At 42.6% G+C, this 129,874-nt stretch overlaps 4 protein-coding genes across 8 annotated transcripts; 1 reads left to right on the top strand and 3 right to left on the bottom strand.

Annotated features, from left to right (window-relative positions):
• Positions 1–43,830: 43,830 nt before the first annotated feature.
• On the bottom strand, positions 43,831–49,767 carry LOC139369903 (alpha-1,3-galactosyltransferase 2-like). Its single transcript, XM_071109183.1, has 5 exons — positions 49,732–49,767; positions 49,228–49,317; positions 47,308–47,403; positions 44,946–45,083; positions 43,831–44,815 (listed from the first exon to the last, which is right to left on the bottom strand). Exons 1-5 carry the CDS (start codon positions 49,734–49,736, stop codon positions 44,128–44,130), a joined length of 1,017 nt encoding a protein of 338 aa, XP_070965284.1. The 5' UTR covers positions 49,737–49,767; the 3' UTR covers positions 43,831–44,127.
• Positions 49,768–52,978: 3,211 nt separating this feature from the next.
• LOC139371320 (zinc finger protein 362-like) lies at positions 52,979–71,186 on the bottom strand. The gene is made up of 9 exons (XM_071111639.1): positions 71,048–71,186; positions 66,830–66,893; positions 66,060–66,312; positions 65,570–65,695; positions 61,941–62,250; positions 61,607–61,831; positions 60,185–60,263; positions 57,173–57,331; positions 52,979–56,950 (listed from the first exon to the last, which is right to left on the bottom strand). The coding sequence occupies exons 2-9, from the start codon at positions 66,890–66,892 to the stop codon at positions 56,834–56,836; spliced, it is 1,332 nt and encodes a 443-aa protein (XP_070967740.1). The 5' UTR covers position 66,893; positions 71,048–71,186; the 3' UTR covers positions 52,979–56,833.
• Positions 71,187–72,772: 1,586 nt separating this feature from the next.
• Positions 72,773–82,916, top strand: LOC139371307 (uncharacterized). Its single transcript, XM_071111622.1, has 3 exons — positions 72,773–72,856; positions 77,406–77,555; positions 79,275–82,916. The coding sequence occupies exons 2-3, from the start codon at positions 77,408–77,410 to the stop codon at positions 80,366–80,368; spliced, it is 1,242 nt and encodes a 413-aa protein (XP_070967723.1). The 5' UTR covers positions 72,773–72,856; positions 77,406–77,407; the 3' UTR covers positions 80,369–82,916.
• Positions 82,917–82,920: 4 nt separating this feature from the next.
• On the bottom strand, positions 82,921–126,010 carry LOC139371305 (E3 ubiquitin-protein ligase TRIM62-like). Of its 5 annotated transcripts, none has more exons than XM_071111619.1 (6): positions 125,873–126,010; positions 124,198–124,779; positions 98,878–98,973; positions 92,818–93,143; positions 89,143–89,258; positions 82,921–85,269 (listed from the first exon to the last, which is right to left on the bottom strand). In XM_071111619.1, exons 2-6 carry the CDS (start codon positions 124,603–124,605, stop codon positions 84,716–84,718), a joined length of 1,500 nt encoding a protein of 499 aa, XP_070967720.1. In that variant the 5' UTR covers positions 124,606–124,779; positions 125,873–126,010; the 3' UTR covers positions 82,921–84,715. The 5 variants fall into 5 exon arrangements, with proteins under 5 accessions (XP_070967720.1, XP_070967722.1, XP_070967719.1 ...); XM_071111621.1 differs by having other exon boundaries at positions 92,887–93,143; XM_071111618.1 differs by lacking the exon at positions 125,873–126,010 and adding an exon at positions 125,518–125,839.
• Positions 126,011–129,874: the final 3,864 nt, after the last annotated feature.

Here is a 129,874-nt window from a genome sequence, read left to right as displayed (position 1 = left end):
CTGACGCAGCCATGCTTCAATCTAAGTAGCATAACAAAAATATATCCCCATCAAAATCCGTCAGTTTAAGCTAGACATATCATGGGCTGCGTCTCAATCCCCCGATATCCTCCTATGGCGTCCTTCCCATCATTTTTATTTATTGATTTACTTAACCTTTATTTAACCAGGTAGGCTAGTTGAGACATTTGTACTAGCCTACCTAATGTACTTTCATAGTTCTCATTTACAACTGCGACCTGGATGGAAATCTGCAGTGGAAGGTGGCAGAGCTACAGCAATGTTTATCAGACCATGAAACATCCCGAAAATCAGTCTTCTCATGAAAATGTCTGTAGCGTCCAAACGGTTTGGTCTACAAACTATTGTGACCACTCTAAGGTTTGCTCTACAACCCCCACAAGTGTCCCGGGACTCGTCTGAAGGTAACGTATACAAACTAATGAAAGTATGGAGGTAGTTTTGTGCCAACAAAAATAGGCGTTAAATATGTGTCTAAAAATCCAAAAATATTTGTTATAACTCGATATAGCACCCACAAAAACTTTTCCTTATGATTTATGACTGTCTTTTTGGCCATTCATGAATGTGTTATTCAGTATGTTTCTATGGGTTATGGTAGTAAAGGCCACATGGTATGACAATCTTCAAACAATTCCATATGTTAGCTCTTGAGATCGTTAGGCAGTTACATCTTATGCAAACAATAAAAATGTCAGTCAGCAAGGATATTGTCTACAAGGGGAAAAAGGTAGCAGGAGTTAAACAGGTGGTGCTCATCAGGATGGAAAGCAATGTTATCAGACTTCTGCCTTGACATGCTAGGGGTCCTACACAAACCCTGAACTCTCTGGAATAGAGACTACTGATTGGCTAATATAAGAATGACTGGCGTGACTTTGGCCAATAAGAAAACCAAAGGTGATTAGAGTCTGAAAAATAGTAGACAAAGCTGTCTGACTTAACCAACATTATCAGATGACCTCTCAATCTCATCACTATCAAACAACCTTTCAGTACGATCACTTGTTGTAACACTGGGTGTGTTGTCACTCACTGGGTCTGTTGTCACTCTACACTAGTTTCAATAGAAATGTCAGATGTTCGCTAGACTCTGCCAGAGCTAAAACATCCACATGGAATTTACGCCACAGTTTATGATAAGCCATAGCTAAATTGCAGTAGTCCAACAAACAATCAAACTAAGTCCCATTAGCATTCATAGGTGACAAAATGATTGTGTCTTACTACCTCTTCAGATATCGTCTAGCTGCTCTCCACAGGGCTTGATAAACTTGACATTGGTTGTGCTCTGTGTTAATTATCGTAGGCTACCCATACAAATAAGGCAATCAATCTGGTGAAGCTGTTAGACGACGTCTCGAACGGGTTGACAAGATACCTTTTTGGCAACACTTCTTGCAATGCAAATTACAAAACATAATTTGGCAACCTAGCCCTATAAATAAAACGTCAAATTCATGAAATGAATATAAAAACCTTGACATTTGGATATTGTCTTATCCATATATACTATGTAAAACATATTTATAAAACACTATCCAAAGGTAAAAGTGAAAAAGTATTGTTAATATCATGAATTTGGCATCTTATTTATAGGGCTAATGGTAACTAGTTCTAAACTCAATGTCACGGTCGTCGTATAGAGGAGACCAAGACGCAGCGTGATATGAATACGTTCTTCTTTTAATAAAAGAAAGAACACTAAACAAGCAACCGCTATATCAAACGAGTGCTGACACATAGACAATAACCCACAAAACCAAAATGGCAACCTAAATAGGATCCCCAATCAGAGACAACGATAAACAGCTGCCTCTGATTGGGAACCAATTCAGGCCACCATAGACCTACATATACCTAGACATACCAAAACCCCATAGATATACAACCCTAGACAGGTCAAAAACACACATACCCACCCTCGTCACAACCTGATCTGACCAAAATAATACATAAAACATAGATAACTAAGGTCAGGGAGTGACACTCAATCATGAAGGAATCAATCATGAATTAATGAATTAATGAATGATAGTATACAATTCATTGAATATAGCCTACATAAACTCAACCTCACTCCAAATGTACTTTCACATAGCTTGTGGAAAACAAGTTAGAGGAGTTAGTTGCAACTACTCAATGTTATAAAGTAGGGCATAACTAGTACAAATGAGTAAGGATGCTGAACAGTATCCATATGTGTTGACATGATAGCTCAGCAGAAACAAACGCAGCTTGTTTCTAAAACTAAGCAGGGTACATAGAGGTAGGCATCTGAATGGTGGACTCATTCTCACCCCTCATATAACAGGAGTCACTGTTTAATCTGGTATTGTTGGACTGTGGCTTCAGATTTGATTTCAATATAGGTATCTGTTTATTTAAGTTGATGTCATGACGTTGAAACAATGACGTTGATTCAAACATACCATTTTACTATCAACATTGAAACAAGGTCAAATAAAATGTCTAATCAAATATGACATTCAACATCATTTCAACCACCCAATTATATTGAATATAGGAGGAAATAGATGTTGATTAAACAGTGAGAATATGCTAAAATGTGAAGAAAATGTGATGTGGAACTGATGTTGCATGTTCAACATATTTACCACATGACATGAATTGTGTTGCAATTTCTATGATTGAAAGTGAATGAGACCATCTGTGCACTGATCTGTGGCATACCAAAACAGACAACGGACAAATAACTGCAATTATGTAACACTTTAAATGAACAATAAAATAGAATAGAGAAATGTATAATGTTTTCAAATAAGTTTTAAGGAGAAAGGAGTCAGCGAATGGCTTATAAAAAACATCCTTTTTAAAAATGTTGGGTTGTCTTGGGAGTCGTCATCCCCTGCCTCGTAGAGTGATGGTTCCTACAGTAGCCTGAGGTCTGCCAACACCTTTTGTATTCAGTCATGTTTGAACTAAAAACCCATGGACTGCTCAACGTGATGAATGGCTCTGGAATGCAATATTGTTGCGTCGAGGAACAATAATGTTTGGGGTGGCAGGTAACCTAGTGCTTAGAGCGTTGGGCCAGTAACCGAAAGGTTGCTAGATCAAATCCCTGAGCTGAACGAGGTAAAAAATCTGTAGTTCTGCCTCTGAACAAGGCAGTTAACCCAACTGCACCTAGGCAGTCATTGTAAATAAGAATTTGTTCTTAACTGACTTGCCTAGTTAATTAAAAATCAAGTTTGTTCCAGAAATTTCTGAGGAAGTAAATCACTTCTAAGATTTGGGACTAAACACCTAAACAGTAATATTCCAGTAGTTTTGAATTGTTCTGCCCATTAAGGAAGATGATGTCACTGTTTCTTTCAGAAAAATGTCTTTCTTCTTCATTCCATTCTAGTGGTCTAGTACCTTTCACAAATGTTACATGGATATCACCTATAGTTTGTCCATGTTGTTATAGTGAATTTGCTAAATCAGGGTGTCATAGACACTGGTAAGAACATGGAGAAATAAGACATTCAGGACCACCAGTTTGCCTGTCTGTCACTAAATTGTTAATTCATTCCACTCTATCCCTGCAAGGGGAAAGGAAAGGGGATACCATCTCCCTGCAAGGGGAAAGGAAAGGGGATACTATCTCCCTGCAAGGGGAAAGGAAAGGGGATACCATCTCCCTGCAAGGGGAAAGGAAAGGGGATACCATCTCCCTGCAAGGGGAAAGGAAAGGGGATACCATCTCCCTGCAAGGGGAAAGGAAAGGGGATACTATCTCCCTGCAAGGGGAAAGGAAAGGGGATACTATCTCCCTGCAAGGGGAAAGGAAAGGGGATACCATCTCCCTGCAAGGGGAAAGGAAAGGGGATACCATCTCCCTGCAAGGGGAAAGGAAAGGGGATACCATCTCCCTGCAAGGGGAAAGGAAAGGGGATACCATCTCCCTGCAAGGGGAAAGGAAAGGGGATACTATCTCCCTGCAAGGGGAAAGGAAAAGGGATACCATCTCCCTGCAAGGGGAAAGGAAAGGGGATACCATCTCCCTGCAAGGGGAAAGGAAAGGGGATACCATCTCCCTGCAAGGGGAAAGGAAAGGGGATACCATCTCCCTGCAAGGGGAAAGGAAAGGGGATACTATCTCCCTGCAAGGGGAAAGGAAAGGGGATACTATCTCCCTGCAAGGGGAAAGAAAAGGGGATACTATCTCCCTGCAAGGGGAAAGGAAAGGGGATACTATCTCCCTGCAAGGGGAAAGGAAAGGGGATACTATCTCCCTGCAAGGGGAAAGGAAAGGGGATACTATCTCCCTGCAAGGGGAAAGGAAAGGGGATACCATCTCCCTGCAAGGGGAAAGGAAAGGGTGTACCATCTCCCTGCAAGGGGAAAGGAAAAGGGATACCATCTCCCTGCAAGGGGAAAGGAAAAGGGATACCATCTCCCTGCAAGGGGAAATGAAAGGGGATACCATCTCCCTGCAAGGGGAAAGGAAAGGGTGTACCATCTCCCTGCAAGGGGAAAGGAAAGGGTGTACCATCTCCCTGCAAGGGGAAAGGAAAAGGGATACCATCTCCCTGCAAGGGGAAAGGAAAGGGGATACCATCTCCCTGCAAGGGGAAAGGAAAGGGGATACTATCTCCCTGCAAGGGGAAAGGAAAGGGGAAACCATCTCCCTGCAAGGGGAAAGGAAAGGGGAAACCATCTCCCTGCAAGGGGAAAGGAAAGGGGAAACCATCTCCCTGCAAGGGGAAAGGAAAGGGGATACTATCTCCCTGCAAGGGGAAAGGAAAGGGGAAACCATCTCCCTGCAAGGGGAAAGGAAAGGGGATACCATTTCCCTGCAAGGGGAAAGGAAAGGGGAAACCATCTCCCTGCAAGGGGAAAGGAAAGGGGATACCATCTCCCTGCAAGGGGAAAGGAAAGGGGATACCATCTCCCTGCAAGGGGAAAGGAAAGGGGAAACCATCTCCCTGCAAGGGGAAAGGAAAGGGGATACTATCTCCCTGCAAGGGGAAAGGAAAGGGGAAACCATCTCCCTGCAAGGGGAAAGGAAAGGGGATACCATCTCCCTGCAAGGGGAAAGGAAAGGGGAAACCATCTCCCTGCAAGGGGAAAGGAAAGGGGATACCATCTCCCTGCAAGGGGAAAGGAAAGGGGATACCATCTCCCTGCAAGGGGAAAGGAAAGGATACCATCTCCCTGCAAGGGGAAAGGAAAGGGGAAACCTAGTCAGTTGCACAACTGAATATATTCAACCAAAATGTGTTTTCCACATTTAACCCTTTGAATAAGAAAGGTGTGGGTGGCTGCATTGAACGATATACATGTCATTGGTGTCAAGGGAGCAGATGTTATTGGGGGTTAACTGCCCTGCTCAAGGGCAGAACGGCAGATATTTATACTTTGCTGGCTCAGTTATTGTTCCACTTAACCACTAGGCTACCTGCCACCCTCGCGTGGCCAGAACCCATGGAAGAGGCTCTTTGGACTTTGCAAGGCAGCTCAGAGCTAATAAGCATTGACTTTTGCTTCTGTATGCCCATTAAGATAATACTGCATCCCCATTAACACTCTGAATGAGGCAAGCCTGAATTAGATGTTCTACTTTATGATGAGATGAACTCGTCAGCATGGTGTGTGGACCCCTGCGCATGCCCTCTCATTTCTGTGCCTGCTGCATCCTCTTCTTTCATCCTGTTCTCCTGTCTGAACCAAATGCCTGAGTTGCACGTGTAATTTCCTGACCATTTTTTAAAATGTAATGTACCCAGGTGTCTGTTTACTCTGTTTTAACGCCCTTTAACTTTCACCTTTCTCATCTTGGGGAAAGGTTAATGGCAGTGATCTTTCAAATGACTCAAATCAGAGAATTATTAGTAAATGATCGATTCCTCTCCATGTTCAGTGGTGTGGTGTGATCTCCTCCTCTCCCCAGGTTGAGCTGAGGCGGGGGTCAGGGCTCCAGGAGAAGCGGGAGTGGGCCCATCTAGAGAGAGACCTGGAAGAGGTGCCTCGCTGCCTGGCCATGGACAACAGAGAGATCCGCCATTTGACCGACGGCTGGAGTCAGGTCACATGACCCAGTGTGTCTACAGTGAGGCCAGATTTCACACAGACCTTTCTCTTTCCTCTGCCTTTGGGTGCCTCAGTTGTCATTGGTCTGTGTGTATCTGTTGTGTGTTCTGTATTTCTCCAGTCTTGAATACGTGTGTTTGACAGGTCATTACAAACATTTCCGAGGTCGTAACGTTATTTGTAAAAAAACGACAGGCACAAGCAAGATTATGAAAGAGTCTCAGGAGTAAAACGACAGGCACAAGCAAGATTATGAAAGAGTCTCAGGAGTAAAATGAAAGCAATCAATCCGGAAAGATTGAAGTGACATGTGGATTTTGCACCACTAAAACACAGGAAATAGGGAAAAAAAGACAGCTCCTTAGGTGGACGGGGAATGCATGTTGCTACTGTAACTGATGTGGGTGCAAATTATTATGTTTTGCCCGTACTACAGAAGGCTATATTGGTCCTCTAATAAAGGACTAGTAAAGGCCCAGTGCATTATTTTTGTGAAGAAAAAATGTATAAATGCAAAAAATAAAAAGTAATAATAAAAAAAATGTTATTTGATTTTTCCAGGGGGTACTGCAGCACCCTCAGCACCCCTACTTCCCATGGTTATGGCTGTTCCTACGGTGGAGAAAATGAAGGAGGCGAATGCAGCTAAGATCTACCCAGAAGCACTGCAGCATAACTATCAAATTACAACAAATCAGCTATGGAAAACACCACCTTTAAAGAACTAATTGAAGTGGTAATGCAGTAGTTTTTGTCTTTCAAGCATTGCCTTCACAGCACCTTTCCTAACTACCTGCCCTGGGTTGTGTGTATCAGGGAGACGGGATGGCTGCCCCTCAGATGCACACTGTCTCACTACAGACAGACCTACAGCTTCTGGACCAAGACAAGATCCAATAAAGGTCTATTAACTTTGGTCTCTATAACTGATCAGCACAGCCGTGCTAAGAAAGTCATTTTGCATAACCTCAAGGGTACAATTGCTTTTCTACAACGGGTTACTAATTAAATAAAAAACTTCATTTTGATTAATGTATTCATAGGTTACTATTTCATCCCAAAAAGAAAATATAGACCTAGTCCCAAAATAATGTCTACCGGTAGATGTATTTTACAGTGAAGATCAAGTTAATGAATTGGCTGGCTGGAGAATTATTGACTGGATTCGCGGGGAATTCTCATATGGAACAGAAAACAAGATGCCCATCTTTGCATCATAGGCTTACCCGTGATAAACAGGTGTTTTAGTATGGCTTAGAACGTGTCTCAACCAATCACAATGCTTGTTTGACCAACCTGTTGAAGAATTGCTCTTTAGGATGAGGATGACTGCAATCAGTCTCATGATGTAGTATTAGACTGTAGCCACTAGGAGGGGCTACAGAATTAGTGTGAATGGGTTAGGACCTGGTCTCCTGTCAATGCCAATATTCCTCTTACTTGTTAATGGAATGAACATTCAAGATTGATAGAATAGTAACATAATATAGACTGATCTCACAACAAATTGCTTAAAACCCACCTTACAATTAATTTGAAAAATCACCTTAAAATGGTTTCTTCCTAGGTTTTGGCCTTTCTAGGGAGTTTTTCCTAGCCACCGTGCTTCTACACCTGCATTGCTTGCTGTTTGGGGTTTTAAGCTGGGTTTCTGTACAGCACTTTGAGATATCAGCTGATGTACGAAGGGCTATATAAATACATTTGATTTGATTTGATAATCCTCTTTTCTGACTACATTTCCTTAGAGCTGCTGGAGTGACGCAGTTCTATTTGTACTGTGTACATCCCACACAATGACTTATTGAAAGCAGCTGATGTTAATGGCTTGTGCTGTGTTTTTCATGCCTTCAGCGGGTGTTTATTTTACATAGCAGCTGGGTTGTACTGCCTCTACTTAGTGTCAGCCACAATGTGTGCCACAGACAGTGTTGATGTGCATTATGTTGCTGTAGGCACAGGCCTGCTGTTGATGTGTTGATGTTGCCTGTCTACCCAAACTCCTTGCTTCGGCCAAACGTTCCGCCACACCCACAGACGTTAGTTTCTTCTCCGCAATGAGTCTGGATCTGATTACCTCCCAGACAATTTCTAGAATGCAGACTAATTCTAACTGTACTGATTGGTCCCAGAAACTGATGGGTTAGGCCAAAACACACGTGGGTAAAGCATTGTTTTGAAAATGTTATTTTTGATACTCTGGTGGGTTAAAGATCATCCAATTGCTGATTATTTGTTTTGTACAACACCCCTCATCTGACGTCACTGCAAACAACTTCAACGACGGCAGTCTCAGACTGTATGTAGCGAACATAGACCAGCGGAAGAATTCAGTTTGTCGTCAGGCAAGTGTTGATGGTCAATGGACATCATGTGTTCTAGGCAGGGTTGGGTGGGTTACTTTTTAAATGTAATCCATTAAAGTTACTAGTTACCTGTCCAAAGTTGTAATCAGTAACATAACTTTTGGATTACCCAAACTCAGTAACGTAATCTGATTACATTCAGTTACTTTTAGATTACTTTCCCCTTAAGAGCCATTAGACGAAGACAAAAATTTATTTTACCAATTTAACATCTTTTGCAGCATAAATCAATGTTAAAGTTGACATAACTGGCCGTATATGGATGTTACATTTACTTTATGGGTTGGTTATGTAGGTTTCTTCTAACCCATCACTTTCTACTACACATAACAATAGGAGTAAATTAAAGTAAATTATACTTTACATTAAAAACCAAAGTCTATCAGAATTCATCATTCCAATACATGTTATACCCCTTGATCTTCAAGAATAGGACTTGGAAATATGGAAGTATAGATGAGCCAAATTGTTTTACCAGAGCATAACCCCAAAAGTAAGGACTTATTAGCCAGCCCTACTCTGTTTTCATTGTGGACTGATTGGGCTCATTGATTTGAATTGAAAAATAAATGGCATGCTTTGAGCACTACTGAAAAGTGCTATTTACATGAATGCCATATGCTGCATTTGCTATAGGCCTATTGTTTACCTTTTTGTTGGTGACACATTGATATCTTAATATGGAGCTGTTTAAAGGGCAAATCCACAGATGAAACAGTAACAAAACGGTCGCCCCGCCTCTGTTTTGGTAAAAAGCTCAGGGATTGACCTGGAGAAATGTAACCACTCTCAGATTAATAGACAGAGGACTGACCTCTGCAAGGACTGACCATCCATGTTATCAAAATTATTGTTTTAACCATGTTTTGAGGCTATACAGTGTTTATTTACTGCAGAGGATAAGTTCATCAGCCTCAGAAATTGCAGAAAAGAAACCCCTACTAAAGGACACCAATAATAAGAAGAGGCTTGTTTGGGCAAAGAAACACAAATTCCAACCGCCGTGTCTTTGTGAAACGCAGTATAGGTGAAGCGATGATCTCCGCTCGAGACCCTGGGTATCGACCCTGCCCTGTGCAACTGGGTCCTGGACTTTGACGGGCCGCCCCCAGTTGGTGACGGTAGGAAACAACCGCTCCACCCCGCTGATCCTCAACACTGGGGCCCCACAAGGGTGCGTTCTCAGCCCTCTCCTGTACTCCCTGTTCACCCATGACTGCGTGGCCATGCACACCAACTCAATCATCAAGTTTGCAGACAACACTACAGTGGTAGGCTTGATTACCAACAACGACGAGACGGCCCTTGGAATGTGGTGTCAGGAAAATAACCTCACACTCAAAGTCAACAAAACAAAGGAGATGATCGTGGACTTCAGGAAACAGCAGAGGGAACATCCCCCTATCCACATCGAGGGGACAGTAGTGGAGAAGGTGGAAAGTTAAGTTCATCGGCGTACACATCACGGACAAACTGGAATGGTCCACCCACACAGACAGCGAAGGCGCAACAGTGCCTCTTCAACCTCAGGAGGCTGAAGAAATTTGGCTTGCACCAAAAACACTCACAAACCTTTACAGATGCACAATCGAGAGCATCCTGTCGGGCTGTATCACCGCCTGGTACGCAACTGCTCCGCCCACAACAGCAAGGCTCTCCAGAGGGTAGTGAGGTCTGTACAACGCATCACCAGGGGCAAACTACCTGCCCTCCACGACACCTACACCACCCGATGTCACAGGAAGTCCAAAAAGATCATCAAGTCTATGAACCACCCGAGCCACTGCCTGTTCACCCCGCTATTATCCAGAAGGCGAGGCCAGTACAGGTGCATCAAAGCTGGGACCGAGAGACTGAAAAACATCTTCTATCTCAAGGCCATCAGACTGTTAAACAGCCATCAATAACATAGAGTGGCTGCTGTCGACATACTGACTCAATCTCTAGCCACTTTAATAATAAAAAAAATGGAATAAATGTATCACTAGCCACTTTAAACAATGCCACTTGATAATGTTTACATACCCTATATTACTAATCTCATATGCATGTATTGTACTCTATACCATCTACTGCATCTTGCCTATGCCATTCGGCCATCACTCATCCATATGAGTAACAGGCAGTCTACTTTGGGCACGTCAGTCAGGCGGAAATTCTGAAAAAAGGACCTTAGCCCTAAGATCGAGGACAGAGAACGGAATGTATATCATTTTAACTAACATTCTGAGAACACTCTCTGAACGTTACTAAAGTTGTGTTTAAAAAAAAAAAAAGTTACAAAAAAAAATCATGACTTTCAATAGAACCGTGAGGAGACATTATGCTTAATTCCCACAGAAGAACGTTGTTTAATGTTCTCTGAACGATTTGAGAACTCTCCCAATGTCAAACCAGTTGGAGAACGTTCCTAGAACATTAGTAAAATTGAAATTAAACATAACCATGTTTGAACTTTTAGGAAATGTTCTGTTAAAGTAATTAAATACCAAGAAAATGAAAATGTTGTCAAGTTCCTTAATAAATGTACTGAGAATATTCCAAAGCCAAGCAACTATCCTGCACCATTCCCAGAAAGTTGTGGTAAGGTTGGTTATTTTACAAAAGGACAACCACGCTCTTACAAAGCTCTAAGAAACCTGTGTTTTCAGAACGTTATGTGCCAGCGGGGTAAACCTTTGTTATGCCAAAATCAAGGAGTGGAATGATAGCAAAAACAGACTGGTACCCAGGCTAAATAGATACTGTCTAAATAGGGAAATACAGTTAATCCATGCTTGGATTAGAAAACAACCTGTTTTTTAAATATATTCTGGGGGTATTTTTACACTTTATTGAGACATTTATGAAAATTACAGAGCGGAAGACAGGTTTGTGGGATTAAGGTTTGAAGGGTTGGAGTGGGTAGTTAAACCCTGGTCTCCTGTGGGTAGAGGAGTGTACACAGAGTATACCAAACATTAGGAACAAACTGGTGCACCTGGCACCTACTACCATACCCTGTTCAAAAGGCACTTCCATATTTTGTCTTGCTCATTCACCCCTCAGAATGGCACACATACAGAATCAATGTCTCAATTGTCTCAAGGCTTTTAAAAAAAAAATCACTCTAACTTGTCTCCTCCACCTCTACACGGATTGAAGCAGATTTAATAAGTGACATCAATAAGGGATCATAGCTTCACCTGGTCAGTCTATGTCATGGAAAGAGCAGGTGTGCTCATTGTTTTGTATACTCAGTGTATATGTGTCTATGCCTGGGGTGTTATCACAAGACTACAGGCTCTGCACTAGAAAAACACAGTGCCACTGTTCACCCCCATTGCCTTTGTTGTTATTGTTTTAGTTGTTGTAGATGAAGCAGAGGAGAGGAGTGTCCGGCAGCGTGTGCAAAAAGATTTGCAGAACATATTCTGGTAATCTATCGTGCACGCAATGATGTCCGAGGGGGAAAAAACAGTTGTTGTAATATCCCAAATGGAGGTGGCCCTTTGCTGGGCAACTGACATTGATTTAATAAGGTAAATATCGTAAAACTTCCATTAAAAGCCCAGGCGTTTATTTGCTTAAATCACTGAACACAACAGGAGCTTCCATAACATATCAAACATTAACCAATTCATGGTTACCTTAAACAATTCATGGTTACCTTAAACAATTCATTTAGACCTGGCATTTATTTGAAACAGGCGTTTATTTTCTGAAATGTGTGCTGTTGCCTGGCTATTAAAAGGGACAGGCGGCTAGTTGAGACTCGTGTTTCATTGAAGTTGAATGACATTCTGCACGTGGCTAATAGGAAAGAAGAAACGAAGCAAGATGCTATGCTGATGCTGATACAGTGCATTCGGAAAGTATTCAGACCCCTTTTCTTCTCATCAATCTACACCCAATACCCCATAATGACAAAGCAAAAACTGATTTTTTTTACATTTTGCATAAAAACTGAAATCACATTTACATAAGTAGTCAGACCCTTTACTCAGTACTTTATTGAAGCACCTTTGGCAGAGATTACAGACACAAGTCTTCTTGGGTATGACGCTACAAACTTGACACACCTGTATTTGGGTAGATTCTCCCATTCTTCTCTGCAGATCCTCTCAAGCTCTGTCAGGTTGGATGGGGAGTGTCACTGCACAGCTATTTTCAGGTCTCTCCAGAGTTGTTCGATTGGGTTCAAGTCCGGGCTCTGGCTGGCCCACTCAAGGACATTCAGAGACTTTTCCTGAAGCCACTCCTGTGTTGTCTTGGATGTGTACTTAGGGTTGTCCTCCAGACGTGACACTTAAAGAGTTTCATCTTGGTTTCATCAGACCAGAAAATCTTGTTTATCATGGTCTGAGAGTCCAAAGAAAGAAAGAAAGAAAGAAAGAAAGAAAGAAAGAAAGAAAGAAAGAAAGAAAGAAAGAAAGAAAGAAAGAAAGAAAGAAAGAAAGAAAGAAAGAAAGAAAGAAAGAAAGAAAGAAAGAAAGAAAGAAAGAAAGAAAGAAAGAAAGAAAGAAAGAAAGAAAGAAAGAAAGAAAGAAAGAAAGAAAGAAAGAAAGAAAGAAAGAAAGAAAGAAAGAAAGAAAGAAAGAAAGAAAGAAAGAAAGAAAGAAAGAAAGAAAGAAAGAAAGAAAGAAAGAAAGAAAGAAAGAAAGAAAGAAAGAAAGAAAGAAAGAAAGAAAGAAAGAAAGAAAGAAAGAAAGAAAGAAAGAAAGAAAGAAAGAAAGAAAGAAAGAAAGAAAGAAATCTCACAACAAATTGCTTAAAACCCACCTTACAATTAATTTGAAAAATCACCTTAAAATGGTTTCTTCCTAGGTTTTGGCCTTTCTAGGGAGTTTTTCCTAGCCACCGTGCTTCTACACCTGCATTGCTTGCTGTTTGGGGTTTTAAGCTGGGTTTCTGTACAGCACTTTGAGATATCAGCTGATGTACGAAGGGCTATATAAATACATTTGATTTGATTTGATAATCCTCTTTTCTGACTACATTTCCTTAGAGCTGCTGGAGTGACGCAGTTCTATTTGTACTGTGTACATCCCACACAATGACTTATTGAAAGCAGCTGATGTTAATGGCTTGTGCTGTGTTTTTCATGCCTTCAGCGGGTGTTTATTTTACATAGCAGCTGGGTTGTACTGCCTCTACTTAGTGTCAGCCACAATGTGTGCCACAGACAGTGTTGATGTGCATTATGTTGCTGTAGGCACAGGCCTGCTGTTGATGTGTTGATGTTGCCTGTCTACCCAAACTCCTTGCTTCGGCCAAACGTTCCGCCACACCCACAGACGTTAGTTTCTTCTCCGCAATGAGTCTGGATCTGATTACCTCCCAGACAATTTCTAGAATGCAGACTAATTCTAACTGTACTGATTGGTCCCAGAAACTGATGGGTTAGGCCAAAACACACGTGGGTAAAGCATTGTTTTGAAAATGTTATTTTTGATACTCTGGTGGGTTAAAGATCATCCAATTGCTGATTATTTGTTTTGTACAACACCCCTCATCTGACGTCACTGCAAACAACTTCAACGACGGCAGTCTCAGACTGTATGTAGCGAACATAGACCAGCGGAAGAATTCAGTTTGTCGTCAGGCAAGTGTTGATGGTCAATGGACATCATGTGTTCTAGGCAGGGTTGGGTGGGTTACTTTTTAAATGTAATCCATTAAAGTTACTAGTTACCTGTCCAAAGTTGTAATCAGTAACATAACTTTTGGATTACCCAAACTCAGTAACGTAATCTGATTACATTCAGTTACTTTTAGATTACTTTCCCCTTAAGAGCCATTAGACGAAGACAAAAATTTATTTTACCAATTTAACATCTTTTGCAGCATAAATCAATGTTAAAGTTGACATAACTGGCCGTATATGGATGTTACATTTACTTTATGGGTTGGTTATGTAGGTTTCTTCTAACCCATCACTTTCTACTACACATAACAATAGGAGTAAATTAAAGTAAATTATACTTTACATTAAAAACCAAAGTCTATCAGAATTCATCATTCCAATACATGTTATACCCCTTGATCTTCAAGAATAGGACTTGGAAATATGGAAGTATAGATGAGCCAAATTGTTTTACCAGAGCATAACCCCAAAAGTAAGGACTTATTAGCCAGCCCTACTCTGTTTTCATTGTGGACTGATTGGGCTCATTGATTTGAATTGAAAAATAAATGGCATGCTTTGAGCACTACTGAAAAGTGCTATTTACATGAATGCCATATGCTGCATTTGCTATAGGCCTATTGTTTACCTTTTTGTTGGTGACACATTGATATCTTAATATGGAGCTGTTTAAAGGGCAAATCCACAGATGAAACAGTAACAAAACGGTCGCCCCGCCTCTGTTTTGGTAAAAAGCTCAGGGATTGACCTGGAGAAATGTAACCACTCTCAGATTAATAGACAGAGGACTGACCTCTGCAAGGACTGACCATCCATGTTATCAAAATTATTGTTTTAACCATGTTTTGAGGCTATACAGTGTTTATTTACTGCAGAGGATAAGTTCATCAGCCTCAGAAATTGCAGAAAAGAAACCCCTACTAAAGGACACCAATAATAAGAAGAGGCTTGTTTGGGCAAAGAAACACAAATTCCAACCGCCGTGTCTTTGTGAAACGCAGTATAGGTGAAGCGATGATCTCCGCTCGAGACCCTGGGTATCGACCCTGCCCTGTGCAACTGGGTCCTGGACTTTGACGGGCCGCCCCCAGTTGGTGACGGTAGGAAACAACCGCTCCACCCCGCTGATCCTCAACACTGGGGCCCCACAAGGGTGCGTTCTCAGCCCTCTCCTGTACTCCCTGTTCACCCATGACTGCGTGGCCATGCACACCAACTCAATCATCAAGTTTGCAGACAACACTACAGTGGTAGGCTTGATTACCAACAACGACGAGACGGCCCTTGGAATGTGGTGTCAGGAAAATAACCTCACACTCAAAGTCAACAAAACAAAGGAGATGATCGTGGACTTCAGGAAACAGCAGAGGGAACATCCCCCTATCCACATCGAGGGGACAGTAGTGGAGAAGGTGGAAAGTTAAGTTCATCGGCGTACACATCACGGACAAACTGGAATGGTCCACCCACACAGACAGCGAAGGCGCAACAGTGCCTCTTCAACCTCAGGAGGCTGAAGAAATTTGGCTTGCACCAAAAACACTCACAAACCTTTACAGATGCACAATCGAGAGCATCCTGTCGGGCTGTATCACCGCCTGGTACGCAACTGCTCCGCCCACAACAGCAAGGCTCTCCAGAGGGTAGTGAGGTCTGTACAACGCATCACCAGGGGCAAACTACCTGCCCTCCACGACACCTACACCACCCGATGTCACAGGAAGTCCAAAAAGATCATCAAGTCTATGAACCACCCGAGCCACTGCCTGTTCACCCCGCTATTATCCAGAAGGCGAGGCCAGTACAGGTGCATCAAAGCTGGGACCGAGAGACTGAAAAACATCTTCTATCTCAAGGCCATCAGACTGTTAAACAGCCATCAATAACATAGAGTGGCTGCTGTCGACATACTGACTCAATCTCTAGCCACTTTAATAATAAAAAAAATGGAATAAATGTATCACTAGCCACTTTAAACAATGCCACTTGATAATGTTTACATACCCTATATTACTAATCTCATATGCATGTATTGTACTCTATACCATCTACTGCATCTTGCCTATGCCATTCGGCCATCACTCATCCATATGAGTAACAGGCAGTCTACTTTGGGCACGTCAGTCAGGCGGAAATTCTGAAAAAAGGACCTTAGCCCTAAGATCGAGGACAGAGAACGGAATGTATATCATTTTAACTAACATTCTGAGAACACTCTCTGAACGTTACTAAAGTTGTGTTTAAAAAAAAAAAAAGTTACAAAAAAAAATCATGACTTTCAATAGAACCGTGAGGAGACATTATGCTTAATTCCCACAGAAGAACGTTGTTTAATGTTCTCTGAACGATTTGAGAACTCTCCCAATGTCAAACCAGTTGGAGAACGTTCCTAGAACATTAGTAAAATTGAAATTAAACATAACCATGTTTGAACTTTTAGGAAATGTTCTGTTAAAGTAATTAAATACCAAGAAAATGAAAATGTTGTCAAGTTCCTTAATAAATGTACTGAGAATATTCCAAAGCCAAGCAACTATCCTGCACCATTCCCAGAAAGTTGTGGTAAGGTTGGTTATTTTACAAAAGGACAACCACGCTCTTACAAAGCTCTAAGAAACCTGTGTTTTCAGAACGTTATGTGCCAGCGGGGTAAACCTTTGTTATGCCAAAATCAAGGAGTGGAATGATAGCAAAAACAGACTGGTACCCAGGCTAAATAGATACTGTCTAAATAGGGAAATACAGTTAATCCATGCTTGGATTAGAAAACAACCTGTTTTTTAAATATATTCTGGGGGTATTTTTACACTTTATTGAGACATTTATGAAAATTACAGAGCGGAAGACAGGTTTGTGGGATTAAGGTTTGAAGGGTTGGAGTGGGTAGTTAAACCCTGGTCTCCTGTGGGTAGAGGAGTGTACACAGAGTATACCAAACATTAGGAACAAACTGGTGCACCTGGCACCTACTACCATACCCTGTTCAAAAGGCACTTCCATATTTTGTCTTGCTCATTCACCCCTCAGAATGGCACACATACAGAATCAATGTCTCAATTGTCTCAAGGCTTTTAAAAAAAAAATCACTCTAACTTGTCTCCTCCACCTCTACACGGATTGAAGCAGATTTAATAAGTGACATCAATAAGGGATCATAGCTTCACCTGGTCAGTCTATGTCATGGAAAGAGCAGGTGTGCTCATTGTTTTGTATACTCAGTGTATATGTGTCTATGCCTGGGGTGTTATCACAAGACTACAGGCTCTGCACTAGAAAAACACAGTGCCACTGTTCACCCCCATTGCCTTTGTTGTTATTGTTTTAGTTGTTGTAGATGAAGCAGAGGAGAGGAGTGTCCGGCAGCGTGTGCAAAAAGATTTGCAGAACATATTCTGGTAATCTATCGTGCACGCAATGATGTCCGAGGGGGAAAAAACAGTTGTTGTAATATCCCAAATGGAGGTGGCCCTTTGCTGGGCAACTGACATTGATTTAATAAGGTAAATATCGTAAAACTTCCATTAAAAGCCCAGGCGTTTATTTGCTTAAATCACTGAACACAACAGGAGCTTCCATAACATATCAAACATTAACCAATTCATGGTTACCTTAAACAATTCATGGTTACCTTAAACAATTCATTTAGACCTGGCATTTATTTGAAACAGGCGTTTATTTTCTGAAATGTGTGCTGTTGCCTGGCTATTAAAAGGGACAGGCGGCTAGTTGAGACTCGTGTTTCATTGAAGTTGAATGACATTCTGCACGTGGCTAATAGGAAAGAAGAAACGAAGCAAGATGCTATGCTGATGCTGATACAGTGCATTCGGAAAGTATTCAGACCCCTTTTCTTCTCATCAATCTACACCCAATACCCCATAATGACAAAGCAAAAACTGATTTTTTTTACATTTTGCATAAAAACTGAAATCACATTTACATAAGTAGTCAGACCCTTTACTCAGTACTTTATTGAAGCACCTTTGGCAGAGATTACAGACACAAGTCTTCTTGGGTATGACGCTACAAACTTGACACACCTGTATTTGGGTAGATTCTCCCATTCTTCTCTGCAGATCCTCTCAAGCTCTGTCAGGTTGGATGGGGAGTGTCACTGCACAGCTATTTTCAGGTCTCTCCAGAGTTGTTCGATTGGGTTCAAGTCCGGGCTCTGGCTGGCCCACTCAAGGACATTCAGAGACTTTTCCTGAAGCCACTCCTGTGTTGTCTTGGATGTGTACTTAGGGTTGTCCTCCAGACGTGACACTTAAAGAGTTTCATCTTGGTTTCATCAGACCAGAAAATCTTGTTTATCATGGTCTGAGAGTCCAAAGAAAGAAAGAAAGAAAGAAAGAAAGAAAGAAAGAAAGAAAGAAAGAAAGAAAGAAAGAAAGAAAGAAAGAAAGAAAGAAAGAAAGAAAGAAAGAAAGAAAGAAAGAAAGAAAGAAAGAAAGAAAGAAAGAAAGAAAGAAAGAAAGAAAGAAAGAAAGAAAGAAAAGAAAGAAAGAAAGAAAGAAAGAAAGAAAGAAAGAAAGAAAGAAAGAAAGAAAGAAAGAAAGAAAGAAAGAAAGAAAGAAAGAAAGAAAGAAAGAAAGAAAGAAAGAAAGAAAGAAAGAAAGAAAGAAAGAAAGAAAGAAAGAAAGAAAGAAAGAAAGAAAGAAAGAAAGAAAGAAAGAAAGAAAGAAAGAAAGAAAGAAAGAAAGAAAGAAAGAAAGAAAGAAAGAAAGAAAGAAAGAAAGAAAGAAAGAAAGAAAGAAAGAAAGAAAGAAAGAAAGAAAGAAAGAAAGAAAGAAAGAAAGAAAGAAAGAAAGAAAGAAAGAAAGAAAGAAAGAAAGAAAGAAAGAAAGAAAGAAAGAAAGAAAGAAAGAAAGAAAGAAAGAAAGAAAGAAAGAAAGAAAGAAAGAAAGAAAGAAAGAAAGAAAGAAAGAAAGAAAGAAAGAAAGAAAGAAAGAAAGAAAGAAAGAAAGAAAGAAAGAAAGAAAGAAAGAAAGAAAGAAAGAGAAAGAAAGAAAGAAAGAAAGAAAGAAAGAAAGAAAGAAAGAAAGAAAGAAAGAAAGAAAGAAAGAAAGAAAGAAAGAAAGAAAGAAAGAAAGAAAGAAAGAAAGAAAGAAAGAAAGAAAGAAAGAAAGAAAGAAAGAAAGAAAGAAAGAAAGAAAGAAAGAAAGAAAGAAAGAAAGAAAGAAAGAAAGAAAGAAAGAAAGAAAGAAAGAAAGAAAGAAAGAAAGAAAGAAAGAAAGAAAGAAAGAAAGAAAGAAAGAAAGAAAGAAAGAAAGAAAGAAAGAAAGAAAGAAAGAAAGAAAGAAAGAAAGAAAGAAAGAAAGAAAGAAAGAAAGAAAGAAAGAAAGAAAGAAAGAAAGAAAGAAAGAAAGAAAGAAAGAAAGAAAGAAAGAAAGAAAGAAAGAAAGAAAAGGAGCATACTTATATTCACACAGGACACCGAATAAGATAAGAAATACTCCAGATATAACAGACTGACACTAGCCCCCCCCGACACATGAACTACTGCAGCATAAATACTGGCGGCTGTGACAGGAGGGGTCGGGAGACACTGTGGCCCCATCCAATGATACCCCCGGGAGGGCCAAACAGGCAGTATTTAACCCCACCCACTTTGCCAAAGCATAGTCCCCACACCACTAGCGGGATATTTTCAACCACCAACTTACCATCCTGAGACAAGGCCGAGTATAGCCCACAAAGATCTCCGCCACAGCACAACCCAAGGACAGGAAGATCACGTCAGTGACTCAACCACTCAAGTGACGCACCCCTCCTAGGGAAGGCATGGAAGAGCACCAGTAAGCCAGTGACTCAGACCCTGTAATAGGGCTAGAGGCAGAGATTCCCAGTGGAGAACCGGCCAGGCAGAGACAGCAAGGGCGGTTTGTTGCTCCAGTGCCTTTCCATTCACCTTCACACACCTGGGCCAGACTACACTCAAAGAACCTACTGAAGAGATGAGTCTTCAATAAACACTTAAAGGTTGAGACCGAGTCTGCATCTCTCACAGGATAGGCAGACCATTCCATAAAAATGAAGCTCTATAGGAGAAAGCCCTGCCTCCAGCTGTTTGCTTAGAAATTCTAGGGCCAATTAGGAGCTCTGCGTCTTATGACCGTAGCGTACGTGTAGGTATGTACGGCAGGACCAAATCGGAAAGATAGGTAGGAGCAAGCCCATGTAATGCTTTGTAGGTTAGCAGTAAAACCTTGAAATCAGCCCTTGCCTTGACAGGAAGCCAGTGTAGAGAGGCTAGCACTGGAGTAAAAAAAAATATATCCTTGAAATTGTCTTGATATGTTCGTCAAAATAGAAAATCAGGTTCCAGAGTAATGCAGAGGTCCTTCACAGTTTTATTTGAGACGACTGTACAAACATCAAGATTAATTGTCAGATTCAACAGAAGATCTCTTTGTTTCTTGGGACCTAGAACAAGCATCTCTGTTTTGTCCAAGTTTAAAAGTAGGACACTTGCCACCATCCACTTCCTTATGTCTGAAACACAGGCTTCCAGAGAGGGCAATTTTGGGACTTCACCATGTTTTATCGAAATGTACAGCTGTGTGTCATCCGCATAGCAGTGAAAGTTAACAATATGTTTCCGAATGACATCACCAAGAGGTAAAATATATAGTGAAAACAATAGTGGTCCTAAAACGTAACCTTGAGGAACACCAAAATGTACAGTTGATTTGTCAGAGGACAAACCATCCATAGTGACAAACTGATCTAAACCAGGCCAGAACTTGTCTGAGTAGACCAATTTGGGTTTCCAATCTCTCCAAAAGAATGTGGTGATCGATGGTATCAAAAGCATCACTAAGGTCTGGGAGCACAAGGACAGATGCAGAGCCTCGGACTGACGCGATTAAAAGGTAATTTACCACTTTCACAAGTGCAGTCTCAGAGCTATGATGGGGTCTAAAACCAGACTGAAGCGTTTTGTATACATTGTCTTCAGGAAGGCAGTGAGTTGCTGCACAACAGCTTTTTCAGAAATTTTGGAGAGGAATGGGAGATTCGATATAGGCCGATAGTTTTTTATATTTTCTGGGTAAAGGTTTGGCTTTTTCAAGAGAGGCTTTATTACTGCCACTTTTAGTGAGTTTGGTACACATCCGGTGGATAGAGAGCCGTTTATTATGTTCAACATAGGAGGGCCAAGCACAGAAAGCAGCTCTTTCAGTAGTTTAGTTGGAATATCGTTCAGTATGCAGACCATGATTACTGAGACCATGATTAATTTTCATCATTGTGTCAAGAGATATAGTACTAAAACACTTGAGTGTCTCCCTTGATCCTAGGTCCTGGCAGAGTTGTGCAGACTCAGGACAACTGAGCTTTGGAGGAATACGCAGATTTAAATAAATAGGAGTCCGTAATTTGCTTTTTTTCCACAAAGAAGTTCATGAATTCATCACTGCTGAAGTGAAAGCCATCCTCTCTTGGGAATGCTGCTTTTTAGTTAGCTTTGCGACAGTATCAAAAATACATTTTGGATTGTTCTTATTTTCATCAATTAAGTTGGAAAAATAGGATGATCGAGCAGCAGTGAGGGCTCTTCTCTGTCTTTCCAAGCTAGTCGGAAGACTTCCAGTTTGGTGTAGCGCCATTTCCTTTCCAATTTTCTAGAAGCTTGCTTCAGAGCTCGGGTATTTTCTGTATACCAGGGAGCTGGTTTCTTATGACAATTTTTTTGGGGGGGGGGGGTTATAGGGGTGTGACTGCATCTAGGGTACTGCGCAAGGTTAAATTGAGTTCCTCAGTTAGGTGGTCAACTGATTTTTGTACTTTGATGTCCTTGGGTAGGTGGAGGAAGTCTGGAAGGGCATCTAGGAATCTTTGGTTTGTCCGAGAATTTTTAGCACGACTTTTGATGATCCTTGGTTGGGGTCTTGGTTGCAAACATAATAAAATGGTGACCGATAGTCCAGGATTATGAGGAAAAACATTAAGATCCACAACATTTATTCCATGGGACAAAACTAGGTCCAGAGTATGACTGTGACAGTGAGTTGGTCAGGAGACATGTTGGACAAAACCCACTGAGTCAATGATGGCTCCGAAAGCTTTTTGGAGCGGGTCTGTGGTATTTTCCATGTGAATATTAAAGTCACCAAAAATGTGAATATTATTTGCCATGACTACAAGGTCCAATAGGGAACTCAGTGAGGAACCCTGTAAATGGCCCAGGAGGCCTGTAAACAGTAGCTATAAAAAGTGATTGAGTAGGCTGCATAGATTTCATGACTAAAAGCTCAAAAGACGAAAACGTCTTTTTTTTTTTGTAAATTGAAATTTGCTATCGTAAATGTTAGCAACATCTCCTCCTTTGCGGGATGCGTGGGGGATATGGTCACTAGTGTAACCAGAAGATGAGGCCTCATTTAACAATAAATGAATCAGGCTTAAGCCATGTTTCTGTCAGGCCAATCAAGATTATGATAAAGTGATTAGTTAATTGACTATAACTGCCTTGGAAGTGAGGAATCTAACATTAAGTAGCCCTATTTTGAGATGTGAGGTATAACAACCTCTTTCAATAATGATAGGAATGGAGGAGGTCTTTATTCCAGTGAGATTGCTAATGCGAACACCGCCATGTTTAGTTTTGCCCAACCTAGGTCGAGGCACAGACACGGTCTCAATGGGGATAGCTGAGCTGACTACACTGACTGTGCTAGTGGCACCCTGCTGCCTGGCCTGCACCCTGCACTGCACCCTGCACTGCACCCTGGCCTGCACCGCACCCTGGCCTGCACCGCACCCTGGCCTGCACCCTACCCTGCACCGCACCCTGGCCTGCACCGCACCCTGGCCTGCACCGCACCCTGGCCTGCACCCTATCTAATTGTGGAGCTAGAGCCCTGTCTTTGTTCGTAGATAAGATGAGAGCACCCCTCCAGGCAGGATGGAGTCTGTCACTCCTCAACAGGCCAGGCTTGGTCTTGTTTGTGGGTGAGTCCCAGGAAGAGGGCCAATTATCTACAAATTCTATATTTTGGGAAGGGCAGAAAACAGTTTTCAACCAGTGATTGAGTTGTGAGACTGCTGTCAAGCTCATCACTTACCCTAACTTGGACGGGGCCAGAGACAATTACTCGATGCCGACACATCTTTCTAGCTGATTTACACGCTGAAGCTGTGTTGCGCTTAGTGATCTCTGACTGTGACCTAACATCGTTGGTGCCGACGTGGATAACAATACTCTCTACACTCACCAGTTTTAGCTTCAGCCAGCACCATCTTCAGATTAGCCATAATGTTGGTAGCCCTGTCCCCTGGTAAACTGTGTATGATTCATTTTAAGGCTAATACTGCGGGTTATGGAGTCGCCAATGACAAGGGTTTTCAATTTGTCAGAGCTAATGGTGGGAGGCTTCAGCGTCTCAGACCCCGTAACGGGAGGAGTAGAGACCAGAGAAGGCTCTGACTCTGACTCGCTGCTTAATGGGGAGAACTGGTTGAGAGAACCGGTTGATGTCAGCTGAATGAGCGACACCAGTTGAGCATTCCGACAGCATTTCCTTCCAGAAGCCATGAGAAAAGTGTCTGGCTGCGGGGACTGTGCAAGTGGATTTATACTACCATCTGTACTTACTGGTGGCACAGACACTGTTTCATCCTTTCCTACACGTACAGTGAGGCAAAAAAGTATTTAGTCAGCCACCAATTGTGCAAGTTCTCCCACTTAAAAAGATGAGGCCTGTAATTTTCATCATAGGTACACTTCTACTATGACTGACAAAATGAGAAGAAAAAACAAATCCAGAAAATAACATTGTAGGATTTTTTATTAATTTATTTGCAAATTATGGTGGAAAATAAGTATTTGGTCACCTACAAACAAGATTTCTGGCTCTCACGGACCTGTAACTTCTTCTTTAAGAGGCTCCTCTGTCCTCCACTTGTTACCTGTATTAATGGCACCTGTTTGAACTTGTTATCAGTATAAAAGACACCTGTCCACAACCTCAAACAGTCACACTCCAAACTCCGCTATGGCCAAGACCAAAGAGCTGTCAAAGGACACCAGAAACAACATTGTAGACCTGCACCAGGCTGGGAAGACTGAATCTGCAATTGGTAAGCAGCTTGGTTTGAAGAAATCAACTGTGGGAGCAATTATTAGGAAATGGAAGACATACAAGACCACTGATAATCTCCCTCGATCTGGGGCTCCACGCAAGATCTCACCTAGTGAATGACCTGCAGAGAGCTGGGACCAAAGCAACAAAGCCTACCATCAGTAACACATTACGCCACCAGGGACTCAAATCCTGCAGTGCCAGACGTGTCCTCCTGCTTAAGCCAGTACATGTCCAGGCTCGTCTGAAGTTTGCTAGAGAGCATTTGGATGATCCAGAAGAAGATTGGGAGAATGTCATATGGTCAGATGAAACCAAAATATAAAACTTTTTGGTAAAAACTCAACTTGTCGTGTTTGGAGGACAAAGAATGCTGAGTTGCATCCAAAGAACACCATACCTACTGTGAAGCATGGGGGTGGAAACATCATGCTTTGGGGCTGTTTTTCTGCAAAGGGACCAGGACGACTGATCCGTGTAAAGGAAAGAATGAATGGGGCCATGTATCGTGAGATTTTGAGTGAAAACCTCCTTCCATCAGCAAGGGCATTGAAGATGAAATGTGGCTGGGTCTTTCAGCATGACAATGATCCCAAACACACCGCCCGGGCAACGAAGGAGTGGCTTCGTAAGAACCATTTCAAGGTCCTGGAGTGGCCTAGCTAGTCTCCAGATCTCAATTCCATAGAAAATCTTTGGAGGGAGTTGAAAGTCTGTGTTGCCCAGCAACAGACCACAAACATCACTGCTCAAGAGGAGATCTGCATGGAGGAATGGGCCAAAATACCAGCAACGGTGTGTGAAAACCTTGTGAAGACTTACAGAAAACGTTTGACCTCTGACATTGCCAACAAAGGGTATATAACAAAGTATTGAGATAAACTTTTGTTATTGACCAAATACTTATTTTCCACCATAATTTGCAAATAAATTCATAAAAAAATCCTACAATGTGATTTTCTGGATTTTTTTTCTAATTTTTCTGTCATAGTTGAAGTGTACCTATGATGAAAATTACAGGCCTCTCTCATCTTTTTAAGTGGGAGAACTTGCACAATTGGTGGCTGACTAAATACTTTTTTGCCCCACTGTAAATTACCCTTGCCTAATGATATTGTCTGAAGCTGGGCTTGAAGCACAGCTATACTCGCCATAAGGTGATCGTTCTGCTGTATATTATGAGTACAGCGACTGCAATTATAAGGCCTCATGTTAATGTTACTACTTAGCTTCGGCTGGTGGAGGTCCTGACGAACCACGTCCAGATAAATGGTCATTTAAAAAAATAAAAACGTAAAGTTGGTAGGTAGCAAAAAACAGAATGCACCTGAGCTCAATTTCGAGTCTCATATCAAATTTCGACAAACCTGTTTTTGCTTTGTCATTATGGGGTATAAAAAATATATATATATTGAATCCATTTTAGAATAAGGCTGTAACGTAACAAAATGTGAAAAAAGGGAAGGGGTATGAATACTTTCTGAATTCTCTATACAGTGGCTTACGGTAGTATTCACCCCCCTTGGCAATTGGCATTTTGTTGCCTATGCTGAGCACTTGTGTTAATCAAATGATACAACCCACCCCCCCAAAAAAATCAATTTTAATTCCAGGTTGTAGGAGCTCAGATGCAAAAATGTAATACCAACGTTTCGACAGCCAAGCTGTCTTCATCAGGGTATAATCACAAACACTGCGGAATGACTTGTTTATATAGTGTCAAAAGACACAGGTGTCTGTAATCATGGTCAAGAGTGGCCTAATATCATTGGTTAATAATCAAATATTAAAATGTCATACAAAGAACAGCGTCCAAACAAATGGATAGCATACGATCAGATTCATTTGACAACACAAGTTTACAAACAATTACAATGGCAAAGTCACAATAATCACAAAAATGGCTTAAGATCAAAGTCTACGTTGAGACCGAAGGGCGCAAGGGTCTTTAAATTAAAGATCCAGGCAGCCTCTCGTTTTAACAATAAATTATCAAGGTCACCCCCTCTCCTAGGGAGGGTGACATGTTCGATGCCAATATAACGCAGAGACGAAATCGAGTGGCCTGCCTCCAAGAAGTGGGCCGCAACTGGATAAGTAAAGTTTTTACACCTAATGGTGCTAAGATGCTCTGAGATACGTACTTTTAATTCGCGCTTTGTTTTACCTACATATTTTTTACCACAAGGACAAGTTATAAGATAAATAACTGCCTTAGTGGTGCACGTAATAACACCTTTTATTGGGATCGATTTCCCTGTTTGTGGGTGTTTGAAGGATCTACATTTATAAGTGCCATTGCATAGAGCACAGCCATTACATTTGTAATTTCCATCCAGTAGGGGCGCAAATAGACGTTGTTCAGGAATATCTTGGGGTGGTAAATCAGAGTTTACCAATTGGTCTCTGAGATTTCTGCCCCGCGAGAATACGACCAAGGGAAGGTCCGAAAACACATTACCGAGACTATCATCGGATTTTAGGATGTGCCAATGTTTGTGAACAATTCCCTTAATTTGTTCAGAGCACTTTGAATAGCGGGTAGTTAGAACGCAAGAATGCGTCTTTTTACGAGACTGACCTTGAAAAAGGTCATGTCTTGTTTTGTTTTGAATTTTCTCAATGGCAATATTAATCTGATCATTTTTGTAGCCCCTCTCCTTGAACTTTCTTTGCGTCTCAGCCATATTTCTGTCGAAATCGGATTGTTTTTTGCAAATTCTTTTGATTTGACAGAATTGGCTGTAGGGCAAACTATTTTTCAAGGGAAGTGGGTGACAACTATCAGCCCTCAACAAACTGTTACGATCAGTAGGCTTCCTGTAAAGATCAGTGTATAGAACATTATCTTCACACAAGATCAGAAGATCAAGAAAACTGATTTCACGTGTATCAGATTACATAGTAAATCTCAAATGATCAGAACAGGAGTTAAGAAAAGCATGGAACGCCTGGAGCTGTTTTGCATCACCCCTCCATTAAACAAAAATATCATCAATATACCGTTTCCAAATAATGATGTGAGGCAAGAAAACATTTTTGAGAGGATTGAAAATAGACTGTTTCTCCATGTAACCCACATACAAATTAGCATAGTTAGGAGCCATGGGGGATCCCATAGCAGTACCTTTCATCTGAATAAAGAAATAATTTAGAAACATGAAATAGTTATGCGTGAGTACTATTTCAGCCAATGTTACAATGCATGCACTGGAAGGTAGTTCATGACCATTGTAGCTGTAGACCATTGTAGCTGGAAACGGCTGATTTTTTAATGGAATATCTATATAGGCATACAGAGGCCCATTATCAGCAACCATCACTCCTGTGTCCTAATGGCACGTTGTGTTAGCTAATCCAAGTTTATCATTTTAAAAGGCTAATTGATCATTAGAAAACCTTTGTGCAATTATGTTAGCACAGCTGAAAACGGTTGTGCTCGTTAATTAAAAGAAGCAATAAAACTAGCCTTCTTTAGACAAGTTGAGTATCTGGAGCATCAGCAAATGTGGGTTTGATTACAGGCTCAAAATGGGAAGAAACAAATAACTTTCTTCTGAAACTCATGAGTCTATTATTCTTCTGAGAAAGGAAGGCTATTCCATGCGAAAAATTGCCAAGAAACTGAAGATCTCATATAACGCTGTGTACTACTCCCTTCAGAGAACATCGCAAACTGGCTCTAACCAGAATTGAAAGAGGAGTGGGAGGCCCCGGTGCACAACTGAGCAAGAGGACAAGTACATTTGAGTGTCTAGTATGAGAAATATATGCCTCACAAGTCCTCAACTGGCAGCTTCATTAAATAGTACTCGCAAAACACCAGTCTAAATGTCAACAGTGAAGAGGCGACTCTGGGATGCTGGCCTTGTAGGCAGAGTTTCAAAGAAAAAGCCGTATCTCAGACTGGACAATACAATTTAAAAAATGAAGATGGGCAAAAGAACACAGACACTGGACAGAGGACGATTGGAAAAAACGGACAGACGAATCTAAGTTTGAGGTGTTCGGCTCACAAAAGAAAATGAAAATATGCTGGAGGAATGCTTGACGCAATCTGTCAAGCATGATGGAGGCAATGTGATGGTCTGTGGGTGCTTTGGTGGTGGCAACGTGGGAGATTTGTACAGGGTAAAAGGGATCTTGAAGGAGGAAGGTTATCACTCCATTTTGCAACGCCATACCCTGTGGACGGAACTTAATTGGAGCCAATTTCCTCCTACAACAGGACAATGACCCAAAGCACAGCTTCAAACTATGCAAGAACTATTTAGGGAAGAAGCAGTCAGCTGGTAGTCTGTCTATAATGGAGTGGCCAACACAGTCACCGGATCTCAACCCTATTGCGCTGTTGTGGGAGCAGCTTGACCGTATGGTACGTAAGAAGTGCCCATCAAGCCAATCCAACTTGTGGGAGGTGCTTCAGGAAGCATGGGGTGAAATCTCTTCAGATTACCTCAACAAATTGACAACTGGAATGCCAAAGGTCTGCAAGGCTGTAATTGCTGCAAATTGAGGATTCTTTGACGAAAGCAAAGTTTGAAGGACACAATTATTATTTCAATTTTAAAAAATCATTATATATAACCTTAATATTTCCTATTAATTTTGCAACTAATTTCATGTAAGTTTTCATGGAAAACAAGGACATTTATAAGTGTCCCCAAACTTTTGAACGGTAGCGTATGTAAAGACATGGGATTTATATATTATCACTTGTGAATGATGCCCAGCATAATAAACAATGCCTTTTTTTGTGATTTTTTGATTCATAGTTGCACTCCTCATGTAGCCTAGCCCATAGGCCTATTTGTTTTAATTAGGTTTGTATAATGTGAAGAAATAGCCTATTAGTTTATCAACATTTTAAGTTAAATGTTCGGATCTGTGGCGTCAGCCTTACTGCTTAAAAAAGTGTTGATGCTAGTGGTTATACTAATTTGGGATCCATCGCATACCACAACTGTTCCAGACTATGTTTGAATATTTATTTCTCGCTCAGAATAGGTCAACTTTTGTACTATGGGGGATAGTAGATTGACATAGACTAGTGCTTTTGCTGTTCGTTAGGCCTACTCATCTTGTTGGCTGACGAAAAGTAAATGTGGACAGTTCTTCCAATATCTTCAATATGCACCTTGGAATTGGATAAGGACGGCGCAGTTGTGTCCCTGATGTGTCCGTCTTCACTTGTAGGCTGTGAGAAAGACCCAGTCACGTGATGGAGAGCCCTATGAATGAGATGAGGTGTTTTGGAGTGGGCAGCATTTAGGGAGAAGGGTTGCAAATGGCAGATGTTTTAGGGTGCGTTATGGCCACACAAAGGGGATACCACTGGGAAATTCGAGGCATTATCAAGTGCTTCTCAAATTGTGAATGAGAGACCGACGAAGTGTGTACAGCCTGCACAAAAAAAACTAAGCAGAGCTCATGCCTTTCAAGCGACCTTTTTCAAATCATCATTAGTCGCATCATGCAGCCTTACAATGTATAACAAATCTAAACATATAGCCCAACATTTGTACAACTAAAGTTACATTGATAACTCTAAATTAAGCATATAGGAGTGCATATTTCTTTGTCATCCTCTCAACACAGAATAACCGCATGTCCCTCAAATCATTTGGAGAAAGTATCCTTTCTATTTCATTCAGCTTTGTTCAATTGTATTCTTCATACTTTAAAATAATGCCACGGAATTCTAAGCTAATCTTGTCTGCTAAATGAACTAGTGTAGCCCACAGCAATTTGGCATAACCAGGTCAGGACATCTCAGAGTATGCTATTCTGTTCTTCAGAAAAAGTCTACATATCACTGTGGTTTCCGTCTCCTCTTCCATCACTCACCACTTTCACTTCTCTGCCTGTGTGTGACATTTTCTGTGACTTCTGTTGTGCAAGCAGCTTCCCACACTTATTTGCAAAAAGTCGCTTAATGCTATTAAAACCCTCTGACAGCCTGAAAAGGAGTCGCTAGCAATTTGAAAACTGGGTAAGGTAGTCAAGAAACAGCTCCAGTCATGTTTTCCACATTTCTGCAAATAGTATCCTTAGAGCCCAGACTTATCCTGCATGCATTCTTGGTATATGGAATTTGTTGTATGAGACCTGAAACAAAGCACATAGCGAGAAAGAGAGAGAATAATTGATTGTGAATGGAAAATGTTCGCTCAGGTGCAGGATGTGGTTTAAAGTGCAGGCCATTGCATGATGTTGCAAGGGGTATTTTTGACTCATCATAATGTCTGTAAAACCACAATGAGGACATAGACCTACCGAGCAAGTTTTCATTAATCATTGGGTACATCGTGCGAAGAACATCAGCATAATTAATGTTCAAATTCACAACATACATAGGCATTTCATCATTAAGACCTTTAGGGATTGGCAGCCCTAGCTCACTATTTGGGAGACAAGAGACACTAATGAATATCCACCAACAAACTTTATTCTAAAGCTGGCTGAATATGTTTTGATGTACAACTATTTCAGATGATGAATGCTACCTCCAAACGAATGGAACATCGATGGGCTCCACATTTGCTCTGAGCCATGTTAACCTATATGTGGCTCTTTTTGAAGAACGTTTTGTTAATAATGAAAATGAAAATCCAATTTTGAATAAAAGTCCTGAAGTGGTATCGATATAGTGATGACATTTTTTGCATATGGGAAGGAACGGAAAAAGAGCTGTCAGACTTCATGGCACTACTCAATGACCCCAATCTCAAATTCACTATCGATTGTGATACTCTAAGTGTTCATTACATCGAAATGTGGATTGAGAAATCAAATGGAACCCTGTTTACAATTCTGTATTGAAAATAAACAGACAGAAATACTCTAGTACAAGGGGACAGCTTCCACCCTGAACCATTTAAAATAGGACTTCCAAGAAGCCAGTTTTTCAGACGTATATCCCACTCCAAAGAGGACCATCTAGAAAAAGCAGTGGAGATGTGCACTAGGTTTCTAAGAGGCTATAAGCCACAATGTGTGGATGGAGCTCTTAATTTGGCATTGTGAAAAACACGAGATGAACTGCTACAAAAAAGACCTGCTAAAGCTAAAGAACACTCCGTAATGTTCACAACTACATATACTTTGAATTCATGAAAAGTGGGAGATGCGGTCAAGAAAGACTGGCATATTTTATCATCGGATCCAGTGGCTGAATTTAAAAATCCACCACTTATTGTATATAGGAGAAGTCGAGATAAATTGGTTCATGCCAAGTGCCTGCCACAAAAGAAAATCAGCCAGGCTCTTTTACGCCGTCTTCCAAATGGTAGCTATAAATGCAGAGGATGCGCACAGTCCAACAATATGATGAAGTGGGAATATTTCTGCCACCCACACACAGGAAAACGGTTCCAAATAAATGACATTATTACATGTTCCACCACCCATGTTATTTACATTATTAAATGTCCATGTGGGCTCTGTTATGTCGGTAAAACCTCTCGTTCTCTCAAACAGAGGATCAGTGAACATAAAAGTTCAATCAGGAGAAATGACAGGGATGATCCAGTCGCAGTACATTTTAATGACCTGAAGCATGACATTTCTACCTTTAGATTTTGTGGCATAGAGAAAGTTAAGATATCAGACAGGGGAGGTGATATCAATAATACTCTGAGTAAAAGAGAATGTTTTAGGATTTTCACCCTCCAGACATTATTTCCTAAAGGTCTTAATGATGAAATGCCTATGTATGTTATGTTGTGAATTTGAACATGAATTATGCCCCTATTTAAGATTACTCTGATGTTTTTCATACGATGTACCCAATGGAAACTTGCTCGGTAGGTCTATGTCCTCATTGTGGTTTTACAGACGTGTTTAATACGTCTTATTTACACACTTTATTCAAATATTTATGAAATGCATATTGTTATATTTAGTAGCACTTGTTTGTTTTTCCCTTTACCTCCAACCCCTTTCGATGCGTGGAACATATGTGGGTGGGACTAGGTCTTACATAAGGGTGCTAGTTTTTTTTTTTTTTACTCACAAAAGCTCTGACGAAGGCCGTGAGGCCGATACAAAGCCCACTGATATTGCAAACTACTTTAATGACTTTTTCATTGGCAAGATAAGCAAACTTAGGGATGACATGCCAACAACAAACACTGACACTACACATCCAAGTATATCGGACCAAATTATGAAAGACAAGAATTGTACTTTTGAATTCCACAAAGTCAGGGTGGAAGAGGTAAAAAAATTATTGTTGTCTATCAACAATGACAAGCCACCGGGGTCTGACAATCTGGATGGAAAATTACCGAGGTTAATAGCAGATCATATTGCCACTCCTGTTTGCCACATCTTCAATTTAAGCCTACTAGAGAGCGTGTGCCCTCAGACCTGGAGGAAAGCTAAAGTCATTCCGCCACCCAAGAATAGTAAAGCCCCCTTTACTGACTCAAATAGCCAGCCAGTCAGCCTGATACCAACCCTTAGTAAATTCTGGAAAAAATTGTGTTTGACCAGATACAATGCTATTTTACAATAAACAAATTGACAACAGAATTGCAGCATGCTTATAGGGAAGGACACTCAACAAGCACAGCACTTAAACAAATGGCTGAGAGAAATTGATGATAAAATGATTGTGGGGGCTGTCTTGTAAGACTTCAGTGCAGCTTTTACATTATTGATCATAGTCTGCTGCTGGAAAAACTAATGTGTTATGGCTTTACACCCCCTGCTGCTGCTGATAGTCACACAGCTCCAAGGCCAAGATGTTCCGAAAGTAACAAAGAGCCTGAGACCACACAGGTGTGGTTGATGGCTTGTAGCAGAGTGAGAAAACACAGTCTAGACATGTTTTTCTCCTCTTTGATGCTTTGTATCTCATCCAATGCAACAATGGGGTGGCAGGGTAGCCTAGTGGTTAGAGCGTTGGACTCGTAACTGGATAAAGAGTTGTCTAACAGAACACAGAGGGTTTTCTTTAATGGAAGCATGCCAAATATAATACCGTTAGAATCAGGAATTCCCCAGGTTAGCTGTTTAGGCCCCTTGCTTTTTTCAATTTTTACTAACAACATGCCACCGACTTTGAGTAAAGCCAAAGTGTCTATGTATGCAGATGACTCAACACTATACACGTCAGCTACTACAGTTAGTTTCAGAGCTGCAGTTAGTTTCAGAGCTGCAGTTAGTTTCAGAGTGGGTGGCAAGGAATAAGTTAGCTCTAAATATGTTTTAAACTAAAAACATTGTATTTGGAACAAAACACTCACTAAACCCTAAAACTCAACTACATCTTGTAATAAATAATGTTGAAATTGAGCAAGATGAGATGACTAAACTGCTTGGAGTAACCCTAGATTGTAAACTGTCATGGTCAAAACATATTGATGCAGTGGTAGTTAGGATGGGGAGAAGTCTGTCTATAATAAAGCGATGCTCTGGCTTCTTAACAACACTATCAACAAGGCAGGTCCTACAGGCCCTAGTTTTGTCTCACCTTGACTACTGTTCAGTCGTGTTGTCAGGTGCCACAAAAAAGGACTTAGGAAAATTGCAATTGGCTCAGAACAGGGCAGCACGGCTGGCCCTTGGATGTACACATAAAATTAGATTTAAAAACAGATAATTTAATAAAAACACCATATGGAACAGCGGGGACTGTGAAGCAACACAAACACATGGATTTAGTACTGTAGATATGTGGTAGTGTCTCCCGACCCCTCCTGTATTTATGCTGCAGTAGTTTGTGTCGGGGGCTAGGGTCAGTCTGTCTTATCTGGTACTAACTAACTAGTCTGTGTCTCTCTCTCTGTCTGTCTGTCTGTCTCTCTGTGTCTGTCTCTCTGTGTCTGTCTCTCTGTGTCTGTCTCTCTGTGTCTGTCTCTCTGTGTCTGTCTCTCTGTGTCTGTCTCTCTGTGTCTGTCTCTCTGTGTCTGTCTCTGGAGATGTACTGCTTTAGTTCTCAGGCTGAGAACTGCCTGCACCTGCTGATAGTCACACAGCTCCAAGGCCAAGATGTTCCGAAAGTAACAAAGTGCCTGAGACCACACAGGTGTGGTTGATGGCTTGTAGCAGAGTGAGAAAACACAGTCTAGACATGTTTTTCTCCTCTTTGATGCTTTGTATCGCATCCAATGCAACAATGGGGTGGCAGGGTAGCCTAGTGGTTAGAGCGTTGGACTCGTAACTGAAAAGGTTGCAAGTTCAAATCCCCAAGTTGACAAGGTAAAAATTTGTCGTTCTGCCCCTGAACAGGCAGTTAACCCACTGTTCCTAGGCCGTCATTGAAAATAAGCATTTGTTCTTAACTGACTTGCCTAGTTAAATAAAGGTAAAATAAATAAAAAATGTTAAGGTATGATTGACTTATGCATTTGATGTAGGTTGTCCACACCAACTAGTGTAAAGAATGTTGTCTCCCGTTTCGCCACACAGATCTTTACTATAGACTACTGAGGTATTCTGTATGAATCTCTGTCTGCAATTGCATTTTATTACTAAAGAGTTTTATACCAAGGTTCCTGTGTCATCTATCTGGAAGACTGATTGTTAAAGGAAACTTACATCACCCCATGTAAAAGACCACCCAACATTTGTCGAGCTTGCCAGGTGTGACCGCTGCGTCTGGATGATCTACGTCCCACTGTGCAGCGCATCAAAGTCTGAAATTAGAAAAAAACACTGTGGTTGATGACTCATTCCAGTATGTAAGTGGCACCTCACTCATGGGGTTGATAATTACAGGAACAGTCAATAGCTAAATGTACGTACAAGCCCGTATACGATGTGTGTGTGACAAATGACCCAGAACCCCAGGTGTAATAGTTAGACATTCCTGAGGATCTAATGGAACCTGGTGTGAGGAACTTGGTTATAGATTAGGATGAACCAAGTCAGTACTAAGGTACTGGGTGACAAGTGATTGAAAGTGTTATATGAGTATGGTGTCCTTGCCTGAGGGAAGACACTGGTTTTATGTATGGTGTCCTTGCCTGAGGGAAGACACTGGTTTTATGTATGGTGACCTTACCTGAGAGAAGACACTGGATTTATATATGGTGTTCTAACCTCAAATCAAAGTTTATTTGTCACGTGCGCCGAATACAACAGGTGTTACAGTGAAATGCTTACTTACAGGCTCTGACCAATAGTGCGGACCAAAAAAAGTATGTGTGTGTGTGTAGGTAAGTAAAGAAATAAAACAACAGTAAAAAGACATTTGAAAAAAGAGTAGCAAGGCTATATACAGACACTGGTTAGTCAGGCTTATTGAGGTAGTATGTACATGTGGGGATGGTTAAAGTGACTATGCATATATGATGAACAGAGAGTAGCAGTAGCATAAAGAGGGGTTGGCGGGTGGTTGGTGGCGGGACACAATGCAGATAGCCCGGTTAGGTAATGTGCGGGAGCACTGGTTGGTCGGGCCAATTGAGGTAGTATGTACATGAATGTATAGTTAAAGTGACTATGCATAAAAGATAAACAGAGAGTAGCAGCAGCGTAAAAGAGGGGTTGTGGGGGCACACAATGCAAATAATCCAGGTAACCATTAGGTTACCTGTTCAGGAGTCTTATGGCTTGGGGGTAAAAACTGTTGAGAAGCCTTTTTGTCCTAGACTTGGTATTCCGGTACCGCTTGCCATGCGGTAGCAGAGATAACAGTCTATGACTGGGATGGCTGGGGTCTTTAATCATTTTTAGTGCCTTCCTCTGACACCGCCTGTTGTAGAGGTCCTGGATGCCAGGCAGCTTTGCCCCAGTGATTTTCTGGGCCGTACGCACTACCCTCTGAAGTGCCTTGCAGGCAAAGGCCGAGCAATTGCCGCTCAGGACCCATGCCAAATCATTTTAGTTTCCTGAGGGGGAATAGGCTTTGTCGTGCCCTCTTCACGACTGTCTTGGTGTGTTTGGACCATTCTAATTTGTTGTGGATGTGGACACCAAGCAATTTGAAGCTCTCTGAGAGAAGACACTGGTTTTGTTTTGATATATGTGTAATTGGTGGGACTATAGATTTGGTGTAAGATAATTGTTGTATGAGTTGAGTTTATTTGATAACAGTGAATGAATGAATATATGCTAGTCAATATCAAGAATTTCTATGTACTGAAATAAATCTTGACTGGTATAGACAACAAGTCTTTAAGACTAGTACAATAACGGATACATTTGCGGATTGGGAAAGACATGAGAGTTTACTCTTCCATTACATCAACAAGAGAGGAGACAGGGAGACCCCCGTATTGAAGTTAAAATACAATTGAAATCAATTGTGGTTATTTACCACACATATGTGAAACCATTTACAGTAGTGTGGTTAGTGAATAAATATAGTGATACTAAAGAAGAGGGGTTACAGAAAAACTAACTGGGGGTTTCTACAGTACCATACAGATAAGTCACTCAGTCTACATTACATAGAACCTGATAAAAACAAAATAACGGGGCACCATGACAGATTCAACCAAAGGCAGTGCAGAGACGGTGGGTCCCACACCAATGACTCTAAGGCTAGGCCTGCCCTCTCTGACACTGCCCTGACTGATGCTGACTTGGAGCTTTTCGTTGACGGTTCTTCATATTTAGATCAAACTACAGGGAAGAAATATGCAGGGTTTGGTATTGTGACAATTGATAGAACCGCTCACATCCAACAACCCTTCCTTCCCAGAGGCTTTCTCAGCTCAACAGGCTGAACTTTTGGCACTAACCACTGCCTGTAAAATGGGAGAAGGGAAAATGGTTACAATTTTCTCTGATTCTGCAATAGGGGTTTGTCTCTCCTGGTGTTGTGTCTGGAGGAGTAGGGGTTTTAACAATGCTTGTGGAAGTCCTATTCATAATAGAACTATGGTTTTAGACCTCTTGGAGGCTATGATGCTGCCCTCTGCTTTGGCTATTGCTGCTCACACTGGGGGGGAAAGATTTTGTGAGTATGGGTAACGCCATGGCAGATGAGGCTGCTAAATTGGATGCCTCCAAGTGTCACAGCCACTCCATGTTCTTCTCTGCTACTGTTGGGAAAGACACTGATGATTTGGGCCATACCATGGGCCAAGTGGCCAAAGTGGCCCATGGTATGGCCCATTTGTCAAGGGGGGCAAGACAATCTGGACCCTTTCTTTCTAAAAATAATTGAAATTGTTGCAACCCCTATTGAAATTATTACTAGCCTGTTCAACCTCTCGTGTCGTCTGAGATTCCCAAAGATTGGAAAGCAGCTGCGGTCATCCCCCTCTTCAAAGGGGGTGGCACTCTTGACCCAAACTGCTACAGACCTATATCTATCCTACCCTGCCTTTCTAAGGTCTTCGAAAGCCAAGTCAACAAACAGATTACCGACCATTTTGAATCCCACCATACCTTCTCCGCTATGCATTCAGAGCTGGTCACGGGTGCACCTCAGCCACGCTCAAGGTCCTAAACGATATCTTAACCGCCATCGATAAGAAACAATACTGTGCAGCCGTATTTATTGATCTGGCCAAGGCTTTCGACTCTGTCAATCACCACATCCTCATCGGCAGAATCGATAGCCTTGGTTTCTCAAATGATTGCCTTGCCTGGTTCACCAACTACTTCTCTGATAGAGTTCAGTGTGTCAAATCGGAGGGCCTGTTGTCCGGGCCTCTGGCAGTTTCTATGGGGGTGCCTCAGGGTTCAATTCTTGGACCGACTCTCTTCTCTGTATACATCAATGATGTTGCTCTTGCTGCTGCTAATCCACCTCTACGTAGACGACGCCATTCTGTATACTTCTGGCCCTTCTTTGGACACTTAACTTTTTATGGCTGCAGGGGCAGTATTGAGTAGCTTGGATGAAAAGGTTTTCACTTCCTACGCCTTCCACTAGATGTCAACAGTCAATAGAACTGTCAGATGACTAATGTGAAGGGGGTTCGAATGACACAGGAAATAGTCACCACTGCCACGAGTTGACCATGCATTCACTATGCGCGTTCACAGGGGAAGAACCTGCTTTCCACCGCTCATTTGAAGTCATTCTAATTCTCCGGTTGGAACGTTATTCAAGATGTATGTAAATAACATTCTAAAGATTGATTCAGTACATCGTTTGACATGTTTCTACTGACTGTTACGGAACTTTTGGACATTTCATCACGTTATAGTGGACGCGCTTTGTGACTTTGGAATTGTTTACCAAATGCGCTAACCAAAGCAGCTAATTGGACATAAATAACGGACATTTTCGAACAAATCAAGCATTTATTGTGGACCTGGGATTCCTAGGACTGCATTCTGATGAAGTTAATCAAAGATAAGGAAACATTTCTTGTATTTTCTGGTTTCTGTTGACGCTAACATGGCTGCTAATTTGGCTTCTGTTCTGAGCGTCGTCTCAGATTATTGCATGTGTTGCTTTTTCCGTAAACTTTTTTTGAAATTTGACACAGCGGTTACATTAAGGAGAGGTATATCTATAATTCCATGTGTATAACTTGTATTATCATCTACATTTATGATGAGTATTTCTGTTGAAACGATGTGGCAATGCAAAAATCACTTGATGTTTTTGGAACTAGTGAATCTAAATAGCCAATGTAAACTCAGATTTTTTTATATAAATATGAACTTTATCAAACAAAACATGCATGTATTGTGTAACATGAAATCCTATGAGTGTCATCTGATGAAGATAAAATTAATCACTAACCTTGAATTATCTTTATTTCTGCTTTTTGTGAATGCTATATTTCGCTGGAAAATGGGTGTGCTTATTGTGGTTTGGTGGAGACCTAACATAATCGTTTGTAGTGCTTTCGCTGAAAAGCCTATTTGAAATCGGACACTTTGGTGGGATTAACAACAAGATTACCTTTAAATTATGAGACACATGTATGTTTTAGGAATTGTAATTATGAGATTTGTGGTTTGAATTTGGCGCTCTCTATTTTCATTGGTAGTTGTCATATCGATCCCGGTATGGGGATTGTAGCCATAACAAGTTAACAACCCTCCAGACGAGCTTCAATGCCATACAACTCTCCTTCCATGGCCTCCAATTGCTCTTAAATACAAGTAAAACTAAATGCATGCTCTTCAACCGATCGCTGCCTGCACCTGCCCGCCCGTCCAACATCACTACTCTGGACGGTTATGACTTAGAATATGTGGACAACTACAAATACCTAGCGGTCTGGTTAGACTGTAAACTCTCCTTCCAGACTCACATCAAACATCTCCAATCCAATGTTAAATCTAGAATTGGCTTCCTATTTCGCAAAAAAGCATCCTTCACTCATGCTGTCAAACATACCCTTGTAAAACTGACCATCCTACCAATCCTCGACTTCGGCGATGTCATTTACAAAATAGCCTCCAATACCCTACTCAACAAATTGGATGCAGTCTATCACAGTGCCATCCGTTTTGTCACCAAAGCCCCATATACTACCCACCATTGGGACCTGTACGCTCTCGTTGGCTGGCCCTCGCTTCATACTCGTCGCCAAACCCACTGGCTCCAGGTCATCTACAAGACCCTGCAAGGTAAAGTCCCCCTTATCTCAGCTCGCTGGTCACCATAGCATCACCCACCTGTAGCATGCGCTCCAGCAGGTATATCTCTTGTCACCCCCAAAACCAATTCTTCCTTTGGCCGCCACTCCTTCCAGTTCTCTGCTGCCAATGACTGGAACGAAATACAATAATCTCTGAAGCTGGAAACACTTATCTCCCTGACTAGCTTTAAGCACCAGCTGTCAGAGCAGCTCACAGATTACTACACCTGTAAATAGCCCATCTATAATTTAGCCCAAACAACTACCTCTCCCCCTACTGTATTAATTAATTTAGCTCCTTTGCACCCCATTATTTCTATCTCTACCTTGCACATTCTTCCACTGCAAATCTACCATTCCAGTGTTTTACTTGCTATATTGTATTTACTTCGCCACCATGGCCTTTTTTTGCCTTTACCTCCCTTCTCACCTCATTTGCTCACATTGTATATAGACTTTTTTTTTACTGTATGTTTGTTTTACTCCATGTGTAACTCTGTGTCGTTGTATCTGTCGAACTGCTTTGCTTTATCTTGGCCAGGTCGCAATTGTAAATGAGAACTTGTTCTCAGCTTGCCTACCTGGTTAAATAAAGGTGAAATAAAATAAAAAATAAATACAAATATGATAGAGGCAATTTCTTTGGATTTGTCCAGATTTGACTCAGCATGTGAAACAGTTTCTGTTTCGATGTGCTACATGCATGCAATTTAACATTGCCAAAGGAGCACCTCTGAAACCAGGTCATTTCCCTACGTCAAGAGGACCATTTGTCCATCTTGCCATGGGATTTTATAGATCTTGCAGAAAGAAAATAAAGGAAAAGGTACTGTTTAGTCCTTATTGACAGGTTCACCAGGTGGGTGGAGGCATTTCCCACCACACACTGTGATGCTAAGACAGTAGCAAAGCTACTAGTGAGGGAGAGCATTCCTAGATTGGGTGTTCCTGAGGTTTTATCTGCAGACAATGGTACCCACTTCACTGGTGATGTAGTGAAGCAGGTAGCCATAATGATGGGAGTGGACCAGAAGTTTGTGAACATCTACCACCCTCAGAATAATGGGGTTAGAGAGAATTAACCAATCCATTAAACAAGTGTCCGCTAAGGCATGCCACTCCACCAAGAAATCTTGGGTGAATTGTTTACCACCGGTGTTAATGAAAATGTGCAGTAGTGTTAATAAAGGCATGGGGTGTACACCACATGAAAGGTTGACAGAAAGACCCATGAATGTTCCCACACACAGACCCATGACTAACAGACAAATAGACCTCACTCTAGCTGAAGTAGAACACTTGGAGTACATGAAAGAGCTAACTACTATTGTCAGATCTCTCTCATACTAGGAAAGCTCAGGAGGAGGTACCAGGTGAGGACCCTGACTACCAGCCTGTGGAGGGTGGAGACTGGGTCAAAATCCGGGTCCACAAGAGAAAATGGAACCAGCTAAGATGGTTGGGGCCATTCAAGGAAACCATGGCAACACCAACGGTGGTCAGAGTTCAGGAAAGGTCCGGCTGGCACCACCTGTCCCACTGCCAGAAGGAGTTCAGCCCACAGGAGATGATGGAGCCAGACACAGCCTGAAACAAGAGGCAGAAGCAGATGTGAGTCGAGACCAAAGACTTGAAAAAGATGAAGGGCAAGACCAAAGCCCTGAAGAACCAACTGTTTTACATGATCAGCAAGGTTATGTTGTAAATAAACAAACTCTTAGGGGGTATAAGAGAGGGAAGACGACAGCATGTGGTCGTTGGTGGTTGGCTGTGTTGGCTCTATCCACACTACTTGTTTGTGTGGGTGAAGCCAGCCCTGTCAACACGTGGGTAAAGTTTATTCAAGACTTAGGTAGAAAAGTGTCCCCAAACAGGACTGCGGTGTTAATTTTGTCTAAATCCAAATCCATGAGAGAGTTGTTTGGTTCAATGAGTAGACCAATGGCAGAGACAGATCAGGCCTGTGGAATGTTGTATTTTATGAGGAGGGCAAAAGACAAGCAGAGCCAGCTAAATTGTACCCTAGGACTCTTATGGACATGAGATAATTGATCAGGGTAATAAGAACGTATCGAAAGGGACTGGGGGATACAAGATCTGGGGAGGGTGTTTGACAAATGGGAATCCAGAAGCTGTGGATGGAATAGGGACTGTAACGTGTGGGTTTTGACGATAATTGGAAGATAGTTAGGAAAAGGCTTGTGTACTCACCCAACGATGTATGGTTAGAGTGAAAACCTGGGGACCACTGTGGCTGAACCAATTTTAGAGAATCTGAAGGAAGAACGTGTTCCGCCATCATGTATCTGTAACAATGGCTCTTTAGCTGTGGGTGTAACAGTGCACTGTAGATCTTATGCAGGATACCTCCCTGAAGAAGAAGAGCGCAGGACACATTTTAGCACACCCTATGGGTGGCATTTAGTGTATGTCTCATATTTAATTACTAGAGTGACCTATCTTGCTCTAAACTATGGTATGGGATCACCCTGGGGGTTTATGTGGATTTGCGGGAGTAGATGTTATCTGGTAATCCCAAATAACTGGCGCGGGCGTTGCTTCAAATCATATCAAATGTATTTATATAACCCTTCGTACATCAGCTGATATCTCAAAGTGCTGTACAGAAACCCAGCCTAAAACCCCAAAACAGCAAGCAATGCAGGTGTTGAAGCACGGTGGCTAGGAAAAACTCCCTAGAAAGGCCAAAACCTAGGAAGAAACCTAGAGAGGAACCAGGCTATGAGGGGTGGCCAGTCCTCTTCTGGCTGTGCCGGGTGGAGATTATAACAGAACATGGCCAAGATGTTCAAATGTTCATAAATGACCAGCATGGTCAAATAATAATAATCACAGTAGTTGTCGATGGTGCAACAAGTCAACACCTCACAAGTAAATGTCAGTTGGCATTTCATAGCCGATCATTAAGAGTAATCTCTACCACTCCTGCTGTCTCTGGAGAGTTGAAAACAGCAGGTCTGGGACAGATAGCACGTCCGGTGAACAGGTCAGGATTCCATAGCCGCAGGCAGAACAGTTGAAACTGGAGCAGCAGCACGGCCAGGTGGACTGGGGACAGCAAGGAGTCATCATGCCAGGTTGTCCTGAGGCATGGTCCTAGGGCTCAGGTCCTCCGAGAAAGAGAGAGAATTAGAGAGAGCATACTTAAATTCACACAGGACACCGGATAAGACAGGAGAAGTACTCCAGATATAACAAACTGACCCTAGCCCCCCGACGCAAACTACTGCAGCATAAATACTAGAGGCTGAGACAGGAGGGGTCAGGAGACACTGTGGCCCCATCTGATGATACCCCCGGACAGGGCCAAACAGGAAGGATATAACCCCACCCACTTTGCCAAAGCACAGCCCCACACCAGTAGAGGGATATCTTCAACCACTAACTTACCATCCTTAGACAAGGCCGAGTATAGCCCACAAAGATCTCCGCCACGGCACAACCCAATGGGGGGCGCCAACCCAGACAGGAAGATCACGTCAGTGACTCAACCCACTCAAGTGACGCACCCCTCCTAGGGACGGCATGAAAGAGCACCAGTAAGCCAGTGACTCAGCCCCTGTAATAGGGTTAGAGGCAGAGAATCCCAGTGGAGAGAGGGGAACCGGCCAGGTTTCCTCTGTGAAACTCTGACATCTTATCAAACCAGCAATGACTTGTTAAAAGAGCAGAATAGTATGGTAGTATGGTGGCATTGGAGACATGCAATATCCCCAAACTGACATGTTAACATTTTTGGCCTAGATTCAATCCGTAGCACCAAAGATCCAGACTATAGCGCAATTGAAATTTAAATGCAATGTTCCCGCGTTAACGGAATGTATTCACAGTAAATGCTGCATATGACGGCCAAATCTAATTACCTTTAAATAATGAAAATAACGCTATGAGGTGGATCATCCGCGGTACGGCTCAGTTCTAGTCCTTAGAGTGGGGTTACTATGGGTGGATCAAGTTCTTTATTCAGGAGTTATTTATTTAAATACAAAACCAATTCCCAATACAACTTTATAAAACACATTTTACTTCATAATCCAAAAATACAAACCATACAAAAAAAATATGTTGAATCATTTCTAAAGCTATCACATTAGGTCCTGACTACATGTCACTGCACTTCTCTGGTGTGGCTCAGTTAGTTGAGTATTGCGCTTGCAACGCCAGGGTAGTAGGTTTGATTCCTAATAAGTAACCACAAGATTTCAAGGGAAAATTCCTGCCAATGACACATGAGAACCAGGAAATTAACTACTTGGTCATTCTAGGTTCAACACGCAAGCCAAAGACTCCACAGTGCAATAGGCAGATTATGGCCCATTATGTTATATTTACAAACTTTATTGACTTGCTCAAGGTGGGTCATACTGGGCTGTAGACTATCGCAGCGCTGCACTGTGAACTGTTTGAAGCTTCAGGGGCTTTTGCTCATTAGATTATTGCATACAGGTTCTGATTGCTCACTCTGTAATCCGGAGTGTGTCATATTTTTTCTTTGCCCAGAGCAGGCGGGTTACATGCATGTCACCACGGTAACCAATGTCACTGCTCCAGCAGTACTCAGGAGACAGCACTCTACTGGGCTTATGGAGCCACAAGTACTTGTTGAGGTGACTCTCATCATGCCACAGAGCCTCCACCTGGTTCTCCTTGTCCTCCATGATGGTCTGGTAACAGGTCTCTGTCATATTTTTCACGTTCTGCCACGAGCCTCCAAACACGGCAGCATGATAGTAGAAGTCCCCAGTCTCCATGTAGGCCCTGGACCTGGGGTTGCGGTCGTAGGTGTACAGGCTCTGTGGTCGGTGGTAGTAGTAGGCGTGGAGCAGAGCAACAGAGTCTCCCAGAGCCTCTGAGCCAAACCGACCCACAAACACCTGGTCCACGTCAAAGCAGAAGATGTAGCGGCTGTATCGACGAATCTGTGACTCAATGGCGTCTGCAATGGCCCTCATACGCATCATGGAGATGTCCTGCCAGCGAGAGTGTCTCTGCACCCTCACAACTTTCAGGCTCCGCCCAGGACCAAGATGGATGTTTGGTACCCTCTCGGGAACATCCGTGAACACATAGTATGTCACAGGTAAAGCCACCATAAAGTGACGCTCAGCAGACAAAAGGAATGCCTCCAGGTAGGCATCTAGATACCTTGGGATGGGAAGGAGTAAAACCTCAAGTTTAAGAATAGCATCTCCAAATATGCTGCTTACAGTAAGTGACAGAAGTGTTTCATAAGAATGCTAGAAAAAAAAATTGGTCACCAAGATGAAAAACCGACCTGCCCACAGCGAATACAGTGAGAGAGACAGAGGAGTGGTTCCTCCTGTGCTCCTGGTCGTAATGATCTGGGTCAAACATTCCATCCCAGATCACAGGGGCTCCCCAGTCAGTGCAGGTCTGAACATCACCTCTGGACCTGGTAGGAACAGAGCCCAGCTAGCACATAATGTTTCTTAGAGCTTGGTGAGAGCGTGGTTGACCTATGGTTATTTTGCATACATTGGGAATGTTCTCATAGTTCAGAGAACGTTAAGAAACAAGGTTATTCTGTGAGAATTTCAATACTTCAGCGTAACGTTTCCTACAGTTTTACTTATTGTTCTATTTAAAGTCATGTTCTCATATTGTTCTGAGAACGTTCAGAAACAACGTTCTGTGGGCATTTTAGTATTCAGCATAATGTTTTCTGAAGGTTTCCTCAGGGTTCTATTTAAAGCCATGTTCTCAGAACATTGAGAACTTTCCATAAAAACAACAAAACATTAGTAACGTTCAAAGTGTGTTCTAAGAATGTTAAAAATATACATCCCGTTCTGTGTCAACAGAACTCTATGCTCGATCTTGTTTAATGTGTTAAGGTGTCTTGGCAACGCCCACTAATTGGTCACACCTGATCTTAATGAGTGCTTGTTTCCGTTGAAATGGGGTATGTTTGAATAGACTAAAATTAACAGCTTTGTATGAGTTTTAAAAAAACATGCCACACCATCTCCTTCCAGGTGGCACAGTGGACTAATTCCATGGAACAGAAGATCATAGGTTAGAATCTCACTGACGCCATGTCACAAAAATCATGTTTGCACAATGAATGTCTAAGTAAAAACTTTTTTAAATAAAAAAAAAATTATATATATACGTTTAAAGGAAGATTTTCACAAACCTCCAAATAACATTCACCTTTCATTAAAAACATTTATAACAATTAGAGAATGTTCTCAGAATGTTATTTAGTTACCTTCAAACAACCTATAATTTCAGTTCACAGAATGTTAATAAAACCTCCCAGGTAAACTTTCAGGGAACCACAGTAAAATGGTCAGAACCTCTCTGCAACCTAAATATGCAGACGACACAACAGTAGTGGGTTTGATTACCAACAATGACGAGACGGCCTACAGGGAGGAGGTGAGGGCCCTCGGAGTGTGGTGTCAGGAAAACAACCTCTCACTCAACGTCAACAAAATAAAGGAGATGATCGTGGACTTCGGGAAACAACAGAGGGAGTAACAATTAGTAACAAACAAAAAATAGTTGGCCTTCTTGTGTAAACGCAGCCAGAGAAATGTATTTATTTAGACATTAACCATGCATGTATTTTTTTGTGACACAGCATCAGTGAGATTTGAACCTAAAATCTTCCATTCTCTATCCATGGAATTAGTCCACTGCACCACCAAGATGAACATACCAATTCAAATAGTATGCATATAAAGCTGTTCATTTTAGTCTATTCAAACAGATACCATTCAAAAGAAAACAAGAACCCATTAACATCAGGTGGGGCCAATTAGTGGGAGCGGCCAACACACACACTTAATTAACAAAGATAGGGTAAGAGTTGAATACCCCTGCGCTATGAGGTCCGGCGCTTGCTGACACCTGGTGTCCCAGGTCTAAATCAGTCCCTGGTTGGAGGGGATTAATGAAAAAGGTCCAGAGTTGAGTTTGAGGGAGATAGAGGATAGATTGTGTTTTGGTGATGCTGAGAACGGAATGTATCAAAGTTTCAAATAAAATTCTTAGAACATTCTCTGACAGTTAATATAGTTTATGGGATGTTTTCTTAATGTTCTCGGAAAAATTTGGTAACATGACTTTAAATGGAAACCTATAGGAAAATGTATGCTGAACTACTGTAATTCCTACAGAAGAATGTTGTTAATGATAATTTTCTGAAAAATTTGAGAAAATTCCCAATGTCAAACCAGTTGGAGATAAGGTGGCTGCAAAGAGATAGGCAGCGCCATTGAGGCAACCTCCATTTTGATTTAGTCCATTTTCTTAACGATTGGTTGATTCCCCCTGATGCCCCGGTTGGACAGGACTCCAACAAGGATCAGCCAATGAAGTTGGAAGTCCTGCCCAGTTGACTACATTAAAATGGTGAAAGCCCTCAATGTCAATGCCCAGTCTAATATGGCATTTTGGTCACTAGAGACCTCTATCAAGCTCTATGGAACCTCGTAGAAGGGAGTATTTGCGGTGAGGAACTGGGGTGAGCTTAGCCCCATACTTTTACCAATAAAAAAAGCCATTAGATTTCATTTTCAGACTCCAACACAATATAAATAAAAGTAATGAACACAATAAAAGGAATGGCATGCTCTGAACATGATTGATATAAAATCATGATGTCCTACCAAAGGTCCAGGGAAGCATCTATACTATTCCCCAGCTTCAGCTTCTCCCCAGGGGCTAGATGACATCGGTTCATGGGGATTAAGCCCTCCAAGTACCTACAACACAACAACATGCTGGGTCAAAACTTAAACAACTGTTTCTATGTTAAAAGGTATGGATAGTGTCAAGTGACTGAATTCATATACACTGCTCAAAAAAATAAAAGGGAACACTAAAATAACATCCTAGATCTGAATGAATGAAATATTCCTATTAAATACTTTTTTCTTTACATAGTTGAATGTGCTGACAACAAAATCACACAAAAATTATCAATGGAAATCAAATTTATCAACCCATGGAGGTCTGGATTTTGAGTCACAGTGGAAAACCACACTACAGGCTGATCCAACTTTGATGTAATGTCCTTAAAACAAGTCAAAATGAGGCTCAGTAGTGTGTGGCCTCCACGTGCCTGTATGACCTCCCTACAACACCTGGGCATGCTCCTGATGAGGTGGCAGATGTTCTCCTGAGGGATCTCCTCCCAGACCTGGACTAAAGCATCCGCCAACTCCTGGACAGTCTGTGGTGCAACGTGGCGTTGGTGGATGGAGCGAGACATGATGTCCCAGATGTGCTCAATTGGATTCAGGTCTGGGGAACGGGCGGGCCCGTCCATAGCATCAATGCCTTCCTCTTGAAGGAACTGCTGACAAACTCCAGCCACATGAGGTCTAGCATTGTCTTGCATTAGGAGGAACCGAAGGCCAACCGCACCAGCATATGGTCTCACAAGGGGTCTGAGGATCTCATCTCGGTACCTAATGGCAGTCAGGCTACCTCTGGCGAGCACATGGAGGGCTGTGCGGCCCCCCAAAGAAATGCCACCCCACACCATGACTAACCCACCTCCAAACTGGTCATGCTGGAAGATGTTGCAGGCAGCAGAATGTTCTCCACGGCGTCTTCAGACTGTCACGTGCTCAGTGTGAACCTGCTTTCATCTGTGAAGAGCACAGGGCGCCAGTGGCGAATTTGAAAATCTTGGTGTTCTCTGGCAAATGCCAAACATCCTGAACGGTGTTGGGCTGTAAGCACAACCCCCACCTGTGGACGTAGGGCCCTCATACCACCCTCATGGAGTCTGCTCAAACGGTCAGTAACAGACACATGCACATTTGTGCTGGAGGTCATTTTGCAGGGCTCTGGCAGTGCTCCTCCTTGCACAAAGGCGGAGGTAGCGGTCCTGCTGCTGGGTTGTTGCCCTCCTACGGTCTCCTCCACGTCTCCTGATGTACTGGCCTGTCTCCTGGTAGCGCCTCCATGCTCTGGACACTACGCTGACAGACACAGCAAACCTTCTTGCCACAGCTAGCATTGATGTGCCATCCTGGATGAGCTGCACTACCTGAGCCACTTGTGTGGGTTGTAGACTCCGTCTCATGCTACCACTAGAGTGAAAGCACCGCCAGCATTCAAAAGTGACCAAAACATCAGCCAGGAAGCATAGGAACTGAGAAGTGGTCTGTGGTCCCCACCTGCAGAACCACTCCTTTATTGGGGGTGTCTTGCTAAATGCCTATAATTTCCACCTGTTGTCTATTCCATTTGCACAACAGCATGTGAAATTTCTTGTCAATCAGTGTTGCTTCCTAAGTGGACAGTTTGATTTCACAGAAGTGTGATTGACTTGGAGTTACATTGTGTTGTTTAAGTGTTCCCTTTATTTTTTTGAGCAGTGTAGAACAGCCCTACGGTCCTTCTTCCTAAACATATGCTGCACAACAAGAAGCAAACAATTGGCGTAGGGGAACAGCAGAGGAAAGGGAAATACTTAGTCAGTTGCACAACTGAATGATTCAACTGAAATGTGTCTCACATTTAACCCACCCCTCTGAACCATTGAATCATGGTGCTTTCATTAAGAAAATACACACCTTATTGATGTAGGTGTGAAGTAGGCTATGAAGAGTAGCACAGAGGCACATCCTGCACATGTGAATACACGCTTTGCCTTGTACAATACTCTGACGGAAAATAGACAGAAACGTTACGTCAAAAGGTGCGATAGGAGGTCAATGCAAACACTAAGGCCTATAGTTCCACTTTCACCTGATAACACATCATAAAAGACCAGGACATTTTTTCATTCTCTTTTCTGACAATGAAATCATTGACTCCAACATTGTGAACATTTAATATATATATATATATATATATATATATATATATATAAATAAAATAAACATCATGAAACATGTTTGTTAACATTTAGGCCTAATATACGAGTTTGGATTAGCATGGTTCCAGTCAAGGTGTTTTTTGTGTGTTTTTTTTTAATACCCCAAAATGAAGTAAAAATATAAATAACTGGTAATTTCATTTATGTTAAAAATTAGTCTATTAACATTGATGACATTGCATCATCACAGAAGCCATACCTCATTGCGTGCCTGGAACTTTTGTCCCGAAGTCTGTTTCAGATGGTGAAACTGAGTTAAATTAATATGCTGAGGAAGTTAAATGTACATTGTTAAGGTGAATACCAAACGGATGTTATTCTGACAATGATGTACAGCTCATCATACAGATAATTATTCCCATGAATTTAGGGTAATAAAATATGCTTAATTGAATAGCCTAAATGTATCATACATCTGTGATTCTAAAGTGGCCTAAATACAGTTGGGTAATATTAAATCAAATGCAATGGACTGCAAACTGTCTGTAAGGCACTAATATCACGAACATATAAATTAGACAGCGTTTACACAAATTAAAAACAGCAATGTCATCAGGTGTAGATGGAAATGTTGTCGCCTACCTGCTTTGCTTGTTAGAACACCTAGCCGATTGATGCGTCTATAAAACACTTAATCTCAAGAGAAGTAGTTTCCTGTATATTGCGAGGGGGTAATTATTTACACCCAAAACATGGACGGAGAGAATCAACCCAACACCAGCATCTGATCATGCGTCGGTTTGTCCTTTTACCTGTTAGCGTTTTTCGTCATTAATCTTGTTCTGGGGGCAGCTCTGCAGAGTGGTCACCATCCGACACAGCCACAAAGTTATAAAATCACATTTTAAACTTAACCACAAAGCTAACCCTAATATGTAATTAAAAACCTAAAAGCAATTTTGTTTTCATGAACATTATAGCCAACTTTGACCTTGTAGTTGGCCAATCAAAAGTGGATAGCGCTCAGTTCTGCCTCCAGGACAAGACTCGTGACAATAAACGTTGATTTGCGAGATTACCTTTCGAGGTTATGATGCTATATACAGAGCAGAAAAGAAAAATAAACAACATGCAAAACCCGATTGTGAGATATAAAAATACCAAATCGCTGTGCTGAATATCGCCAGGTGTGTATCATAGACCAATTTCAAATGCTTATTGTCATCAAAATGTCAAAGAATGGTTTTATACCAGTCCGTTTAGGTCATGAAAAGGCATTTGGGAATCTTTTCATTCAGGTGTATGACCACACCTTACTGCAGTTAATACTTTCCACAGGTAACTGAAAAGTACGGTATCTCTAGCATCATATGCCTATTTGAAATAAGTGTGTTTGCCAAGGAACAACAGTTGATAACAAGAGCCTCTACTTGGAGGGTACTATGGTGTTGAATGCTGAGCTGTAGTCAATGAACAGCATTCTCACATAGGTAATCCTTTTGTCCAGATGGGATAGGGCAGTGTGCAGTGTGATGGCGATTTATACATTATTATGTAAGGACCTATTGGCCAATAAAAATGATCCAAAACTATTGGAAAATGTTCATACTTTTTGCTCATTCTTTCACAGTCCATTCTCTCTTAGTCTTGACTGTGTGTAATTCAGCCAATGTAACCTTGTATATGGTACCACCATTTTTAAAATTATTTATTTAACCTTTATTTAACTCGGGAAGTCATTGCAGGACAAAGGAATTTATTGTTGTAATAATAGCCAGACCTATATAATAATTTACTATAGAAAAGGGGTTAACGGTTAATATAGTTTACAGTATATTATTCCATGCTATAAAATCAAAATGCATAAGAGAAGCATCAATATGGGACAAATACAATGTGATGATACAATTAAAATAAGGTTAAGGCTTAAATGCGTTTTTAAAATAACAATGTTAATCATTAATATTTAGACATGAGAAGAAACGGATTACAAGATACAAGGAGGTATTTCTGTACATAAAGATATCTACACATATTTCATGTGGAAACTCAAAACAGGAATTTACTCATTTGTTTATGTATACATTAAAGGGCATATAATATCCTGCAGGACATAGCTGCAAAATAAATGTACAAAATTATCACTCAGTAGAAAATCTCAGTAGACTTGTTTTGAAATTGTTTCTGTAGTTAAACAGATACGATTGGCATTCCTGAAGCATTAGTTTGTTGATTTAATTTAATCTTAGAGAAGTTAAGCTAATTGATAGCATCCAAATTGGCTATTTTAATTTCAGTAAATATAGTACCCAACATCCAATTTGGACCAAACATCTTCCTACCATTGAGTAAGACACGAGGAATAAAAAATGTAAAGTCGCCCACAAACACCCCATGCCAATCCCACCCCAACAACCAGTATCAGTTCTTTATTTGACAAGTAGTATGAAGCTGTGACGATGTCATTTATTCTGTGAATGTCAGTGAAATGTTAGAGAAATTAGTGATGGAAGTCGCTTGCATTATTTACAATAAAGTAGTGTGAAAATAACATGTTTTGACCACTAGATGCCACTGTTCCTGTTATACCTCCACACTCTTATCAATGTTGCTGGTCTCTTGTGTTCCTGTTATACCTCCACACTCTTATCAATGTTGCTGGTCTCTTGTGTTCCTGTTATACCTCCACACTCTTATCAATGTTGCTGGTCTCTTGTGTTCCTGTTATACCTCCACACTCTTATCAATGTTGCTGGTCTCTTGTGTTCCTGTTATACCTCCACACTCTTATCAATGTTGCTGGTCTCTTGTGTTCCTGTTATACCTCCACACTCTTATCAATGTTGCTGGTCTCTTGTGTTCCTGTTATACCTCCACACTCTTATCAATGTTGCTGGTCTCTTGTGTTCCTGCTATACCTCCACACTCTTATCAATGTTGCTGGTCTCTTGTGTCTATTAAATAGATCACAACATTTCCTTAGCAATTTTGGGTAGAAAATCAATATATTTGGCTTGATGAAAATACATTTTGGTCATCCTCACAATTCAAGCCAGTTCTCTAGGAAAACAAATCAGTTTGTCCTTCTTAATGTGTCCAGGAAACGGCTTTTTGTGTGTTGTTCATTACCTTCAAAAATATATGGATGAGTTACTGTTAGACCATTTCTGGTGAACAATCAAATTATTAGACTACAGCAGTTCTCATGGTGTCAATGTTATGGTCTTCAAAGTCCCAAACACAAACTGTGTAGTGTTTTGCAATTGGTGTTGGTTGTGTTGAGTTTAATGGTAAATGTCACAATACATACAGAGCGGTTTCCTGATAATGTTATTGAAAAAAATAAGACTGCCATGCAATTCATTATATTATTAGGGCTGTCGGAAAAGTCTTCATATAAGAATTGCATAAAGATAGACCTCTCAAGAGAGCAGACACTTGTTGGACTATTCAAGGAGAGTTTGGTTGAAGCATTAGGTTGCTAAGAGAAGGACAAACTGAATTGCTTTCATGGAGGAATTTATTTTCATAAAATATATTGTTTAAGAACCCAAAGTTGCAAAGGAAATGTTGTGACCAATTTAATAAACACAAAGAGACCAGCAAAATGGATGTGTGTGGCAGTATAGTAAGAACAGCGGCATCTATTGGTCAAAACATGGTACTTTCACAGTACTTTTGGGTAAATAATGCAACTTCAATTACACATCTCTCTGAGCAGGTAGAGAAAAAACATAACCAGATTCACAAGGTACACATTACATAGTATGGAGAAGCAATACTCCAAGCCACAGCTTCATACTACTGTCAAACAAATAAAAATTCTACTGTTTACTGGTTGTTGGGGTGGGATTGACATGGGGTGTTGGGGATCTGTGGGTGGCTTTTTACAATTTCTTTTTTTGGGGGGGGGGGGGGGGGGATTCCTCATGTCTTACTCATTGGTAGGAAGACGTTTGGTCCAAATTGGATGTTGGGTACTATATTTATTGAATATTATCTGAATCCCACAAATTAAAATGGCCAGTTGGAGTACAATCAATTAGCTACATTTCTCAGAGATGAAATGATATTTAAAAATAATAATGTTTCAGGAATGATAATCCTATCTGTTATTAATTACAGAAACAGTTTCTGAACAATCTCAAATGGTTGGTGTCGAAATCCTCTCGTGTGATTTTTGAGGTGCAACAACACATTAGATAGTGAGGAGGCAGCACATGTTGCTCTTGACAGAGTTTCACAGTTGTAAACCTATGAAAGGCCAGGAGGTATCACATTTTGTAATGTGCCTTGCTATTTCTCTGCCATTTTCAACCAGATAGCACACCATATACATCACTGGCAGACAGGGACAATATATTCTAATTCAAACCGTTAGGGATTACAATTATTTGGTTGCAAACCTGTGCATTCTTGGATTTGGCCTTTTCATCTCTACTTCATAGGTAAAATAGAAGGAAATATGAGGATACCCCTTCCCTCATCAATGTAAGTAAACAAATCTATGTAGCACACAGGAAGAGCTCATGCATGTACTTTACCACAGCATTCCAAATGGTGAAGCGGTTCTTTCGGCAAGTCACGTTGCATATATTTCGTAAATTTCCATTTTTAAAATGAGTTTGTCTGCTTCATTTAAAATATTGTTAAAAGTCTTTCAGTTACTGGAATGGCTTGAACCAACAAATATGTTCAGAGCATTCGGAAAGTATTTAGAGCCCTTGATTTTCCCCCCATATTTTGTTACATTTCAGCCTTGTTCTAAAATTAATGAAATTGTTTTTTTTCTCCATCAATCTACACACAATACCACATAATGACAAAGTAAAACGTTTAGAAATGTGTGCAAATGTACTAAAATAAAAACTGAAATATGACATTTACATAAGAACTCAAGTCTCTTTACCCAGTACTTTTTAATTTTATTTTTTACCCCTTTTTCTCCCCAATTTCGTGGTATCCAATTGTTGTAGAAGCTACTATCTTGTCTCATCGCTACAACTCCCGTACGGGCTCGGGAGAGACAAAGGTTGAAAGTAATGCGTCCTCCGATACACAACTGCCGACACCCCTACCGACCAAGCCCTCCCTAACCCGGGCGACGCTAGGCCAATTGTGCGTCGCCCCACGGACCTCCCGGTCGCGGCCGGTTACGACAGAGCCTGGGCGCGGACCCAGGGACTCTGATGGCACAGCTGGCGCTGCAGTACAGCGCCCTTAACCACTGCGCCACCCGGGAGGCCCCTACCCAGTACTTTGTTGAAGCACCTTTGGCAGCGATTACAGCCTCAAGTATTCTTGTGTATGACGCTGCAAGCTTGGCAAACCTGTACTTGGGGAGTTTCTCCCATTCTTCTCTGCAGAGCCTCTCAAGCTCTGTCAGGTTGGATGGGGAGTTTCTCCCATTCTTCTCTGCAGAGCCTCTCAAGCTCTGTCAGGTTGGATGAAAGCGTCACTGCACAGCTATTTTCAGGTCTCTCCAAAGATCAATCGGGTTCAAGTCCGGGCACTGAAGGACATTCAGAGACTTGTCCTGAAGCCAGTCCTACGTTGTCTTGAATGTGTGCTTAGGGTCGTTGTCCTGTTGGAAGGTGAACCTTCGCCCCAGTCTGAGGTCCTGAGCACTCTGGAGCAGGTTTTCATCAAGGATGTTTCTGTACTTTGCTCTGTTCATCCTTCCCTTGATCCTGACTAGTCTCCCAATCCATGTCGCTGAAAAACATTCCCACAGCATGATGCTGCCACCACTATGCTTCATTGTAGGGATGTTGCCAGGTTTCCTCCAGACGTGACGCTTGGCATTCAGGCCAAATTATGAAACCAAGATTTAACTAGAACAGAGAATCTTGTTTCTCATGGTCTGATTCTAACTCTTAGCGGGCTGTCATGTGCCTTTTACTGAGGAGTGGCGTCTGTCCCATTTCCACAGAGGAACTCTGGAGCTCTGTCAGTGACCATCGGGTTCTTGGTCACCTCCCTGATCAAGGCCCTTATCCTCCGATTGCTCAGTTTGGCCAGCAGCCAGCTCTAGGAAGAGTCTTGGTGGTTCCAAACTCCTTACATTTAACAATGATGGAGGCCACTGTGTTCTTGGACCTTCAATGCTGCAGACATTTTTTGGTACTCTTTCCCAGATCTGTGCCTCAACACAATCCTGTCTCAGAGCTCTACAGACAGTTCCTTCGACCTCATGGCTTGGTTTTTGCTTTGACATGCACTGTCATCTGTGGGACCTTATATAGACAGGTGTCTGCCTTTCCAAATCATGTCCAATCAATTGAATTTACCACAATGGACTCCAATCAAGTTGTAGAAACATCTCAAGGATGATCAATGGAAACAGGATGCACCCCAGCTCAAATTCGAATCTCATAGCAGAGAGTCTGAATAATTTTTATTTGTAATACAGTTGCTAAAATTTCTAAAAGCCTTTTTCTGCTTTGTCATTATGGGGTATTGCGTGTAGATTTGATTTAATCCATTTTTAGAAAAGGCTGTAACGTAACAAATTGTAGAAAAGGGGAAGGGGTCTGAATCATTTCCGAATGCACTGTATGTCAATTCCATAATGGACCATTTCATTTCTTCAATACATGGCAGTGCTTATCAATTCAGCAAACCAAAACATGGAAGTTTCTACAAATATCAGCATCAGATTCAAAATATATATTTTAGTGCTCTTCAGGATAGCCTTGAACAGTTTCCTTTTAAATACCATGGACAATAACAAGATGAAAAATACAACTACAACAATAACACATAACTATTTTGTGTGCATTGTTGTCTAAAAGACATACTTAAATGTGATAAAACTTACTTGAGAACATTTTCTTTTTAAGTAACAAAATGATGCAAACATTGACATTAGGATTGGTACAAAAAATGCTTGAATAAATGATTTAGCTATTCATCTTCTTGGACTAACTAAAAGGAAGACACAGGTTTCCAATGCAAATATACTTTTGCAAACAGTAAAGGGAGAATAACAATATAAAAAAGTGGTCATTTAATGCTTTATAACACCTAGGGTGAATGTTTTTAGCTGCCTGGAGCAATGATTTTTATTGTCTTAGCATAGGCCAAAAAGGTTTTTACTCTACCATGAGGCCTGAAAGTGCTGTAAAATCATTTTTGGATGTCCCAAACATTCCCTAACCACAAAATACAAAAAATAAATAAAAAAAGTCTGGCATCTTTTGAAAAAGGTACAAATACAGTCTGGCACATTTTTGGAACCCGCATAGGGGAAAACAAACAAATAAAAGCCCATATCTAGGATTGATTACGCTAAAGTGGAGGGGTGACCTTACAGGGGGTTCCTCCATGAGGGTCAGGGGTAGGGTGTCAAGGTGAATTGCTCAGATGAGGGAGATCCGTATGGGGATATTAGGAGACCCTGTCCTCTGTGGAGAGTGATGGCTCACCAGGTGTTCCACCACCGTGTGTTTAGACATGTGCTTCATAAGGTAGGTCTCCTGAAGACAAACAAAGAAGGGTTCAGTCAACACCGAGGCTCAGTAGACAAAGAGGTATACATGCTTCACTAAAGCGACATTGTTGAGTGATGATCTGACAACATTGGCTCACTCTTATTGCCTGAGAATGAGGAAACAAAGAACGGTCAATTGCAAACAGCGTTGCATGGTTTCTCACATCCTGTGAAAACATCAGCTCATGCTGCACTATAGCCTACTCACTGAGGTGTAGGCTCTGCCACACATGCTGCAGCAGTAGGCCTTGGCGTTTTTGATGGCATGCACAGACAAGTGAATCTGCAATGAGGCTGAGTCCGAGTAGGCACGGTAGCAGTTTGGACACTTGTAGGGCTTGTCTTTGTTGTGCTGTCTCTGGTGAGACTGGGGCAGGGAAAGAGACGGACACAGAGATTACCTAATACAATTATTCACAGACCTACAGTACCAGTCAAAAGTTTGGACACAGCGACTCATTCAAGGGTTTTTCTTAATTTTTTTACTATTTTTTACACTGTAGAATAATAGTGAAGACATCAAAACTATGGAATAACACATATGGAATCATGTAGTAACCAAAGAAGTGTTGAACAAATCAAAATACATTTTAGATTTTAGCTTCTTCAAAGTGCCATAATACGGACTTGGGTCTTTTACCAAATAGGGCTATATTCTGCATACCACCCCTACCTTGTCACAACACAACTGATTGGCTCAAACACATTAAGGAAATAATTCCACAAATGTACTTTCAATAAGGCATACCTGTTCATTGAAATGCATTCCATGTGACTACCTCACGAAGCTGGTTGAGAGAATGCCAAGAATGTGCAAAGCTGTCATCAAGGCAAAGAATGGCTATCTCAAATATTGTCACACCCTGATCTGTTTCACCTGTCTTTGTGCTTGTCTCCACGCCGCACCAGATGTCTCGCATCTCCCCTGATTATCACCTGTGTATTTATACCTGCATTTTCTGTTTTGTCTGTTGACAATTCATCTTGTCCCATCAGTTTTTCTTAGTCTTCCCAGTTCTGACCTTTCTGTCTGTCCTGACCCTGATCTTGCCGGCCGTCCTGTACCTGCCTGACTCTGATTTGGATTACGACCCTTTGCCTGCCTTGACTTACCTTTTGCATGCACCTTGAACTAAACTCAGCAAAAAAAGAAACATCCTCTCACTGTCAACTGTGTTTATTTTCAGCAAACTTAACATGTGTAAATATTTGTATGAACATAACAAGATTCAACAACTGAGTCATAAACTGAACAAGTTCCACAGACATGTGACTAACAGAAATGGAATAATGTGTCCCTGAACAAAGGGGGGGTCAATTCAAAAGTAAATGTCAGTATCTGGTGTGGCCACCAGCTGCATTAAGTTCTGCAGTGCATCTCCTCATGGCCTGCACCAGATTTGCTAATTCTTGCTGTGAGATGTTACTCCACTCTTCCACCAAGACACCTGCAAGTTCCCGGACATTTCTAGGGGGAATGGCCCTAGCCCTCACTCTCCGATCCAACAGGTCCCAGATGTGCTCAATGGGATTGAGATCCGGGCTCTTCGCTGACCATGGCAGAACACTGACATTCCTGTCTTGCAGGAAATCACGCACAGAATGAGCAGTATGGCTGGTGGCATTGTCATGCTGGAGGGTCATGTCAGGATGAGCCTGCAGGAAGGGTACCAAATGAGGGAGGAGGATGTCTTCCCTGTAACGAACAGCATTCAGATTGCCTGCAATGACAACAAGCTTAGTCCGATGATGCTGTGACCCACCGCCCCAGACCATGACGGACCCTCCACCTCCAAATAGATCCCGCTCCAGAGTACAGGCCTCGGTGTAACGCTTATTCCTTCGAAGATAAACGCGAATCTGACCATCACCCCTGGTGAGACAAAACCGTGACTCATCAGTGAAGAGTACTTTTTGCCAGTTCTGTCTGGTCCAGCAATGGTGGGTTTGTGTCCATAGGCGACATTGTTGCCGGTGATGTCTGGTGAGGACCTGCCTTACAACAAGCCTACAATCCCTCAATCCAGCCTCTCTCAGCCTATTGTTGACAGTCTGAGCACTGATGGAGGGATTTTGCGTTCCTGGTGTAACTCGGGCAGTTGTTGTTGCCATCCTGTACCTGTCCCGCAGGTGTTATGTTCGGATGTACCGATCCTGTGCAGGTGTTGCGACATGTGGTCTGCTACTGCGAGGACGATCAGCTGTCCGTCCTGTCTCCCTGTAGCGCTGTCTTATGTGTCTCACAGTACGGACATTGCAATTTATTTCCATGGCCACATCTACAGTCCTCATGCTTCCTTGCAGCATGCCTAAGGCACGTTCACGCAGATGAGCAGGGACGTTGAGCATCTTTCTTATGGTGTTTTTTTTAGAGTCGGTAGAAAGGCCTCTTTACTGTCCTAAGTTTTCATAACTGTGATCTTAATTGCCTACAATCTGTAAGTTGTTTGTGTCTTAACGACAGTTCCACAGGTGCATGTTCATTAACTGTTCATTGAACAAACATGGGAAACAGTGTTTAAACCCTTTACAATGAAGATCTGTGAAGTTATTTGGATTTTTACGAATTACCTTTGAAAGACAGGGTCCTGAAAAAGGGATGTTTCTTTGTTTGCTGAGTTTATAATAAGTTCTGAGACTAGAACTATCTGCCTCTTGTGTCTGCATCTGGGTCTTAACCTGAGCCATGATAAATATAAAATAGATTTGGATTTGTTTAACACTTTTTTGGTTACTACATGATTCCATTTGTGTTATTTCATAGTTTTGATGTCTTCACTATTATCCTACAATGTATAAAATAGTAAAAATAAAGAAAAACCCTTGAATGAGTAGGCCTCCAAACTTTTGACTGGTACTGTATTTGTGTAGACATTCAGGGTGGGGAAACACCTGTCAAACCAGGCCATCATCTGACCCAAATGGAGGAAAATCATGCTGAATATGTCATGTTCAAAATCTAAAACATACTACAGTAAAAATACAATTATTTACAAAAGTTGGCAATCATTTCAGATATAATAGCATGTGTGTGAAATATATGAGGAATGAATAGCATTGTCTTTGACTGTGGATTTGATATGTTATGTGTTCCTCTACTGTAAAACCAATTGTGACAAATGTGACACTTTAGGAGACATTTTATGCCAACCACAGCGGTAAAGAACCCAGCATCAATGCTTCAAAAGTAGAACCTGAGCATGAGTTTAACTGAAAATACCTGCAGATTGGAGAGCTGGGTGAAGGCTTTTTCACAACCTGGATGGGCACATTTATAGGGCCGATCCCCAGTATGAATTCTGTAAAAGATATAGTGTGTATATATAGTAAATGAGGCTGCAGCATCCGGCACACATGTCGACATAGGGCAGCCGGCCGGATATTTTATTTTCTCTCTCTCTCCCTCTGCCTCTCTCTCTAAGATACTTCACTTCCTTTTTGATATAATCTATAAAGGCAAATAACACTAGGGTAAATAAACGTAGGCCTAGATTCAATCAGATCAAGCCATTAACCGGCCGTAGCTGATGATGTGGCGTGTTGGAGGTGTAACTGTGTTGGAGCAGTCAAATCGGTGAGTCCCATTCACGTTTGTTCAGAATGAGAAAGTGTAGGCAATATAGAAATAATGAGTTCCAATTGAAAATCATTAAAGAAAATAATGGTTTCTATCAGCATTAGAGGTGTAGATTACAACTCACATTCCTGTGCCATCTTATAATCAAGACTGCATCGCTACATATTCGTCGCCAGACCCACTGGCTCCAGGTCATCTACAAGTCCATGCTAGGTAAAGCTCCGCCTTATCTCAGTTCACTGGTCACGATGGCAACACCCATCCGTAGCACGCGCTCCAGCAGGTGTATCTCACTGATCATCCCTAAAGCCAACACCTCATTTGGCCGCCTTTCGTTCCAGTTCTCTGCTGCCTGTGACTGGAATGAATTGCAAAAATCGCTGAAGTTGGAGACTTTTATCTCCCTCACCAACTTCAAACATCTGCTATCTGAGCAGCTAACTGATCGCTGCAGCTGTACATAGTCTATTGGTAAATAGCCCACCCATTTTCACCTACCTCATCCCCATACTGTTTTTATTTATTTACTTTTCTGCTCTTTTGCACACCTGTACATAACCATCTGATCATTTATCACTCCAGTGTTAATCTGCATAATTGTAATTATTCGCCTACCTTCTCATGCCTTTTGCACACAATGTATATAGACTCCCCTTTTTTCTACTGTGTTATTGACTTGTTAATTGTTTACTCCATGTGTAACTCTGTGTTGTCTGTTCACACTGCTATGCTTTATCTTGGCCAGGTCGCAGTTGCAAATGAGAACTTGTTCTCAACTAGCCTACCTGGTTAAATAAAGGTGAAATAAAAATAAAATAAAAATAGGATTTATCTTCATGCGACTCAGTGCATGACAGCTCTAACACAGTTCCGACACCGCCAAAACAACTGCAGGTGTCAGGTAGATAGAATCTATTCCTTCAAGCGTTAGGATTCTGGGAAAGATACATCATCACCACACTATACAACTTATTTTCCTTTTTGGTGTTCTTGGTAGAGCACCTATAAAGATCTTTATAGGGTACATGAAAACACTATCAAACTTGTGATCAAATAAGATTTGACCTTGTGTGCTGCTGCAGGTGGGAGAGCTGGCGGAAGCATTTCTCGCAGTAAGAGCAGTGATAAGGTTTGACACCCAGGTGAATGCGGAGGTGCTGGGCCAGGTAGGATGCGTTGGTGAAAGATTTGGAGCAGTAGGGACACTTGTGCGGCTTGACCTCTGTGTGGGACTTGGAGTGCATCTGCATGTCTGACTTGGAGAAGAAGGTCAGTGGGCACAATTTACACCTGTGCAAACACACACACGAAACACACCGTAAGCAATCAATATGACAGTAAGACATTTGGAGTGAAATCAACATGTAGCAGTCTATAAAAGTGTAATGTGTGCTCATGCCTGTAGCATTTGCCCTCTTTGGGGATGATGGTGTGGCAGGATTGGTCGTTGCCTGAAGCGAGGATTGGGTAAGGCACCACCAACAGAGGGCCACCACTGTTCTCGGCTTTTATCTTCTTACGCCCTCGCCCCAGCAGTCCAGCAAGGCCCCCGTTACTTTTGATTTGCTCCATCCCAGGGCCACTGGCCAAGCTGGAGAGGACATGATGAGGCGAGAGGGCTCCGCCTAGCCGGCTCTGGCTGTTGGAGGTGGGTGTGGTCAGAGTGATGGAGGTGTTATGGTTGCCAGTTCGAGAGGAAAGTGCCAGACCTGGCAAGTCAAGAGGTGAAAATGACTTACAAACAAGATTTAACAGAACTGTAATGCAAGACTGAATATATACACTATATATACACAAAAGTATGTGGACACCCCTTCAAATTAGTATATTCGGCTATTTCAGCCACACCAGTTGCTGACCGGTGTATAAAAATCGAGCACACAGCCATGCTATCTCCATGGACAAACATTGGCAGTATGTTGGCCTTACTGAAGAGCTCAGTGACTTTCAATGGGGCACCGTCATAGGATGCCACCTTTCCAACAAGTCAGTTCGTCAAATTTCTTCCCTGCTAGAGCTGCCTCTGTCAACTGTAAGTGCTGTTATTGTGAAGTGGAAACGTCTAACAGCAACAACAGCTCAGCCGCGAAGTGGTAAGCTACACAAGCTCACAGAAGGGAACTGCCGAGTGCTGAAGCGCGTATCGCGTAACAATTGTCTGTCCTCGGTTCCAACACTCACTACCGAGTTCCAAATTGCCTGGGAGCTTCATGTAATGGGTTTCCATGGCAGAGCAGCCACACACAAACCTAAGATCAACAATGCTCAATGCCAAGTGTCGGCTGGAGTGGTGTAAAGCTTGCCGCCATTGGACTCTTGAGCAGGGAAAATGCATTCTCTGGAGTGATGAATCACGCTTCACCATCTGGCAGTCAGATGGACGAATCTGGGTTTGGTGGATGCCAGGAGAATGCTACCTGCCCCAATGCAAAGTGCCAACTGTAAAGTTTGGTGGAGGAGCAATAATGGTCTGGGGCTGTTTTCATGGTTTGAGCTAGGCCCCTTAGTTCCAGTGAAGGGAAAACAACGCGACAGCATAAAATGGCCAAGTTAACAAACAGATCACAGACCATTTGGAATCCCACCGTACCTTCTTCGCTGTGCAATCCGGTTTCCGAGCTGGTCACGGGTGCACCTCAGCCACGCTCAAGGTACTAAACAATATCATAACCGCCATCCATAAAAGACAGTACTGTGCAGCCGTCTTCATCGACCTGGCCAAGGCTTTTGACTCTGTCAATCACTGCATTCTTATCTGCAGACTCAACAGACTTGGTTTCTCAAATGAATGCCTCGCCTGGTTCACCAACTACTTCTCAGATAGAGTTCAGTGTGTCAAATTGGAGGGCCTGTTGTCCGGACCTCTGGCAGTCTCTATGGGGGTGCCACAGGGTTCAATTCTCGGGCCGACTCTTTTCTCTGTATATATCAATGATGTCGCTCTTGCTGCGGGTGATTCCTTGATCCACCTCTATGCAGACGACACCATTCTGTATACATCTGGCCCTTCTTTGGACACTGTTGACAAACCTCCAAACGAGCTTCAATGCCATACAACACTCCTTCCGTCGCCTCCAACTGCTCTTAAATGCTAGTAAAACTAAATGCATGCTCTTCAACCGATCGCTGCCCTCACCCGCCTGCCCGACTAGAATCACTACTCTGGACGGTTCTGACTTAGGTATTTGTAGTTGTCCACATATTCTAAGTGTCTGTCTAAACTGTAAACTCTCCTTCCAAACTCATATTAAGCATCTCCAATCCAAAATTAAATCTAGAATTGGCTTCCTATTTCGCAACAAAGCTTCCTTCAATCAGGCTGCCAAACAGCCGCGTAAAACTGACTATCCTACCAATCCTCGACTTCGGCGATGTCATTTACAAAATAGCCTCCAACACTCTACCCAGCAAACTGGATGCAGTCTATCACAGTGCCATCCGTTTTGTCACCAAAGCTCCATATCAGCCACCACTGCGACCTGTATGCTCTCGCCAAACAAACTGGCTCCAGGTCATCTATAAGTCTTTGCGAGGTAAAGCTCCGCCTTATCTCAGCTCACTGGTCACCATAGCAACACCCACCCGTAGCACACGCTCCAGCAGGTATATCTCACTGGTCATCTCCAAAGCCAACACCCACTTTGGATGCCTTTACTTCCAGTTCTCTGCTGCCAGTGACTGGAACGAATTGCAAAAATCGCTGAAGTTGGAGACTTCTATCTCCCTCACTAATTTTAAGCATCAGCTATCTGAGCAGCTTACCGACCGCTGCAACTGTACACAGCCCATCTGTAAATAGCCCATCCAATCTACCTACCTCATCCCCATATTGTTTTTCTACACACCAGTATTTCTACTTGCACATCTATCACTCCAGTGTTAATTTGCTAAATTGAAATTACTTCACTACTATGGCCTATTTATTGCCTTACCTCCTTACTCCATTTGCACACACTGTATGTAGATTTTTATATTGTGTTATAGACTGTACTTTTGTTTATTCCATGTGTAACACTGTGTTGTTGTTTTTTGTTGCACTGCTTTGCTTTATCCTGGCCAGGTTGCAGTTGTAAATGAGAACTTGTTCTCAACTGGCCGTCCTGGTTAAATAAAGGTGAAATCAATAAAAAACAATGACATACTAGATGATTCTGTGCTTCCAACTTTGTGGCAACAGTTTGGGGAAGGCTCTTTCTTGTTTCAACATGGCAATGCCCCCGTGCACAAAGTGCGGTCCATATGTAACAGTATAACTTTAGACCGTCCCCTCACCCATACCCGGGCGCGAACCAGGGACCCTCTGAACACATCAACAACAGTCACCCACGAAGCATCGTTACCCATCGCTCCACAAAAGCCGCGACCCTTGCAGAGCAAGGGGAAACACTACTTCAAGGTCTCAGAGCAAGTGACGTCACCGATTGAAACGCTATTTAGCGCGAACCACCGCTAATGGTTTGTCGAGATCGGTGTGGAAGAAACTGACTGGCCTGCACAGAGCCCTGACCTCAACCCCATCGAACACCTTTGGGATGAATTGGAACACTGACTGCGAGCCAGGCCTAATCGCCCAACATCAGTGCCCAACCTCACTAATGCTCTTTTGGCTGAATGGAAACAAGTCCCCGCAGAAATGTTCCAACATAATTTGGAAAGCCTTCCCAGAGGAGTGGAGGCTGTTTTATAGCAGCAAAGGGGGACCAACTCCATATTAATGCCCATGATTCTAGAACGTTTGACCAGCAGGTGTCCACATACTTTTTTAATTACGCAGACTTTTTCAGAGAAAATTATTTCTTGACATGTTCCCTTTTAGTTAGTCGCTCAACATAGGAATACTCTTTGTGCCTGCTCCTTGGCTGAAGTAGTTTGAAATCACACCGGTAAGCCAAAAGTCATGTCACATTTTGAGAAGCCTGGATTAGTCTACAGGCCAATAGTACGGGATTCTGGAAAAAGGCTGTGGAAGTCAGCCTCTCTTTCCGTGTATGTTCCAGGAGGCACAAATGTCAAAACAATGTCATTTACCTGATAGGTGATTCGTTCTAGAGGGTTGGTCAATGATTTGACGCAAATGCCAGTCTTCCCACAATCCTCTTGCTTTTATAGCCGTCTTATCGTCCAGATTCAAATTTACATCACCAAGAATACGTCCTGTTAGAGATGTGCAGAAAATGCACATAATTTACCAGAAATGCTTTTACAGGAAATATAAAGCCTTGGCTCACAAGACTCAATAACAATTTTCCTTATCTATCCATCCATCAAGGATAAAAAAATATAAGTATTACAGTAATTACAAGATACAATTTACAAAAAGTGATGGGATGTGTGCCAATCATTTGATGAGACTGAGGAAGATGGGAGGGAGAGTGATCGCATGACATTCAGTAGAGATGCATTCTGATGTGAACCACCTCTGAGAATGGGTGAATTTCTTGCACATCACTAACTGAGTGAGGGGTGGTGGTCAATGACAATGGAGTCTGGCCTGGTGAGGTGGGTGCTGTCAGCGTACCTGCGACTGAGCTGGAGGCCGTCCGGGTGTGCAGGGCAATGTCTGGCTGGGACGAGCTGTGGACATGGAGACCTTGTTGCATCTGCTGCAGTTTCTGAACTGACATCTGGACTTGCTGCCCACCTCCTGTCTGTGTAGGATTCCCCAGTCGTTGCTGAGGGGAGGGAACTGTGGAAGGCGGCAGGTGGGGTGGTCTGATCTTCTCAGCCATCAGCTGTTCCTTGATCTTGTTGATCAACACAATATTATCCATCTGACAGCAGGTAGACAACACAGAGACAAGAGAACAGTCAGTTAAATCTCAGACATTCTTATTTTGGAAAATACTGACTGTGACCAAAGTTATCCTACTTTTGCTTGTCAGTCAATTTTGGGACTATAATTGATGTTTATGACTGCTATGGCCACATAGGCTGTTCACAACCAGAGAAGTAGATTTTTCGGTTCAGTTCCTCTAACATCTGAGTGGGCTTACAATTGTGTTGCTTTGGCTCCCTCCAATGGACTCAAAGGGAAATAACTTGAACAATGTAACCTAAGAACATTTACAATAATTTATGTGATAGTGTGTACTTTACATAGAAATGTGCATGACAATCAAGCAGGCAAAATACCTCTCATTGCTCATGGGTCTCAATGTTACACTGCCTAGAATAATAATTTAAAATCTTCCCAATCTACTGCCCACTGTCATCTTCTTCTTCATCCTCTTGTACACTAACAATCCTGTTGTTGAATGTTAGAGGGTAAAGTCTACAGTTAGTACTCACCTGCCCAGGCATGGTGGGGGGTGGAGGCCAGAAGTAGGGATTATTAAAACGAGGTTCAGCCATTCTATGAAAAACAAACCAAATAAAAAATGATATTCTGCACAAAAAATGAAATGTTTTTATTGTGCAGTGAAACGTGTGGTTTTACAAGGTCAGTCGTAGTAGTACGGCGCCCCTGGAGCAAATTAGGGCTAAGTGCCTTGCTCAAGGGCACCGACAGATTTTTCACTTTTTCGGCTCGGGTATTCAAACCAGCGACCTTTCGGGTTATTGGCCCAACGCTCTAACAGCTAGGCTACCTGCCGCTAAGCTTCCTGTCACTAGACTACCTGCCACTAGGATACCTGCCGCTAAGCTACCTGCCACTAGACTACCTGCCACTAGCTTGCAGTTAGGATACCAGCGGCTAGCCTGCCGCTAGGCTACCTGCCGCTCTACAACAACAGTTTATTCAGCATCATACAATTAACGCAAATGTTTTCAGCATTTCTGAGTTCATAAGTTCCAATAGACTTATATAGTTAATACTTGCCATTTAGCCACATGCCAAATACTGAGCTTATGTTTGTAAATGTGTTGTATTCTAGCCTCCCGATTTCAAAGTAAATGGAATTACTTTCTAACTTCCTCCCATTCTCTTCCTTCACCATATCCATGACAAAAGTTTGTTTCCACACGCACTGTAGCTAAGTATAAAACGTCCTCCTCACACTGTTCTGAGTCACAACTTTCTAAAGTTGCCCACAGACAGCTGAAAATTTGCAGAGGATTCAATTCAGCAAGAAATTATTCAAAGAGAAAGCTTGTGAGTCACAGGGATCGTCTCCTAGGAATTACCCAGGTGGCCTTTATTCTCTCACTGTCAGCTCGTCAGCAGGGTCTTGAACCACCACACTGAATGATGGACATCTCCCCGAAGAAAACACAATCACATAACATGATAGGCTATAGCTTGTTAAGGAACACTTGAAAGCTGCTATCTGAGAAAGCAGAAATGTTTATAAAAATACAGAGACAGTAAGCAGCTCAGAGCTGAACTACTGTCCATCCTCCTCTATGTCAACCAAACCATGGGGTCATCAGCTAGTCTCATGGGAAACAGGATAAGCACTTTGTCTCTCTCCTCCAAATACATCATGAACAAGACATAAATGATATCTCAAATGATGACAGGTCAGCCAAAGAAATGAGTTTGCTTTATGAAAGCCAGCATATGTGATGGGGGGCCCGAGTCTAGATGGAGTCAGACAGGTTGCATAATATGTTTTTCATACAGTCTTATGAGCTAGTCCAAAAACTATATAGAGGCATTTAGGCAGTTTCCTATAACATCTTGTGATTGAAGATAGAATTGCATAAATAGTTGAGGTGTTTGAAAAATATATGGTCTTTCGGTAGCCTACAGTGTCTATGAGAATGTTGATATTTTCACAGGGGACAAAATATCCCTCATCCCCGCTTCCTGATGTTCCATTTAGAGTGTATGTCATTGATTTTCATTCCAATATCTCTAAATGCAAAGGTCCAATTTGGAAGTATTTGGGGGAAAGAGCATTGCTTCGCTTTGTCCCATGGTAGAGCCTGCTGCTCACTCATAGCTGTCTGAGATCTGTGGGGGTCTTTCTTTCCATTGCTTCGTTTTTCAAGCCTTATAATTTTTTCATGACATATTGCATGATTTGGCACAGACCACCATTCTGATGTCTGACTTAGCAGCGTAGCACAGTCCATTTGCATGAGCCAAAAGAAACAAAAATAATATGTCCAAGCGTATGAACCTAAACCAAGAAAATATTTCCCTAATGATGCCGACGGGTGTCCGTTTCACTTCCTGGAGTTACTGGGCTTCAGCTGAATATAAACTTGAGTTGATTATCTCCACCATATGACAGCTCAGTCTTTGATATGCCATGTTTGACGTTGGTGATGACAACCAGCCATCTTCTCCGGCGACAGAGAGTAGTGTCAAACTATATTAAAGTAGAGAGACCTTTGTCCATTTCAAATACACAAAGTGTAGGGCATCCTGCCTGTTGGTGACTGTATGGGGATTCTTCTCAGCCATTCTTTTGTAAACCATTGGCTCAATGGACATCCAGCCTACAACAGGCATAACTGCTATATTCAACTATCTGATCAGACTGGAAAAAACTATTATTTGCCATGGCTACCCCTTGAAGACTGTATACTGTTATCATGGTATTACCAACATATTTTGTAACTTGACTTTGTCTAGATCAGTTCCTCTTATGTACAGTATGATGGTTGATCACGTCATTGGACACTAAACTGACTTTCTGAGGTTATTTCAGGGATAACAGGGACATGGTGGAGAACCGAGCCCTGGATCTAATCCAGATGCAAGAGCTATAAAAAGTAGTCAGTCCCTAGAATGTCCTGAGGACCTACTGTGTATGCAATCTAAAGTTCAAACCAATTGGCATTAGCAAGACAGTAAGATTTCCTCCAATTGATTATTTTAACTATTCCAGGTAACTAAACCTGCAGAGGATAGGTGATTACGAGTGTTTTTCAGATGGTAGGTTGCCAATCTGATGTACTATGTTTCTAACTGATACTCAGCTGGAGTAAAATCCAACAGAGCCCCATACTGTGGGAACCCAGGATCAATGTTGGGAAATGAAACACACTTCACTCCTGTTATTGTCTGAGCCACTTGAAGATATGCCTATCATCAAAGTGTGGAACAACAAAATGTTTAACAACAATGGAGCAAATGTATCCCATGACCTTTTCACATGCAAATATCACTTGATTTATATTATGTATACGTAGTGCTTAATTTGCCATTCAAATAGAGCAATATTACTTTTTCTTTTGTTAGAAGTCTCATAACTAATCATAGTTATTGTTGTTCAAAAACCTTTTTCCAGTATGCTATGTTGAAACATTTCAATTGTATTGAGGAAGCAATGTCTTCAATTGAAATATTACAATATTTTGCATTAGTGAAATAGCCACGGTGGATCAGTTTATAAGCTATTTGAGTCATAGCAGAAATGGATGCATGCTGAAAACATCTGGTGAGATTGAGAACCGCCGTCTGAAATAAACGTGTCTATAATAAACCCGCAACACTGATGAAATCAATCTGAATGTATCGTTGTGTGACGCAGTAAAACCGCAAATACTCCTGTTTCGCACTCAACATTTTTTCTATTGCTGTCAAGACAGTCAGATGTACTAAGAAAACTATTCGACCACTGTTGCCTATATAAACGTATAGGGCTGGTCGTGTTTTTAAGGACATTAAAAATAATAGGCTGCAGGCTATCAATCTTCTGACAATTAGCGGCAAATTAGTAAATAAATCGTGTAACATTAGCCCAACATCACATTTGCAGTAATATAATATAGGCTATTATTTGCTCTATAAATTATTTTCTCAAAACAAAGTGATCTATTATTAGGATATAACAAGGGATGACACATCACTTGAGGATGGTCCAGACTTGTAGACTAAAACAAAAGTTACTTAACTTGTCCTTTATTCTATCGGTAAATCAGCGTTTATTTCCAGATTAAAAAAATACCTTTAGAACCTAAAATGCAAACACATAAAAACATCCAATAAGGTGCATTTTGACTGCAGAGCAACTCCAATCCCCCTAGCTTGTGCCTCGCTCCAATGCCTCTCCCACATTCTCAGACAGTTTTATTAAAAAATTTCAGACAAAAGGAAAACAAAAATGGCAGCCTGTCTTATTTTTGTAAGGTCGGGACGCCATATTCTGCAGATCCCACATTTACAGATCCCACAATTAAAAACGAGACTCGATGCATGCAAATGTGTCATCCGTTTATTTGTATTAAGTGTTCGAATGATTGTTTACTTAGATGTACAGGTTTGAATAGCCCGGCTCGAGGAATAAAAAAAATAAGACACTTCCCACAACAAAGCATGCATTGCAAAATGCAATGCGTTACGGTAACTGTTCGCTATCCAAATCCACAATGTATTCCCGAAGTAGCAAGCATAACTGCATTTCATCTGGCGAATTATTTTTGCTACATTCATAATAGAACTAGAATGTTGCCACATTCAAAAATGGATTGGTAATACACTAGTATTATTTATTTTTGTAACTTTTTGACGACTGAAATGGTAGCAATAACTGCTTTCAAAATAGCATTGAGGCAGCCGAACGTTTTTAGAATGCCACGCAGAATATAATCGGGAAACAAATGTATACAAACCTGACACCTCGATTGTAGATTTTATTATATTTGATAAAAGGTTATTTTTGCTTGTCTTCAGTCGGAGTTACTTCAGACCTTCCGGGTCGCCATCTGTTCACTTCTGGGTGCTGCAAGCTAGGAATTGCTTTCACTGAAGCGGTCCGTTTTAAGCAGATTTTCAGAAATAGGCCTACAAAAGTACAAATATAGATATGTTAATTTTGAATACTTGCGCGATATAAACGTGGTTCAGCAGATTATGCGTAATTGTAGTGACATAATTGACAAGCCTTTGGTGTGGCAGGACTGTCTGTACCATAATTTCAAGGCACAGATTTACAGTATGTGATCAGGAGTGGAAAGAAAGAAGCTGCATTTAATGGATACAATTAAACAATTCTCAACAAACAATGCCCATCATGCCCTGAATTCTCGCAGATGTATACATTGTAAATTGTACAGGTCCGCTCTTTGAAGGCACACGTCAGGGGGTTCGCATATCGTATTGGTCTTTGTAACTGGAAAACAAAATCAGTCATTGGAGGTTTCAGGTAGCAAACATCCTCATTGCTTGACGCTCACGTAGTGTTTTTATTTGATTTTTTATCTCTCATCAATAGGCTACTTCTCAAATTTAAAGGATTTTTCGGATAAGGGTTGAAAATGGGGGTCTCTGTTATACTGTTCATGTTACCCCTATAGCACAGAGTAGCCTATTTGGTGTTTTACCCTGAAACAGTAATAATTATACCATGATAATGTATTTTTAAACTGTTGAACAGGCCTATATATATATATATATATATATATATATATATATATATATATATATTATATATTATAAGTATTATACCATGATATTACTATTCGTTTCTGTGCTGTAATCACTTTTTCTGGTCAACCATACATTTATCCATTTTCCATTCCATAAACTCCCTAAAGCTGGTCAACCATACATTTAGCCATTTTCCATTCCATAAACTCCCTAAAGCTGGTCATCCATACATTTAGCCATTTTCCATTCCATAAACTCCCTAAAGCTGGTCAACCATACATTTAGCCATTTTCCATTCCATAAACTCCCTAAAGCTGGTCAACCATACATTTAGCCATTTTCCATTCCATAAACTCCCTAAAGCTGGTCAACCATACATTTAGCCATTTTCCATTCCATAAACTCCCTAAAGCTGGTCAACCATACATTTAGCCATTTTCCATTACTTAAACTCCCTAAAGCTGGTCAACCATACATTTAGCCATTTTCCATTCCATAAACTCCCTAAAGCTGGTTAAGCACAAGATATGGTAGACTAACTCTTAAAACTATATTTTCCAACTAACAATGGGGGCTACAGACATGTAGGGTAACTTGAATCCTCTGTGCATGCTTCAGTAAGAGATGGCAACACTGCACTATTAGATACTCTTATCTGAGTGATGAACTTCTGATACAGACAGTAGCCTACTATCAATGGCAATGTTGCCCAACAACAAGCTGTCATTTCCCAACAGAACACATCCATCTATAAAGGACACCCATGGTGCCAGTTGACACTAGACAAACAGATGCAGAGACACACAAACACACACACAGATACACAGAAATAAAGACCCCCGCATTACAAAAGTTGTCAAACTGGTTTCCCTGTTGTCTGTGCAAACATTGCCACACCCTCTAAAATGTACACATGCCCCCAAATTTACCCAGGCCAGATGAGAAGAGAGTGCCTGAAAACATCCCACGGGGGAGGGGAGGTGTACAGGAAGGATGAGAGCTGTTTGGCTCACACCGACGTGCTGTGCTGCTGGAGGCTCTTGTGTGCACAGGTAAGACGCTAACTCCAACTTCACAACTATTTAACATAAACTCACTCCTTGATTGAAATGGTCTCATTGTCCAACCACCTCTATGCAATGCCGTGGGCTGTAAATTAGATCTGTTCTGTTGTTATCAGGATTCACAGGAGGGCGGTGGAGGCTTGAGTGTTAGTTTGCATGAAGACAGAAACTGGCAGTGAAGCATAACTCCAAACAAGTCAGACATGAGAGAGGAGTGCCAGTTTGTTTGCAAGAGTTCTCATGACATTTGCATGGTGGATGATAATGCTTTAAATTTGTTATGTTTCTCAAAAGTTGAAAGGCTAACAAAATACCCCAAAAATCATACACTGATCTAATTTCTCTCTATTGACATTTCAGTGACTAAAAACAGTAACGTGGCTGAGAAGGCAATTGTCCAATATGTACATAAAGAGATATAATGATAAACATCATTTAGATATATTACTATCTTAAAAGTATTGCTTGCATAATACAGCATATCTGCTACAGTTTTCACATGATGGGCCTTGAGTTCGTTTAAGGGCCCAGTGCAGTCAAAATTCTAATTTCCTGTGTTTTGTATCATATTGTAGAACAACAGCTGATGTAACACAATGTAACACTGTAAAAGTGTGAAACAATGGATTAGTATTATTTTCTGATAGTTACTCGTTGTAATCTGCAGGTTTTGCATGGGTTGAGTTTTGGCTTGCCTGGTTGCATCACCAGGCAGTATCAGTTTTAATAGACCAAAAACAAAGAAAGTTCCAAAACTATGCCAATAAAAGCTAGTTTTCAGTTTTCCTCTACCCTCCCCTCGAAACTGCCGTGCAGCCTCCCCGGGACTGCGGCGCAGAAATATTAGCCGACAGACAGAACCTCGAGATTGAATTTAAGTCATTCTTCATTCATTCTTTCTAGAGCAGTGGTCACCAACCGGTCGATCGCGATCCACTGGTGATCTCGAAGGCATTCCTAGTCGATCGCCAAACATTTCTGTAAAAAACCCAACGATAAAGCATTGTGTTACTATTTATTTGTATTCGTTTCGGGCTGTTTGCGGTAGGTGCACCCGATTCAGCTGCGCTGCACGCCGGGTAGACGAACTGTTGCCATTTTGAACCGTTTCATGTGTCTGAAGGTATAAAAATGCCTTCCCGGCGAGCCCACAGAGCAAATCAAGTGCACTATAAGGTTACCGATGGCCAATCGCATTGCTCAGACGACTGTGCCTGCAGTAACGTAGCAGGCAACATACCGAAACAAAACAAACTATTCAAGAGATTTTGTTGTAGTAAGAACGCATCGGAGTATGATTCTATTGTATGGACACCAGTGGAGGCTGCTGAGGGGAGGACGGCTCATAATAATGGCTGGAACGTAGCAAATGGAATTTGCATCAAACACGTATTTGATACCATTCCACCAACTCTGCTCCAGCCATTACCACGAGCCCATCCTTCCCAGTTAAGGTGCCACCAACCTCCTGTGATTGACACACTAATCAGCCCAATCAGCCCAGTATTTTGAGACAGGCTTGAATAAGCTTAATAGCCAACAGGCAGAGGGTAGCATAATTTGTCTGATTCTCAGTAACAATGGTATGTGAATAATAATGGATTTAATTTTGTAAAGTGGTTTCTTGCATCAAACAACACAACATTTTCAGTCACATTTTCAGTCAAGTGGATAAACAGGTTAATGTCAAGCCCTGCATGTTTTTTTTCTCTCTCAAAAGTCTCATGGAATGTACAGGAGGCATACATTGAACACCACACATTGGCTGCTACTGTAGGCTGAATGATAGAACAGCCTCTGTATGTCCATATTAAAATGTCATGGGATGTATTTTCTCCATTGTTTTTGATGGTAGGCCACTCTGGTAGGCCTACTACATTATGATCAAATAGCCACAGTACCCTACATGGCCACTTAAAACTGTAAGTTAAATGCTCACAATTTGCCCAGTTATAAAAATTTAGAGGGAAAATTGCACCTAGCTAAATTCTTGCTTGAGAAATAGTTTTTTGCTAAAAAAAAAAGTTTATTTTTGACCATTTTAATGGAAAACTAACTTAAGTACTAAATTGTTACCCAGATATGATTTAATATTGAGATAAAAACAGCTGCAATCAGTCAGGAAGTTAAAGCTTGGTCGCAAATGGTTCTTCCAAATGGACAATGACCCCAAGCATACTTCCAAAGTTGTGGCAAAATGGCTCAAGGACAATAAAGTCAAGGTATTGGAGTGGCCATCACAAAGCCCTGACCTCAATCCCATAGAACATTTGTGGGCAGAACTGAAAAAGCGTGTGGGAGCAAGGCCTACAAACCTGACTCGGTTACATCAGCTCTCAGGAGGAATGGGCCAAAATTTCCCCCAACTTATTGTGGGAAGTGTCGTGTCTTTGGCTATGCCGGATTAAGTGATATGACATGCTATTCTATAAAATAATTTCTCCGTAATTAATATTACCTGTGTCACGTTCTGACCTTTATTTCCTTTGTTTTGTATTTATTTAGTATGGTCAGGGCGTGAGTTGGGTGGGCAGTCTATGTTTGATTTTCTATGATTTGGGGATTTCTATGTTTCGGCCTAGTATGGTTCTCAATCAGAGGCAGGTGTCATTAGTTGTCTCTGATTGAGAATCATACTTAGGTAGCCTGGGTTGCACTGTTTGTTTGTGGGTGATTGTCTATGTTGATTGCTTGTTTCAGCACAGTTCGCATTAGCTTCACGGTTGTTATTTCGTTTATTGTTTTTGTATAGTGTTTCAGTGTTTTCTTTATTAAAATTCATGATGAGCACATACTACGCCGCATTTTGGTCCTCCGATCCATCTCGCCTCTCCTCTTCAGATGAAGAGGAGGACGCCCATGACAAACTGATTGAGCTAATAATGTAAATGTAATTAACTAGAGAGTCAGGGCACCATGAAAGAATATTTCCATAGCTGTTATCTTCCGAATAATCTCTTAAAGACCTAGTAATATTTTACATCAATAGCAGTCAATATTAATCATCTTCTTAATTCAGTCTCATCTGAAAGTTATAAATTCTTAGTTATCTTTACGAACCTGGCTCACAAGTTGAATCAGCAATACAAAATTGGGTTTAATTATTTATTTACTAAATACCTAACTAATCACACAGAATTACACATACACATAATTAAATCATAACTTGATTACAAATTACGTCATAAAGGAAAAGGTCCCTAGCGGGCAGAACAGATATGACAGCTTGTTACACAAAAGAAAAGGGGCTGGGTTTGAGTGAAAGAGCGGGAAGACTGAGGAACAAAGGGAAGAAGCTGTGCTATCGTAAATACAGTATCTTATGCATTCTAAATTACCGCCCATTTGGAAAAGGAAAATACAATAAATATTTACTCTGAGCTGCGCTTCGGTAGGTTGGTGGTAGATGGAAGGCCGTGTTGCCCAACCGAGTCCTTTGAAAAATGTATCTGCTGGTAAATTGGATACGTTGTAGTAACGTCGTTGTGTGGTGGATGGGATACTCTGTCTGTTCCTTCCTAACCTGCGTTTGCAGCTGCGGTTGCTAACTCAATGGCAAGGAGGTATCACTTCTGTAGTGAATAAGAGTTCAAAGTTCATATCATTCGCAACCAAAGCTCATGCTGATGTTGGCTTTGTTCTATAGTTATTACCTGAACCATTCTGACATCGGACCGTCGTCCTCACGTCCTCGGAACAGAAGGTTATATTGACGTCAAGGGCTTATATAGGAAGGGTGAGGAGGGCGTGTTTGAAAAGTTTTATAGCCCATGTCCCTTCACAGGGGCGGGCCACTGATTGAGCAGAGCCCTATCTTATGAAAACCCAAATCTCACATTTTAGAAGCTAAAATCACATTTCATCCCATCACGAATAATTATATTCAAACATATAAATTGAACAACAGAGACTTTCCATGGTAGAGTTTATGTCATCTTATCATTGATGAGAATGTCTCAGATGACAACCGAATTGACATCATATTCATTAAGTACCACTGCATATGTTCCATTGGTCGGATTACCAGAATATTGTTCATTTCCCCCCACCTACTGATGTTCCCAGAATCTCTATGTTAACCAAGGGTTTGCAAATGTAACATCAGTAGGGTAGAGAGAGGAAAAAGGGGGAAAGAGGTATTTATGACTGTCATAAACCTATCCCCAGGCCAACTTCATGACAGAAGCTTGTGGAAGACTACCCAAAACATTTGACCCAAGTGTATGTAAACTTCTGACCCACTGGAAATGTGATGAAAGAAATAAAAGTTGAAATAAATAATTCTCTCAACTATTATTCTGACATCTCACATTCTTAAAATAAAGTGGTGATCCTAACTGACCTAAAACAGGGATTTTTTTTACTAGGATTAAATGTCAGGAATTGTGAAAAACTGAGTTTAAACGTATTTGGCTAAGGTGTATGTAAACTTCCGACTTCAACAGTATGTTCCAAGGGGAATAGCCAGAGTAATAATCCATTCATAATCCAATAATGGTTTTTAATATAGTCCTCTCTCTGTGTTGTTTTGTTTTAGTCATGGATGGTGTGTTAGAGGGAGCAGCTGTGGTGTGTGTGTGTAAACTGGCCTGCAGTCTTCTCTTCCTGCCCATGGTCACTGCTTCTCTCAGTGCAGTCAGCTTCTGCTGCAACTGCCTGCTGCTCTTCACAGACCTCGTAGTCACAAGTAAGTGTCCATCTCTAACCCTATTTTTGCTGTGTACATCAGAGCTACAACTACCTGTTACTCCTTGCAATAGGAATTTCCAGTTGAACAAAAAGGAGAGCAGACTTTGTGTCAATCAAAAATCAATAGGTCGTTCCATGAATAGAGTACATTTTGTGTCCCTTTGATATTTTTTAAATATTTTAATTATACCCCCTTTTCTCCGTGGTATCCAATTGTTAGTAGTTACTATCTTGTCTCATCGCTACAACTCCCGTACGGGCTCGGGAGAGGCGAAGGTCGAAAGCCATGCGTCCTCCGAAACCCAACCGTTGGGCGTACTCAGCACAGAAGCCCCCTGCGTACTCAGCACAGAAGCACCCTGCGTACCCAGCACAGAAGCACCCTGCGTACCCAACACAGAAGCACCCTGCGTACCCAACACAGAAGCACCCTGCATACCCAGCACAGAAGCACCCTGCGTACCCAGCACAGAAGCACCCTGCGTACCCAACACAGAAGCACCCTGCGTACCCAGCACAGAAGCACCCTGCGTACCCAACACAGAAGCACCCTGCGTACCCAACACAGAAGCACCCTGCGTACCCAACACAGAAGCCCCCTGCGTACCCAACACAGAAGCCCCCTGCGTACCCAACACAGAAGCACCCTGCGTACCCAACACAGAAGAACCCTGCGTACCCAACACAGAAGCACCCTGCGTACCCAACACAGAAGCACCCTGCGTACCCAACACAGAAGCACCCTGCGTACCCAACACAGAAGCACCCTGCGTACCCAACACAGAAGCACCCTGCGTACCCAACACAGAAGCACCCTGCGTACCCAACACAGAAGCACCCTGCGTACCCAACACAGAAGCACCCTGCGTACCCAGCACAGAAGCAGAGAAAATGCCATTGGAAACAGGCCCTTTGTAGGAAGTAAAAAAAAAAGGCAGTGAGTGACCTTGTCAGTTGTTACAGAATCACAGTGTTCACAGGATGTCATCAATACAATACAACAGTGAATAATCAGCACCCTGCGTACCCAACACAGAAGCACCCTGCGTACCCAACACAGAAGCACCCTGCGTACCCAACACAGAAGCACCCTGCGTACCCAGCACAGAAGCAGAGAAAATGCCATTGGAAACAGGCCCTTTGTAGGAAGTTAAAAAAAAAGGCAGTGAGTGACCTTGTCAGTTGTTACAGAATCACAGTGTTCACAGGATGTCATCAATACAATACAACAGTTAATAATCAGGGTCCTCTGTTCTTGTACATCCAGTCTGGTATCAACTACTATCAACAAATATGAGAATAATCCATAAGCGTCTAGTGGCCATCAACCAGCACCTTGAGTGTCACAAACACTGGAAGTCATGTATTACAGAAAGGGCAAATATATTAACATGCTAAACATTCTGTTAATCACTCTAAACTAAATATTAACTTTTGTGATCTTACATTTCCCCATTACACTCCTATAGTGTCATGTGTGACTCAGTTGGTAGAGCATGGTACTTGCAACGGCAGGGTCGTGGATTCAATTCCCACAGGGGATCAGTACGAAAAAGTATGAAAATGTATGCACTCACTACTGTTAGTTGCTCTGGATAAGAGTGTCTGCTAAATTACTTAAATGTAAAATATCTATAGGCTATTTCAGTGTCCTAATGCTGCCAGTCCCATCCTCCACATTTCTCCATTTGATTGATTGATCTTTGTTGTCCCTCAGCCTTCCTGGTTGTACTCTGGTTTACAGAGCCCTGGCTACCTCAATTTTCCATGTCCGCTGATGTCATCGCCCTGCGCTTCCTGCTCTTCCTCAGCTACATCTACTGGGCAGTGCTGCTGATGACCACACCTCTGGTTGCTGTGGAGACGGCCATGAGGTTGCAGTGGCCCCAAGTGTGTGGTGCCGGAGCAGTGGACGGAGACGTGAACAAACAGAGTAAAAATCCTGCACCTCACGGCGGTGTGACACTGGAGGGAGAGAACTGGCAGAGCAGGGACACAGACACCCAGAGAGGAGGGAGAGAGGACCAGGACCAGGGAAGTTGTCTGTCCCACATCATTGGCTTCTTCTGCTGTCTGCTGGTGTGGGCTGTCTGTGGCATCTGTGGGGGTCAGGGCTGGAGACTGGAGGTGCTGTGGATGGAGGTCTGCCTGGAGAGGACCAGCTCCCTCACTCTGTGTCTCCCTAGCCTCCCCAACACCGTCCTACTTGCTCTGGGTGAGCCCAGCTGGGGCCTGGCCACTGTGACCTTGGCTCTCCTGCTGGTGCTGACGGTGGGCTGGGGCTGTCTCAGAAGACACCTGGCCCACACAGAGACGGACCCACACACACCCACAACCACACAGACACACAAGGAGGAACATGGTACTGACATTCAACTGCCCGTTCAAACACTCCCTGCACCACGCAAGGCTATGAAACCTGTGATGTCAGTGGCGTCAGCCCCACGGTTTGTTGACACAGAGACAACATGGTCCAGATGCTCCGTTCACAGCCCATGTTCTGGGAACAACATGCAGCTGTCACTGGGTCACCATGTCCTCTTATCCCTGGAGTTTTTGTCAGCAGACAGACTAGAGGGACACAAAGAGAAAAAAGGACTAGGAGACATACCTCTCACTGGTATTGTGGAGGAACACACAGACAGGAGCCAGCATGGGCTCGGGCGATTTCCCTGCCTGGGGGTGAATATAATGACAGGGTTAATGTGTCTGCTCACTGTCTGTGTGTTACCTCTAAACCTCAGTGTGAACATCCTACTAATCAGGCACACAGAGACAATGCTGCAGTGGAGTTTGAAGAGCTTAATGTAGTTGATCATGTAAATTCAATCATTATGGAGGTCTGAAAGGCTTGCTCACTTTATCTTCATCTACTAAGCATAATACAGTGGGGCAAAAAAGTATTTAGTCAGCCACCAATTGTGCAAGTTCTCCCACTTAAAAAGATGAGAGAGGCCTGTAATTTTCATCATAGGTACACTTCCACTATGACAGCCAAAATGAGAGGAGGATTACAGTAGGATCCTACGCAGTAGGATTTTTAATGAATTTATTTGCAAATTATGGTGGAAAATAAGTATTTGGTCAATAACAAAAAGTTTCTCAATACTTTGTATTTGTAAAACAATTTTAACACAATTTCATATTGCACTTGGTCTCTGTTGTTCATTCAGTTAGCCTGTCCTCGATTGAACTGGCTGCACCCAAAGAAGCTAAACAGAGGGGTCTCTCAGTCAACGTAACATCGGCATGGACAATAAACCGGTACTGGACAATAAACCTGGATGGTGATAGTGTTAGATAATGAGGTGTGGCTTAGGAATGGCAAAGGGGGGTGCAACTCAATATTATATACACTGACTGAATATACACAGAGTATTCCACACATGATTTCATAGTTATGGATTGACTGACCTTCATGTCTTAAAGTAATGATGAACTGTGGTTTCTCTTTGCTTATTTGAGCTGTTCTTGGCATAATATAGCTTGGTCTTTTACCAAATAGGGCTATCTTCTGTATACCAACCCTACCTGGTCACAACACAACTGATTGGCACAAACACATTAAGAAATTCCACAAATGAACTTTTAACAAGGCTCACCTGGTAATTGAAATGCATTCCAGGTGGCTACCTCATGAAGCTGGTTGAGAGAATGCCAAGAGTGTGCAAAGCTGTCATCAAGGCAAAGGATGGCTACTTTGAAGAATCTACAATGTAGAAAATAGTACAAACAAAGAAAAACCCTTGAATGAGTAGGCGTGTCCAAACTTTTGACTGCTACTGTGTAATGTAATACATAAATATATAACTATTATACTGTATATGTACTTGTGAGTGTGTGTGGCTCTGACATACTGTGAAGAACAGAGGAGCTACTGTTAACACAGGCCAGTTTGACTCAAGAATTCAGTGATTCTTTTCATTTCTACACTAGCCGAACAGAATATCAATACTGTGTCATAAATGACGTATTGTAATGAATGTCAAATCAAAAAGCTTATATGGACAATATTTTCACTCCCACGAAAAACATCTCACACAACCATTGCTGCTATAAAACGACTGAAAATGCCCTTCAGAGGCTACGTTTATTCCAAAAATCATCTGAATAATTAGCTTCTGTTCACTGTGCCTTTGTTCAAACTATGAGAGCATGCTGATTACGCTCAACAAAATGTTATCATTGTGAGCAGAGTTCCATTCGTCATCTTTCTCAAGGTCACTGTGTTTACTTGTATTCATATACTCCCTGATATAAACTCTGGCCAACACTATCTGGTCTACTAATGATGTCTGTGGCATAATTCGATTTTGAGTGAAGGCGCTCTCTCCAGCTCAGTCACTACAGTTATGGTACCTGTGAGAGAACAGCCCAACCTTACCCTTCGCTCCCCATTCCTTAGTAGGGGACAGTGACACCACGTTACCTATATGGTGAGGGTTTCATAACGAGGATCTCCCCATGGAAAAATACTTCTCAGTTTAAATGGACAACTTCCCCTGATGTGAAGTTAGATTCATTACAGGAGTGGAACTGTAGAGGAAAATGCTACGGAGATATCCTGGTGGTCTGACTGACATGAACAAAGGCTCTCTGTTGTTGACTGCTCCGTTGCCAGGTCCACAGTTCCCCTGTAATGATGCAACTGGTATCAATCTGCCCCAAAATAGCATGAATAATTATGCATGAGGCCATCAAACTAGCAGCAGCTCTGCCATCATAAAGTGGCCTCCAACAACAGCAATGATGTTAAATATCTGGCTAACCGTAGCTTCTTATTTCCGACATTCACTCTAAACAGTTTTATAAAAATTATAAATCAAATCTCCCTTTTTTTTTTTTTTTAGAAGGCATTCTGAGATCTCCAGGCGTTCTCCCCAGATACAGGGGACAGACAGCAGACAGGGAGACAGTGCGTGAGGGATAATTCAAGGCAGACAACACAGTAAGGCTCTTCCGTGCGGTGAGGTTGTATGTTCAGATTACAGTGTGATCCATCACGGGGTTACTCGCAGATTTCTATTCATCTAGTTGAGAAATGCCTCAGCACGTGAATGAGAGGAACAGTGAACAAAGTGAGTCTCTGGCTTGCCGTGTCGGGGAGGCTTTCACAGGGCTGGGAGTTGGTTCATCTCAGCTGAAATATGCACCTTGACACAGAATGTATGCTAACAAGCTTGCACAGGCAATTTCTCTCATACTGATATCTTGTAGCTGCTCTCTAATGGAGTTCTGTTAGGCATTCTGTGTAAGCATTTCACTTGCATATTGTCAAAGGACTCAACAAATGTATTAGAGCTTCATGTTAATGTACCAGTATGTGTGTCAGCGTGTTTCTAAAGGACAAAGTCAATGAGACATTGGTTTTACCTGTCTTTAATTGTACATGAAAACATTTGTTATGGACCTCTAGCAGCAGATGCACGCACACCAGAGTATGTTCGCACAACAATGGGTGCACAGCGGCCATCATCCAAAAGACACAATCCTCATTAAAAAGTGTTCATATAAATGGTCATTATTATGACCCCCTCCAGTTACCCACCACCACCCCACAATAATCATCTCCTGCTTGGTGTCCATATCACAGGACAGCAGTCTTGCTTCAAATATGGTTCTGCATCATACTGCACTCTTCAGAACATACCAACAAAGTAGTGAACTGCCCCAGTTCTTCAAATTGAACAAACACACGAGGCGGGGGGACAGCAGTGATATTTTATCACCTCACAGACGAGGCCAGAACATACATTTTCCACCAACATGCACACACACTGTACAGCTCTTTGAGATATCAGCTGATGTATGAAGGGCTATATAAATACATTTGATTTACTAACATACAGACAAACACACACACTCACCCCCCTGGATCTCTCCGTGCTGGACTTTGTATAATACAAAAGCTCGTCCCTTAACAATCTACAGGACTGGCCTTAAATCAGGGGATCACAAGAGCACTTGAGGCATATGGGGCAGGAGCCAACAAGAACTGAGCCTCAAAACATATCAGTGTATTCTGTTTACGCTGCAACAGCCTTATGGAACTAAATGGATGTTAAAAGAATACCAACAGACCAGGGCAGTATAATAATGTACTGTAATACTGTTCTCCTTGGCCATTTGTATATCCTTAAAGTCATTAAACTATTTAGACAATCTATAAATATATTAAAAAACATTGTATCCATAGCATTTACTAGTTTCAACATATTTGAAGAAAAAAATGAGACAGAATGACTGATTAAAAACATTCTAGAGCTCATTAATTGCAGCGTCATGCTGCTCGAGTCGTAAGTGGTCTCTGCCCCATAGGCTAAGTGTAAATCAGCAATGTCATGGAAGGGAGGAGGCAGGGAGATGGAATCAGGAATGTACGAGTGTTAACACTAAGTGAATAAATAACCACAGGTACAGCTGGAGTAGAGCACTAGCGTGCTGGAGGTGAATAAACCAACAGACTCGCTGGGGAAAGGAGGGAGCGGTGAGGACAGCAAACACTACTACTGTGACGATTACTAGACCACACGGAACATGATTCTGCCGTTCCAGCACGTCTTGGACTGACTGACATTGTCAACGATGGAAAAGTACACGTGTGACCCGAGGGAAAATAATCAAGAGCTGCGACATCATTTTCATCAGTAAAGGGTACAGGTACATGGAGGGACATGGAACACTGCCACCACGACGGGCGTTCACTCACAACTGCTATGCCAAAGAAAAAGGACCATAGGGGTGTCAGAGCCCTTGGGCTTGTGCAAGGTGGTCCTCAGACAGCAACAGCACACAGAGATCCCCCCACTAAACCATTGTGGGATGACATTATGCAGACAGTCTCTCCTTACACCAGTGAAGAAGCTAACCAGGGCTCAGTTGGAGCGATGCTGCTGGAGCAGCGTTCCAATAGTCTTTCCCAGGTGAGAATAGTGAGGACCCACACCGACAGGCAAAAAGAGCAGGACACACAAACTTCCTGTCACCCGCAAACCAGACAGAAAAACATTCCATAGTCATACACCCTGTTCTTTTTCTCATATTCCTTCATTTTAAAACTAGTTGTCTTTAGGATCGTAGTTATATCATCATCATCCTATTGTCAGGTTAGGGTTGAGGTGAGTGATCTGATCTGTCTAGTGACACTGTGTGTAGCTCTTATAGACGCACGATGTTGATTCTCAGCGGCTGGACATTCTTGCCGTTGGCGTGGCTCTGCCCGGGGCTGAAGTAGGGGCAGAGCTTGGCCGGGAAAGTTTTCTCCCTGTAGGTGTACAGCCAGGACATGTCGTCAGCATTGTAGAACACCAGCAGGCCCTTGGGGTAGTCCAGGTACACGCCCACCTTCTCCAGCTTGCTCTTGACGTTGAGGCGGGTCCAGGGCTCGGTGCAGGCGCTGTACTGGTTGCCGTCGTGCATGACAATGCAGTAGAAGCCGCGGCTGGGCTGGATCTGGATGCTGCCCTTGCGGCTGACCGTCTCGTTGGCCACGCCGATCATCCACTGGGTCTTCTCTGACACCATCACCTCCCAGTAGTGCACCCCGGAGCCGAAGCCCTCGGCCCCCAGCACAGACACCTCCACGTCGAAGCGTCGCGGGGAGTCCTGCAGCGGCTGGGGGTGCAGGTTACCATAGGCTACAATGGTGCAGTCATCTGATAGGATGAGTCTCTGGTGGGCTGTGACGGGGTCTAAGGTCAAAGCTGCTGGCACTACGGAGAGAGAGAAGGGACACATTATGTATGGAGATACAGGGTTAATGTGGAGACACACCAGAGACAAGCAGACAGGGCTAGCCCAGATAAAGACAGTTACAGGATACAGATAAAGACATCTTCTTGAAATACTGTTTGCCAAGAGAAACACGTATAAAATATGTTATGAGGACACTCCCTCTCTGACAGACACTAGCTCCAGAACTGCTGTGTTATGAGGACACTCCCTCTCTGACAGACACTAGCTCCAGAACTGCTGTGTTATGAGGACACTCCCTCTCTGACAGACACTAGCTCCAGAACTGCTGTGTTATGAGGACACTCCCTCTCTGACAGACACTAGCTCCAGAACTGCTGTTATGGGGACACTCCCTCTCTGACAGACACTAGCTCCAGAACTGCTGTGTTTTGGGGACACTCCCTCTCTCACAGACACTAGCTCCAGAACTGCTGTGTTATGAGGACACTCCCTCTCTGACAGACACTAGCTCCAGAACTGCTGTGTTTTGGGGACACTCCCTCTCTGACAGACACTAGCTCCAAAACTGCTGTGTTATGAGGACACTCCCTCTCTGACAGACACTAGCTCCAGAACTGCTGTGTTATGAGGACACTCCCTCTCTCACAGACACTAGCTCCATGACTACTGTGTTATGAGGACACTCCCTCTCTGACAGACACTAGCTCCAGAACTACTGTGTTATGGGGACACTCCCTCTCTGACAGACACTAGCTCCAGAACTGCTGTTATGGGGACACTCCCTCTCTGACAGACACTAGCTCCAGAACTGCTGTGTTATGAGGACACTCCCTCTCTGACAGACACTAGCTCCAGAACTGCTGTTATGGGGACACTCCCTCTCTGACAGACACTAGCTACATAACTGCTGTTATGGGGACACTCCCGCTCTGACAGACACTAGCTCCAGAACTGCTGTTATGGGGACACTCCCTCTCTGACAGACACTAGCTCCAGAACTGCGGTGTTATGGGGACACTCCCTCTCTGACAGACACTAGCTCCAGAACTGCTGTTATGGGGACATGCCCTCTCTGACAGACACTAGCTCCAGAACTGCTGTGTCATTTGGTGCACTCCATTTTCACTATCAACACTGTACTGTCTGAGTTCTATGCTGAGGCAGTGAAAATATCCTGGCATCCCATTTCAGCCAGTCCCTAAACTGGAGAGGGGTCCTGACGTCAAGTGCATACAAATTGATCTCCAAAACATTATATTTAAAAAGTGATACACCAGATGGATGGGAGAGGACCAAGGACATTCTGTTTGGAGGGAGGAGCTGAGCTGTGTCAATGGCACAGTCTCTGTCTGCAGTGGTCACTATAGGTTGACTAGCTTCAAGCTGGTGTTTCTGCTCTAGCAAAAATGAGCTGATGCAGCTGAAGGACCCTATCAGGAACAGAATAAGGGACTGTCAATGGTGTTGGGATGACTCATGGGTAGCCTAATCTCTTGCAATACACCCTACATCTACTGTTATCATATTTCAGGTAATGAAGAAATCATGAAGAAGTATTTACAGCCGCCATGTTTGGGACTGTTGGTTCACACACTGACAATGCTAAAAACTGAAAATCCCCTGTAATTCTCACAAAAACCACAAGATGTGACAGATTTTTCTCAACAATTCCTCTGGCTGCCATTAGTCTCGATCAACTACAAATTTCCTGTTTCATAAATTTTTTGGGTCATTTAGATCCAATGATTATTATTATTTTTATATACATGAAGGAAAACCTTAAGATAAATCATCCACTTGTTTCGAGAGAAAAATATTGATTGTTTTTGAGTAAAGTAGTAATATGTTAGGTTAGTATGTTGGGAGATGGGCATCTCGCCCCTTTATGATTGATCATTTGTTTATAGCTGTAATTTTGGCACTGGCTAGCCCAGTTAGCTAACTAGCAACTTCACTAACCGAAAGTCTGAGGTGAAATAAATGCTTACCAGCTCGTTAGCATAAGCCAATGTCTGCTAGCATAGCTAGCTAACCCCCAGTTAGCAGGGTTAGGGGTAAAAGTTAAAATAAGGGCCAGGGTTAGACTGGCAGGCATAGACTGGTTTTGTGGTTTCATGAAGCAGCACACAGAATTATCCATTCATATCCCACAACATCAACCTCTGCCACATCCACCACCACAAAGCCTACCCAGCACCCACAGGTGACCTTGCTCTGAACGTCAGCACTCATTTTAGGAAATAGAAAGTAGCATATAGTGTGATTAGAAATAAGTGTTTATTGAACCAATACTAATGAGTTGTTTATTTGTTTAAAGTACTAGTTCTACAACAACAAACAGCAGCAAAGGTCATTTGGGGTTGTCACCCAGGCCAAGGATACAGGAGGCCAGGCCTAGGCAAAGAAAGGCTGTCGGCTATAGTCCTGGAGGACAAGTAAAAAAACTAAGAGAGAAGGAAGAAAGCAAAGGGAGAAAAAAAACTGACACTGGAAAACCCGGTGACACTGGAGAAAGCTGTGGCGCCATTGAAAAAGGTTGTTACCCCGGTAGCTGGGCAAAATGCCCCTTTCCTAAAAAACACATTTAATCATTTATTTTTTTTAAAGTCAACTGTAGCCATTTATTTTCCTTTATAGTTTGTTACTATAAGCATGGGCATCTTACCCCATGTTACCCTACATTCAAAGTACCCTGGCCTCCACTGTTTGATGTTGTACTCCATGTCATGCAAAGGTATGGAAATAGAGCTGTGGTGGGAAGCAGTCGTTATAGATATACCTTATAGAGTATGAGTCTACAACTCTGTGTTGGCCTGGCATGGCTGGAGGCTGCCAGCTGCATGTAGTATTGCGGGTTAACTGTGGGTTACGGAGGGAGATTGGTTGTAGCACTCCACCCCTGCCTGCTCCACCACCTGGAGTTTTTTTCCCCAGTCATTATGGAAAACTGAACTAGAGGAACAATGGCTGCTTGTTCTCCTCACTCACTCCCATACATAGAGGTGGTTTAGAATAAAACAGACAGAGGGGAATTTGCCAAATCACAACCTTGTTCCTCGGTAGTTACATCTTACAGTATAAACAGGAGGCATGGCCAGTAGCCAGCAGGCAGGACAATGTCTTTACCACATAATGACACTCTCTCTTAGACACATACAAACAAATGCATTCATACCCCCTCTCTCACACAGTCAGACACACACATGCTATTTTTCTAATTGGGAACACAGATTAAAAAAAGGCACAGAGAGAGAAGAGATAGTTTAGGGGAGTAATAAGTCTATCATCTGATGGGATGGAAAGGCGTTGTGCCGTCACCGTGGCAGCCAGTGGTGATGGATTGGAACCAATTATTTCATTTGGCACGCAGTCAAGGGAGGCCAAGAAACCACCCTGCCTTCTCACCAGCTACAGGACAAAATGGTGAATCTATTGAAGGAGTGAAATATTCCTTGGTGCATTATTTTCAATAACCTTCTCTAAGAGTGAGTGATGGCTGGGGGCTTAGGGAGAATATGAGGGGGAGAAGAGGAGAGAGAATAGCTCATCATCAACTCTCCTAGCAGAGAAGGGCATCTCAACCCTCCAGCCACCATTTTCTCATCACGCAGTTCCTAAAGCTCAAACATTCCATCTATTTTAATGCAGGATTAGCTCCCACTGTGTAAGTCTGTTCCAAGGTTACTATTATTTCCTTGTTCCATCAAGCCCAATTTAAAACTCAATCTATGCTACCCTTCCATGGTGGAAGACAACGATTTGTATCATTACTGATTGACGTGTTGAGGTATTTGGGAGTATCTACAATTCATAAGAGGCTCCTGTTGAAGCCCATGCTGTTACACAGTTTAATTGGGTGAGGGTTAACGGTAACCATAGGTGGTGCATACCTGGTGAAATATCCTGAAATAGAGACTTCCATATTGTGTACTGCAGGGGCCCCATGTACTTGGAGGTCGGGAAATCTTCATATGTTAAATTGGTCTCATGTATCTTTCCTTTTATCCTGTGGGGGGAGAAGGACAATCAATGTCATTGTCAATAATCTACTCTTACATTCACATCTCTTTGCGCCCTCTGTGAGATGTCTCTAGTAACTGCACCATTTTCTCTGTATGTTGTTGATTAAAGCATCTGTCAGACTCTGGATGCCCCAAGGCTTAATGTTCTACAGGGGGGGGGGTCAGGGGTCAGCTGTAGTGCTATTACTGTGTCAACCCCCACATTAGTAATTTTCATCACTCCCACATGTAGCCTTGGGTTCAGACAGGAAGAGGTGGTTTTCCCACTAGGGATATGCATCTTTCCCTTTCAAGAAGATTCGATATGTATCTAGATGCCTGGGATGTATTCGGCCTAGGCCAGGATGGTAAATTGGTGGTTGACGATATCCCTCTAGTGGTGTGGGGGCTGTGCTTTGGCAAAGTGGGTGGGGTTATATCCTTCCTGTTTGGCCCTGTCCGGGGGTGTCATCGGATGGGGCCACAGTGTCTCCTGACCCCTCCTGTCTCAGCCTCCAGTATTTATGCTGCAGTAGTTTGTGTGTTGGGGGGCTAGGGTCAGATTGTTTTATCTGGAGTACTTCTCCTGTCCTATCAGGTGTCCTGTGTGAATTTAAATATGCTCTCTCTAATTCTTTCTTTCTCACTCTCGGAGGACCTGAGCCCTAGGACCATGCCTCAGGACTACCTGACATGACTCCTTGCTGTCCCCAGTCCACCTGGCCGTGCTGCTGCTCCAGTTTCAACTGTTCTGCCTGTGATTATTATTATTTGACCATGCTGGTCATTTATGAACATTTGAACATCTTGGCCATGTTCTGTTATAATCTCCACCTGGCACAGCCAGAAGAGGACTGGCCACCCCACATAGCCTGGTTCCTCTATAGGTTTCTTCCTAGGTTTTGGCCTTTCTAGGGAGTTTTTCCTAGCCACCGTGCTTCTACACCTGCATTGCTTGCTGTTTGGGGTTTTAGGCTGGGTTTCTGTACAGCACTGAGATATCAGCTAATGTACGAAGGGCTATATAAATCAATTTGATTTGGCTCCGATACAGGAACAATAGGTTTCAGTTTGATTAGATTACGAATAAATGCGGTTCAGTTCAATGTGATTCAATGCACTAACATGTGTTGCATAAACACAATAATTTTCCATTCTAAATTAAAATCTGCTGCTGATGGAGCTCATGAGCTGGTCTTCCCTGAGCTGGATCTGTCGGAGCTGACGTGTGTGTATGTATGTACTGTGTACTATATACAGTTGAAGTCGGAAGTTTATATACATCATAGCCAAATACATTTAAACTCCGTTTTTCACAATTCCTGACATTTAATCCCAGTGAAAATCCCTGTTTTAGGTCATTTAGGATCATCACTTTATTTTAAGAACATGAAATGTCAGAATAATAGTAGAGAGAATGATTTATTTCATCTTTTATTTCTTTCATCACACTCCCAGTGGGTCAGAAATTTCCATACACTCAAATTAGTATTTGGTAGCATTGCCTTTAAATTGTTTAACTTGGGTCAAACATGTCGGGTAGCCTTCCACAAGCTTCCACAATAAGTTGGGTGAATTGTGGCCAATTCCTCCTGGAGGGATGGCGTAACTGAGTCAGGTTTGTAGGCCTCCTTGCTCACACACGCTTTTCAGTTCTGCCCACAAATTGTCTATGGGATTGAGGTCAGGGCTTTGTGATGGCCACTTCAATACCTTGACTTTGTTGTCCTTTAGCCATTTTGCCACAACTTTGAAAGTATGCTTGGGGTCATTGTCCATTTGGAAGACCCATTTGCGACCAAGCTTTAACTTCCTGACTGATGTATTGAGCTGTTGCTTCAATATATCCACCATTTTTCTCCCTCATGATGCCATCTATTTTGTGAAGTGCACCAGTCGCTCCTGCAGCAAAGCACCCCCTTAACATGATGCTGCCACCCCCGTGCTTCACAGTTGGGATGGTGTTCTTTGGCTTGCAAGCATCCCCCTATTTCCTGCAAACATAACGATGGTCATCATGGCCTAACAGTTTTATTTTTGTTTCATCAGACCAGAGGACATTTCTTAAAAAAGTACGATCTTTGTCCCCATGTGCAGTTGCAAACCGTAGTCTGGCGTTATGGCAGTTTTGGAGCAGTGGCTTCTTCCTTGCTGAGTGGCCTTTCAGGTTATGTTGATATAGGACTCGTTCTACTGGGGACATAGATACTTTTGTACCCGTTTCCTCCAGCATCTTCACAAGGTCCTTTACTGTTGTTCTGGGATTGATTTGCACTTTTCACACCAAAGTAATTTAATCTCTAGGAGACAGAATGCGTCTCCTTCCTGAAAGGTATGATGGTGGTCCCATGGTGTTTATACTTGCGTACTATTGTTTGTACAGATGAACGTGGTACCTTCAGGCGTTTGGAAATTGCTCCCAATGTTGACCCAGACTTGTCGAGGTCTACAATTGTTTTTCTGAAGTCTTGACTGATTCCTTTTGATTTTCCCGTAATGTGAAGCAAAGATGCACTGAGTATGAAGGTAGACCTTGAAATACATCCACAGGTACACTTCCAATTGACTCAAATGATGTCAATTAGCCTATAAGAAGCTTCTAAAGCCATGACATCATTTTCTGGAATTTTCCAAGCTGTTTAAAAGCACAGTCAACTTAGTGTATGTAAACTTCTGACCCACTGGAATTGTGATAGTGAATTATTAGTGAAATAATCTGTCTGTAAACAAAAATGACTTGTGTCATGCACAAAGTAGATGTCCTAACCAACTTGCCAAAACTATAGTTTGTTAACAAGAAATTTGTGGAGTGGTTGAAAAATGAGTTTTAATGACTCCAAGTATGTCAACTTCCAACTTCAACTGTAGATTTTCTGACCGACGCATACTACATTTGGATTGGTTGGTTTGGGGTCCGTAGACCGATACACGTGTTTAAGATACAAGTGTATCTGTGAATCGTTATCTTCCGATTTTAACCACTTTGAAGCCCTTCTCAACCCTGCCTGGGAAAGCTAGGGATGCACAGCTAAACATTGATCATCTTGAGGAACATTGAAAAAAAAATGAAAAAAGAACAGGGTGCTCAGTGAGGCAAGGCTAACCATTCACCTGCTGTGCGTTTAAGTGACTTAGCCTGAGGAGAAACCACAACCTTGTCAAGCCTGTTCTCACAAAGTTAAAAATAATTTTTGGAAACTGTGAGATGGCGAACCTGGATATCAGTTCATTCTTCACTCATTCCTATCAATGCCCTCTGGACTGGTTGTTAGAATGCCTACTGATGCAACAACTTCCTCAGTCAACCTTATCAATCCCTCTAAGATCTTAAATACTTCAACTCTATTCCCCTGAGCCCACTCTTTCACAGATTTCAAATAATGAGCCCTGTATATCTGGCCTGTTAAGATATGTCAGAGACCTGGGATAAGCCTCATTGCCTAACTCTGCACTTTCACTCCAAGATATCAATATCCTGACGATGAGCAGAATGGATTACATTCAGGGGATGGTGTTATGTTAGGAGGGTAGTATAACATAACCTCAGACAGCGTACTATCTTACAAAAGTTTAGGACTGTGGCTGTTTGGAAGAACAGCTGATCCATGGTCAGTCAGACAGTAAGCAGAGCACCTCTCGGAGGTGAGGGCAACGCCCTCCAGGAATTCATGGCGGCCTGGCTCGTTGAGGCGCTCCTGCAGGATGCCGATGCCCTCCTTGACGTCACGCAGCTGCTGGCTGAAACGCTGGATCTTGTGCTCGATGTCGGAGAGCGTGCGCGCTGTATCAGTCTCCAGCTCCTCAAACATGGCCTTCTGGCGCTCGCGCAGAAATCGCTGCAGATGCTCAAACACCTCGCCGATGGTCGCACGAAGGCCCTTGGCCGACGACTGGAACGAGAGAGAGAACGAGAGAGAACGAGAGGAGACGGGGACAAGAGAGATGAGAGAGAGGAGGGATGAGAGGTTATTTATTTACAATGAAAGTGCAGGTTATGCTACAACCATTAAGCATCATTATCAAATCAAAAATCTAATCTAACTATGTCACATGCGCCGAATACAAGTGTAGGCCTTACCGTGAAATGCTTACTTACAAGCCCTTAACTCTTCTTGAAGTGTTGGTTCAGAAAATATTTACCAAATAAACTAAAGTAAAAAAATAATAAAACACAATAACAAGGCTATATACAGGGGGTACCGATACCGAGTCAGTGTGCGGGGATACAGGTTATAGGTCATTTGTAGATGTAGGTAGGGGTGAAGTGACTATGCATAGATAATAAACAGCAAGTAGCAGCAGAGTACAAAAAAAAAAAAAATTGGGGGGGGGGGGGGCGCAATGTAATCGTCCGGTGGCCATTCGATTAATTGTTCAGCAGTCTTATGGCTTGGGGGTGTAGAAGCTTTTAAGGAGCCTTTTGGTTGTAGACTCGGCGCTCCGATACCACTTGCCATGCGGCAGCAGAAAGAAAAAAATACAGTCTATGACTTGTGTGACTGGAGTCTCTGACAATTTTATGGGCTTCCCTCTGACACCGCCTATTAAATAGGTCCAGGATGGCAGGAAGCTTGGCCCCAGTGATGTACTGGGCCGTTCGCACTACCCGCTGTCGCGCCTTACGGTCAGATACCGAGCAGTTGCCATACCACGCGGTGATGCAATCGGTCAGGATGATCTCGATGATGCAGCTGTAGAACCTTTTGAGGATCTGGTGACCCATGCCAAATCTTTTCAGTCTCCTGAGAGGGAAAAGGTGTTGTCGTGCCCTCTTCACGACTGCCTTGGTGTGTTTGGACCATGATAGACTGTTGGTGATGTGGACACCAAGAAACTTGAAACTCTCGACCCGCTCAACTACAGCCCTGTTGATGTTAAATGGGGCCTGTTCGGCCTGTCTTTTACTGTAGTCCACGATCAACTCCTTTGTCTTGCTCACATTGAGGGAGAGGTTGTTTTCCTGGCACCACACTGCCAGTTCTCTGACCACCCTTTAGGCTGTCAAATCGTTGTCGGTGATCAGGCCTACCACTTGTGTCGTCAGCAAACTTAATGGTGTTGGAGTCGTGTTTGGCCACGCAGTCGTGGGTGAACAGCGAGTACAAGAGGGGACGTGGCAGACGTGTTGTTGCCTACTCTTACCACCTGGGGTGGCCTGTCAGGAAGTCCAGGATCAAGTTGCAGAGGGAGTTGTTTTGTCCCAGGGTCCTTAGCTTAGTGATGAGCTTCGTGGGCACTCTGGTGTTGAACACTGAGCTGTCGTCAATGAACAGCATTTTCACATAGGTGTTCCTTTGACCAGGTGGAAAAGGGCAGTGTGGAGTGCGATGGAGACTGCGTCATCTGTGGATCTGTTGGGGCGGTATGCGAATTGGAGTGGGTCTAGGGTATCCGGGAGGATGCTGTTGATGTGAGCCTTGACCAGCCTTTCAAAGCATTTCATGGCTACCAATGTGAGTGCTACGGGGCGGTAATCATTTAGGCAGGTTACCTTCGCTTCCTTGGGCACAGGGACTATGGTGTTCTGCCTGAAACATGTAGGTTTTACAGACTCAAAAAGTCTTACTCGTCTACCGAGTTTGTTATCACACAGTCATCCAGAACAGCTGGTGCTCTCGTGCATTCTTCAGTGCTGCTTGCCTTGAAGCGAGCATAAAAGGCATTTAGCTTGTCTGGTAGGCTCACGTCACTGGGCAGCTCGCGTCTGGGTTTCCATTCGTAGTCCGTAATAGTTTTCAAGCCCTGCCACATCCAACTAGCGTCAGAGTCTGTGTAGTAGGATTCAATCTTAATCCTGTATTGATGCTTTGCTTGTTTAATTATTAGTCTGAGGGTATTAGCGGGATTTCTTATAGGCGTCCGGATCAGTGTCCCGCTCTTTGAAAGCGGCAGCTCTAGCCTTTAACTCGATGCGGATGTCACCTGTAATCCATGGCTAATGGTTGGGATATGTACAGACGGTCAACTGTGGGGACGACGTCGTCTATGCACTTTTTGATGAAGCCGATGACTGAGGTGGTGTACTCCTCAATGCCATTGGATGAATCCCGTTACATATTCCAGTCTGTGCTAACAAAAAAGTCCTGTAGTGAAGCATCCGTGGCATCTGACCACTTCCGTATTGAGCGAGTCACTGGTACTTCCTGCTTTAGTTTTTGCTTGTAAGCAGGAATCAGGGGGATATAATTATGGTCAGATTTGCCAAATGGGGGGCAGGAGAGAGCTTTGTATGCATCTCTGTGTGTGGAGTAAAGGTGGTCTAGAATTTTCTTGGTAAAAATTTGGTAAAAGTGATATAAGTTTGCCTGCATTAAAGTCCCCGGCCACTAGGAGTGCTGCCTCTGGGTGAGCATTTTCTTGTTTGCTTTTGGCCTTAGAGTTGGTTGAGTGCGGTCTTAGTGCCAGCTTCGTTCTGTGGTGGTAAATAGATGGCTACGAATAATATAGATAAGAACTCTCCTGGTAAATAGTGTGGTCTACAACTTATCAAAATGTACTCTACCTCAGGCGAGCAATACCGCAAGACTTCTTTAATATTAGACATCACGCACCAGCTGTTAGACAAAAAGACAGACCCCCACCCCTCATCTTACCAGACGTAGCTTCTCTGTTCCGCCGGTGCATTGAAAATCCCTCCAGCTCTAAATGATCCGTGTCGTAGTTCAGCCACAACTTGGTGAAACTAAGAATTATAATATCTTATATGTCCCGTAGGTAGGATGATTCATAAATAATCTATTGTATTCTCCAATGATTGCATGTTAGCAAGTAGAATTGATAGCAGTGGGAGTTAACTGGCTCTCCTACAGATTCTCAAAAGGCAGCCTGATCTATGGGCTTTCAGATACCGAGCAGTTGCCATACCACGCGGCGATGCGTCTTTTCTTCACGCAAATGACGTGGATATGGGCCTGTTCCCGGGAGAGCAGTATATCTTTCTCGTCAGACTCGTTAAAGGAAAAACCTTCTTCCAGTCCGTGGTGAGTAATCCCAGATCTGATGTCCATAAGTTATTTTCGGTCATAAGAGACAGTAGCAGCAACATTATGTACAAAATAAGTTTAAAAAAAAAGATACATATTTTTTTTTAAATTGCACAATTGGTTACAAGCATGTAAAACGTCAGCCATCATCTTCGGCTCCATCTTAACAGCTGGGGGGTTTGAGCCCTGAATGCACAAGAAGGGGTGTAGTATATGGCTAACATACCACAACTGTGGACTGTTCTTACGTACGACGCAACGCAGTGTCTGGATACAGCCCTTAGCCGTTGTATATTGGTCATATACTAGAAACTCCTGAGGTGCCTTATTGTTATTATAAACTGGTAACCATAGTAATTAGAACAGTAAAAAGTTGTGTCATCATACCTGTGGTATACAGTCTGATATACCACAGCCTTCAGCATTCAGGGCTCGAAAAAATCTGTCTAACAGTCATAGGCAGGACTTCTAGGGACAATCCCCATCTGCTGTTATAGATCATCCAACATTAAATCAATACAAAATGTTCTATCATAAGAACGGCCTATATAGAGAGCATTAGGAGTAGAATAGGGCAAAGCTCAGCCTCACTGGTTGGTTGGGACAGTGGAAGAGGCCCTAGAGCACAGTTAGTCACATTGTGCTGTTTTAATAGTGGTACTGCTTGTGAGATCGAAAGCATGCTTAGAAGGCTGATGCTGTGGGGTCGGCTGGGGACAGACAAGCTGTGTGTTGAAGGCAATTTACAAGGCCAGCGGATAGTCAGTGAAAAGGATGCTATTATTGGAAGAGCAGTGCTCTTGATGAGGGGAAAAGGAGCGGAAGCTGAGGAGAGGAGAGAGTGGTGTGAATTGGAGAAATCGTGGGGAAATCAAGGAGGGCGCTGGACTTGAAGAGGAAATTAATAATCTCCAATGCTAACAGCAACAGTAGCAGCAGAGACACAGAACAAAGAGAGGAGATCCAAGAGGCTCAGTCCAGTAACAACTGGAGAGGGAGCAGCTTCTCACGCAGGGCTTTTGTCTGTCTGTACAAAGGAAACATTCGCTCTGTTCTAGTAGTCTCTACTCCTCTCCATCACAGGGGAACACCAGGGAGCAGGGGTAGCAGCATCAGAATCTGGGTTTTATTGCTACTGCCTGCCATAAATCAATTTCACTCCAGCAGCATGCCTGTTCCTGTAGGAACCTAGAAGCAGGCAGATATTCTCTCTGTGCTGCTGGGAACTTTAAGCCTATTAAGATCATTTATCTCCAATACAGAGCAGGGCAGGAGTGGGATGTGAGTGTGACAGTGAGAGGAGGACAGGACTGATGAGGCCTGCAGCGATGCAGTAACCATGTGCCAGTCTTCTCCAGCAGGGTGTTATGGCTATGGCAGGGTGGATATTTAAAGCTCATATTAAGCCTACAGGAAGAGGAGGCTGGGTCTCAGAGAAGCAGCTCGTTAAATCAGACAAACCCCCACGGCCAGAGAATCAGACAACGTCTGCTCTTCAGACAGGGAAGGGGATGCCCCTAAACACATGGGCCCAGGACTGGAACTAAACTAGAGCACCAGAACCAATATAAACCAATTAAGTGACAAACAGCAGTGTTGGGGGACATTTAAGTCAAACCAAAACAAGGGTATTGGCAGCCTCACACCACCCTACTCAAAGTTTCAGTTTCAACACCTTCATGTTCCAGGGGAGAGGGGTAGAGACGATTATGCGTGTTTGAGGTGGGCAGTCTCCCATTTCAGGATTACATAACATAATTTGTGGGTGCTTTGATCAGATCCTACAAATCAATTCTTATTTGGATTCTGTGTGTGGTCAAGCAGGAAGGGCAGGAGAACAACAGAGCATTTCATTGTCATCAACCTAAATGTATTAGAGAGGCAGAGAGATCGATTTAGTTCCCCTATGGGCCTCTTCCAGGCAACGCACATCTCTTCGGACAAATGGATGCAAACCTAATGAGATGGACTGATTTATAATGGAGGGGCTAGAAGAGCTCCAACAGGCAGTCAGCTGAAGGTGACGGCAGAATGGCAGTGGAAGCAGGCAGGTCTGCCTTGCTGGGCCAGAGCCATTTTAAGTAAAGTCCTGCAGACAGGACAGGAAGACGGGAGGGCGCTGGCTGGGTTGGCGTGCCAGGGAACAGCCAGCATGTAAACAGCGGAAAGAACGACACCCTTCCAAATGACGCCCCACACTCACTCTGTCAGACAGCCGTGCCTTTGTGAATCTCAAAGTCATCAAAGAGGGAAGAGATGAGACAGAAAAGGTGATTGAGGAATATCTGTTGTATTGAGTGACTGCTCTTGTTCTGCTGATTAAAACAGGGTGTATAGATTAAAGAGATGCTCAATAAACCAATCAGTTCAGTACAGACTTAGGTGGAGGGTGAGATAGAGATACGATGAGAGACAGACAAACAACTCGACCATTAACTTTGTCTCTAATGGGTAAAAAGGCTCTCTAAGTTACCTTTGTCTAAGTGAATGTTTGTGCTTGGTGTGTTACCTTGGTCTCAGTGAGTAGTGCTTAGTGTGTTACCTTGGTCTCAGTGAGTAGTGCCTAGTGTGTTACCTTGGTCTCAGTGAGTAGTGCCTAGTGTGTTACCTTGGTCTCAGTGAGTAGTGCCTAGTGTGTTACCTTGGTCTCAGTGAGTTGTCTCTGCAGTAGCCGCAGGGCCTCTGTGTGTCCCTTCTCACTGTCCTGCAGAGTGGCCAGCTGCTCCTTCATCTCCCTCTGCAACAGAACATATCAGACAATATATTAGCGAGCACGAAAGAGAGCGAGCGCAAAAGAGAGCCAAAATGAACTGGGTCTGAGGAACGGAGGTTTCCAGAGAGGGTTCCATCAGAGAGAAAGTGGGTCTCTGTGCTGCTGTCCCCCGAGCCCAGTCTAGACAGAGGTCCCCCGAGCCCAGTCTAGACAGAGGTCCCCCGAGCCCAGTCTAGACAGAGGTCCCCCGAGCCCAGTCTAGACAGAGGTCCCCCGAGCCCAATCCGCTGCACACACAGTGACTTGAATTCTAAAAGCAACATAATCCACTTAGACAGAGGCACAGGCTCATATGACTGGAATTGCTAAGTGTCAGAAGTGGAGCAGGGGGAATTCAGGTGCAGGGCTTGAGAATGTGTTGAATGTCATGCTGCCAGTGAAGATCACTGCTAAGCTCTCCTCCAGTTCCAATAGTCCAGAGGGATAACAGAATTCTACGTGGGACTGTCAGTAAAGAAGGACAGAAGGGGTCATTTAGCTGCTGCTGTGGAAAGTACTGAGAGGAATACCAATGCAGCAATGGAACATTTCTTCCTGTTGACTATCAAATATTCAAGCCAACAGTCTTCAAATTCCGCTCTTTGGCACAGAAACAGGCCATGTACTTTGGTTTACGATGTGCTGACGGAAGAAGCCCATTTCATTGGTTATAATATTGGCTACAAAATAGACGTGGTAGACATGTGGGTAGTTTCTTTCTATACAGCTTTGAATGAGCCTTTTCAAGGACATGGACTAAGTAAAACAATCTCCCAGTGCTGAGATGGAACGTGGCTTTACATTTTAATGATAGGAAGACTTCAGTACGGTCAGCAGGTTCTATTTCTCTCAGGGCCAGCTCCAGCCTGCAATAGGTCAGAGGGCACTCTCCTCTTACAGGCTATGGACCAATCCGAAGAGAGGAGCGCCGTTTACACGGGCTTCTGCACTGCCAGGGACCTCACTCTGTTGTCTGACTGGATGTTGTATGCAATAGTAAGCAGATCATTGTATTGGCCTATAGCATCGAAAAAATTAAGAATAATCTTGCTTCAAGATACTAACCGAGAGAGGGGCAACACTGTCCCATGCCATTTGAAACTGCAGTCTATCTGCTTTAAGGAGTCAAATCAAGCTGTATTTATACAGCACATTTCAGACAGAATGCAACACAATGTGCTTCACAGGAAAAAAAAAAACTTCAATATTTACTACAAAACAAACATAAGAGTATAAAAAAACTAAAGAATAACAAAAAAAGGGAAAAAAGCATCCTAAGGAAAAAAAAGCTAAAAAGGCAGCCCTTGACTCCTCCCCCTGACCATCTCAGCAGGCGGACCAAAGTCTGATATGATATTTCCCCCAGGATGCCGAGCGGCAGGGAACAGGGTCACGGTTGGTTGGCTGATTATAAACCTAACTAATTTCTCACACACACCCCTCCCCCTTTCTCTCACATTAACAGCTCCAGGCTACATCTTAGAAAATGAGATCACTGCCTCACATTTCCTAAACATGCACAGGGGCTTAATATTTTCCCCAAACGTTCCTGCCAGCTGCAGGCCTTACTAATACAGCAACTTGCTTAGGAGCTAAAGAGGGTTACTGGCTTCAAACAGGCTGCCTGCTCTGAGGAAGACAGGAACAAAACAGCCCCAGTCGCAGCGTGAATGAGCGTCACACAGGACTTCTGGAGTTCAACAGGTGCTCAATATATATATTTATATTTTGTCAGGGTTTTGCGTGCATACATACAGTTGAAGTCTGAAGTTTACATACACCTTAGCTAAATACATTTAAACTCAGTTTTTCACAATTCCTGACATTTAGTCCTAGTAAAAATTACCTATCTTAATTAAGTCAGTTAGGATCACCACTTTATTTTAAGAATGTGAAATGGCAGAATAGTAGAGAGAAGGATTTATTTAAACTTGTATTTCTTTCATCACACTCCCAGTGGGTCAGACATTTACATACAGTCAAATTAGTATTTGGTAGCATTGCCTTTAAATTATTTAACATGGGTCAAACATGTCGGGTAGCCTTCCACAAGCTTCCCACAATAAATTGGGTGAATTGTGGCCCATTCCTCCTGACAGAGCTGGTGTAACCGAGTCAGGTTTGTAAGCCTCCTTGCTCGCACACGCTTTTTCAGTTCTGCCCACAAATTTCCTCTGGGATTGAGGTCAGGGCTTTGTGATGGCCACTACAATACCTTGACTTTGTTGTCCTTAAGCCATTTTGCCACAACTTTGGAAGTATGCTTTGGGTCATTGTCCATTTGAAAGACCCATTTACGACCAAGCTTTAACTTCCTGACTGATGTCGCTTCAATATATCCACATTTTTCTACCTCATGATGAGATCTATTTTGTGAAGAGCACCAGTCCCTCCTGCAGCAGAGCACCCCCTCACAACATGATGCTGCCACCCCCGTGCTTCACGGTTGGGATGGTGTTCTTCGGCTTGCAAGCCTCCCCCCTTTTCCTCCAAACATAATGGTCATTATGGCCAAACAGTTCTATTTTTGTTTCATCAGACCAGAGGACATTTCGCCAAAAAGTACAATCTTTGTCCCCATGTGCAGTTGCAAACCGTAGTCTGGCTTTTTAATGGCGGTTTTGGAGCAGTCCTCTTCCTTGTTGACCGGCCTGTCAGGTTATGTCGATATAGGACTCGTTTTACTGTGGATATAGATGCTTTTGTACCTGTTTCCTCCAGCATCTTCACAGGGTCCTTTGCGGTTGTTCTGGGATTGAATTGCACTTTTCACGCCAAAGTACGTTCATCTCTAGGAGACAGAACGCATCTCCTTCCTGAGCAGTATGACGTCTACGTGGTCCCATGGTGTTTATACTTGTGTACTATTGTTTGTACAGATGAACGTGGTACCTTCAGGCATTTGAAAATTGCTCCCAATGATGAACCAGACTTCTGGAGGTCTACAATTGTTTTTCTGAGGTCTTGGCTGATTTCTTTTGATTTTCCCATGATGTCAAGCAAAGAAGCACTGAGTTTGAAGGTAGGCCTTGAAATACATCCACAGGTGCACCTCCAATTAACTAAATTAGCCTATCAGAAGCTTCTAAAGCCATTACATTATTTTTTAGAATTTTCCAAGCTGTTTAAAAGGCACAGTCGACTTAGTGTATGTATGCCTTTTCCAGCATGATGGAGCACCTTGCAATAAGGCAAAAGTGATAACTAAGTGGCTCGGCGAACAAAACATCGATTTTTTGGGTCCATGGCCAGGAAACTCCCCAGACCTCAATCCCATTGAGAACTTGTGGTTAATCCTCAAGAGGCGGGTGGACAAACAAAAACCCACATATTCTGACAAACTCCAAGCATTGATTATGCATGAATGGGATGCCATCAAAACAAATCTAAAGACACTGAAGCAGCAGACTTTGTGAAAATGTATATTTCTGTAATTCTCAAAACTTTTGGCCACGACTGTACATACACACATATACAGTGGGGCAAAAAAGTACTTAGTCAGCCACCAACTGTGCAAGTTCTCCCACTTAAAAAGATGAGAGAGGCCTGTAATTTTCATCATAGGTACACTTCAACTATGACAGACAAAATAAATAAAAAAATCCAGAAAATCACATTGCATGATTTTATGAATTTATTTGCAAATTATGGTGGAAAATAAGTATTTGGTCAATAACAAAAGTTTAGTGGTGGTGGAGGTGATAACCACAGACCACTTCTCAGTTCCTATGCTTCCTGGCTGATGTTTTGGTGCTTTCACTCTAGTGGTAGCATGAGATGGAGTCTACAACCCACACAAATGGCTCAGGTAGTGCAGCTCATCCAGGATGGCACATCAATGCGAGCTGTGGCAAGAAGGTTTGCTGTGTCTGTTAGCGTAGTGTCCAGAGCATGGAGGCGCTACCAGGAGACGTGGAGGAGGCCGTAGGAGGGCAACAACCCAGCAGCAGGACCGCTACCTCCGCCTTTGTGCAAGGAGGAGCAGGAGGAGCACTGCCAGAGCCCTGCAAAATGACCTCCAGCAGGCCACAAATGTGCATGTGTCTGCTCAAACGGTCAGAAACAGACTCCATGAGGGTGGTATGAGGGCCCAACGTCCACAGGTGGGGGTTGTGCTTACAGCCCAACACCGTGCAGGACGTTTGGCATTTGCCAGAGAACACCAAGATTGGCAAATTCGCCACTGGCGCCCTGTGCTCTTCACAGATGAAAGCAGGTTCACACTGAGCACGTGACAGACGTGACAGTCTGGAGACGCCGTGGAGAACGTTCTGCTGCCTGCAACATCCTCCAGCATGTCCGGTGTGGCGGTGGGTCAGTCATGGTGTGGGGTGGCATTTCTTTGGGGGGCCGCACAGCCCTCCATGTGCTCGCCAGAGGTAGCCTGACTGCCATTAGGTACCGAGATGAGATCCTCAGACCCCTTGTGAGACCATATGCTGGTGCGGTTGGTTCCTCCTAATGCAAGACAATGCTAGACCTCATGTGGCTGGAGTGTGTCAGCAGTTCCTGCAAGAGGAAGGCATTGATGCTATGGACTGGCCCGCCCGTTCCCCAGACCTGAATCCAATTGAGCACATCTGGGACATCATGTCTCGCTCCATCCACCAACGCCACGTTGCACCACAGACTGTCCAGGAGTTGGCGGATGCTTTAGTCCAGGTCTGGGAGGAGATCCCTCAGGAGACCATCCGCCACCTCATCAGGAGCATGCCCAGGCGTTGTAGGGAGGTCATACAGGCACGTGGAGGCCACACACACTACTGAGCCTCATTTTGACTTGTTTTAAGGACATTACATCAAAGTTGGATCAGCCTGTAGTGTGGTTTTCCACTTTAATTTTGGAGGTCTGGACTCCAAATCCAGACCTCCATGGGTTGATAAATTTGATTTGCATTGATAATTTGTGTGATTTTGTTGTCAGCACATTCAATTATGTAAAGAAAAAAGTATTTAATAAGAATATTCCATTCATTCAGATCTAGGATGTGTTATTTTAGTGTTCCCTTTATTTTTTTGACCAGTGTGTGTGTGTGTGTGTGTGTGTGTGTGTGTGTGTGTGTGTGTGTGTGTGTGTGTGTGTGTGTGTATGTATGTATGTATGTATGTATGTATGTATGTATGTATGTATGTATGTATGTATGTATGTATATATATACACACACACACACACACACACACACACACACACACACACACACACACACACACTTCTAATTCCATACATTAAAAGAAAACTAAAAGGTTGGTTTGTTCTGATCCCATTCACATTCACTAAAGAAAAGCCCAAAAAACTTGCTCAAGCCTAGGTCATAATTCTGTCAGGCAGCAGACATGAAGGCTAAACACACTGCTCTGAACTGATAGTCGGTACAGCGGTCTACGGCATGGTCCATGGTGTGTAAATCAGTGTGTACAAGAACACAAACCTGCCGCCTAGTCTACACCGAGTCTGCTCTCAGACCGAGTTACACAGGCAGACACATACAGTGCCTCAGAAATTATTCACACCCCTTGAGTTATTCCACATTTTGTTGTGTTACAGCCGGATTTCAAAATGTATTAAATATAATCAAAGTGAAAACATGTTTTTAGAAATGTTTGCAAATGTATTAAATGAAAAGCAGAAATATCTCATTTACATTGGTATTCACTCCCGAGTCAATACTTTGTAGAAACACCTTTGGTAGCGATTACAGCTTTGAGTCGTCTTGGGTATGTCTATAACAGCTTTGGGGATTCTCTCCTTTTCTTCCTGAAATATTTTTTCTCAAGCTCTGTTACGTTAGACAGGGAATCTTCAAGTCTTTCCACAGAATTCAAGTCTGGGCTTTGCCTAACCAAAGCCCAGACTTGAATTCAGGCTGTAACACAAAATGTGGAATGTGCCAAGGGGTATGAATACTTTCTGAAGGCACTGTATATAGATGCCTAGAACAGTTGAGTCACAGGGGGGATGACAAACTATTAGTAACGAGTTATCAGCTTAGATCTTCCAGAAAGGAAGATGCCTGCTTCCACCGTGAAAGAGGGTTTGTACACAGGAAGACAGAAAGTGTGTCAGAATGAAAACTATTGATTTCTGCACCTCGTCTCACACCTCTGGAAATGCTGCCACAATCTAAGTGACAGAAAAATGTCAATTTTTGTACACTGCCGTTGTAGGATCATAACCCTGATTTGATTGCATTTGAATAGAGTCTAGATTGATAGTTTAAACTATCGTTTTGATCAGTTTAGGCAGGAAGATGCAGTTAGTTTTAGCCCGTTGATGGAGAAAGAGGCTGAATATCATTGACACGGCTGGCTGGACTGTCTGGCAGCTCTCTGCTGAAGCAGCAGGCCACTCAAGATTTGCCAACACCCCACATCTATTCTCCAGCCCTCTGCCAAGACGACAGGTTCCCCACTGCCTTGCCCTACCATGTCACACTCTGTGATCATTAATATATAGCTCTATAACACTGATTCCTGGAGACCTCACTAATAGCCCTCTTTAAACTCTGCTGTCCTCACACTGCATCTCTGAACTGCTCCCCTGTTCAAACAATAAGCCTTTCAACACTTCTCTTTTCATCAAGATGTACATTAGCCGATTCAGAATTATGAGTGAGTTTCTGAAAAGGGAAATCTTGTGGGAATCCCTGGTAAGGTTCTAAACTACCCGCATGTGTTTCTTCTAGTTGGAGGAGGTAGGATAGATGTGCATGCTCTCCTCGGTCTCCGCTCACTCAAGCAAAGCAGGCTGGGAACATTCATCATTCACATGACTTGACCTACATTCTAACCACTGGAGAAAGCAAGCATCACAGCTTCCTCTTTTCCTTTGAACTCGACATAGCCACAACTTTCAAAAGGGTGCTTTCACATATTCCCTTTTGATCCGGAAACGTTTGGTACCCTGACCCACGCTATAAAGCATGTGTGAAACAAAGGAACCCTGGCTGAAATTAATTCTGGACCTGCATGAGTTCATGGTCCAAGATCCAGGACCAGAGTACCAGGTAATGGGACACGGTGAGTCACGCGTAACTTTTACTGGCCATTATAAACTCGCTAACGTCATTTAGAATGTACATCTTGCTAATCGCAACCTGAAACGGTTATTTCCAGGTCTTGTGAATGCAAAAAGTATTTTGTAGAATCCTCACAAAATGCTCCAGGAAACCGAACCCGGGTACTGAATTTCATATGTGAAAACACCCAAAAGTTTCCAAGGAGTTAGACCAGCTTTTGTGTAATTGGCCAGGGTCGGGTAGGCAGGTGTATGTGTGTTGTTCGGCAAGCCACTTGTGTTGGGGCTCCATTATCTGGTGGTAATCTCGTTAGTAACAAGAGCTGGGCAGCCAGGGCCAGGGAGCCTGTCACAGCAGCCACAGAATGACTCCTCAGACACAGTCAGCCTGGCTCTCTCTCCAATCTCCCATCTGTCTGCTAGCAATAATCAGACCACTCACTGGGCCCTCCACCTTCTCTGTATCCTCTGTGAGGATGGGGGAAGAGGAATGTCCAGTGGCTGCGTGTGTGATACAGTCACTATCGCCATCTCAGCATTGCCTAGTCACAGTCGTATACAATGACAGACAGGGCTGGCTGTATGTTCATCGAAGACAGTAGGTTACATGGGGTGGATGTTACCTCCAGCTTCCGACTGTCTCCTTGGTCTGCAGTAGCCTGCTGGTGCTGTTCACACTGCAGGGACAGGGCCTCCCCCAGAGAGGATGCAGGCTCTGCTGATGGGAGTAGAAAATTAGTGGCTGGGATTTAAGGCACAGCTTGAGAACATTTGGATGTTTCTGAAAAACGCTGTGGTCTGACGCAGCATTTCTGTTGCTGAGAGTTGTTTGTGATTATATTTTCCCTGACTGCTTACCCCAGTGGAAGTCTATTAGCAGCAGCCAGACAGACACACAACCGAGGCGCTGTTGGCATGAGGCTGTTAAGATCAGTGTAGTTTATTAACACCACGATTGTTTTCTGGTATCAGATTTACTATTTTTATTAGCTACTTACAAATCATGAATAAAAACACTTTATATTTTTATGATTTGGTTTGGCTAGCTTGTTATTAAAATGCTTTTCCCCCCACACTGACTGGACTGCATTCCAATCAGTGTGGGGGATTGGACTGCACACAGCTAGCCTCCTTGACTGTTCCTAAGAATAATCATTCAGGAATAAAGAAAACAAAAAAAGCATTCCTTTCCTTAAGAGTCATGGAAAAATGGAGCTCATATCACAAGAACATATTAATGCGACTGACTGGTTGTGAAACTGATAGCCTGGAATGGTCTCAAGTCTTGTCAGTTACTCTGTCAGGGGCTGGGCTTCCTTTGTCATTGGGGCCAGGACGATACCAGTATCGCAATACTCGTTAGTATCGTGGCAAGGATACAACACACATAGTGGATTTATCTTCTTTAGGAAAACAGCCCTAACAAACATTATGTCATCCAGAGTCATATTCATTAATTCTCCAAACTATAGCACACAATATTGTAAGTACAGCAGGTTTTTAAATGACCAAAAAGTATGGTCTGCTTTGTGTTTTAATTTTAGTCATGGAAAAATGTTAAAACATCACAGCCCTATTTGTGCTTGTGTTGGGATCAGTAGAAGGGTTGTGCTCCATGAAGGCATGGCAATTCCAGCCTGCTAGCTAGCTGGTGGGACGGACTACGTCAATTCCAGCCTGCTAGCTAGCTGGTGGGACGGACTGCGTCAATTCCAGCCTGCTAGCTAGCTGGTTGGGGCGGACTGCGTCAATTCCAGCCTGCTAGCTAGCTGGTTGGGGTGGACTGCGTCAATTCCAGCCTGCTAGCTAGCTGGTTGGGGTGGACTGCGTCAATTCCAGCCTGCTAGCTAGCTGGTTGGGGTGGACTGCGTCAATTCCAGCCTGCTAGCTAGCTGGTTGGGGTGGACTGCGTCAATTCCAGCCTGCTAGCTAGCTGGTTGGGGTGGACTGCGTCAATTCCAGCCTGCTAGCTAGCTGGTCGGATGGACTGCGTCAATTCCAGCCTGCTAGCTAGCTGGTTGGGGTGGACTGCGTCAATTCCAGCCTGCTAGCTAGCTGGTGGGGTGGACTGCGTCAATTCCAGCCTGCTAGCTAGCTGGTGGGGTGGACTGCGTCAATTCCAGCCTGCTAGCTAGCTGGTTGGGTGGACTGCGTCAATTCCAGCCTGCTAGCTAGCTGGTCGGGTGGACTGCGTCAATTCCAGCCTGCTAGCTAGCTGGTCGGATGGACTGCGTCAATTCCAGCCTGCTAGCTAGCTGGTTGGGGTGGACTGCGTCAATTCCAGCTTGCTAGCTAGCTGGTTGGGTGGACTGCGTCAATTCCAGCCTGCTAGCTAGCTGGTCGGGTGGACTGCGTCAATTCCAGCCTGCTAGCTAGCTGGTCGGATGGACTGCGTCAATTCCAGCCTGCTAGCTAGCTGGTTGGGGTGGACTGCGTCAATTCCAGCTTGCTAGCTAGCTGGTTGGGTGGACTGCGTCAATTCCAGCCTGCTAGCTAGCTGGTCGGATGGACTGTGTCAATTCCAGCTTGCTAGCTAGCTGGGTGGACTGCATCATTTGTCCCTGTGTTATCCAGGCCAATCTGCTGACTAGGTTGGGTCTGCTGTGTAGAAGCCATTACTTACCCTGATGTACTGTAACCTACATACTGTGTCTGTGTTCTGTACGTCAGCAGACAACACCCCACCGGGTATTTACAACTGACCACTGCTGTGTTCCCTCAGTCGCCACCTTACCCATATCCACATTCTAGTAAGTTGTTGCACAGACTCAGCTAGTGAGACTTCTGTTATCATACCTAAACAGGTCTTACAGATCTACAACAATGGGAAAAGGGATATCTAGTCAGTTTCACAACTGAATGCATTGAACCGAAATGTGTCTTCCGCATTTCACCCAACCCCTCTTGAAACAAAGAGGTGCGGGAGAAGGGACATCAAGACGTATCTAGGGCTGGGGATTGATTTGAGATTGGCCAATATAAAATCTCTTGCGCTGATAAAGGCAGAGAAAAAAAACTATAGTGTAAATTAGCTGTGTATTTTAGACATGACATAACTGAAATGCATTAGCGGTCCTCATAAATCACTTACTAATAGTGACTCAGATACTCAGAGGTTCTGTTCCACCCACCCACGCAAAAAGAATTACACAAAACAAATGTGTAATGTGTGTGAGACCAATAAAATTAGATTTATGAAGAGGACAAGCTGAGGTTCTTACAAGCCCTTAACCAACAATGCTTTAAGTCAAGCAAAAATAAGTTAAGTAAAAAAATAAATAAAAAGAGATGTATGCAGAATGTGCAAGACACACAAACTCCATGGAGAACATCCTGTCACCATTGCATGCAGAGAAACCACAGCGTTAAGACACTTTTGTTTGCCTTCTCCATCTTGGCTGCCCTGGACACAGTTGTGCACTCTGTAGCGTTGTCTTCCTGTGGCTGGCTTTGCCATTTTATTGCTTGCAAGCATTTCTACTTTATTTGACCCATTAGACCTATGCACACACACAAACAAAATAAACATTTGCAGTCACACTGTCAGAGTTGAGGTCAGGCCAGATATACGCTGTAGCTCCCAGTCCATCCTTTCACTTTCCATCAAGTCAATAAACACAAGGGTGAACCAGGCCCTAACACAAAGCTAGAGGTTTTGGACAAGGGACAATGGTACCACTACCCTGATTTCAGCTTGAAACATAGACTGAACAAAAACAGGTCAACGTGGCCATCGGTCACTAGATTCCAAGTAATTGCTGTGGCCTGGGGAGGGGGGGGGGGGGGGAAATACAGTTGTGTAGTGTCCCGTCTATGGCGGGGGGGGCAGAGATGAGAGGGGGTGATTAATACCATACCTGGCCAAGACCTGACCAACAACAGAACCAAAAACTTGGTCAAGTTTAAGGACAACCAGCATGCACACTCTGTTTCCACCACCCAATCTCCTTCCAGAGCTGCTTTAATATTCGGCTTGGCTTTACACCTCATGAATAATCTAGCAAGGAATTTAACGGAACTGGAGGGCTCCCAAAAGGTTCACTTGACACTATGATTTTTCACTTTAAATTACGCCCAACAAAACCAATGATTGTGTAAGTGTACAGCTGAAATCGAAAGTTTACATACACTTAGGTTGGAGACATTAAAACTCGTTTTTCAACCACTCCACAAATTTCTTGTTAACAAGGGGAAAAAATGGTTAACAAGTCAGTTAGGACATCTACTTTGTGCATGACATAAGTCATTGTTCCAACAATTGTTTACAGACAGATTATTTCACTGTATCAATTCCAGTGGGTCAGAAGTTTACATACACTAAGTTGACTGTGCCTTTAAACAGCTTGGAAAATTCCAGAAAATGATGTCATGGCTTTAGAAGCTTCTGATAGGTTAATTGACATCATTTGAGTCAATTGGAGGTGTACCTGTGGATGTATTTCAAGGCCTACCTTCAAACTCAGTGCCCATTTGCTTGACATCATGGGAAAATCAATAGAAATCAGCCAAGACATCAGAAAACAAAATGTAGACCTCCACAAGTCTGGTTCATCCTTGGGAGCAATTTCCAAATGCCTGAAGGTACCACGTTCATCTGCACAAACAATAGTACACAAGTATAAACACCATGGGACCACGCAGACGTCATACCGCTCAGGAAGGAGACGCGTTCTGTCTCCTAGAGATGAACGTACTTTGGTGTGAAAAGTACAAATCAATCCCAAAACAACAGCAAAGGACCCTGTGAAGATGCTGGAGGAAACCGGTACAAAAGTATCTATATCCACAGTAAAACGAGTCCAAATCGACATAACCTGATAGGCCGGTCAGCAAGGAAGAAGCCACTGCTCCAAAACCGCCATTAACAAGCCAGACTACGGTTTGCAACTGCACATGGGGACAAAGATCGTACTTTTTGGAGAAATGTCATCTGGTCTGATGAAACAAAAATAGAACTGTTTGGCCATAATGACCATTGTTATGTTTGGAGAAAAAAGGGGGAGGATTTGAAAATGAAGAAGACCATCCCAACCGTGAAGCACGGGGGTGGCAGCATCATGTTGTGAGGGTGCTTTGCTGCAGGAGGGACTGGTGCGCTACACAAAATAGATGGCACCATGAGGAAGGACAATATGTGGATATATTGGAGCAACATCTCAAGACATCAGTCAGGAAGTTAAAGCTTGGTCGTAAATGTGTCTTCCAAATAGACAATGACCCCAAGCCTACTTCCAAAGTTGTGGCAAAATGGCTTAAGGACAAAAAGTCAAGGTATTGGAGGGGCTGTCAAAGCCCTGACCTCAATCCTATAGAAAATTTGTGGGCAGAACAGAAAAAGTATGTGCGAGCAAGGAGGCCTACAAACCTGACTCAGTTACACCAGCTCTGTCAGGAGGAATGGGCCAAAATTCACCCAACTTATTGTGGGAAGCTTGTGGAAGGCTACCCAAAAGTTAAACAATTTAAAGGCAATGCTACAAAATACTAATAAAGCACTAAATAAACTTCAGTTAGTGCTAAATATGGCTGCTAGAATCCTGACTAGAACCAAAAAATGTGATCATATTACTCCAGTGCTAGCCTATCTACACTGGCTTCCTGTTAAGGCAAGGGCTGATTAAGGTTTAACTGCTAACCTAGAAAGCATTACGTGGGTTTGCTCCTACCTATCTTTCCGATTTGGTCCTGCCGTACATACCTACATGTACGCTAAGGTTACAAGACGCAGGCCTCCTTACTGTCCCTAGAATTTCTAAGCAAACAGCTGGAGGCAGGGCTTTCTCCTATAGAGCTCCATTTTTATGGAATGGTCTGCCTACCCATGTGAGAGACACAGGCTCGGTCTCAACCTTTAAGTCTCTATTGAAGACTCATCTCTTCAGTAGGTTCTATGATTGAGTGTAGTCTGGCCCAGGAGTGTGAAGGTGAACAGAAAGGCTCTGGAGCAACAAACCGCCCTTGCCGTCTCTGCCTGGCCGGTTCCCCTCTCTCTCTCATACATATATATATACACACACACACACACACACACACACACACACACACATACATATATATATATATACACATACATATATATATACACATATACATATATACATATACATATATATACATATACATATACATACACATATATATACATATACATACACATATACATATATATACATATATACATACATATATATGTATATATGTATATATATATATATATATGTATATGTGTATGTATATGTATATATATATATATATATGTATATGTGTATGTATATGTATATGTGTATGTATATGTATATGTGTATATATATATGTATGTGTATATATGTATATATATATGTGTGTGTATATATGTATATATATATATATATATATATAAATAAATATACACACATATATACACATATATACACACACATATATATATATATATATATACACATATATACACATACATATATATATACATACATATATATATACACATATACATATATATACATATACATACACATATACATATATATATATGTATATATATACACATATATATATATACACGTGTATATATATACATATATACATATATACACACATATATATATACACACACGTGTATATATACATATATATATATATACACATATATATATACACCTGTATATATATATATATATATATATATATATATATATATATATATATATATATATATATATATATATATATATATATAGGTATATATATATATATATATATATACAGGTGTATATATATATATATATATATATATATATATATATATATATATATATATATATATATATATATATATATATATATACAGGTGTATATATATTTACATATATATATATATATATATATACACATATACACACATATATACACATATATATATATATATATATATACACATACATACATACATACATACATACATACATACATACATACATACATACACACATATATATATACATATATACATATATATACACATATATATATATATATACACACACATATATATATATACACATATATACATATACACATATATACATACATACATACATACATATACATACACACACACACACACACACGTTAAAATGTTTATTTTTTATTAAATTGGCAGATTAATCGGTATGTTCTTTTTTTTGGTCCTCCAATAATAGGATATGGGCTTTTTTTGGTCCTCCAATAATCGGTATCGGCGTTGAAAAATCACAATCGGTCGACCTCTAATCGGAGTATTTATCCTGTCTTATCCGGTGTCCTGTGTGAATTTAAGTGTGCTCTCTCTAATGCTCTCGCTCTCTCAGAGGACCATGCCTCAGGACTACCTGGCCTGATGACTCCTTGCGGTCCCCAGTCCACCTGGCCGTGCTGTTGCTGCTGCTCCAGTTTCAACTGTTCTGCCTGTGGCTATGGAACCCTGACCTGTTCACCGGACGTGCTACCTCTCCCAGACCTGTTGTTTTCAACTCGCTAGAAACAGCAGGAGCGGTGGAGATACTCTGAATGATCGGCTATGAAAAGCCAACTGACATTTACTCCTGAATCACCTGTTGCAACCACGGTGATTATTATTATTTGACCCTGCTGGTCATCTATGAACATTTCAACATCTTGGCCATGTTCTGTTATAACCTCCACCCGGCACAGCCAGAAGAGTCTAGGTCCAAGGCCACCCCTCATAGCCTGGTTCCGCTCTTGGTTTCTTCCTAGGTTCTGGCCTTTCTAGGGAGTTTTTCCTAGCCACTGTGCTTCTACACCTGCATTTCTTGCTGTTTGGGGTTTTAGGCTGGGTTTCTTTACAGCACTGACATCATTTGATGTAAGAAGGGCTTTATAAATACATTTGATTGATTGATGTAAACTTCTGACCCACTGGGAATGTGATGAAAGAAATACAGGCTGAAATAAATCACTACTATTATTCTGAAATTTCACATTCTTAAATTAAATTGGTGATCCTAACTGACCTAAGACAGGGAATTTTTACTAGGAGTAAATGTTAGGAATTTAAATGTATTTGGCTAAGGTGTATGTAAACTTCCGACTTCAACTGTAGGTAACAATACGTCCGCCACACTGATCCTCAACACAGGGGTGCGTGCTCAGCCCCATCATGTACTCCCTGTTCACGCATGGCTGCACGGCCAGGCACGACTACAACACCATCATTAAATTTGCTGATGACACAACAGTGGTAGGCCTGATCACCGACAAACGACGAGACAGCCTATGGAGAGGAGGTCAGAAGACTGAAAGGTGGCTTAAAAGATTTGGCATGGGTCCTCAGATCCTCAAAAAGTTCTACAGCTGCACCATCAAGAAAATCCTGACTGGTTGCATCACTGCCTGGTATGACAACTGCTCGGCTTCTGACTGCAAAGCGCGACAGAGGGTAGTGTGAACAGCTCAGTACATCACTGGGGCCAAGCTTCCTGCCATCCAGGACCTCTATACCAGGCGGTGTCAGAGGAAGGCCCTAAGAATTGTCAAAGACTCCAGCCACCCTAGTCATAGATAGACTGTTCTCTCTGTTACCGCACGGCAAGCGGTACCGGAGCGCCATGTCTAGGTCCAAGAGGCTTCTAAACAGCTTCTACCCCCAAGCCATAAGACTCCTGAACATCTAGTCAAATGGCTACCCAGACTAATTGCATTGCACCGCCCCCACACCACTGCCACTCTCTGTTGTCATATATGCATAGTCACTTTAAAAACCTACATGTACATACTACCTCAACTAACCGGTGCCCCAGCACATGGAATCTGTACCGGCACCCCCCTGTATATATTGTTATTTTTTACTGTTGCTCTTTGATTACTTGTTACTTTTCTTCTCTCTTATTCTCATCCATATATTTTTTAAACTACATTGTTGGTTAGGGGCACGTAAGTAAGCATTTCACTGTAAGGTGTTGTATTCGGGCGCAAATGACTAATAAAATTTGATTGCAAAGTTAGGACTACTTTTAACAATTCCCCCTGGTTTTTGTTTGGCATCCGTTTAAAAAGTGAAAAATCGGAGTCTCAGCATCATTCTGTTACCGTGGAATTTCCATCTCTGATCCCATTGCACCTTGACTGAGAAGGGGGAGACATCGGAGTTACTGGGTAAACAGAGATAGGCCTAACCTACATTTATAATACAGAGGAAACACAGGAAGGGTAAACGACGTCAACCAGACAGGCTTCCCCACTCCTGGAGCACCATTAGAGTGAAGGGGTTGGGCTGTGAGGCGTGGAGGGGTTGGGCTGTGAGGCGTGGAGGGGTTGGGCTGTGAGGCTCACTGATGGAGCAGTAATGAGGACTCCAATCAACAGTACACCTAATTAAATCATCTGGAGCTAAATCACAGACACAGGGAAGGAATCACATGAGATTATGGCCCACACTAGCCCTGGCCTCTAAACAATGGCCTGTAATCTGGGATGCTAAATCCAAAGATAATCAGGAGCGCACAGCTCAGAGCCTTAGGGCTTTCATGGGGTCTGAGGCTGTCGTCCACACAGCACAATAATTACATTATGGACATGCTGCTCTAAGGAGAACTAAAGGAGGGTGGTGTATGGGCTACTACAGTCTACATACCCCACTAGACTAGCATTTAATATTCACTTTTAATACTCAGATGAAGTTGTCGCAAGGATAAAATTATATCCATGTAAAAGATTTCCATGCTGATCTGTTCCACAGTATCAACAAGGTGAACTAGCAGAAATGGGCCTATATAAACCCAATTACGCTGGCCTATTTCTCAAGCCTCGCACCGAATGTGGATATAGCATTCATCTGCTGATTCTTCAGCGCGTTGTGTTTCAGGGATCACCAGCTGGAGAACCCTTTTCACCCAATTCTACAGAGAGTTGGACTGTAATAAAACAGATGTGGAGACCAAAGACTGGCCTCAGGATAAACGGAATGTTGGTCAATCCATCGATAAACAGTGGAGACTAATCCAAATCTGAACAGTGGAGCGAACAGTCCTTCAGTGTAATAAATTCTAATCTCTGACCAAGAGAATGCAAAACCAGCAACAGTCGATGTATTATCTCAACACCTGTTCAGTTCTTCAATGAGACAGTGGAAAAAAAGAGAAACATGCAGTAAAATGAAGATTGAGAGGATATGGGTGAGCTTGTCATGTTCCCATGGGAACCGAGAAGTCTAATTCACAACATCCGACTTGCCCATTGTAAACATACAGAAACTCCTCTATTCAAACAATACAGGGCAGCAGATGTAAGGGATCCAAGATGGCGTAGCAGTCAGACGTCTTTGTCTTGTCCCATGTGTATATATATTTTTCTTCGCATTCTTTTTAATATTTTTCCTAAACCTCAACTTCAAAATACTCTCCTGCAACCCGCCTCACCCAATGTGGTGTGAATCCGGAACCCCGCCGATCCTCTACGACTGGAATACCGACGTAATCTGCCCGAGGATTCCAACAGGCCCCTCAGGCACGACGCCCGTTGAAGGACCATTCTGCTAACCGGCTAGGCCTGCTAGCTACCTAGAGCAGCTTGGAACCCTACTAATTCCACGACTGGTCTATCGACGTCACCACACGAAGAGGCAAAAACAGACTTACCCCCATCGGTACGTCCCCCAAAGGCTAACTTGCTAGCCCCGGTCTACTAACTGCTAGCTTGCCTCCCCCGGTCTGCTAACTGCTAGCTTGTTTAGCCCCGGCCTACTAACTGTTATCGTGTTTGCATCGGCCTGCTAACTGTCTGAATCGCCGTGTTCCCAGTCAGCCCAATCACTCACTGGACCCATATGTTCACTTGGCTACGCATGCCTCTCTCTAATATCAATATGCCTTGTCCATTACTGTCCTGGTTAGTGATTACTGTCTTATTTCACTGTAGAGCCTCTAGCCCTGCTCAATATGCCTTAACCAACCATGTTGTTCCACCTCCTACATATGCGATGACATCACCTGGTTTAAACATCTCTAGAGACTATATCTCTCTCTCATCATTACTCAATGCCTAGGTTTACCTCCAATGTACTCACATCCTACCATACCTTTGTCTGTACACTATGCCTTGAATCTATGCTATCGTGCCCAGAAACCTGCTCCTTTTACTCTCTGTTCCAAACGTGCTAGACGGCCAGTTCATTTAGCATTTAGTCACACACTTATCCTACTTCTCCTCTGTTCCTCTGGTGATGTAGAGGTTAATCCAGGTCCTGCAGTGCCTAGCTCCACTCCCCAGCACGAGTTCAGAAGATAGATGGGGTGCAATCAATTCACATATGGTATCGAGGGCACAGCTGGGGGCAGAGGGAGGTCTATACCAAGTGGCAACAATGAGAGACTTGTTTCTGGAAAGGTACATTTTTAGAAGTAGAAGCTTGAATTGTTTGGGTACAGACTTGGATAGTAATACAGAACTCTGCAGGAATAGATATAGCAAGCAGCTTCAGTGGTAGCCGCAGTAGCAAGCAGCTTCAGTGGTAGCCGCAGTAACAAGCAGCTTCAGTGGTAGCCGCAGTAGCAAGCAGCTTCAGTGGTAGCCGCAGTAACAAGCAGCTTCAGTGGTAGCCGCAGTAACAAGCAGCTTCAGTGGTAGCCGCAGTAACAAGCAGCTTCAGTGGTAGCCGCAGTAACAAGCAGCTTCAGTGGTAGCCGCAGTAGCAAGCAGCTTCAGTGGTAGCCGCAGTAACAAGCAGCTTCAGTGGTAGCCGCAGTAACAAGCAGCTTCAGTGGTAGCCGCAGTAGCAAGCAGCTTCAGTGGTAGCCGCAGTAACAAGCAGCTTCAGTGGTAGCCGCAGTAACAAGCAGCTTCAGTGGTAGCCGCAGTAACAAGCAGCTTCAGTGGTGGCCGCAGTAACAAGTGAAGTAGCTACTGCATCTTTATGTCTGAGGACATTATGTCTGGACACGTCTAACAGAACATGCCTGGTCTGCCATTCCCCATGGCTCTGTTTCCGCACAAATGCAAACGCTGTCTCTCTCTCTCTCTGCAATGCCACCCTGACTGTGCGCTGAACTGTTCAAACATTAGCGAGTTATTTAACCATTTTTTTCACTCTGCCTTGTTCTGGGAACCACCTCTCTCAGAAGAATAAGGAATGAGGAGGAAGATTAAGGACGGGATAGAGAACAAGAAAGTAAACGAGAGTGAGGAAAGAGAGGGGGACCGGGAGCGGACTGGGACAGGCCTCAGGAGAGTGCCATGGGTGCCCTTGAAATTGCCTGACTCATTACTGCAGCAATGGCCATGCATGTGGAAGGGGAGCTCAGAGAGAGCTGTGTGAGTGTTAGAGAGTGAGCGAAAGTGAGAGAGAGCCCTGGTTAACCCCTGAAGGGACACTTCAAAGGCCCATACGCTCCTCTCTTTCCCCTGCTTCAAATACCACACAGTGTTACAGTGGAGCAGGTAAGGGGAAAATGTTAACACCTCATCCTTAACCTGTGTGTTCTGGACCAGATAAGGATGAAATAATAACTGGGGAGGTCTAATGGAGAGTGGTGTACAGGAGCTCCCTTTAACTGAAATACCTTGGAGAGGTTCAACACTAGTGCTCCCATAGACCTCATAGCAGTAGAGCAAATCGGGGGGCCATTGGAAACTTTGCTAAAGCAAACAGATGTGCTGCACCCCTACATCAGCCTCCAGCCTATCCCTCAAAACAGAGTATATGAAGCTCAGTCCACAAATCCCTGTATGAATGGATAACCAGGGCTACAGAACCCTTCTCCTCGTCTGGGTTTCCCATCACCGCTGTCTAATGACAAGCAGAGCAGAAAGAGGTACATGTCCCTGGGGCCACTGGAAAGCAGGCAAAGGCTCTCTAACTCCATATACTCCTGTCCCAGTCCCCATGCTGCTCTGCACACTGACAGACCACATTACAATTAAGGGACTGGCCTTAGTGACTCAAATTTGTCTATATGGAGCAAAGCCAAATATTCTGAAAATAAAGCACAAATTCACAGCGTCCGTACAGGTCTGATGTTAAAAGATGGTGGTGAAAGATGCCGTTGAAACAGCAATCTCCCAGCTTGTTTTTAGATGACAACAACATGGAAAACAAAACCAGAGGTCACCATTACTGCATCAAAGCTGTCCATTCACCCACAACACTTCAGACGAATAGGCAAGCAAATCAAATTAAATGTTTAAATAAGGCTAAACCAATAACCAACTAAACATTATTTCCATTTGTGTACAGGGGTTGTGCTGTCCATGCCAGCCTTTATGAACAGAGGCATACAGCCCTCCTAGGCAGAGTGCAGGAGCCTTTTTCCCTCTGAATCTCTGCTTCCTCAAGCAAATGGCAGAGCTGCCAACAAATCCTTCCCTATACCACCTTAATATCCTTCACATTGAAAAGCATGTGCGCAGACGGTGTGTGTACGTGCGGACAGCAGCGTGTGTGTCACTGAGCTGAAGTGGAGGACATGCTAGCTAGCGCATTATAGATTTGACTGCAGCATGGATCCACAGGGGTAAGGATGACAATCGGCAGGAGCTAAAGCCCTCTGACATCAACAACCTGCATGCCTGTGGTCAGAGCAGAGAAGTGACATGCCAAACTAAGGAGATTACACCTTCTCTCACTCTCAGCCCTGTAGCTCCTGCCCTGCCTGGCAGCCACACGACAACTAAAGCTCTCGCTGGGTTCATCTGTGGGCAGACAGACTGTCAACCACATCCCTTATCTTGCTCAACATATGTGGCAACAGTCAGGGCATTTCATCATATTTAAGGCACTCAATACAAAACCAAAATTTTTATACGTAAACAGCAAGGTAACCAGAGACATTTTGCTCTATCCCCCCAGTCTTCCATTAGGTCAATGGGCAATATAGCTACAGTATGCTGTAACCTAAAAGCAAGCTTCCTTGGACATACTACTGCATTGAGATAGGAATTGAAAAGCAATGTTTTAACCCAGGGCAGTAGACCTGGTGGAGGAGTCTGTCAGCCTAGACACATTTTCTCCTCCTCCTCGGTCTGACTGAGAACCTCCTCAGGGAGCTGCAGTGTCATTACAGCCAGAGAGAGAACAAAAGGGAGAACGATGTGTGTGTCCACCAAATTCCATCCCACCCAGCAACAAATACCCCTCAGTCTCACCTGACAAAACAAAAGATGAATCCCATTCAACAGACACATCCCACCTGGCACCACAAGTGCCTTCTGAACACTGTCTTCTGAGTTGAACATTACTTTTAGACACCTTTGTCCATCACACCATGACACTTAACTTCTTCGGGGTAGGAGGCAGTATTGGGAATTTTGGATGAAAAGTGTGCCCAAATTAAGCTGCCTGCTACTCAGCCATAAAGGCTAGAATATGCATATAATTAATATTTGGATAGAAAACACACTGAAGTTTCTAAAACTGTTTGAATGATGTCTGTGAGTATAACAGAACTCATATGGCAGCAAAAACCTGAGAAAAAAATCCAACCAGGAAGTGGGAAATCTGAGGTTAGTAGTTTTTCCACTCAGCCCCTATCGAATACACAGTGGGATATTGATCATGTTGCACTTCCTACGGCTTCCACTAGATGTCAACAGTATTTAGAAACTGGTTTGAGGGTTCTACTATAAAGGAGGGGCTCATAAGAGCTCTTGGAGTGAGTGGTCTGGCAGAGTGCCAAAGGCTCAGTCTCGCGCGCTCACGTGAAAGGTAGCTAGCTACGTTCCACTTCATTTCTGAAGACAAAGGAATTGTCCGGTTGGAATATTATTGAAGATTTATGTGAAAAACATCCTAAACATTGATTCTAAACATTGATTCTAAATATTGTTTGACATGTTGCTACGAACTGTAACAGAACTTTTTTTGACTTTTCGTCTGCTCCTAGTGAAAGTGCATCATGAATGTGGATTACTGGACTGAACGCACAAACAAAAGGAGCTATTTTGACATGAATTATGGACATTATCGAACAAAGCGAACATTTGTGGAACTGAGATTCCTGGGAGCGCATTCTGATGAAGAGCATCAAAGGTAAGTGAATATTTATAATGCTATTCTGACATCTGTTGACTCCAACATGGCAGATATCTGTTTGGCTTGATTTGGGCTCTGAGCACTGTACTCAGATTATTGCTTTTTCTGTAAAGTTTTTTTGAAATCTGACAGCGGTTGCATTAAGGAGAAGTGTATCTATAATTCTGTGCATAATACTTGTATTTTCATCAACATTTTATGAGTATTTCTGTAAATTGATGTGGCTCTCTGCAAAATCACTGGATGTTTTGGTACTACTGAACGTAACGCGCCAATGTAAACTCAGATTTTTGGATATAAATATGAACTTTACCGAACAAAACATACATGTATTGTGTAACATGAAGTCCTATGAGTGTCATCTGATGAAGATCATCGGTTAGTGATTCATTTGATCTATATTTCTGCTTTTTGTGACTCCTCTCTTTGGTTGGAAAATGGCTGAATGCTTTCTGTGACTCGTTGCTGACCAAACATATGTTCTGCTTTTGCCGAAAAACGTTTTTGAAATCTAACACTGTGGTTGGTTTAATGAGAATTTTATATTTAAAATGGTGTAAAATACTTCTATGTTTGAGGAATTTTAATTATGATATTTCTGTTGTTTTGAATTTGGCGCCCTGCAGTTTAACTGGCTGTTGACAGGTGGGACGCTCCCACGTACCCTAGAGAGGTTAACTCAGCATTACCAGGGCATGCTGTTCAAAAGGAACTTCTACCCAAAGGCAAAATCTTTGCACAGTACGTTTCTTTAAACCGCCCAACTGGTCATTGAATGCTAAAAGCATTTTTTATTTTTTATTTAATGGAACTGAAAGACCCAAAATGTTGGCCAATAACATCCTCAAAGAGCAACATTTCTGTTCCCGTCATTTCACTGAGCTAAACAAGAAATTACTTGAAAAATGACGACTCTCAGAAAATACAATGACTCGTATTTGAAGTCACTCTTATAGGGGACATGTTTGTTTCTGTATCTTCTCTCGGGGTCCTGTAGATCGGGGCAGCTTTTTACCCTCCTGCTGTAAAGTTAATATGAAATGTCACAACAGATCCCATTGAAAAAGGCTCCAAGGAGAGAGAGAGAGAAACTGTCCAAGAAGAACAGCATGTTGTACTAATGAATTATCTATTGAGATTACACTGCCCTGACCTTTTGAATGCTCCAAGGCAGCCTAGATGCACCAAGATGGACCGTTTCAAGGCTCCTACAGCTCAGCAGCAAGTAGACCCAATTGAACTAGAGGGAAGGACATGCGAAATAGTCTACTAAGCCTTTGATTGTCAGGTACTTAACATTAAAAGAGAGGTTCTCTCTCCTCCTGAGTCAAGGAAAAAATAAGTTCAGTATGCAATGAGGGGATAACATAAGGAACATTCAGAGCCTGCAGCCATCCCACAGACAGCCTAGCCTAATGCCTGTTGGACAGAAGAGGGATTGAGGAAATAATTTCAAACGGCACAAGTCTGATCCTTTTTCAGAGCTCCCTCCCTGGTGTTGACCAACCTACAGTGTTAATCATGTGCTCCAGTATCACACCTCGGCTCTGGTCCAACAGTGGCTTGGGACAGAGAGTGCGTCTATAGCTGCCTTGAGTGTTGACGGATTCAAGGGTATAATACACAAAACAAATGGGATTGGACTGTTATACATACTGTAACAATGGAGTGCAAAGAGAAGAGAACAGGATTAGCTACAATGCCAGAGTTATGGGATTGTGTCTCTGTGGGACTAATCAAAGTACGGAAGAAAAGGCTAACGATATTCATTGACTGAGTTTGTGGTAATATTGGGAATATCAAAGGGAAATATATTGAATTGGATTGTTGCTCTACATACGCTAGCATTAGTCTATACAGAGATGCTATTCATTATTTTAGACTACATGTGTAATGCCATGATGTAACTAAATCAGCTGAATCGTTATTCTTTGTGAGCCCAAATGAAGGACAACTGTAGTGATGGAAATGTCATGGAAAGTCAGCCCATAAGGGTGGGGGAAACAGCTTGATGGGATTTCATAGTGCCCGAAACAACATTGATAGAAAATAAACCACAACGTATAAAAATCTGATATGTGCTTATTCAACCTGTTTACTCTGCCAGAGGGGCAAAGATAGTGTGTTCATTTGCAAATCAACGGTTGGTCCTCCAGCCCTTGGCAGAAGACGTTTGTTTAGCCTATATTATAGTAAAACAATTGTCTTGACTGACAATAGCATTACTCTGGTGTTGTTAATCTTTTGAGGTAAACATCAAGGACAATACATCAACAAGTTCCGCTCTCAGAAAAGGGCACAGAGATCAATAGTCAGGTTGTTAACTGACTATCCTACCGATCCTTGACTTCGGCGATGTAATTGACAAAATAGCCTCCAACACTCTACTCAGCAAATTGGATGCAGTCTATCACAGTGCCATCCATTTTGTCACCAAATCCCCATACACCGATGCGACATGTATGCTCTCGTTGGCTGGCCCTCGCTTCATATCCGTCGCCAAACCCACTGGCTCCAGGTCATCTATAAGTCGTTGCTAGGTAAAGCCCCGCCTTATCTCAGCTCACTGGTCACCATGGCAGCACCCACCCACAGCACGCGCTCCAGCTGGTATACTTCACTGGTCACCCCCAAAACCAATTCCTCCTTCGGCCGCCTTTCCTTCCAGTTCTCTGCTGCCAATGACTGGGACGAACCTCATCACCATATTGTTATTTATTTAGCTCCTTTGCACCCCAGTACCGCTACTTGCACACTCATCTTCTGCACATCTATCACCCCAGTGTTTAATTTGCCATACTGTAATAATTTTGCCACCATGGCCTATTTATTGCCTCACCCCCCTTATCCTACCTCATTTACACACACTGTATATAGACTTTCTCTATTGTATTAATGACTGTATGTTTGTTTATTCAATGTGTAACTTTGTTGTTTGTGTCGCACTGCTTTGCTTTATCTTGGCCAGGTAGCAGTTGTAAATGAGAACTTGTTCTCAACTAGCCTACCTGGTTAAATAAAGGTGAAATAAAAAATGAATAAAAAATGGAGCTCAGTTTCAAAAGGCTTTCATTCCCCCCTAATTCAACTCCTGAGCCCTGGCTATGACTAACACTTAGAATTCTGGACACCCCAGGGTACTAGACGAGGAGAAAGGACGTCCAGTGGAACTGACCTGTATCTCCTCGTAGGCCTCGTCAATAGTGGTGACCTGGTGTTGCTCGTGTAAGGCTGGCTCATCACAGAAGAAGCATACCAGGCTCTTGTCGCTGAGGCAGAAGAGCTTGACCTTCTCATGGTCCTTGCACGGATAGGAGCTCCTCTGCGCGTTGAGGATGGCGTCCAGCGGGAAGGCTGAGTAGCGCTCCACGATGTTGGACAGCTTGAGGCTTGGGGAGAGAAGAGGGTCTGCGAAGGTCCTCCTACACTCAGGACAGTCTCGGGCACCGTGGGGCTCCTGCCTGCTCCAGTGCTCAGTTATACACTTACGGCAGAAATAGTGCTCACAGCCAAAACTGACAGGGTCCTGATAGATACTCAGGCAAATGGAACACAAAAGCTCGTCCTTCAGACAGCAAGCCATTTGCAAACATAGAGGTTGAGATGCATCTGACTGCACACTGCTTGGGAGCAGAATGCACCTGGTTATATTTTTCAATACACTGTTCTGGACTGAGAGATCACATCAGGGTTTGGTTCTTGACTGTCAGTTCAATGACACCCACTTCAGAATCTTGGCCACTATTCTTTGATCTTTCTGCAATGACAAAACACAGACATGGCCACTGTGGAGCAATCTAATACAGACAGCAGCAATTCACACGTGTGTAACGTTATGCAAAAATATATACATCAAAGTAAATCTGATAAAGGGTTTAAGTAGTAAACCAGACATCTTTGGCATTCATCTCTTGGTGAGCAATAGCCAGCAAGGATAAGCTGTGGTCGCTGGAAGTTATGATTTTACCACTTGTTAGCTAGGAAATTTGAACCACTGTCAATTCTATGGCTTTTGAATCGCATACGTGGTAAAGCAAAAATATTGAGCTTTGTTTTTTTAACAGCATGGTTACATTCTCATTGTCTTCTACGACGATGGAGTCGCTCAACACAGCAACTGCAGTATTTTGACCTGTTCTCCTTTGGACACTTGCCGAATTAATGTCATAAGCTAGCACATTAGCTAGCTACGCTTAGTAGGGGAGCTAACTTATATGTCCAATAATGACCCCCGGCTAAGAATCGACATGTCTATAAAAATAAATACAAATAAGTGAGATAACAAGCTCCCTTAATTTGCCATACAACTTATTTAACTCACGTTAGTTACCTGGCTATTTCTGAATTTCGTTTCGCTTGTCAGCTAATATTTTCATTTGCAAAACTGACAACGTTAGCTGTCTAATTCGATAGCTAGCTAACGTTAGTTGCCTTGCTGGCCAGCTGGACTTAAACATAGCTATCTGCCTCCTCCCTAAGAAAGAGATCAACTTACCATAGCAAATCTCCTTAAAATGTTACGTTAAATCATTTTGCTTTAAACGCAACCCTGTCTGATATTTTCCAAAATAATAAAAGAAAACCGCACCAGATCAAATTAATAATTTCAGACAACCTCACTCACAAGCATTCACGGCACCCAAACTGACATTCACTGCTGCTCAGTCGATCTCACTCTCCTTCAGAAAGGAATGAAACACAGCAATAGAAACAAACCAACGCCTCCACCTGTGCGAACTATGGGTGTCACACTGACACATCAAAACTCTTCGTTCAATCTGTGGTTGCGGATTCACATACACATGTTATTTGCTTGAGTTAAAATTTAAAACGCATAAATGATTACGTACATACAAGTACACAGACGGAGGAAAAACATTGGCTACTACTGGAGATAAATGTTGTACCCCTGTAAACGAATGGAATCGCGCAAACTTCCACGCGCTCAGCTGAAAGACAAAGATTAGTTCCGCTAGCACAGCAGCACTAACGTCAAAGACAGTAAAGTCACAGAGTTTCTAAACACAGAGGCGCAACATTGCAAGACTTCCGGGAAGGCTTACGAAACAGACCAAGCAGACCAGGCTGGGTTTGAGAAGGCAATGAGAGTAGTGAACGATTCTTCCTTAGCTGTTCATTTTCTAGAAATCTAAAGGCACAACCTAGATTCGAGTCAATGTCTGCCGAACGGTTTGTGCCGAACGGTTTGTGCTGATTGTACTTTGATTGTGACCGCCGGTTAAATGGTGTTCCTTGAGAATGCAAGAACAAGATGTATGTAACGAGAAGTGCAGCATATTCACAAGGAGACATATACTTGGAATATGGAGGAGGAGTGGAGGGAAAAACAGAGGCAGATGAGGTCTAAGAGAGAGAGGGAGGAAGACTGAAAAGATTTGGAGTGTGTCCTCAGATCTTCAAAAAGTTATACAGCTGCACCGTTGAGAGCATGGTTGTATCACTGCCTGGTACGGCAACTGCTCTGCCTCCGTCCGACCGCAAAGCACTATTTCAAGAAATTGTCAAAGACTCCAGCCACCCTAGTCATAGACTGTTCTCTCTGCTACTGCACGGCAAGCGGTACCGGAGCGCCAAGTCTAAGTCCAAAAGGCTTCTTAACAGCTTCTACCCCCAAGCCATAAGACTCATGAACAGCTAATCAAATGGCTACCCAGACTCTTTGCATTGCCCCCCCCCCCCCCTTTTAAGCTGCTGATACTCTCTGTTTATTATCTATGCAGAGTCACTTTAATTCTACCTACATGTACATATTACCTCAATTACCTCAACTAACTTGTGCCCCCGCACATTGACTCTGTATCGGTAACCCCTGTATATAGCCTCACTACTGTTATTTTACTGCTGCTCTTTAATTGTCTTTTATTTTTATTTTTCACTTATCTATTTTTTTACTTAACACTTGTTTTTCTTACAACTGCATTGTTGGTTAAGGGCTTGTAAGTAAGCATTTCACTGTAAGGTTTACACCTGTTGTATTCGGCACTTGTGACAAATACCTTTTGATTTGATTTGATTTGAAGAGGGTGAGCTTGAGTCGGTTAAAAATGGCGGAAAAAGGGAGATGGTTTGTTAAAGAAGAATGATAGAAAGTGTATGCAGAGTGAGCTGAAGACAGGAGGAGAAATGGAAGTGAATGAGGGCAAAGTATCAGGGGTGGTAGGTGTGGTGAAGTTCTCTGAGCCTGAGGCTTGGACCGAGGGTCAGGATAAAGATGAGTCTGTGACAGTAGGAGTGAAGTTTTTGGAAAAAGTGGACCCATGCTTTTTGGCTGATCCATTTGTGGTTTCATGGTGAGTGAAAATAGAGTTGGGTGCAGTGGAATTGGTGAGGGTAACCAGAAGTGATCTTGTGATAATTGTTTGTGTTTCTGCTGGTCAGAGCGAGCAGGCGCTCCACGTTAAATGAATGGCAAGATGTGTGAATTGTTTTGCTCTCAAAAAAAGGGCACCATTGGAATGAGTGATTACTGGGGTAGCAGTAAATGTGAAAGTTGACCAACTGAAGGGAAAGATTCCTGGTGTTTGTGATGCTCGTGGTTTAGTGCGACACAGACAGGGTGGCATGAGTGGTGAAACAGAAAAGTCGTTGTCTGTTCTTTTGAGTTTTGATGTTTAAGTCTTTGCCGAACAAAGTGATGTTAGGATATATAAGTTATCCTGTACAAGCTTTTGTGCCGAATACATTACGTTGTAACAGGTGTCAAGCTTATGGGCATTTGGCAGCAGTGTGTAAGAGGGAGGTTCCTAGGTGTGAGAAGTGTGCAGACAGGCATGACACAAAGGAATGTGTAGCATTAGGGAAAGTAGTGATATGTGTTAATTGTAGGGGTGCCCAGGGGGCTGGGGATCAGAAATGTCCCGTGTGAGAGAGGCAGGTTGAGTTTTCCAGTGTTAGAGTAGTGCAGACGTTGTCATATGCTGAAGCAGTAAATAAAGTTGTGGAAGATGGGTCAAGAGGGAGGGATCCCGAGAGGAGTTGTGTGTGAGTCGTAGCTCTGCACCAGTACAGAGGGATAAACCAACAAGTGATATATGTTTCAGTAAGATTGGATTTTTAGCATTTATAGCAATGGTTATCAACTGTACTGCAGGGATGGAACTTAAGTCGCAGAAAATTGAGGTTGTGGTGGCAGTTGCAGAGAGGTATTTGGGTGTACGAGACTTGACGTCAGAAGAGTTACAGGGTGTGTTAAGTGGTGGTGTCCCGTCCTCCCAAGCTGTTGGCCTGGACTAAATATATTTAAATTGTAGGACTAAATATATTTAAATAGTGGAGTAGAGTGTTTTATTAACTTTTTTGAAAATGTAGTGTTAGTTCATTTGTTCATTTTTATTTATTTTAGCTAAGTATAAGGGACTTATACTCCAGTCTACTAGGTGGCGGTAATTCAACATTTATTGGATGCCAACCGCCATTAAACCTCATCAAAGAAGAGCCAATGTCAACATTTTATTACTACAATTACTCTGTGAAAGTGACTAACTGACTAATTTTTGTCAAAAACAACTTTAGGGGTGCCTTTGATTTGACGGCCTGCACATACGCAGTTTGGCGCGAGACGACCATTAGACTTATCATTATTTTTATTTTCAAATTAGAATACAATAACAACAAAAAACATAGGACATCACTACATTTTATATTTTATATTTTGTTATTGGCAGATTCTAAAGATTTAATTAAATATTGGATTTCATGTAAAAAAAAAAAAACATATTGCATTTGGGGACAGATTTCAAATATTTGTTTTTGTGTATATACAATTTACCAGAGAGAATGAAGAAATTAACGACTAATTCAGTAGTTTTGTTTTCGTTTAGAAAATAACATATTGCATATTTCATTGTAAATAGTTGGGTCTTTATTAATTCAATTCTAAATGTAATTACTTAACTCAGTCCAAAATAACTTCTCAGAGTCACGCTTAAAAAAATGTGTATAATAGCTTCCCCTTATTTATTCCAGAAAATGCATATGTCCTCTAAGCCCATGAATTTAGACAACAATATATTGCAAGGGGTGTATTTTGTGCATGGTTTTTAAAGTGAATTTATTTTACTTTATTTGATATAAAGCATTTGTGTAATATCTTTCAGTAATATATGCATTCCAGAAGAATTTCCCTCTAAGGGAGATCTTGTTCATGGAGTTAAAGAGATATCTTAAGAATGTATTATTACATTTCTTATCCAGCAGGGGGCAACCTTCTAACATAAATTGTGCATCTATCTTCACATGTTCTCCAAAACACAAATTAGATTTTAAGTCTGAAGGTATTGCTTTCCCAATATAATTACATTTGTATAATGTATTGGGAAGTTATATGTTTAGAATAACTTTCTATAAGAGAGTATAGTTCCTTCTTTATCAAATAAATCAAGCACAAATATATTTCTTTCAAATTACTTAGGGAAGAATAAAGACTTGTTTTTAACATCTCTGTTGTTCCACATAAGTGTTTTGTGTGGGGAGAAGTTGTGGACATAATATAGTTTCCAGGCTAAAGGGGCTTGTTCATGAAATTTGCAGTTTGATGGCAAATTTTGCTGCAGAATAGTTGCACTTCAACATAAATTGAAGATCACCGAATTTCATAAAAATATGACCGTTAGACTACAGACAGAAGGGTTAAGCCAGACACGTCACAGAGGCTATAAAGCTGAAGCATCCGTTTGGAACAACCAAATATGGTAGTGAGAGAAAGTCCAGTCGCATGTCGTGGGAGAGGATGAAACAAGGGCCGACATTCTGCTAATGTTCTTATCGTTGAAACATCTGATCTCAATAAATGTTTCTGTTTCCAAAACTAGAATAAGTTATGAACACAGCGC

This window comes from Oncorhynchus clarkii, chromosome 17 (assembly GCF_045791955.1).
Source record: "Oncorhynchus clarkii lewisi isolate Uvic-CL-2024 chromosome 17, UVic_Ocla_1.0, whole genome shotgun sequence".
NCBI classification, from domain to species: Eukaryota; Metazoa; Chordata; class Actinopteri; order Salmoniformes; family Salmonidae; genus Oncorhynchus; species Oncorhynchus clarkii.
This window is presented reverse-complemented; position numbering and strand designations above follow the sequence as displayed.

Excerpts from the sequence above, each read along its gene's own strand:
- LOC139369903 (XM_071109183.1), bottom strand. Across the intron at positions 45,084-47,307 it reads GATGCTTCCCTGGACCTTTG|GTCCAGAGGTGATGTTCAGA; the intron begins GTAGGACATCAT and ends TGTTCCTACCAG. Across the intron at positions 44,816-44,945 it reads ACTGTATTCGCTGTGGGCAG|GTATCTAGATGCCTACCTGG; the intron begins GTCGGTTTTTCA and ends TCCCATCCCAAG.
- LOC139371320 (XM_071111639.1), bottom strand. The coding sequence starts at position 66,892 with ATGGCTGAACCTCGTTTTAATAATCCCTACTTCTGGCCTCCACCCCCC. Across the intron at positions 62,251-65,569 it reads TAGAACGAATCACCTATCAG|GTCTGGCACTTTCCTCTCGA; the intron begins GTAAATGACATT and ends TTGACTTGCCAG. Across the intron at positions 56,951-57,172 it reads GTGGCAGAGCCTACACCTCA|GAGACCTACCTTATGAAGCA; the intron begins GTGAGTAGGCTA and ends GTTTGTCTTCAG.
- LOC139371307 (XM_071111622.1), top strand. The coding sequence starts at position 77,408 with ATGGATGGTGTGTTAGAGGGAGCAGCTGTGGTGTGTGTGTGTAAACTG. Across the intron at positions 77,556-79,274 it reads CACAGACCTCGTAGTCACAA|CCTTCCTGGTTGTACTCTGG; the intron begins GTAAGTGTCCAT and ends GTTGTCCCTCAG.
- LOC139371305 (XM_071111619.1), bottom strand. The coding sequence starts at position 124,605 with ATGGCTTGCTGTCTGAAGGACGAGCTTTTGTGTTCCATTTGCCTGAGT. Across the intron at positions 89,259-92,817 it reads AGCCACAGTCCTAAACTTTT|GATAAAAGGAAAGATACATG; the intron begins GTAAGATAGTAC and ends CTCCCCCCACAG. Across the intron at positions 85,270-89,142 it reads ATTTCAGGATATTTCACCAG|TGCCAGCAGCTTTGACCTTA; the intron begins GTATGCACCACC and ends CTCTCTCCGTAG.